Source organism: Pinus tabuliformis, chromosome 3_2 (genome assembly GCF_031772625.1).
Source record: "Pinus tabuliformis cultivar Carrire ecotype Pingquan chromosome 3_2, CPIR1, whole genome shotgun sequence".
In the NCBI taxonomy this organism is placed as follows: domain Eukaryota; kingdom Viridiplantae; phylum Streptophyta; class Pinopsida; order Pinales; family Pinaceae; genus Pinus; species Pinus tabuliformis.
In genome coordinates, this window is record NC_142302.1 from 969334868 (window position 1) to 969479046 (window position 144179).

At 40.6% G+C, this 144179-nt stretch overlaps 1 protein-coding gene and 1 pseudogene across 2 annotated transcripts; both read right to left on the reverse strand.

Annotated features, from left to right (window-relative positions):
- Window positions 1–50280: 50280 nt before the first annotated feature.
- Window positions 50281–55820, reverse strand: LOC149183860 (uncharacterized). The gene is made up of 3 exons (XM_089415116.1): window positions 55598–55820; window positions 54635–55378; window positions 50281–54119 (listed from the first exon to the last, which is right to left on the reverse strand). Exons 1-3 carry the CDS (start codon window positions 55818–55820, stop codon window positions 50281–50283), a joined length of 4806 nt encoding a protein of 1601 aa, XP_089271242.1.
- A 5979-nt stretch (window positions 55821–61799) lies between these two features.
- Window positions 61800–98540, reverse strand: LOC149183861 (uncharacterized; annotated as a pseudogene). Its single transcript, XR_016257214.1, has 6 exons — window positions 97695–98540; window positions 97391–97478; window positions 92111–92289; window positions 91844–91969; window positions 75689–75763; window positions 61800–62050 (listed from the first exon to the last, which is right to left on the reverse strand). The product of XR_016257214.1 is annotated as an uncharacterized LOC149183861 (transcript).
- Window positions 98541–144179: the final 45639 nt, after the last annotated feature.

Sequence of the window (144179 nt, forward strand, 5' to 3'; positions counted from 1 at the left end):
CTCATTAAGAAGTGGAGTGATCCATGAATCAATTGGATCCCTGGATCCCATATCTAGATTGAGAGTTCACATCTCCCAACCCCTACGGGTTATTGTTGTGTAGTATAGATATTTGTTGGAACCCATCTATGCCTCATCTCTAATCCCTATACGTAACCAATAGATGAACTCCATGTATTAATAATCAACTGATTACATGTTAAACATCCCTAATCCTGCCAAATCATGCAGATAAATTTGTTATCCCGTCTCCTGATGATGCACCCTAATATTGTCTAGAGTCTAAACACCCTCCTCAAAGATAGGTACACCAACCACTGTACTTTCTCATGTAATACCTTATAATGTCATGTCAAAAGTGTGTCATGAATCTCCCTAAGTGTGAGATTAGGGATAGAACATATGTTATCTCTGCAGTATATCAGGCCATTCCCAAGCATGCATCTATTAACTCGCACCTTGATCATATACCACAATTAGTAAGTATATCTCTTGATGCATCATGTCCCATCCAACTATCTCATGTGAGCCTCCTGTTAGAAAATGTAACTAGGTTCAGACTTCATAATGATATTTGTACTTGTTACACAGTAATTTGTCACCATCCCTGTTACTCCTCTTGTCGTACCTTGGAGGACCCATCCCGGGAGTTATAAGAAGTGACAAAGTCTAAAAACACTTGCATTATGTTCCCCTGAGTATGTACTCCATGTTCCCTGAAGACACCTTCTGCAGATCATCCCTAAAAAGTGCTCTTTTTCCATTGGCGCAAGTCCACAATATCTTACCCGCGCCAATGATGGAGATCATCAAAAGGGGGCGCGACCATTGGCGCTCTGTCTCAGAGCAACGGTCGCGCCAACCAAATTTAGTCATGCTTTTTGCCTTAATGCACGTCCGACTGTTGTTTCCTTCATTACATGGAGCTTTTCTGAGGAGAGAAAATCAGTCTTTTGTCGAGCTTTATCCATCTTTATGGCTTTTGCTAAATCCGCGAAAGGTGTCCCGGTTCATCGCATCCTCCTCCCTTCTCCATCTATATAAGCTTGTCATTATGCATTGGACAAGCTAGTGCGAGAGTGTTGGTGTTAGTGTTATGCTAGTGATTTGGTGATTGAGAGACAGTAGTGATGATTATTGGTCATGGAGAGAATGCTAATGAGTGCTAGAGAGGTTATGCTGTCGGAGAGGAGATGCATGTCAAGACACATATAGTTACTCACCCAGCCAGGAGAAGGGTCGACGTCAGAACAATGGTTGTAACTTTTCCTGTTTATTAATTGATGAGCGACTGCTATTATAGTTCCAATCTCATTATCTGTCATGGTGATATGTTGATTTATTTCCTTTCTGACTGAAATATAGTTGTGCCTTGGTAGTTTTTATGTTGGTATCCGTCTCTTCCTTTGCATGTGCAGGTATTCGTTATGATCTGTTGGAGCAAGGGATCGAGGATATCAACTCTGCTTCAATCATAGCGTTGGACTCCGGGTTAGTCTTCTTGATTCACCTTTGATGCATAACTAGGAACTTGCGTAGCAGCGTGGTTTGTTTGTGGCTAGTTCTGTGATAGGCTAGTGGGATCGCCTCTGTCCGCAGAGGGGATTTACCTTACCAACAAATTGGCGACTCCACTGGGGAGTAACTCTTTGATTTCTGTCTTGCATGTTAATTTTCTTCTGCTTGCTTGAGTGCATGAGCTTCCTGAGTCAGTTTTGAGTTGATTCTTTACTGTTTGACCCATCTGAGCACTGTCAACCCGACCTGAGGTCGTATCTTTTATCTTTTTAGTTGGCAAGCTTAATTGGCGCGGTTATTTCTCTGACAGTCACGCCAATTGGCGCACGTTGCTCAAAAGCAATTCGCGCCAATTCTGTGGTAGCGCAAGTTGCAGGCTGACAGTCGCGCCAGCTCTGTAAATTTTGCCTGTGTGTGGGTGGAAAGCTCATTCAGTCTCTTTATATATCTCTTTCAGCCTCTGGAACTGTGTTGAACCTCTGCTTGACTGGTTTTAGCCTGTATCCCTCAGCTGTTTGCTTATTTCCAGTGACTTTGCATGTCTAGCCTTCTGTGGGAAGTTTCGGTCTCTTGATCATCCAGTCAGCTTGTTGATTGTTCTACACCTATCCAGTGCTTTGTTAAAGCTTGATCTTCTATACTCTGAATACTTCACTTCTAGCCTCTTTGAAGTTCACTAGTTTTTGTGTTTTTCCTTGCTTGCATGGTTCATTTTGTGTTTTAGAATTGGTTCTATTTCATTGACTGAACTTGGATTGTGCATATCTCTTAGAATTTGTTTACATGCATCATGCCATTTTAAAGGAAAGAAAAACAAAAAATCTCTTGCATTATAGTAGTTAGCATTTATTGTTATTTGTTGCTATTAAAAAGAAAAAAGACAAAATTTCGTTTCTTGTTGCATTAAGATCTTTGTTCTTTGTTGAAGTGATCATTTCATTTGTGAAAAAGATCTCAACCCTCCTGTAGATAGAATTCATCGAATCAAATGATTTAATTCCGGCATATAGTTTGCATGTAAGAAGTTTTCGAGATATCACATACGGTAGGACCAAAAAACTGAAACATAATCAAAGATAAACTTTAAAATGAACTCAATGAACATAACAACGCATTGGAACATAACGCAAACACTCTAGAGGTCTAGGTTAGAGACGTGTTCCGGCGTTGTTAAACCTGGTGGTTTATCGTCGAGTGGTTGGGTGATTCCTCCACGGTGAAACGGTAGCTGCCAATACGGACTGTGCTCCCACGTACCGTCGAGTATATATTGGGAGACCCCTATAGGAATAAAGCCTTTATCCATAGGAAGCCGTGTCAGCCGCCCTACGATTCGCAATGCAGTGAACACAGCATTCACGAAGATCGACCACCCGTACCCTAAAAAGTATTCTGTGGTTTTGCGAAAAGTTTGGCACACCCTCTACCTAGAATTCCAGAGCAGTCACTTTTGATCCTTTTCGGACTCCCTAAACGAAAAGGTGCCTGTGAGCGTCTTGTCACTTCGTGCTCATTAAATATTCGAAGGAGACTAGAGTCATCTTTTACCCTTTTCTCGACTCTTTAAAAATGAAAAGGTTAAGTTCAGTGTCTTAAAAAATTTTATTGGCCACGATAACATTACCCAATTAGATTTTGCGTGCGTTAGCTTGAGTAGGGTTAATTCTCGTTCAATGGCAGCCTTTCCGGTGCCCACCGGCCAAGGTGTTCCTCCTGATGGGTACCCTCGCCCATTTCCTTCTGTTCGAAATGTTGGTGTTCAGTATATCGCAACATTGTCTTTGCCTGGGTTGACCATTGGTTTACCTGTATGGTTGTTTTCAAACTCGGTGGTCTCAAGTGTGATGAATCCTGTCCCACCACCACCTCCTCCACCCGAACAACACCATGTTGATTCTAAGGTGGACCCCTTCCCTTCTTCGCCTATTGCTGTGTCCTCATCTTCTACTTCGCCTGGTGAAACCTTGGATTTCACTAACCAGGTGGCTAAGAAGAAGAAGAAGAAGACCAAAAAGAAGAAGTCTCCTAAGGGAAAGGTCGTATCTACCACGAAACTATCAGAAGTGGAACCACCTTCTGCTCCTCCGCGGAAGCTCCGGTCTCCTTGTCGATTATGCAAAGGGGACCATTTTCTTTCTGATTGTCCTGGCATTCCCAGGGTCCTAGATATATGGTCCCGTGACCCGACTCGCCCCTTGCTGTCGCAAATTGACGATACCTTACTAGTTGGTAACAGAAAAGGGAAGGTTCGTTTCCCTTGTCGACTTTGTGAAGGTAATCATCTCCTTCGCCTTTGTCCACTGATGGATGAAGCTTCCCGTCTTTTGGCAAGTCTGTCGGATTCCTTACCCCAACTACCCGCTGGATATCAGCGTCTTGTTACACCTGCAGAGCGTCTCTCCACTAACCAAGTGATCAAACATGATTCCTCTTTGGTCCAGCTTTCTCTTCCTGAACCTACCTGTGCTCCGCCTGCTCCAAACCAGTCCCTGGTCGGAACAAGTGATTTATATTCATCATCTACGCACTACTTGATCATCAAAGATGAACCCCCTGAGTCCAAACCAACCGAAAGTCCACAGTTCCAGCTTACAAGTAACCCGGTCTTTCAAAAGGTCCAGCTTACAAGTGACCCGGTTTTGCCTACAGAAGTTCCATCTTTAGCTGCTCCTACATCTGAATCCAAACCAGACAACAGTCAAACGGTCCGGATTACAAGTGACCCGGTTTTGCTTTCAGAACTTCCACCCCTAGATGATCCTACATTTGAATCCAAACCAGACAACAGTCAAACGGTCCGGATTACAAGTGACCCGGTTTCGCCTTCAGAAGTTACCTCCTCAGATGATGTTATCACTGCCAAGAATGACGAACCCACCGTCCAAATTCTATTCATTGACATAGACATTAATGATCAAGTGAGCATCCCTCTCATTTCTTCACAACAGGAAGAAAGTCCATTAGAGGCATACCCGGCTGTCTATCCAGTTCCACCTCCGAGCAACCTAGTTATTTCCTTTAATTGGGATTACCTAGTCAATCCTCGGTTACCAGCCTCCATTCCATTTCGAATTATAGTTCAAGTCTATCGCATGGTTATGGCTGGTACAATTATTGATGAAGGATCTCCTGTTAGTATCCTTTCTTCAACAGCTTGGGAAGCACTTGGTTCCCCACTGCTTCTGCCTGAGATGAGAAGCCTTGTAGGTTTCCATCGAGAAATCACTCGACCTTTAGGAATTCTTCCCAATGTACCTATCACGTTAGAAGGGAAGACTATCCAAATGGGTCTCATGGTAGTCCAAGGTCCGTTAGATTACAATTTACTCCTTGGACGAGACTATATTTATCGCATACATGCTATTGTGTCCTCACTCTTCAGAGTGATGTGTTTTCCGCATGAAGGAAGAATGATCAAAGTCGTAGACCAACTTTCATTCCCCGGTTCACACTTCACATATAGCCATTTGCCATTCCGAAATGGTCTTATTTCCACAGGAAATGCCCCAGCACCCACCCCGTCATTCTGATGACGGCAGCTCACCCGGGCGCATGACTGAAGCCCGGGGGCATCCTCCAATCGAGTCTTTCCAAGTAAACCTTCATTCCATCCACTCCGTGAATGCCATGAAGCTTGGGGGGCATGTACCTCGATTGGTATAATCATGCTGGGGGCATGCAACATTTTTTTTTAACAAGCAAAGTTCTCCATGGTTCAAGCTTGTGTAAAAATGAACCCATTTACATCCCGTGATTTCCTTTTATCCGCTAAAATTCTGCTAGATGAGCCCTGGTTGTTTCATTCCATCGCTACCATCTTTTTTGGCCGATCATATGCTTTCACTTGGTTGTTTCTCCTTTCCTGAGGAACCGCAGCGATGAGTGGTCTTGTTAGCCAGCCTCTTAACCTTTACGTGTTTCAAGTAAAGTTCCACCATTACCGGAACCAGTTGTTATCCCTTATACCACTCGTTACTTCAGGACGAGTCACCTTTACGCTCTTTTCTGACTCGTAAAATATGAAAAGATTGCCGAGTATTTTTCCTTTTTGACTCGTTAAAGAAAATAAAAATGGAGGTCCGCGTTCAGCTCTTTTCTGACCATTTAAAGAGGAAAAGATTGCCGAGTCGCTCCTCTTGACTCGTTAAATGGTGATAAGGGGCGGTCGTTTTAAGTTCTTTTTGTCGACCGTTAAAACATAAAAAGATTACCGGGTTTTTGTCGTTTCAAACTCGTTAGTGGTTACGAAACGACGTGGTTTTGACCGCTTTTTTACTTTTTCAGGTCGAAGTCACTAATCATGAAAAGTACTCCTCGATCGTAATGATCGGGCGGTTCTTTCGGGTATTATTTTATACTTTTTCGAGCCCGAGAGACACAACTGTACGAAAAAGGACATCCCTGGAGTTTCCTTTTCTGCTTTCTTTTCAAACTCTCTAAACAAGAAAAGACGCCGAGTTTTTCCTTTGTCAGACTCGTTAAAACTTAATGACATCGGATTTTGTCACAACACAAGCATATGCTATCCCCATCAAGCTTGTTAAAAATAACTGGGGTACTCGCCAGAAATGGTGGGGGAAAATAAAATTCTTTGAACCATAATTATTACCGTAACGGCAGTATGTCGCTCTTGAACATGGCACTTTTTGCTTTCGTGTCCAAGGTGGGGATATTTCATCTCATATCTTTCACTTGCTTCCATGGATTTGGGTACCCTATTTGACCTCTCGTTCACTCATTGCCTCGTCATAATGACCTTTGATACATTGATGTCAAATACTGCCAATTCCGTTAATGTGCCGCCGATATGTTCAAGAGAAGTTGACCTCTGTATATAAACAACCTCCCTCTGATAGTTCGCACAATCTTGATTCACAACATTATCTCTCTGTCTCGTGTCGATGATGTGGGAAACATTATGGCCCGCCTTCGATCAAGGTCACTCCCTGTCGACTTCAGCTCATTATCCAGGAAGTTGACCTAGAGACTCCCTTCCGGTGCCTTGGAGCCTGCATGCCTCAATGGCAGGTTCTTCGTGTTCGACGTGAGGTTTTCATCATTGGCCTCCGATCGAATGATTCTACGGGTGTTCGACTTCAGCCCATTAATTCACATGCCGTAGATTGTACCTATAGTACTTTGAGGGCCATTGTCATTATTGGTGGTACCTCTCGCGTCTGTTAACAGTTTCCATCATTGACTGGTAATCAGGCGATGTTCATGCATGTTCGACTTCAGCTCATATATTCACATGCTTGGACTTGTACTCTTGTTCGGGTCGAGATGGAGCGCAAGACCCTGGATTGTGTCTGTTGTAATCCAGGCGTGATTCTTGGTACTTGACTCATTCACTGGATGGCTGCGACCATACCTGAGTCAGTTCGTTGATCCTAACCAGATGGTTGCGTCCATACTATGGATCCAGATTATTTATGTACTCTCTTATGGATGGCTGCGACCATACCATGTACATCTTGTAATTGAACTATCAGTCATGTCTCTTAATACAGCTCCTCGGCGGCAGTAACTATATGTGCTCTTGTGTGCTCTTCTGTGTGTGTTCTTGTAAAGCATTTCACCCCTCTCCACCTCTCGGACTTCATGCTTTAGAGGGCATCTGTTACACAGTAATTTGTCACCATCCCTGTTACTCCTCTTGTCGTACCTTGGAGGACCCATCCCGGGAGTTATAAGAAGTGACAAAGTCTAAAAACACTTGCATTATGTTCCCCTGAGTATGTACTCCATGTTCCCTGAAGACACCTTCTGCAGATCATCCCTAAAAAGTGCTCTTTTTCCATTGGCGCAAGTCCACAATAACTTACCCGCGCCAATGATGGAGATCCTCAAAAGGGGGCGCGACCATTGGCGCTCTGTCTCAGAGCAACGGTCGCGCCAACCAAATTTAGTCATGCTTTTTGCCTTAATGCACGTCCGACTGTTGTTTCCTTCATTACATGGAACTTTTCTGAGGAGAGAAAATCAGTCTTTTGTCGAGATTTATCCATCTTTATGGCTTTTGCTAAATCCGCGAAAGGTGTCCCGGTTCATCGCATCCTCCTCCCTTCTCCATCTATATAAGCTTGTCATTATGCATTGGACAAGCTAGTGCGAGAGTGTTGGTGTTAGTGTTATGCTAGTGATTTGGTGATTGAGAGACAGTAGTGATGATTATTGGTCATGGAGAGAATGCTAATGAGTGCTAGAGAGGTTATGCTGCCGGAGAGGAGATGCATGTCAAGACACATATAGTTACTCACCCAGCCAGGAGAAGGGTCGACGTCAGAACAATGGTTGTAACTTTTCCTGTTTATTAATTGATGAGCGACTGCTATTATAGTTCCAATCTCATTATCTGTCATGGTGATATGTTGATTTATTTCCTTTCTGACTGAAATATAGTTGTGCCTTGGTAGTTTTTATGTTGGTATCCGTCTCTTCCTTTGCATGTGCAGGTATTCGTTATGATCTGTTGGAGCAAGGGATCGAGGATATCAACTCTGCTTCAATCATAGCGTTGGACTCCGGGTTAGTCTTCTTGATTCACCTTTGATGCATAACTAGGAACTTGCGTAGCAGCGTGGTTTGTTTGTGGTTAGTTCTGTGATAGGCTAGTGGGATTGCCTCTGTCCGCAGAGGGGATTTACCTTACCAACAGTACTTATATCATTGTATATTTTATGTAAAATTAAAAGAAGAAAAGGGATTTATTATGATTATTTTTTATTAGATAAGGATGTTCTTCATGCTTCTAGGGTTTGTTGAGTCAAGGAGTAAAATTCCTATTCGAGTCTATTGGAAAGAAAAAGGAAGAAGAATTTTTAAATATGTAATTTGGATAAAAAAATCCCTCTAGATGCCAAGTTGGCCTACCTGTCAAGTCAGGCCTTCCCCAAAAGACATGTTTATTCACACCCTCCGGACATTATAAATAGAGGATGCTTTGAGCTCATTTGGACACACATAACTCACTCAATCTGATCTGGAAATTACAGAAGAAGAGGAAGGCCGAAATTTGAAGTTGATGAAGATTTTCTCTTGAAGTCTGATTTGTGGAAGTTTCATCCTACTACATCTCTTGTTGGAAATCTGCTACCGGTCTATTGCTAATGATTTTTTTATGAAGGAGGAGGATCTAACTTGGCATCTAGAGGGTTTAATTCTTTGGTCATGGGTCTTGGATATCTCACTTTTATTTGCTTCTATAAGAAGAGAATTTTTTTGGGTTTTCCCTTTGAGGAGTTTTGCCCTGGCTTGGAGCCTATATCTTTGTCATTTATTGTCTTTTGTGATCTTCATGTTCTATGTATTTTTTAGTAATTGATTAATGATGTATACATAACATCAATAAGAAATCCAACAATAATCACAAGTAATTATCAAGCTAAGGAATTCATCATTGCTACTGAAATTCCAACATCTCCCACATCCTGCTACTTGTGATGAGAGCATCAAGGGACAATGTTATGAAGCCAGCTCACAAAAAGATAGAAAAGATAGGTTAACGCCTTAGAATTCAGCCTCTTTGAGGGGGCAACCTCCTTTACATTACACAAATGAATGATTCTTTGATGATTCAAATGAAAAAACCTCCTTTCAATATATAGGAGTCTAAGGAGTCACAATAAAACCCAGTTGACCTAACAATAATAATAAAAAGGCACAAAAATAACACTAGAAGGATTCTGTGGGGCACAGTAATAACAATATGGGGACAATAGGGGCACAACAATATTAATAATGGATACAACTACAATAGTAATGGGGTAATCACTAGTATTATAGGGACCTAACATGCCCCTATCCTTCAAAAAAGTGTTGTCCTCAACGCTTGAGTAGTTCTGGATGCTTCTATATAAAATTCTCATCCTCCCATGTGGAATCTTCAGCGGATAAGTTCTTCCACTTGATGAGATACTCCGAAATTGATCGATTTTGTAGTTGTTGAGTTCTTGTTTCTGTGACTGCTTCCGATTCCAATATAATTTTTCCTTCCTCGTCAAGTTCTGGCAATATTGTTTGAATTGGGAGCTTGTCGCCTATAACCTTCTTTAAACATGAAACATGGAAAATTGGGTGCACTCGAGAAGCTGCAGGAAGCTCCAATTTGTATGCCATAGTACCAATCTTTTGCAACACCTTGTACGTACCATAATACTTTGGTGATAATTTATTATCCTTCTTAGCTTGCTTGAGGGACATTTGTTTATATGGTTGTAGCCGTAGGAATACCCAATCACCTACATCAAAACTTCTTTCACTGCGATGTTGATTTGCCTGTTGTTTCATTCTATTCTGCGCTAACACGAGGTTATCCTTCAAGAGTTGGAGGACTTGTTGTTGATGCTCAATTGGATGTTCCACTGCTTGAACCTTAGAATTTTCTCTTAAATATGATGTGATGGATGGTGGCTGATATCCATAAAGTGCCATAAATGGGGTCATTTTTGTTGTTGTATGGAAGGAAGTTTTATACCACCATTTAGCCAGAGGCAACCATTTGACCCATTGTGTCTGTTTATCAGATACAACGCAACGAAGATATCCTTCCAAACATTTGTTTACTATCTCAGTTTGCCCATCAAATTGAGGATGATAAGATGAGCTATGAGCTAACTGAGTACCGAGACAAGAAAATAATTATGTCCAAAAATTTCCAGTGAAAATGGGATCTCTGTCACTTACAATAATCTTTGGGTTTCCATGTAGCTTTTGAATTGTTTCCATAAATGCAATAGAAACTGTACTGGCTATAAATGGATGTGGTAATGCACAAAAGTGTGCATACTTGGTAAGTCTGTCAACTACCACCATGATGACACTCTTTCCCTCAGACTTGGGTAAACCTATGATAAAATCCATTGAAACCTCCTCCCAACGTTGGCTTGGAATGGATAAAGGTTGTAATAGACCCGGGTCTTAATTGTTTCAACTTTATTTTGTTGGCAAACCAAACATTCCACCACAAACTTTTGAATATCCGATTTAAGGCCATCCCAAAAAAAATTCCTTCTTAACCCTGTGGTAAGTTTTTAAAAATCCAGAGTGCTCTCCTAAGGGAGAAGTGTGCAATTCCATAAGAATCTTTTGTTTGAGTTGGGAATTCTTACAGAGGTATAAGCGATCTTTGTACCATAACAAATCATTTTTCCAGCTAAATGTACCAAATGTTCTGGAATCTTGTTGTAACTTTCGAATAAGTGCCCACACTTCTTCATCATTCTTCCATTCCTCCCTTGCTTCGTTTATCCAATCTAGTTGGATAATAGCCATGGCACACAACAATGCTTCCACATCCTCATCCTTTCTTGTGAGTGCATCTACCACCACATTTTTCTTCCCTTTTTTGTAGATGATTTCAAATTCATAACCCAACATCTTTGTGACCCACTTTTGTTGCTCTTCAGAGGATAATCTTTGTTCTAAAAAGTATTTAAGGCTATCATCATCCGTTTTTACCTTGAAGTGTCTTCCCATTAGGTAGGGTCGCCATTTCTTAAGTGCATGTAGTATTACCAACATTTCCTTCTCATAAATAGCTTTGTGTAAAAACTTTCCCTTGATTGGACGACTTTCAAAAGCAGTGAGTCTTTCATCTTGCATTAAAACAGCACCAATTCTATTTCCTGAAGCATCGCATTCCACAATAAAGGTTTTTGTGAAGTCCGGTGTAGCTAAGACCAGTGCTTGGCACATTGCCTCTTTAAGATGTTCGAAGGCCTTAGTTGCTTCTGGAGTCCATGAAAATGCATCTTTCTTCAATAATGTTGTTAGAGGTGCTGCTATTCTCCCATAATTCTTAACAAACTTGCGATAATACCCTATCAACCCAAGAAATCCTCGCAAATGCTTTACGGATGTGGGGATTTTCCATTTATTAATGGCTTTAATTTTGCTAGGGTCTAACTTAACTCCTTAATGAGATACAATATGACCCAGATATTCCACCTCTTGTACTCCAAAGAAACATTTGGATCTTTTTGCATATAATTGTTTCTCCTCCAATAGTTGTAGCACCCTGTCAACATGTTCAACATGATCCTTCCAATACTTGTTGTAGATTAGTATATCATCAAAAAATACTAACATAAATTTTCTAAGGAAGGGTTTGAAAATGGAATTCATCAAACCATGAAATGTAGAAGGTGCATTGGTAAGGCCAAAAGGCATGACCAAAAATTCATAATGACCCTCATGAGTTCTAAATGTTGTTTTCAGAATGTCTTCAGTCTTCATTCTGATTTGATGATATCCTAAATGAAGATCCAACTTGGTGAAGTAAATTGATCCATGCAATTCATCCAGTAATTCATCAATGACAGGAGTGGGAAACTTATCTTTAATAGTGAGCTTGTTGAGCTCCCTATAATCCGGAAACATGAACCATGATCCATCCTTCTTGTGCACCAATACTACTAGAGCAGAGAAAGAACTTTGACTAGGTTGAATTATACCATCCTCTAGCATTTCTGCAACCATACGTACAATTTCACTCTTTTGGGCATAGGGATATCTGTATGACCTGATGTTTGGAGGAACACTTTCTAGAATCATATGAATAGCATGATCATGATCACGAATAGGTGGGAGACCTTTGGGAGTCTCAAATACCTTGGAATGATTGTCCAGGACTTTTTGGAGATCTGGAGAAATAGATGGTTTCGATGTGGAAACATCTAGCAACATAATTGTGCAATTACACCTATTTGTTCCTTTTTTAGAAGCTTTGTCATACCGTTAGAGCTAATTATGTTTCCCAGTTTCCCTGTAATACCCCTTAATTCAACTTCCTTTCCTTCCACAGAAAATTTCATGAAAAGTTCTTGAAAATTAAAAGCTATTGTAGCCATTGGACTCCTAGTACAACATCAGCACCTCCCATTGGAATGGAAAGCATTGGGCTAGTCAATACATATTCTCCCATGGATAGCTTGATATTATGGCACTTTCCAGAGCAATTTATTGTTCCTCCATTTGCAACCATCACTTGACACTCTGGTGTTGGATACATGAAGCAATTCAATTCTTTTGCTACCTTACAATGAATAAAATTGTGGGTACTTCCTGAATCAATCAACACTATTATCTTTTTTTCTTGATTTGTCCTTCTATCTTGATGGTTTGAGGAGTGGTAATTCCAGCCAATGCATTACAAGATATGGTCGGATTCATTTCTTCTTTATCTAAGCTTTGTTCCTGGAGTATATCCTCTTCTTTTGACCTTTCTTGCTTCTTTTCTTCTTCCTCTTCACAATCTATGTAGAATAATTTCTTCTCAGCACACTTATGACCTTTAGTGTATTTGCTATCACCACTGTAACAAAGCCCTTTTGCTCTTTTTTCTTCCAATTTTTGTGGTGTCAACCTTATAGGTTGTGGAAGACTAGGGGCAACAACACTTCCATCTTTATAGTTGTGAGTGGTATGCTTCTTGGCTGCCATAATTTTGCTTTCCATTTTTCTTGCTAACCTGAATGCCTTCTCTAATGAATCAGGTTCCCAAAGGCGAACATCATGTTGGATATTATCCTTTAAAGTCCCTATGAACACATCAATCCTATGCTCCTCTGGAATATTTTTTACCCTTTTGCTCAATTTTTGGAACTCCTCAATGTGCTCCATTATTGAACCCTTTTGTTTGAGACTTATCAATTGGCTAAAAAAAGTGTTGCTTTTTGTATCCCCATAATGTGTTGTCAATTCTTTCGTAAAAATTGCCCAAGTGATAATTTGTTTACGAGAGAAAATCCATTGATACCATACAAACTAATTTGGTTCCAAATATAAAGTTGCAATACGTACCTTTTGTGTGTTTTGCACATTATTGAGATCGAAAAATTGCTCCATCTGTAATATCCATGTTGCGGGATCCTTGCCATCAAACTTCCTCATATCAATTTTTGGAATATGGTGGGTCTTCGATCCCACATTAGAGTCTATGAAATCATGATTAATATTTTTTTGTTCGCATCATGAGTTTCCTTTACTACCCTTTCACCATTAGTAAGTATTTCTTGTAGAAAATTTGTCAAATCTATCTTCAAATATGCCATGCCTGTCTTCAAATCTGTCTTCAAATCTATCTTTAAATCGTCCATCTTAGCTTCCATGCCATTCATCTTAGCTTCCACGCCCTTTATCTTAGATTCCACGCCATTCATCTTAGCTTCTGTTATCTTTTGTGAGAGTGACATTTGTTCCACTTGGTCTTGTAATTTTGATATATCATGTAGCATTTCTTCCTCTTCTTCATGAGTCATGCTAGAGCTTTCAGGTTTCTTACTAGGTGTTTGCATTTTCTTTCCTCGGGGCATTAGTTACCGATAATAATGCTCTACTATGCCCTTTGAATTCCTTCAAAATAATTTTTCAAACCAAGCTTAAGCAAAAATTTAAAAAAATCTACACACCTTTTTTCACTTTGTAGGAGCTCGATATTGCCTCTGATGTATCTCTGTAATTTCGGATCATCCAGTTCTGAAATTATGATCTGCAGTAGCCCTCTGTGTCCTCTTTCCAATGCCACCAGTCTGATCCAAATTAGATTCTCCAAGGAAGAGTTATGCCAAATCTCCCACAGTGACCTGATTATAGACTAGTTCAGTAGAGCGAACTTGTACGACGTTCCACGTGTCACTGTTTCGACCTTTGGCTTTGAAAAATATATACAAGAAACTACAGTCTGTCCTCTTTCTGTACCTTCTTACAAAATTTCAATCTGATGCTCAGAGAGAAAGTTATGACGATTTTCCCCAAGTCACCTGTTTGGAATGTAATTCAGGAGTCTGCAAAAAGACCAACTTCCTCAGATCATATCTCCGTAAATATAGCGCGAAAATATCTGAAATTTGGACCCAAGGTTTAGTGAGATTTCATCTCAAATGTGTTTTTTTTCGCTTCTGAAACATCGCAGAAAAAAAAGTTATAGCGAAAATGCCACGATGACCTATTTGGAGCAGTGAAACCCTAGAATCCAAAGCTCTGATACCAAATGTTATGAAACCAGCTCACAAAAAGATAGAAAAGATAGATCAACGCCTTAGAATTCAGCCTCTTCGAGGGGGCAACCTCCTTTACATTACACAAATGAATGATTCTTTGATGATTAAAATGACAAAACCTCATTTCTATATATAGGAGCCTAAGGAGTCACAATATCCGACCTAACAATAATAATATAAAGGCACAAAAATAACACTAGAAGGATTCTATGGGGCACAGTAATAACAATATACGGACAATAGGGGCACAACAATATTAATAAGGGATACAACTACAATAGTAATGGGGTAATCACTAGTATTATAGGGACCTAACAGACAACAATCAAATCATATGTGACGGTAAGTAATACATAGGAGAGATAGGTGTGTGAGTCACTAGGGGTATGATCAAGAGATGCTCATTTATGCCCTCATTGATCTGGGAGAAGGTAAACCCAATGGTATGCTTAACATCCCTGTTAGGAGATCTCTCTGGAGGAAACACTCCAAAATCATGTTGTGAAACATCATACACTATTGTATACAACCACGTATCCATGCACTCCTTTGCATAACATTGTGCTCTGGGGAATCTCTGTGTGCACCACTGGATACCAATGCTTACTACAATACCACCCAGTATCGTCTAGTATCCTGCATGTGCCAATATATCTGCCACTCTGCTAGTGAACCCACTATGATGTGAACCACATATATCCTAGTATACCTAAGTGACTTAACTCCTCATATGCCAAGGTGGAAATCATTGTTGTGTTTATCCACAATGGATACTCTTCCAAATAGATCAATGGAAGAGAATCATATCATACAATGCCCTGCTTAGTGGAATACCAATGCCCTCCCATCTAAATAACTCCTACCTGCAACCCTCCACCCGAACCATATGTTAGGATGTCTCCCAAAGTTTGCTCATAAATTTACTGAACACTAGTTTTGAGTGGAAATCTCTTAAAGAATGTTTGCACTCAGTCACTAGGTCAACCATCTCACCAATTCCATGGTCGTTCTACACATTTGGTATATGATGGAAAGCCCCACCTGGATCCCAATGCCAACCTAGGCTTCCAATACCCACTCTACTCGTTTCAACTAAACCTGGATCCCAGATGGATGTATCCTTGTCTTAAATATACCTAACTACACAACCCATGGGTGTAGAACCAGAAACCTCTAGGAAATAACTCTTTGCAAGTGTCAGTTAAATTGGGTGCTCCTCAAGCTTAACTATTACAGGTGGCACCTCTATGAAATCATGAGTGCCCCTAACATTCTATTGTGTGATGGTTTCCATATTTAACTGACTTTCTGCTATGGAGGATGAAGAAAACACATAACTCAACTCCACACAAAGTTGCTCAACCTGCAACTTCAATTCTTGAAGGTCCATCTGAGTGCTCTTGAAGGGATCCTCCTCTTTCCCTATTAGCACATCATGATATATATTAACAAGCATGACTAGGTGATTTCTATTTGAAATGAGATGTAGGTAGTTAAATTTCATCTCTACCAATTCCTTTCTAAGTTTCTAAAAATATGCAAGTGAAGGCTCTCCTCCCAAACTATCATGTGTCACTACACTTATCAAACAATAATCAGCCAACAATGCCTATGTATCATCATAATGCCTTGTGATTGCCATAATCTCGTCTTTTCTCATCTTCAATTCGTTTTCCAAGTTGTGGGAACAAGTAGGCTTATGAGAAACATCTAATTCATAAAAGAAGCTAATTGATGTGTTTGGGTTCGCACCGCTGACTACCTGTGTGTTATCATCTTTGCACAGCTCTTAGGAATCATCATCAATTGTTGCAATCTTGTGATTTCCTTTGTACTCATCATCTAAATTAGCAATCTTTTTAAGTGATGATAGACATTTTGTAGAAATTTCTCACTCTCCTTCATCCCAAACCCTTGTACCAACTGATGGGCCTCTAAATTAGACATAAATTAAGGCCCATGCCCCTAAATTAAACATAAATTAAGGTCCATCTAACCATCCTTCATCATATTAAACCTCTCTTTTTACATTAGATAATGTATTTTTAACTTTAATATGTTCATTAGGAAGGTTTATGAATAATTGCATATTTGTGTCTAATATTATTTATTTTTGTGGAATATTATGAGAATATTGGGCATATTATGAAGATTTGGAGAAGGAGATAATTTAGGGACTTGCTCCCTACTAAAGGAGGATCAATATTAAATAATAAATGAACGATATATTATGGAATTATGGCACAGATTGTGGAACTTCATTGATTGAGAAAATCTAGGAATGTGTTCCCTACCATTTAATGCAAATTCCTAGTATTAGGAACCAGATCCACTAATCAAGGGATTTTGGTGGGGAAAGCTTCCTCCTTTCATGGGCAATGATTCCTAATAATTTATTATAAGTGCCAAGTCGAATTTTCCTCTAGGGGGTAGATTTTTATTAGTCTTATTGTGGAGAGAACTCGTATTTTTGCAGTTTCATTGTATTTTCTTGCAGGGATGTAATTGTATTGATGGAAATAATGAAGATTGGTGTCATGTTCAGCTTCTAAGTATTGGTCTCCTCCATAAGACTCTGATTTTCCTTCGGCTTGGCCATCCCATGAGCCTCAGAGCCCTTTTTGTATCATTTGTTTTTATTATTTTCACTTCTTATTTACATGCATCTTGTGTTCTTGTTTATTTCTATTTCTGCATTTCGTATTAATGATTTCTTGTTGTAGTATTGGGTTAAATAGTTGATGTAAGTTCTTTTGTAGGATCACAAGAATCATTTCATCATTAGAAAATATTTGTAATTTCATAGTAATCATTGAGCTACTTGGATTAGTCTTCTTATTCCCAAATCTAGATTTTTGGAACTCCTTTGTAGCAAAGAAAGGTAAATTTATGCTAGTTTTTAGAGCATCCTAACGAGCTTCAATCGAGTTGGTTCCATTTGCATTGGATCACAAAAACATTATATCTAATAACAAAATTTACTCCATTTCATTTTCACTTTATTAGGTTAGGCATTTGATAGATTTACTAGCTCACTAATTCTCGAATTTCTCGATTTTAGACTATTATTTTTTCGATATTTAATAAATCTTTCCCATGTATAGATGAATTTGTGGATAGATGCAACAATAATGTGTGTTGTTGCAGGATATTCTACATTGCAGGGATACCTCATCTCGTTCGCCTCATCCAAGCCTTATCCACCCATGTTGCCAAAATCCACTAAAATCTCAATCTGAATTCTTGTTTTATAAGCAAAAAATGTCATTTCCAATGAGGAAATTGACCCATCTTGAAGCCCTTGCTTGAGTTTTGGGTAGTGTCCACCACCTCCGTGGCTTATTCTTCCATTATCCACCTTTCTCAAGCTCCATTCCACCTTCTAGACCACTTCCTAAGCTTTCGGCCATTTTTTTGTAATAAAATAGGGGATCATGTAGGAACTAGTACATCCTGTAGACATCCTGTAGGAAATCCTGTAGCAGCCTATTTTGAGCTCGAATTGAGAAAAATCATCATTTAAGCTAGGATTAGGCCTCTACTTTACCTCCAAGCCATCAAAACCATTGTACCCCTCTTCCTCCACACCTGTCTCCCTTGCCAAAGAACAAGGAAAGATTAGCATTTGCATTTATAAAATGAAAAGATAAAGAAAAATAGTTATTTTTATTTCTTAATTAGCACATGCATGCAACAGTTAATACTCCCTAGATCAGATTCCATGATCAGTTAGTTTAAAGCATCACATGTGATAAATATGGTTAAGTTATGTCTCTTTTACATTTAGTTCATGATCTTTATGCAATTAGAATACGTTTCTTTCCTTGCACTTTATTTCTTGCAATAGGATAGGGTTTCCATTTCAAGCAATTTATTTTCTGCAATTCGTTTAGGATTTGATTTCTGTACATGCACTCCATTACATCATGATAGCAAAGGAAGGACACATTGTATGTTGCACATATAATGTTGATATCTCTTAAGTTTGTACGAACCTCGGGTTGATAATTAAAGTTGGTAGCCTTGGGAGTTGGAACATTCTTGTTACAATACCGAGGCTCATCACCAACTTGTTGGAGTGAATCCATGCTTCATCTTCAATGGGTATAAATTTTCCCAATTCATCCTAGAAGGTTTGGTCATGGTATTCACCTTCAACTACAGAAGTTGTCTCTTCTATATTAGTTAAACCACATAGTTGTCCAAGATCATGTTGTGATATCACTACAAGATTTCTTCCTGGAAATGCCTTAAATTCCCCAATAATTTCTTCCAAGTTTTGTTGAAGTTTCAGTGAGGAGTTTCATCAAACAATTTGTATACACATTGTTGTAGGTGTAGTTTTCATAGTTTATTTCTAATAATTATTTTAGTGACTATTACATGCCATGAAAATGCTTCAAAACAATCCTGATTTAGTTATATTGAATCTTAGCATGAAGATTTTCACAGCCATTAACTTGATGTTGATGAAATATTCTTGTAAATTATGTGTTGTATTAGTTGATGTGCCTGACGTTTCATGTGAACACTTCACCCATCTTCGGGGAAAAAAAGAAAACGAATAGTGCGAAGAGTGCTAAATGAATATAAATAGATGATAGAAATTGAAAAACACCCCAACAACTTTAATCAAGAAGATGGATACCATTTAAGCCATTCCTAGAAGCCAACTATTCATTTCTTATTCTCTAAACCCAAACCCCCTTACTCTAATATAAGTTATAACACCTTTTAAACTAGCCAACCACACCCCCCTCACCTCCCCCCCCCTCTCTTCTTCCTCTCTCCCTTTCCTCCCTCTTTTTCCTATCCCTTTCTTTCTTTCTTTCTCGTTCCTCCTATTCATCCCATATATTTTTACAATTCCCCTTTTATTCCTTCTTATTATATCAAATCAAATTTATATAGATTATATTCTATATTTCTTATTCAATCTCATTTCTTTTCGTTTTCTATAGTTTAATTTTATTCCAATTTCATTAAATTTTTTTGTGTTCAATAATTAATTTCCTCACCTTAAATCATATATTTTAATCTTAATTTAATTTAATTCATAAACTTTGCATAAATTTAATATATATTAATTGTAATTTGACCCATATTATTCCCATTCTAACTATTTTATTATAATATTTTATTCGAACATTTTTTTATTCCAATAAAACAATAGTTTTTATTCAAATAAATTATTCTTAATCAAATATTTGACATCCTATTATTAATAATAATTTCCGATAAATTTTTATTCAACCAAAATAATTCTTAGTCAAAATTTGACCCTATATTTTTAATAAGGATTTCCTCTTCTTAATGTTAAATTAATTATTTAATTAATTTACCCATTTAAATTAATTGGAGAGTATTCTAACTCTTTTATTTGATATTTTAATTCCCTATTTCTTTAATTACTTAATTAATATAATTAATCTATTTTTTAATAATATTAACGGTCTCATCATTCCCCGTACCCTAATGACTATATTACATCTCTATCATCTATTTATATTGGTCTAGCATTCTTCGCACCATTAGTTTACTTTATGTCCCTGAAGATGGATGAAGTGTTCACCTGAAACGTCTAGCACATCAACTAATACAACACACAATTTACCAAACGATTTATATTGAACCAAGAAATATATTTAATGTTGATACTAGTGTGAATAATATTAAATCTAAGCATAGACAACCTTTCATTAACTTGGCATAAGCATACATAGTGAATTACAAGAGTAGGGGAACCTAGTGTATTTTTCCAACAAGATAATATTCAGAACATCAATCCTATTTTATGTGATTACAACAGTCTTGTCTTCATGCGGTATAACCCCTAAATGACCATGAAATTGATCCCTTTCACAAGAAATATCAGTGCCCACATATCATTTGTTGTATAGTCCTCTATGCCAATGACTTGACCACTAAATATATCAAAACTCGACCACAAGAAATGAAAATTGGTTTGGTTCTCTCATAGTAGAAACATCCCTATTTTAGTCTTGTACTCACCCAAAAACCAAGGCATAATCAAACCACTTTGAAGTGTCATGCTCATCCAACAATAAAAAGGGAAGTCGGCCCTCCAATAACCAAGGAACTCGATCCCTCTGAAATTAACTTAGGCACAAACCATGTCACTCAACTAGAAGAATAGAGATATCTAGGCCCTCTACTAATAGTAATAACTCGACCTCTTAGCATCTCCTCACACAGCAGTGAACTCATCCAGAATTTGAGAAGGAACGTGTCCCTTCTTCTATAGCACTCACGACCTTAGCTTTACGGCTAACTTATTCATCATTGGGAGAGGAATATGCAATCTCACAAGAAGCTTGGGTTTGGAACTTCGATCAACAAGAGTAAATGGCTTTGGATTCCACTGAAAAGTTATGATTTGGCCTCCAAATACCATAAAGATCTTATTCTACAAATATTTCATAGGATACTCAACATTAGAAGATAAAATCAACTAATAACACTGGTACCTCCATTATCATCCACAAATTTTCTGCTCCAATGAATTACAATGTTGAAACCTGAGTGATTCCACTCTCCAAACTAGCTAGGGTGTATGGCCTCAACACCAAAACTAACAATCTGCTTGTAGGGTTTCCAAAACCTTGAAATATTCTCCAAGGGCTCTCCAAAATTTCTTTTTCTCACATGGAAAAGACTAGAATGAGGAGACAACCCTCATTTCCATTTTTTATAACTCACTTGGCTATTTTTCCACATTTTTTACCTTTTCCCTCCAATTAAATAATAAAAACAATTTTCCTTTCTTTATTTAATAAAGTGGTTTTTATTAACTAATTAAATCCACTTTCAACCCTAGAAAGTGTTTAATTCGCCTCCATGGTCACACCGGCCACCCAAAGCCCCTTTTCATCATCATGCCCTATATATATTTTCACCCTGATGGCAATGAGCTATTACACTAAGGTGTTTCTCCAAGTAATCAGCATGAAACAACACCTTAACCGCAATTAATTAAAATATGCCCATTAATAACTTTGTTTTATGGAAATCGTCAAAATTCATTGAAACCAAGATCAAACTATACAAAACTAGTCTTGATGATTAAAAATGGCAAGTGATCCCAATTGACACTCATAAAACTCCTCAAACCCCTCTAGGCCCACCAATAATTTAATCTTGCTCTCGTGACCTAGATGACATGAGCTTTTGGAAATCCATTCTAACCTTACCACAAGGCAATCCAAAAATTGGGGGCATTGAAATTTTCTTAAGGATGGAAATGATCTTCTTCAACTTCCTCAGCATGATTGAGGAGGTGCTCCTTTTAGAGAGCTATGCTCAGGTCTTGAAGAAAAACCTCATAATGACATTCTAATCCCAAATTCTTAATAATTTCTTCAATGAATGCTTTAATAGAAGAGATGCTTTTTGGTCTACAAGAATGTCTAAGCCAATCTCTTTGATCATCCCCAAAGGAATCAATGAAGAACCACATGAGAACATTTGCATGAACCATGTTGACTTGTGAAGTACACTTGATAAAACTTGCAACATGATCCACAACTAAATAAGCCTCACTATCAAATTTTGGGACATTTGTCATAGAATTTATGTCAAAACAATTTGGGTATCTAGTAATTTCCTTGACATCCAAAGTGGGGAAAGTTTCATGCAAATCCAAAGGAGCCATTTCTTTGAGTTTTGCACAGTAACCAAATGGGGAGTCACTAGGGTGAATTTAAAACGCCTTGAGAGATGTTTGTTTCACCCTACAAGCATTTAACTTTGAATCTCAATGAAGAACTAAGGCTTGGCTCTTCCAATGGAGTTTCTAGAAGAGTATCTATCTTATCGTTAGAGATAATGTGTGAGGAAAGGCCAATTCCACGTAAAAAATCAATTTCAATGATCAATTTGACCATACAAGACCTGCACACCTATCTCTTTAATATGTACGCAATGGTACTCTTATTCTTTTGAAAAGTGTGCAATCACAATGGAAGTAGAAATCAGTGAAGTATATGAGCCATTTATGAGACAATATCGTCATGATGGTCCCACTAAAATGATGTCCATTCCAATAAACCAACTTATTGAATTAATAAGTCATTGGCCATATATGGAATTTGTAAGGACCATCCTAAGTACTCACGTTTTTTTTGTTAATTAAAATATTTTCATACTAATAGTGCCATAAATACAAGAAAATCTTATCAACAAACTAAATTATATATCCCAAGGTCACAAAGTTATAAAATGATAATTTGTAGCAGATGAAAATTTTTAAAATAATTCATCCATCAGATGATTACAACCAACATAAGGGATTATACACATACATGTAAATCAAAGTACATACACCATCAATCAAGGATTTTGTAACTATGAAACATTCCTTCAAACCTCTACAATCAAGTAACTAGGCATCAATAATATACTATGATCTTTGAAAACCTACGACATAGCATGTTACAATTGATAATAATATATATAGAAAAAATTCTAAAAGACAATTAATACCATGTGCCAAGGGAGTTGAATTTGAAGTTATGCTCAGCTGATTCCTCGCACTTTGTCGTTGTAGTCCTCATACACTTGTGGGATTCTTGCATCCTAACTGGACTTTGTTGACTCACTAGTTCCCTTCCCAACCTTTCCTTCAGTACTTTCCTTCTCTACAAACCCCCAAGTTGTGATAGGGTTGTTCGAAGAAAAAACACTAACAAGTGGATGAAAACCCTCAAGCTTGAAATGTTCCCACTCAAAAAACCTTCACTTCCACCAAACTCACCATAGATCTCAATATTCACTCTAAGTACACAATGGCATTAAGATAGTCAACTAACAATAGGGTAGTAAATTATTTTCCTATAAGTTGATCCTTCTCTTATAGAAAGTTCCAATAATAATACTTGTCACTTCATGCAAAACAATTATTTTCTTTATTTCAATATTTTGATTATTTATCAATTCATGTGTCAAATGCTTGCTCAAGTTCTAATGAAATTATTTTCTTAATTTCTTATTAAAAAGGTTATTTTCAATCACCCACATGTTTCCCTATTTATTTTCCTAGTTGTCCCTTGATCTCAATTAATGCTCACTATTTTTTTGAAATTTGTAACTAGGTTTGGTCTTCATAATGGCCTAATTATAATCATGACAGTTTATATTATTTATTAAGAAAGAAAGAAAAAAATATTTTATTTTGGAGTATGGGTTTCATACTCAAGTTTGAATCAAAAGCATGATCTTCGTGCTTTTAGGTTTTCTAGGTCTTTCTAGGGATTTCTAAGATAAAGAATAATATTAGTCGTGTGTCATAGTCCCATTTGGACTCATTTAAGATATTTTTTTTATCAATAAAAATCCATTTTGTATCCCAAGACCAAGTCGTCCCAAGAGCAAACCAAGTCAGCCTAAAGGAGGTCTATTTGACACCTCAAGAAGGCTATAAATTCTAGGAGCTCAACTTCATTTGAAACACTTATCCAAGTCAAGTTCGTTCTGCAATAGTGAAAGAGAAGAAGAGCTAGAAGTACGAGTAAAAGAAGGAAGAATGAAATTTTCTTGGGTTATCTCTCTCCACAAATGTGAAGTTAGGGTTTTGTGAAGTCTCCACAAATGTGAAGTTGCAATTGTAGGAGGTTGAAATTGCAGGGTCCAAATTCTAAGGAGCAGTTGTAGGGCCGAAATTCTAGGATGAAGTTGTTGTAGGTCAAAGTTTGGAGGTTGTCTTGGAGAATATCTTGTGGGGGGCTGACTTGGTGCTTAGTAGGGTTGTTGGATTTGGTATTTGGGTCTTGAAAGTCTCTTTGTAACCAAATTCTATATAAGAAGAGAAACATTTTTATGCATTTCTCCCTTGGAGGGGTTTTTCCTTGGCTTGGAGCCTATATCTTGTGTACTCTATCTTGTTGTGATCTTCATTATTTTGGTAATTGCTTGATAAACAAGATCTAATAAAGTAATAAAAGGCCAACACACATCACAAGTAATTATCAAGTTAAGGAAAATCATCTATAATACATAATTCTCTGTATTTTCCAACATATTTTGTGTTCATTAACTTAAGTCAACAAGGTAGGTCTCAAATTTTTTTCCATAAATACTCCCTAATTTTTCTCAAGTTAAAATATTAGTTGAATTATTTTGTGTTATGCTCTTTCCACATGGAGGTTCTCTCATGAAATTCAATTTCTCAAATTTTTAAATTATTATTCTTTAATTCCATGCACAACCTCATTTTTCTTAATGAGAGTAATTTGTCATTATATTAATGTTTATATTTTTTAACCCTAATACCCTTTTTCCCTTTACTATTAAAACAAATCCGATACTTAGAATGTATTTATATATACATGTATATAATTATAAATGTAAGGTTTTCCAAGAGTGAGGATAGTAGGGTTACATGTTTCATTTGATATATATATATATATATATATATATATATATATATATATATATATACTCTCTTTCTCCAAGGTTTGCCTTCTAATTTAATTTTCTTCAAAACCCTCTTACATTATGTATTTTTGTGTTTATCATTGCATGAGCATGAACCATCATTTTCCTTCCAACTTTTTCCTAATGACAAGGGTGCCAAGTCAGTCGTTCCCTTCAAGAACTTCATTGCTAAGTTTGAAGAGTGCCACGTCTCTTTCCCTCCATGAATCTATGACTATGAAGGGAACCTAACCATGACTATGGAAACCACTGACATATCTTATGTAGTCCTCTATTGTGAGACTAATGGTGTTGGAGATCAAGGAATTCGTCTTGATGCATGCCCCCAGTAAATCCTCATGAGCGACCAGATGTGGGGTCCTCCCATACGGCATCATAAGATTTAAGGTAAAGCATCCCAATACTTTACATCTCAAGTCACGATAAGAGTGCTAGTAGGTAGAATCAAATACATTGTCCCACCCCTCATGAAATTTCATTTTTCCTGTACAACCCCATCACTCATGTATGAGCAACTAACCTATGCTTACAGCCACTATCATGGCATTAGTAGCTATAGGAGAATATTAGTTAAAATTTTAAATCCTAGTATTAATAGTATGCAATCAATCAAACCACAGGTCATTAGTTCATCATATACAAGTGCATCTAGGTGGCCTCCTACCACACTCAAAAGCCATCAGTAAAATCTGCTCATAAGGTTGGCCACTAATATAATTGGACATGCTATAATATCATTATAACATAATTGCTAATTAGAATAAATAATATAGTCATCAAAAAATGTAAACAAGAAAGCATATAATGAATTCATCATCATGATTACACATAATCATCAAATAAGTACATCACAGTCATCACCGCAACCAATAATAATATTAATTTTGTATGTCACAATCATCATCACATCTACTAATGATAATAGTAAAAATAATTGAATCCTCGACCTGAGGTCCTCAAAGAATAATGTATGTGTCATAATACTATATGAAGGTTAACGTAATATCAAAGTTAGTCAACCAAAGTGGGGCACTACAGATTTATTGCATTCCCGTGGGAGTGGTTCACCATTCAAACTCCACTTTGGCTCACAAAAAATCTATAAGTAAATGCCCCCATCACCCATTTATAAAATATTAGGCGTGTTAGTGTTACAATACAAAAATACAAGGATTATAATGCCCACTTGCTCAATTCCTCTTCTTGAGCCTTCTAGTGTTATGTTGTAGCCCGATTTTCCCCTCCATTGGACTATATGATAGGGGGGATGCTACTAAAATTTCTCCAAAATTAGAAATCTTTCATCTAAAATGTATCTTTATATTATTTTTCATCCATCCTGATACGTTTAGAGTGAAAAAAGTGGAGAAATCAACTCATAGTACCATTGTTACTAGCAGGTGCTAGTTTGGAAAATTGGGCATTGAACCTTCTAGAAGCAGTCTGAGACATTAAATGGAATTTTTTGGGGGATAAAACTTTGTCACTTCGTAAAAGAACCCCCTAGAACTATTATACACACATACATTTCCAATGGCACAAGAATCACCTCAATCAGAGGCTATATGCAAAATTTATGCCACTCGAAAGTTGACATTCTTATTTTTGACCACCAGATTCAAGATGATGCCATGTCAACCCCCATTATTCATGGAAAATGGGTTAGCCACGTGATAATGATGAATAAGACTTTATAAGAGTCAATATTTTAACTCTAGTTAAGAGTTGAAGGAGTTAAACTTAACCACTAGTATGCTATCAGGTTATGTTATAATTGGACCACTCGGAAGAAAAAGGATTTCATTTTGTTCGAGTGCATTTTGTTTCATATATGAGAAGAGTAGCCAAAATTAGATAGGGAGAGAACAAACATAGAGAGTTTGTGCATTGTAGTAGGCATGGGCCACATGTCTCACTTATTTGTACTTGCATACATTTCCATTTAGAGAGAAAAAATAAATAAAATAAAAATTAAAAAATCTTGCTTTATTATGGTTATGAGTAATTATATTTTCGTTTATTCTCTATTTTTTGCATTTTTTATATTACATTCATAAAAATAGTAACTTAAAAAATCCACAAGTCTAAGGAAAATAACCCTCATAGTATAGATGTCGGATTTTCAGTATAAATTTATTAGATATGTTGTGATGAACTACTCAATGGAACATCTGTAATAGTTTACAAATCATATTGGTATTAGACTAGGTTTCTTTGGTTATATTGTGGAGAGTTGCAGGGGATCCAAATCTATTAATATGAAAGACATAAAACCCCATCCATGGCTAACGAATATGTTAATAACCTTTAAGATCTATGAGATGAGAGATTTGTGTAGCTGGAAGCACAAGTCACAAATATAAACTGTAAAGTGAGCCTCCTCATAGCATCCTTAACTAATAATCTTATAATATTCAGAGAATATTGAGGTTCTAACACAGAGTTTGGATTGGAGGGGAAATCGGCATATTAAAAAGAACTAGAGAGGGAAGCTAAGAAACCGAAAAAGATCAACCTAGATCGAATGTCTTAAACCATTTATAGTCCTTATTTAAGATGGAAGCAAAGGTCGGCATCAAGCCATATCAAGGTGAGATTGATTCTCTAAAGTTAAATCATTCATTGTAATGGTTATAAGTTCATTTTAGTATTCATCATAAAGAGGAAGAACACTAAAATCTGTTTACTCGGCTAAAATTATAGGGCCATGACCTAACCTAGTAGGAAGGCCACATGAAGACCCTGACATTGGAGGGATATCCAATAGTAACTAAGTGGGAGGATTTAAAAATTCTCATAAAGTAATACATTTACCCTATTAGGTATGGATAGGACAAGTAAATCTATTAGCATTACTTCAGATAGAAGCAAGGGCAAAATGTATAAAAGTACACCACAAAATTTAGAAATGTGGCCATAATTTTGGGTATCTCCCCAAAGACATACTCCTCAGGTATCGGGGGAATCTAAATAATGATCTGTGGAAGAAAGTGATGTTGTCCAAACCAAAACATACCCTACAAAATGATTTTTGGAAGAGATTGATGTTGTTCAAACCTATATTGGTGGACGAGGACTATGTACAGGCATAGTACTTGGATAACATATGCTAGAAGAAAGAGAAACCAAGTGGATAAAAGTAGGATCACTAAGAATCTTCCAAGGATGGGAAGAAGAAGTGAAAAAAGGGAAAAGACAAAAAAACAACAACCACAGCACAACAATGTAAAGAACCCAGCCATAACTACAACCATTGTAACATTGAAAGTCATGCAGAGGATAAGTGTTGGAAGATGCATCCAAAGCTCAACCCAAAAAGCAAAAAGAAAGATGCTAATAAGAAAAAACTCATGTCCACTGATACTATCAATCAGGAATAAAGAAATTCTCATGTGGATGAAAATAGTATGTACATCAATGAAAAAGGAAGTAAATTTGAGTAGCCTTTAGTGCCAACAGGAAGAGAAGAAAATGACCAAATTTTTCATTATAAAGACCCAGATCAAGAAGACAAAAAATGATGTTATGTTTGACTTGAGACCATAGGAGAATCTTATTACAGCAAAACTAGTCCACAAATTGGGATTGGAAGTCTATGATCACCCAAGCCCATATCCATTGGGATGGGTAAATAAGAATGAAAAAATAAAGGTAAACAAATAAAGGTGAAATCAGATTTAATATAAATGTAATTTTTCTTGATGAAGTAGAATTAGATTTAGTTCCACTCGATGTATGTAGAGTGGTGTTTGGAAGTCCCTATATGTACATGCGAGATGTAATCTTCATGCAAAAAAGTAACCATTACCACCTCATAAGGATTAAAAATCCTTCACAATCAACGTGCATAAGGGAAAGTCCAAAAATTTTCCAGTAGGTTCCAACCAAGCTAAGGAACTGATCAATTCTAGGAAGTGTTGTGGGGAAAAATGCCTATGCAGGACGATCCTATCCACCTAAGGTGTGACAGTGCCTTAGCAACAAACAAAAACAGCTATTCTAGTATTCTTCCTTTATGAATTAAGAATGAAGAGAGATGGACGGACTAATAGGTGTCTTCCGTTTGTCCCTCGATCCAGTTTCTCTTCTCTTTGGGAGTTCCCAGCTACTTGCCTTCTCACTCGCCCAGCTTCAAGAGGTTTCTGCAAGATCACAAGAAGAGAACACTACACAAAGACATAGATTCATATTCATAACTAGTTCAGGATTAGAAATAAACTAAACATACTAATGCAATCATACATCAAAGATACACCAGTATATAGGAGAAACCAAGATAGCTTTATTGATGAATAACAAGGTTCAGGAAGAGATACAACCCAGAGGGCTCCAATCCAGCATCTCCTTCCCAGCAAATGAAATTCCTATCTTCACCTTCCCTCAAAGCATTAAGCACCCAAAGATTCCAGTCTCAAACCAACAGCAATTCTTTGCAATAACAAAATTCTAGCCTCTAGATCTCATGGAGGAGAGATCCATATATAGATGTTTGGAGAGAGGATGAGTCAGCTTGAGATCTGACTAGTGTCCTCTCCCTCTGTCAATTCTTGCTTCCACTTGGAGGTTCTTGCTTCCACTTGGAGATTGAGAACCTCTTACTCATCACTAGTCGAATTCACTGAGGCAAGTGTCATTGAGGAAGATTCTGGAAGCTTCCAGGGTCTTGACACCTCGTTGAATGAACTTGCCATTTGTCAATTCCCGCTCAGCGCACCCTGGTAGTGCTTCTACCTGCGTTGCAGTGCAGGTAGCCAGTGCAGATAGCTAGTGGAGCCTCTGAATTGATCCTGAATTGACTTGTTTTTGAGCAGTTTCTGGTGGAGAACTTCTGTGAATTGCTGTGGTTTGTTAGCCTTGTTCCTCTAGGGGTAGGAACAACATGTTTAGGGACTTTGGATCCCTTAGATTATGGACATTTCATGCTTATAGCTGTAAGGCACAAAAATGTCTATAACAGGAAGAAGTATGTTTTGTTGTTTTTAAGAGAAAAAAAGTTTGTAGAAGAGTCAATGAGAGAAAATTCATCCCTAAAGGGGTGTACTAAAGAACAGAAACAGTGACTAAAAGATTTTCTACATGTATAGAAGAATGTGTTTCAGGAACCTAAAGGGCTATTGCCCAAGAGGGAAGTGGAGCACGAGATTATGTTATTGTTAAACTCCTTGTTGCCAAACATTGGGCTATATAGGCAATCCTTTGTAGAAGCAAATGAGGTGAAGTAGTTACAATAGCCACTGGAATGCAATGTCATTAACCAAGTACATCACCATGTGGGTTGTCCATCATCATTGTGCCGAAGAAGGATGGGATTTAGATGATGTGTATCAATTATAGAGTATTAAATAGAATTACGCTCAAGAACAAGTACCCCCTTGCTCGGATAGATGATCAATTGGATTAGTTGTTGCAAGCCAAATACTTCACCAAGCTAGATTTAAATTCAAGATATTATGAGGCTCAAAACAGAGAAAAATATACCTAAAATATCGACTTCAAAACCAAGCAAGGTTTGTTTTGGTGGTTAGCCATGTCATTTGGCCCATGCAATGCACTAGATATGTTTATGAGGTTAATGAATGATATATTGCACCATTTGAAATATTCATTTGTTATTATCTATTTAAATAATATATTGGTATATAGTGCTACCTAGAAGGAGAACATCTCACATTTGATAAAGGTGTTAAAGGCATTAATCAAGCATTAGTTGTTGGAAATTTTCAAGAAGTGTGAGTTTGCACAATAATATTTGATGCATCTAGGGTATATGATAGGTGAAGAGATGAAGATGGATCCTACCAATATAGATGTCATTATGAATTGGTCGATGCCTACTAATATTTCAAATATAAAGAGTTTTGTTAGGGTAGCACAGTACCTGAGGAAATTCATAGCCTTGTTTTCAACAAAAGAAGAACCACTCCACACCATAACAGCAAATGGAAAGATTTTCCAATGGGGAATGGGTAAATGTTGTTGCTGCGGAAAACACCCTCTAAAATTTTTCCTACACTTGAATTTTTGAGCCTATTGAGGATCTTGCGATCTGTCGTCCCATGGTCACTTCGTGGTCGGTTAATGTTTTGCAAAGTGTTTAAGCCTTCTTCTCATATTCCAAGAATCAAAGTCAATTTCTCATGCATGCTCATTTCTTGATGAATTCACAAGTACACCTTTCTTCTGCAAGCTTAGACATGCATTTTGTAGTCCTTGAGAATAAGGTTTGTGTAGTCTCTAGGAATAGAGCTTGTGCAATTTTTAGTTACAGTGCTTACGCAGTAACTATTGATAGTGATTGTATAGTCCATAAGGACAATGTACTATGCAATCTATGTCAAAATTCAGTGCGCACTTCATTGAAAGTCTCTCTCTCTTTGGTTGCAATTGTACTTCTGTTCCGATGAGTTTTCTCAATTGCCACTTTTGCGCACCTTTGATTTCACAAGTGTCACTTACACTTTCATAACTGTCATTTTTTCTTGTTTTCACTTTAACAAGTGTCATTTTCATGATATCTTCACTTTGGAATGTGTCACTTTCACTTTCTTTAGCTTTTACAAGTGTCTTTTTTATGTTTTCTAACTGTCACAAGTGTCGCTTCTAACCAATTTCATTCTTGTATGTGTCGCACCTTCGCACATCACTGGAGGTAGCTCTAGCACGCTCTTATGAATTAGATGGTACTGCATATCATGATAATATGCATTAGACACTTTCATACATCTTAGCGCACTTTTTGGCCACAGTCAATATTTTTTTTGTAACTTGAATTCTAAGTGTTGCAACGTGGTATTTGATTGCCGCACTTAGAAACAAGTGTCACTTTGTTGTCGTTTTAAGGTGTGATTGTTGTTCATGAGTCTTGTGCATTCCCATGGTTTGTATTTATGGCCTTCATGTGCGACCCATGTTTGAGTCTCATTTGAATGTTTTTCCCTCTCTTACTGTATTGATCCCACGCTTAGCCATTCTAAATATCTCCTTGATCCTCCTGCCCAGTGCAAGTTATGAAATCATTGAACAATAAGCCCTTAAATATTTGAACAATAACACTGACATTATTGTCCTTAAATCTGATAAAGGAGGGGTGGTTGTAATCGTAGATAAAGAGGATCACTATGAAATATGTTGGATCACTTGTGTAATAGTGGGAGCTATAGAAAGCTCAATAAGAACCCCCTTAAAAAGGTTTCACAAGTTATTTCCTTGACTTACGTCAGCTCCATAAGCCACAAACTTATTGAGAGCAACCCTCTCACTCTAAGAATCTATGGGCTTCCTAAGATTCACAAGGAAGGGGCTCCCCTTAGACCCATTGTTAATAGAATAGGTCACCCTACGTATCTCCTTGTTAAATATTTAGTCTGGAAGCTTAAGCCTTTGGTTGGTTGTAGTGATACTTTTGTTAAGGAGTCACTCTTTCTCTTTCGTGAGTGAGTTAAAAGATGTTGATTTGGAGCCTAGTGATATTATGATTAGTTTTGATTTTGTTTCTATTTACACCAACATCCCTATTAATGAGGTTTTTGAAGTAATTAATCACATAATTGACCCTGATATAGAAAATCTTGTAGAGACTTTCCTTACCTCGACTTTCTTTAGCTTTGAAGGTGAATTTTATGAACAAACTTGTGGGGTTGCTATGGGTTCTCCCCTCTCTCCCATCGTTGCGAACCTGTTCATGGAGGATTTTGAATCTAAAGCTTTAGCTTCTGCTCAATTTCAACCAAAAATGTGGAAAAGGTTTGTTGATGATACCTTCATCTTATGGCCCCATGGTCGTGAGAAATTAGATTTGTTTTTTTAGCATCTCAACAATCAATCAAGTTCCATCAAATTTACCATGGAAACTGAAGTTAACAGTAGCTTGCCCTTCCTTGATGTGTTTGTCTTGAAAAAAGTTGATGGTTCTTTCTCTCACCAAGTCTTTCGTAAAAAAACCCACACTGAACAATATTTACATGTGAATTCCCATCACTATCCAGCTCAAAATCTAGGTGTTCTCAACACACTATCCACTCAGGATTTAAGGGTTTCTGATGAAGACCATCTTGTAAATGAGAAAACCCATCTCCTTAATGTTTTTAAGAAGAATGATTATAATAGATACCAAGGTATCAAAGCATTTTTAAAAGCTATCCAGGGTCCTAGGAATAAGAAAGAGTCGGTTGAAGTGGCATCTAGTCTTCAGTTTTCCTTTATCCAAGGGACTACGGATAAGATTTCTTGGATTCTTAGGAGGCAAAAGGCTTTTTCCACATTTATATCCTTAAAAACAATTCATGTCTCTTTAAGATCCGTCAAAGACCTTGTGGATCCTAAAAACATGAAGGGTGTTTATTTGATTCCATGTTCTTGTGGAACCCCTACATTGGAGAGACTAGTTGTTCCATATATCAAAGGATTCAATAGCACGCAACTAACCTAAGACACTATAGGACTCGCTCCTCTACTTTGGTTGAACATGCTGAAAAACAAAACACCACATATGTTTAGAGGATTCCAAGGTCCTTGCTAGGATTGATCATTTCCATCACCGTAAATTAAGGGAAGTCATCGAGATAGAGAAAATATATAATACTCTAAATAGGGATGATGGATGGAAGATCAACAGTTCGTCAGTCCCATCTCTTTATTCCTAGGCCCCCTCCTTTTTGTTTTTCTCCCCTCCTTGTTTTCCTTCTCGTGTCTTGGTTGTTTTTTCTATGGATTCTTTTAGCTTTTCGTGTGTTTATTAAATTCTCTGTTTTTTTTAACTTTAAATTCCTAAGTATAATTGTTGTATTATGTTTTTATTTATAATTTATTTTACCAATCATTTAACTTTCTCTTTTATTTATTATTAGGTATTAAGAATTTTTGAATCTTCTCTTTCTAATTTCTTTTATAATATTTATTATTTTAAGAATGATTGTAGCTCAATTTTCATATTATAATAAAACAATATTTATAAGGGTTTTAACACACATTCAGATATATGTTTTTATAGTATTTTTTGATTCCCTTCTTTGTTATTTTGGTTAATTTATTTCTCCTATTTTTTTTGGCAATTTCTAATTTATTAATTATGTAGGAATTTTTATTGTAAGTTCCTCAGATAGAACACTAATGGACACCTCTCACAAACAGATTACAGATCAATAGACAAGTATTCTTGACATGGTTAAAACCCTTAAAGAGGGAAACAGTCCATGGCTTGAGCCAGCGGCCACTTCAGGCAATTTATTATTAAAATAAATAAAATTTACATAAGCTTCTCTCATGAACGGTCACCTTAAAAATGATGCTCCATGCTCTTTAAATAGAGATCATGGACCAATTGGGTGTTAAGCCACAGATCAAGTGTTGTTAATACCGAGGAGAGAATGAATCGTCTGATCACTTCATGTCTAGAACATATCGTGACCCTCGAATTGTAAGTTACAAAAGTACATAGGAAAGAAACACACTTTACCTAACTCTACACTAGACCAGGTTATACTTAACTATTTCCTATGTGTCGGAATATCCTAACATCCCCCCTTAAGAACAACTTGGGATAGGATTGAAGAATGTAAAAATATGACACAGTAGGAGAAGGAAGGAGGCATTAGAGCCTATCCCCCCTTAGTGACAACTTCCTAAACTCCAACCATAAATCGAAGTTTAGTAAACTTCGCCTTTGTGAGAGCCTTTGTAAAGATGTTTGCAACTTGATCATCGGTTGAACAATATTGCACTTCAAGAACATGGTCATGAATGAGATTTATGATGAAGTGCATGTGTAGTTCAATGTGTTTGCTTCACTGATGTTGGACTGGATATTTGCATAGTTGAATATCACTTTGATTATCACACCAAAGTGTAGTCGGATGTTGCTGTTGAAAGCCAAACATTGATAGGATCTGACGAAGCCACAGGGCTTCCTTACTAGCTTCTATGGCGCCATGATACTCTTCTTCTGCTGAAGAAAGAGAAATGGCACTTTGTTTCTTGCAAGCCCATGTAATAGGTCCATAACCAAGAGTGAACACATAACCTACAGTAGACTTCTGATCATCAGGGTCACCAGCCTAATCGGAATCAGTGAAACCAACCAATAGAGGAGATGCTTCGGCACTGTAATGAATCCCAAACTGAATTGTACCTCAAACATAACGAAGTATTCTTTTCGCTGCTTTCCAATGACTTTCATGTGGGTTTTGCATAAACCGAGAAATAAGGCCAACAGCAAAGGAAAGGTCAAGACGGGTATGGGTCAGATACAAAAGTTTTCCTACAAGATGACGGTATAAGGTAGCATCAACTTCAGGGGAAGTACAAGTGATTGAAATTTTGGCTCCGGACTAAAAGGGAGAAGGGGATGGCTTACAGTATTCCATGTAAAAGCGGCGTAGAAGATCACAGGCATACTTGGACTAGGAAAGGGAAATACCTTCCTTGGATTTCAAGATTTGAAGACCAAGAAAATAATGCAAGTGTCCTAAGTCTGTCATTTCAAACTGTTTTTCAAGGCTAGACTTCACATCGTTTATAAGGTTGGGATCACTACCAATAAGGATAAGATCATCAACATAAAGAACAAGAATGATAAGAGACTTACCCACTTTCTTGGTGTAAACAGTATTGTCAGAATGACACCTAGAAAAGCCAGTATCTAAAAGAAAGCTATCCATTTTGGCATACCAAGCCCGAGGGACTTTCTTGAGACCATAATGGGATTTCTTAAACCGACATACAAAGTTGGAGTCTGTTTGTATAAAGCCAGGAGGTTGTTCCATATAGATTTCTTCATGCAAGTCCCCATGGAAGAAGGAAGATTTAACATCCATCTGATGGACTTCCCATTTGAAAGAGGCAGCAAGGGGAAGAAAAAGGCGGATAGAGTTCATTTTGGAAACAGGGGAGAAAGTTTCAGTATAATGCCTTCAACTTGTGAAAACCCCTTAGCAACAAAACGAGCTTTATGTTTATCAACTTTTCCATCTGGTCCAAAATTGGTTCTGTAAACCCATTTACATCTAACAAGTTTTCTTTCCTTTGGAAGAGGAACAAGATCCCATGTATCATTTGCCAATAATGAACGATATTCTTCATTCATAGTTGCGTCCCAATCTGGATGGTTTGAATCTTTTACAAAGGTGTGAGGATCACAATTCGCTGAAGCTTGAGCCAGTAAAGAAGAGGCTATATCGAACTGAGAACGTGTACATCGTTGATCTATAGGATCACCTACAAGAGAAACTGCTACATCCCGAGTAGCACGAACCCATTTTGGAAGCGGAGGAGCTGAAGGAGGATCCTGAGAAGGTGGGGGAGGATTGTCATCCTCGTTGTCATCATCTGAAGTAGAAATATTTTCAGAAGTAGAAGGGATAGAGAGAGGTGGCACATCCTCCGAAATAGGCTCGTAGGCCGATATATTTTCCGCAAACTTTACATCTCTTCTAATGATAACATTTTTTTATTTAGGTGAAAGAAGTCTATATCCTTTGACATCTTCAGAATATCCAGCAAAAATACATTTTTCACTCTTAGGTTCTAAGGCTTTATGTTTCTCATCTGGAATATGGGCCCATGCTTCACTTCCAAAAACACGAAAGTGACTTACATCTAGTTTAATTGAGCTCCATGATTCTTCTAGAGTGATATTCTTTAAAACCTTAGTAGGAGTGCGATTTACTATGTAATTTGCACAAATAATTGCTTTTGCCCAAAAATTAAGCCTAAGTCCTTTAGATTGAAGCATACAATTAGCTATTTCCTTTAGGGTGCGATTCTTCCTTTCAGCTACACCATTTTGTTGTGGAGTATATGGAATAGTATGTTGCATTTGAATTCCATGCTCAGCACAAAAGTTGATGAATTTTTTGTTAACATATTCTCCGCCATTATCAGATCTTAGCTTAAGAATTTGATGTCCAGATTATTTCTCAACAAATGCCTTAAAGGCAAAGAACATGTTGAATACTTCACTCTTGAGTTTTAAGAAGTATACCCAAGTGCGTCTGGAGAAATCATCAATGAAAGTTAAGAAATGCTTGTAGTCAGAGAATGAAACAACTGGAATTGGACCACATAAATCACTATGTACAAGTTGTAAATGGGTTGAGGTGTGTCAAGAGGCATGTTTTTCAAAACTATCTCAATGATTTTTTTCTGAATACACATCCGGAACAAACACCATCTCTACAAGATACCATAGGAAGACCTATCACCATATTTTCTTTACACAGATTTTGAAGGGAGCGATAGTTTAAGTGACCAAATCGCTCATGTCAAAGTTTGCTCACTTCATCATTATGAGCAACAAATACCGAGGGACGAGTTGATGACCCAAAGTTGTTAAACTTATACAACCTTGTAGAATCATCAGCAATTCCAGTAGCTAAAATCTATCTAGGATCTCTTAGGTCCTTAATTAAAACACCGTGAGGTGAAAATTCAACAATTTTACCTTCACCTGAATGAGTTATCTAATATATAGATAGAAGGTTGCAGGATAAGGTTGGAACACATAATACATCATTAAATTGACCATTTTCTGGATGAATAGTTTCAATCCCTACAACACTAAGAGATCTATCATCACCAACATATATATTTTTGGTGTTACAATCATTTAAAGAAGAAAACATGGCTTTGTTTTCAGCCATGTGATAAGAAGCTCCAGAATCTATGAGCCACTCATGAGAATGAGAAGAAGAAGATACAGTAGTGCATAACCAGACTGAGATGCTTGACAACCACATGCAGAAAGTGCTATTCATGGAGATGAAGTTGAAGTTGAAGAGTGCTCCAAATGGATGTTATACTTCTTCATTGCTTCTTCCAAAGCTTCCATCTTCTTAAAGCATTTGGATTCTAAGTGGCCATATTTATTACAAAAGTTGCAATGTCTATGAGTCTTCTTCCCTTTGTTTTTATTTGCCTTATCATTTTGTTTTTTCATTTTGAGACTGAAAGTGCTTAGGACCCTTGGTTGGTTTAGGACCATTCTTTTTAGGATGTTTCTTCTTAGGATTCTTTGAACTTGGTTGATGTTGAATGGCTAAGGATTTCTTAAAAGAGTTTCCAAGATTAAAAAGACCAAGATGTAAGAGTTTTTCTTGTTCTCTTATTTAAGAATCACAAAAGGCATCAAAAGAGGGGGACTTGTAGGATTGTCCTTGAGAAATAAAGGCTTCTCTAGTAGAATGGAAGGTGGAAACAAACACAGAGTAGGCTAGTCCTAACTTAGTAAGAATGAAATAGATAAGGCTACCATATTCTTTCTTAACATTAACACCTTCCAAGAGAAGTCTAAGGGTCTTGAACTTGGACAAAAAATCTTCAATGGAAGAAAAATTATTGGAGTCCAACTTAAGCAACTCATTTTATGAGTTGATGGGCTCTAATTTCTTTTTTAATTCCAAAAACTTTATTAAGTTGTTTCATTGCTTCATAAGGGGTATCAAGTTCTGCGATATGGAATCTAAGGTCTGGAGAAATAGACATCCCTATCAACCCACATTCTTGATCTTTCTTATTTTCCCATTTGACTGTCTTATCTTCATCTTTAGGTTTAGACTCTTGGCCTAAGGCTATTCTATAAATACTTTTACTTCTAAGTAAATCCTCCATCTAGGACACCCATTGGAAGTAGTTGGTGTCGTCAAGAATAACTTGGCATGGAATTTCCATTTTAACAGAAACTGAAGCTGTAAATGTTGAAACTAAGTGTTTTAATGGAAAGATCTCGAAAAATTAGGCCAATTAAAAAAACGGTTATGAAAACAGCTTCCAGATAAAGAAGTTATGGCTTTTTGAAGAAAATTTATTGAAGATGTCAACGAAGTACGTGAATGTGCAGAAGTGAATGATAATGTTATATTATAATTAAAAAAAAAAAAACCTCATCGCCCCCCCTTTTCCAAACTTAATCTAATTAGCTCACTTTTAGAAAAAAATTATGTGACCCACTTTTATAAATAAGTGAATGTCACTTTTACAATCGTACTTTACGAGCTACCCACTAAATTTTAACTTAAAAAGAAGATAAAGAGACTTTAGAATTATAAGTGACTCACTTTTTATAATGAGTGAGAATATTTTTACATAAAGTAACTTTAAAACATACGCTACATGTGTTTTTTGAAAAAGTAACTCAACAAAAAGAAATACTTGAACCCAAAACCTCTATTCTCATAAAGTAACTTCGGACCAAGTGAGCTAGTTTAAAAGCTTAGTATTTTTTGGAAAAGAGGAAGGGGTTTTTTTTTTTTAGTCAATGAATCTTTGGAGTGCGTGCTTACTTGAAAAAGACTTTTTTGCCTACAAAATAAAAAACCACACAGCCCAAAACGGACATGCGAAAAAACCAAAACCTTACGGCTTGAAGTTAGATTTCGTCAGAAACTAAATATTTTCCTCAATGTTTCTGATTTTCCGAGATCAACTAAGGCGTAGCAGAAAATAGCATACGCATGAGAAAAATCTTTCCTTTCTGTTTCTGATTTGCCCAGATCGCACAGAGTCATGGGGCAAAGATCATATGCATAAATGAAAGGTATAGATCTGGTAATAAAAAACAGAGAGATAAATAACTAAAACTCCAAATAAACATTGTATACCTCCAAATCTTAAAAATGACGTAGTTAGGGCTATTAGAAACCTTTTCGTGTGAAACGAAAGGGGTTCCTCACTGGAACAAATGCTCCTAACACAATAGAGCAGTCCTATCGGCCCCAATGCGGTCAGAAATAGTACATCTAGGAAACGACTGTCAGATGCAGTTGTACCGACTTCGGATTTGGATCACCAACGGATGCAGCCCTTAAATAGATCTGATACCATGTAGGAATTTACAGGGTAAGTTCCTCAGATAGAACACCAAAGGACACCGCTCACAAACAGATCACAGATCAATACACCAATATTCTTGACGTGGTTAAAACCCTCAAAGAGGGAAACAATCCACGGCCTGAACTAACGCGGCCACTTCAGGTAATTTATTAATAAAAGAAATAAAATTTACATAAGCTTCTTTCATGAACAGACACCTTACAAATGACCCTCCATGCTCTTTAAATAGAGATCATGGACCAATTGGGTGTTAAGCCACGGATCAAGTGTCGGTAATACCGAGGAGAGAATGAATCGTCGGATCACTTCATGTCTAGAACATATCATGACCATCGGATTGTAAGTTAAAAAAGTACATAGTAAAGAAACACACTTTACCTAACTCTACACTAGACCAAGTTATACTTAACTATTTCCTATGTGTCGGAATATCTTAACAAATTAAATTAATTTTTTTATCTTACTAAGATAATAATGATAGTAGTACTTGTTTCTAGATGTTTCCTTATTTAAAAATAATAAATAAATCAATCGATTATTAATTATTGAATAATAAATTGTTTATTTTAATTATTTTTTAGACTCATTGTAACGTACCATTTTTTATTATAGTGTTTATCTTAGTGACTATTAGGATTTTACCGTTGCATCTCTACTATAAGTATTTGATCCGTTGATCTCACTCTCCATCTTTTCCCTAATGATAAACCTTAGTAGGAGTTCAAAACGCATCGACCCTAAATTAGCGATGTAATTTATCCGGAAGAGTTTTATTGAAATCATGAATCACAAAAGCCTCCAATCTTAGCATTGATCCTGACATCAGGTGATGAGCACATACTATCAATGAGCCTCATTAACGAAATTTTTCCCTCCTAGACTTGTGCACTAATTCTTTCTCAAGGTCGGCTCCTATCATTGCACATTGAGAGCCCTTAAAGCAAGGTCATCTAACCCTTGTTGCTTATACTGACTCACTGCGTTGAACCTTGATCATTTCTACCTTGCATAGCACATGGAGCACTTCTATATGATAGCAAGGAAGTCCTTCACCCCCTTGCAAAAGAAAACTGCACAATGCAAAGGTCCTTCTTCTTCCACAGTGCAATGAGAATCCTCCTAGCAAAGTGACTTGATCTAGTGAGCCTCCCATCTGCAGTGCCTCAGCCATCGTGCAATCTTATTATCTAGTGAGCCTCCCTGAGCACATGGCACATTTCTATTGTATATTCATTCCATGTTTGAGTCACTACAGCCCTCAACTGCACTAACATAGAAGTATGGCCATCAAGCACCATGGATGTCACAGTTCTAGTGTCTAGTATTGCCTCCCTTGCTGATTGGAACCCCTCACTACACCAAGGTTGAGCTCTAGCTATATCCTTGTGCATGGCATAGTTCTAGTGGATATTGAAGCCTCTCCTAGATCATTGTTAAAGAAAACTACACTTCCTTAATCTTTCCTCTTAGTCACTGCGCATGTTGCAGTTTTAGTCAGCGAGCTATCAACCCTAGTCCACTAGACTCCCTCACTATGTAGTCATTGAGTCCTGCCCTACCTCCATAGCGCATGTCATAGTTCTAGTGCACAGTTAGGCCTTCCCTAAGTCACATGAAGCTCAACTGCACTATCACTACCTTCCTCTCCCTTGAGCCCTACACACTGCAAAGTTTCAGTCAACAAGCTCATCATCCTTGCCTCTTGCACTTGCTCACCGTGTTGGACACTAAAGAGCTCATCCTCATAGCGCATGGAGTAGTGGTGCCTTTCCCAGCCACTACTGCGCTCAACTGCGCTATCTCAAAAAGCCTCTCTATGGGCTCCTTCACATACCCAACACAAGAACTGTCTTCCGCGAGAAAAGTAAGGAGAGGATAGATTATTCTAGGACTGGTTTTTCCTTGTCATGAGTGAAATTCATTGGCAGGTGTACCTCCTCAACAAGGCAAGTTAATGTTCAAGGAATATGTCAAGGAGAAGAAACAAAGCACTTCCAGAAAAGAAGAACCATCATGAAGACATGAAGAGATCTTGGACCATGGTAGAATGATCGCATCTCATGTTTCCTTGGAAGGTTCTAGCTTTGCCACATCATCATGAAGTTCCATGTCATCATTTCCAAGTCATGGCTTGTAAAAGTGTCATCACAATGTCAATGTATCTTGCCACACGATGTGGAATGTAATTATGTATTTCAAGAAAATGACAAAATTTAAATGTGTGGAAGTCCAAGAGTCACATGTGGACCAAAGAGTCTTATAGAAGTTCAAAGGTCACTTAGGAGTCCAAGAGTCATGAGGGTAGCTCAAGAGTCATGGGGATATGAATGTCCATTCCTCTTGTTACAAGTATACCCTCATAACTCAAGCAAAGGGCTTTTGGAGTCTTGGAATTTGGAAATCTAGCTTTGGCTTCTCTAGCTTGGCATAGAAGAGAAGATCATTTCTTGGAGAAGCAAGAAGTGACTTAACGTTCCACTACTGGAGCTAGTGTATCACCATTGTAACTGTGTACTCGGATCTTTCACTTGATAATTAGAAGCATGTTGAGCCAATGCACTTTCATGCATGTATCATGAATATTGTAAGATTGTTCTTTGGATATTTGCAGTATATGTTATGTTCAAATGTACTAAATAAATTAACCTACTTCATTTGCTTCGGTGCTTATCTTGTTGGATGTGTATTGTATTTGGTTTAATGATCGTTATGTCTATGTGAATTATTTCACTATATAACTAACCAATATTTCCTTGCTCTCATGTGTCTCTCTTAGGATAGTACTATTACTTTCCTTCTAGAGACTCACTTTTGTCTCCCCTCTCGTGAAGGCCTCCTTTTACAAATTGCAATTGGTGTTTCACAACATCAACTTGCTTGCTAATTTCAAAGTTTATGTGCATACTCTCTTATGTTATTCATTGTAGCCAAGGAAAACCTTGAGTTATGATTGTAGGTTTGATACTCTAGATGGGGCTCCTACTCCAAATCGTATGAGGTCTAATTGGGATTTTACATTGGCGAGACCCCTTGTATGTTGGCAGTATCCAGCACTCTCAACAATCAATAGAGGGCCTTTGAGGAGTTAAAGAAGAAGATTAGTTGAGCATTGGTTCTAGCATTACTGAACTTGCAACATCTCTTTGAAGTGGAGACAGATGTGAGTGGATATGTTATGGGGGTGTCATTGACGTAGGGAGGAAGGCTCGTATTCCACCATTTTGAAGTATTTCATGGGGTGGTTTTTAACTACCCTACCTATGACAAGGAGCTCTATGCCTATTAAAAATGGCAACAAGAAATGCTATAAATAGCATTTCAAGTACCAGTGTTGGACATAGCAACAATTAATGAAAAATGGAAGTGCTAAAAATAGCATTGTTATAAATAGCATTTCGGGATAGATTCCAATTTTAGTTAGTCCCTGAACTAAAATTGAGAAGTAAAATTCGAATTTGATCTTAGTAGCTGTTTGTAAAATAATTAATTAATTCATCTTGAGTTAATTAGTTGTAGGAAATCAAACATGAAGTGTATGTGAAGACGTGCAATAGTTTCTCCATTGATTGAGGAAGTTATCCCTTGATTGAAGGAGATCAGGATGAGTTGTACTTTGAGTTGTAATTAGTTAGCTTAGTTATTTGAGTTAAGTCCAATTAGATTAGTTCCAACAATTTGTGGAATTAATTGTGAGTTCAGTTAGTTAATGCATGCATGCATGTAACTACTGCACTTCAGATAACTAAATATTCTCTCATAAATAACTCATGCATGTCAGTTCAGTGAGAGACCCAGTTGAGATCAGATGATGGGACAGTGTACTATCAGTTGGAGGATTTTTCCTAGATAGGAAACTCATCCATGCAGAAGGAATTATCTCCTTCAGGATTGCACAGTTACTTCTGAGTTTAGTGAGCAGTGTGAGAGGTGAATTCACACAGGTGGCAGCTGGACCCCAGGAGAAACTGCGCAAGGAAATAGGAGGCTTGGAGGGCAGAGGAGAAGGTTTGTGAGAAGCCTTTGACTGTCTACGAGCAGCAGAGGGATTGTACTGAGAGCTGGATAGCTTGTGAGCTAAAGCTTTGTGTAATCCAGACAAATTTCCACTTGTATGATAATACAGAGACTGGAGTTTTAACTGAGGCTTTCCCCAGAGTATTCTTTTGTGTTTCATATGTATGATTTCTTCTTCATCTGTTATATGTGTTCTATTAGATCTTGCTCATAATCGATTAAGCTTCCGCAAAGTTTGATTGTAGAAGTAGATCTAGTATTTTGCTTTAGTATATTGCATTATCAGGTGATCTACAGTGGGAATTTCTACATGGTATTGGAGCAAAGGTGATCAAAGCGAAGAACAGTATACAAGAAGGGAGAAGTTTGAAGTTTTAGGTTCCTGAATATAGAAATCGAGTTCTTATCACATCTCAATTTCACCAATGGCGTTCAACGGTTTAAGACTCGAGTATGCCCTTGATGGCAGCTCGAATTATATAGCCTGGAAGGATCGCATGGAAGCAGTATTAGAGGATAACGGTCTAAAGGACTTCATTGATCAAGAAGTCCCCAAGCCGGCAGCGGCTAATGCTACAGAGTTGGCGGAATGGAAGAAATGTGTGGCTAGAGCAAGGAGAATCCTTCTAGAGGGAGTTCGAGACCACATAGTCTCGAGTCTCCATGGGAAGGAGACACATTTTCCGATGTGGAAAACATTGAAAGATCTATATCAAAACAGTAGCGATCAGAGGAAGCTAGCACTGAAAGACAAGCTTCGGAAAATAAAGTGTGAAAAGGGCGACACGATCTCTACATATCTGAACAAGCTCACCACCTACAGGGATGAGCTTGGAAGTGTAGGGATCACGATAGTCGACGATGACATGGTGAGTCTTGCTCTCCTTGGTCTTCCTAAGAGCTGGCATAACTACCAAGACTCAGTAAATGGAAGAGAGAAACTGCCAGATTGGGAACGATTTGGTCGGATCTGATGCAGGATGAGATAAGAAGAAGCACCAGAGATGGATCCTCATCAAAGCAAGATGATGAGGAAAATATAGCCTTAGCGACTAAGGCAAAGAAAGGGAAGGAGAAGGTTTTCCATCCCAAATTGAGTTCTTCCCATGGTGGGAAGAAGTTTGACAAATCGAAATTGAAATGCTTTCATTGTCATGAGGTGGGCCATTTTGCAACAAATTGTCCATTGAAGAAATCCAAGATGGGATCCAAGGAAGGATCTAAAGGTGAGGCATTGGCCTCACAGTTCGAGTTGGATTTCACCCTCTTCGCATGCATGGTTTCATCCATGGTGGGATGTGGTTGGTTTCTTGACAGTGGAGCTTCATTCCACATGACCAGTGATAAGAGTTTGTTCAGTACCTTGGAGGAGAAAGATCTCCAGATACTCATAGCGATGGGTAATGATGAAAAGTATAGTGTCTCAGGAGTAGGCACAGTTGTTTTTCAGAGGGAGCATGGAGCTCGCATTACCTTGACTGATGTGAAGTATGTGCCAGGACTGAAGAAAAACTTGGTATTGATCGCAATGCTGGAAGACAAAGGCTATGATGTAGTCTTCAGTAAGGGAAAGGTTTTCCTTAGACATGTCACCACAAAACAAGTGAAGCAGATTGGTTCGCGAGTCAAGAACATGTATGCTCTTGAGGTTCAAGATGCATGCAAAGCCTTAAGGAGCAAGGCAACTGTTGGAGACTTGGTGGTTGAAAGGGAGAGTACATTACCTCTCAACATGCAATTCCAGAAGAAGTCTCAGACAATTTTGGAGGAGCCACAATTGGTGAAGCAGCTTCAGGGGGTTGTGGAGCAGCCACAACTAGAGAAGTCGAGAGGAGATCGAGTGGAGGCATCCACTCATGTAGAGACCTCCAGTAGGGGGAAATTTCAAGCCAAGTGGGAAGAGGGAGCACATGCATCCATACCTCCAGGTAGGAGGTGGGGCGATGTGGAGTGACAGTCCCAAGAAGGCTGGAATAGGGGCAGGATCATTGAGGTACCCAACCTCTTTGATTAGACCTTGCTACGGGAGCCCCGACGAGGAGTAGCAGGACTAGCTGAGTGGGTAGAGGCAGATGCGGATGGAGCAGCAGAGAGAGCTACAGTGCAGGAATCCCAAGACAGTGCAAAGCTAGCAGGCTGCAACAATGCGAGAGGCACAGGAGTGTTGCACCAGTGCAGGATGGCACAGAGAGGTGTGCAATGGTGCGAGATGCATGGAGTGTTGTAGCAGCTCAAAGGTCACAGAGGGAGCACTTGTCAGCAGCAGAGGGAGCTTCAGCATCAGAGGGTGTTTCTAGCCCAACAAAGAGGTCAGTTGGGAGATTTTTTGTTTCTAGAGTTGCTAGAGCAACAACACTTGGGAGAAGTGTTGCATGTAGAACATTCCAAAGGTTCAAGATCGGGTTTGAGTTGAATGCCTTTCTTATTGAGAGGGAGTGTTGAAAATGGCAACAAGAAATGTTATAAATAGCATTTCAGGTACCAGTGTTGGACATAGAAACAAGGAATGAAAAATGGAAGTGCTAAAAATAGCATTGCTATAAATAGCATTTCAGAATAGATTCCAATTTTAGTTAGTCCTTGAACTAAAATTGAGAAGTAAAATTCGAATTTGATCTTAGCAGTTGTTTGTAAAATAATTAATTAATTCATCTTGAGTTAATTAGTTGTAGGAAATCAAACATGAAGTCTATGTGAAGAGATGCAACAGTTTCTCCATTGATTGAGGAAGTTATCCCTTGATTAAAGAAGATCAGGATGAGTTGTACTTTGATTTGTAATTAGTTAGCTCAGTTATCTGAGTTAAGTCCAGTTAGATTAGTTCCAACAGTTTGTGGAATTAATTGTGAGTTCAATTAGTTATCGCATGCATGCATGTAACTGTTGCACTTCAAATAACTAAATATTCTCTCATAAATAACTCATGCATGTCAGTTCAGTGAGAGACCCAGTTGAGATCAGATGATGGGACAGTGTACTATCAGTTGGAGGATTTTTCCTATATAGGAAAATCATCCATGCAGAAGGAATTATCTTCTTCAGGATTACGCAGTTACTTCTGAGTTTAGTGAGCAGTGTGAGAGATGAATTCACACAGGTGGCAGCATTGGACCCCAGGAGAAACTGTACAAGGAAATATGAGGCTTGGAGGGTAGAGGAGAAGGTTTGTGAGAAGCCTTTGACTATCTATGAGCAATAGAGGGATTGTACTGAGAGCTAGATAGCTTGTGAGCTAAATCTTTGTGTAATCCGGACATATTTCCACTTGTATGATAATACAGATAGCAGGGTTTTTAGCTGAGGCTTTCCCCAGAGTATTCTTCTGTGTTTCATGTGTATGATTTCTTCTTCATCTGTTATATGTGTTCTATTTGATCTTGCTCATAATCGATTAAGCTTCCGCAAAGTTTGATTGTAGACGTAGATCTAGTATTTTGCTTTAGTATATTGCATTATCAGGTGATCTACAGTGGGAATTTCTACAATGTCCTAGTGCAAATTGTGAAGAAGTGGAAACACTACTTGATGGGAAAGAAAATAGTACTCCACACTGATCACCAACCACTACAATACCTGCAAACCCAAAGTAAACTACAACAAATTAGGCATTACAAGTGGATGGGGTTCCTATAGTAGTTTAATTTGGTGATCAAGTACAAGAAGGGAAGCACAAAGAAGTTGACGACATTCTTTCAAGGCCACCAACATCAAAGATGACATCTTTAATAAATCTTATACACATGAAGAAATTCACCCATGATGCATATAGAGGGTTGTACATAGAAGATGAGGACTTCAAGGAGGTGTTTCAGCAGTTGCAGGGCCAGAGTCATGTACATGATGGTGATAGCATAGTTGAATATCATCTCAACAACGAGTTACTCTATAGATTAGATAACGTATGTGACCCTAAAGGTTAGCAACTACAGTTGATGAAAGGGGTTCACACCTCCAAGGTTGCAAGGCGCTTTGGTGCAGGGAAACAGTGGCCAACTTGCATAGGTATACGTATTGGCCCAGAATACAAGAAGAGGTATCTAGGTTCATAAGAGGGTGCATGTTTTGTTGTACCAAGAAGCCTAATAATAGGAAATGAGATCTATATCGTCCCTTAACTATACCCACTCGTCCTTGGGAAAACATTTTCATGGACTTTGAGGGGATTTTATCAACAACCAATAAGGGACATGACTACATGTGTGTGCCAGTTGACAAGTTTAGTAAGATGTTTGTTCTAATGCCCTGTCAAAAGACCATTAGCAAGGAAGAAGTAGTAAACTTTTTCTTTGGACAAGTCTGGGTACACTTTACGATACCAAGGAGCATCATTTCAGAGAGGGGCACAAGATTTCTTAGTGCATTTGAACTACATTGTGGGACAGGACACAAAGTTGAAGAGGTTTACAACATTGCAACCATGGGTAGATGGAAAAACACAAGTACTCAACTGGACTTTGGTGCAGCTTTTGAGGGGATACAATCAGAAGCATCTGAAGACTTGGGATGAAAATATGGTATATATAAAACACTCTTATAACATAGTGGTCCACACTTGTACTGGTAAGTCCCCATTTGAAACTTGCTCTGGATGTTTTCCACCTTCACCTTTGGATATTGCATATGGTAAGCAAGGAGGAGTACGGGAGGATCTTACAGGGGATGCCTTAAGAATAGAAAAAAATGTTTAAAATATTAGATTAATCCATCTACAGGTACATGAGACACAACAGAAGTCACAGACAAATAAAATAAAATAAAAAACACGAGGCTAGGCATAATCACCATAGAACAAAGAATTCCATCAAAGTGGCAGATAAAGTATGGTTACAATTGAATAAGGAGTGGCTACAGCCTATGCAATAAGTCCCTTTGAGATATTAGAGGTGGTGGAAAATGACTCCTATAGACTTAGTCTACTCCCATACATGTGCATTTAATTATTGGTGAATGTAGACAATTTGAAACTCTATGAACCTTCTATGCTTGATAAAAAAGAAGAACAAGGCCTACCCTTTATAGAGGATTTAGCTCCAAATGCTTAGGTAGATTTGACAAAGGATACAATTTTGCAGAAGAGGTCCAAAACTACAAGACAAAGGCAGCATGACCTTTAGAAAATTGGGTTAAAAAGAACACGTCCAAATAAGCCTAAATGGTACATTTGAGAGAAGATGGTGGATTCAGTAGAATCCTTTAGGGATCAAAAGCCTCTCAAAATGGGGAGATATGATCCAAAATGGATCATTATATTATTTTTCATCCCTCTTGATGTTTTGAAGGAGGAAAAAAAATGGAGGAATCAACTCACGGGACCATTTTTACCAGCAGGTCCCCATTTGGTGAATTGGAATCTGAAACTTTTTGGAACTAGTTTGAGGCATCAAATGGCATTTTTTGGACGGTAAAACATTCTCTGTTTTTTTTTTTTGACTTTAACGGTTAGTTTTTTGAAGGGCGGCAAAACAACTACCGCATGCTTTTTACAATGGAATAAATTCCTCAATTTTCTTTTCTCTCTGAGTTCTTGTTACACAGTGAGTCCATGGGCATTCTTTGTCACAGAGTCGCCTTTTGTGGGGAAGGTTCGCAAAGTCTCTGCCTATAGGATCTGAACTTCATTAACGAATATTTTGTCCATACAATCCTTGGTTGTTACCTGTTGCCTCTGGAAGAGTTCTGAGATTAACTTGCTTCAACCTGGAAAATGAAATGACGTCCTCTATCTCCAGTGGGACATTCCAGATCTGAGCTTTGAAATGGCGTCTTCCATCTCTGATCTTCAATCTCAACCTATCCTCCACTAAAGTTCCTGCAGTGGATGTAAATGCAGAGAGATATTGAACGTTGTATGGGCATTGATCACTAAGTTGGAGCATTCATTTTTTAAATGACAGAGAGAATTACTACAAGCAACTGACTTGCTTGTCTGCGCGGCTGATGGACTGTAAGTCTGTAAATTGATACCCTGTTTTGCGCTAATGCTAATTTCATATTTCCCTTTGTAGGAGGCGAGTCGATGGAACCGATGGAAAAGGAGTAGCCTGACACAAGATCATCTTTCTGCAGTTAATCGAAAAGCCTAGAAAGGGTTATGCTGCTACCAGTCTCAACAAGCTTAAGAGTTAAAAGACGGAAAAAGGTCCAGACTTATTGCTGCCCTTCTTGGTTTTCTTCAGAAATGTGATTGGGGAACCAGTGAAAACTCTTTTATTTCTACCTGGAGCACACCTGAACAGTGCAATCATCCAATCAAACCCACAATGCTCAAGTCGGATCCTGTTTGGAACAGAGTGTATAGGGCCAGCCAGAAACAGAGAATCTAATGCACCTAACTTTTCTTGGTTGCCTGCCCTTGGAGCTTGGTGTAACTGATTCCTGGAAGAACAGCTAAAGCCTGAAGGGTATCCGAGATAGTTGGTTCAGTAGCTGATCCCCAATACATCTTAAATAACAGATTTCCTGGTTAAGCCTATTAAGGGATTATGCAGAGGGATTCCTCAAAGTTGACTGAGAGGGTTCTTTGGCTTCTAGCTGAGCCAAGATTGGCTTCCGAATCAACTTGAGAATTTAGCTGCCTCATTATATGGAAAAAGGAGATTTTCCGAAACTTAGCCAGCATGGGTCTAATTTTCTTGAGAATTCGGCCTAAGTGGATCTGCAACGGATTCGAGGAAGAGTTCATTGCTTGAATGATGAGCATAGAGTCTCCGAAGACCGTCAGTGATTGAATATTCCGTTTAAGAGCCAGAGTCAGCCCCTGCCACAAAGCTAGAGCCTCAGCTCTATTGTTTGATTCGATTCCCAGACCCCAATGATACCTAAGTAAAGTAGAACCATCAGGATTCAGCAGAACTCCACCTCCACCCGCAGCTCCTGGATTGCCTTTAGAGGCCCCGTCGAAGAATAGACAATGGTCATCTAGTGCCGATCTCCACTTTAGAAATTCCTGTTCTTCCAGGCGAATTTCCCACATAGCATGGCAAGTGGCTGGAGAAGAAGGGATGGATTGATTATTCGGAACAATATCTTTCAGCCACAGCTCCTCCTCATTGTCCAGCTTTGCTTCATTCCTTAAGGCTGGCTTAGCTTCCAATGTCTCTCCCAAGATAGCTTTAATTTTGGATATAACGTTGTTTGAAGTGCAGATTTCTCCTCTAAAAATTCTGTTATTCCTTTCCAGCCATAACTTCCAGCAGATGTATTTAGGGGTCCACATCCAAGCAGTCTTAAGAAGGTTTTTTTTATTGAGGCAGAATGATGATAGCTTGGCCCACTCGTGAAGCAGGGTTGGCACATTTCTTGGTAGCTCAATCTTGTCCGCCCTTGAACTCAGAACCCCCTTCCAGACTGCCTTGGCAAAGGGGCACAGCAACAACAGGTGATCATCTGTTTCTTCCTCTAATATACATAATGGGCATCTGGAAGGCCCTTCCATTCCCCATTTTCTCAGGTTGTCTCCTGTGAGAATACTGTTATGAGCGAGCGTCCAGCAGAAGAAGTCTATTTTTGGGAGAGAAGGAAAGCTCCATATGAATTTCCATTGTGTTGGGTCTGGAGGAACATTCGGGACAGCAATTAAACTTTTGTATCCTTCAGCAACCGAGAAGGAACCAGTATGGGAGCCCCACCCTCTTTTGTCCTTGGCTGTTGCTGATAATGGGGATTTTCCTTGCAGTTTGTCTAAAAGTAAAGAAACTTCAGATTGCAAATGGTGTGGTACCTCTCCAAGATTCCAGCTGTCCCATCTTCTGTTAGCATCCTCCGTCCAGTTGGATATGTCCCAAAGTGTTTCCTTATTGTTGGAATGCAGCCATAGTTTAATATTTGCCAGGTCTTTTATATGATGTAGTGGCTGGTCTCCAAGAATCTGATCTTTCCAGATTCTTATTTTTTTCCCATTACCTGGGATCCAGTAGAGGTTGGGGCTGAAGTTGTCCAGAGCCGCAATACAAAGCTTGGATATTGGGGAACCTTTGGAGTTTTTTGGAGGAAGGTCCAGACATCTCAAACGTTGACCTTGAAAGTATTTCTTCCACAGTACTTTCTTGCTCCAGCTTATTTTCCCAGCCACAATATTCCACAAAATTTTTGAGCCTAGAGCGAGATTTTGAGCAGCCAAATCTCTCATTTGCAGACCTCCTTCTATGAATGGTCTCTTAATGGTATCCCAATTTACTAAATGAAGCCTTCTTTCATTGTTTTTCCCCCCTTCCCACAGGAATCTCCTCAGCATACCATCCATTTTACTGAGAAAGGTTTTGGGGGCAAGGAGAATGGAGTGCTGAAAAAGAGGCATGCTTGTTAAGACAGATTTTATAAGGATAATTTTCCCAGCAGTGTTCAGCCAGGAGGCTCCCCAGGCATGTATTCTGAGCTTAAGCTTGTCCAAAAGGGGCATCCAATGGGAAACTTTAGGGATGGATCTGAAAATTGGGATCCCAAGATATTTGAATGATTCCCAGTCTTGACAGATTTTCATTTCAAGTAGCCTAGCTATGTCAGCAAGATTTTTAGCTGAGCAATTCCAGCCATAGATTGTACTTTTTGAATAGTTAATCTTGCTGCCGGATGCTTCCTTATAGATGTCCAGTTCCTTTTTGAAAGAACTGGCCGAATTAATGCTCGCTCCACCTAGAAGCAGTGTGTCGTCGGCAAATTGGGCATGGTTTATTTCTTTGACATTTTGCACCATTCTAAGGCCTGGAAGAGTTTGGATTTGCTGACAGAAGTCGAGCTGGAAACTAAGCACAGAGGCTTGTATAGCATAGAGAAGTGGGGACAGCGGACAGCCTTGTCTTAATCCCCTGGAGGCTGTAAAAAATTCAGTCGATCTTCCATTTACCAACGGTGCAATCCAAGGAGAGGCAATGCAGGCTTTCACCCAATTTGTGAAGTTTGTTGAGAAGCCCATTTTTGTCATAACAGCAAACAGGAAGTCATGCCTCACCCTATCAAAGGCATTAGCCAAATCGATTTTTATTACCATTCCTTTCTCTTTTCTCTGGCCACTTGAATGAACTGCCTCTTGAACTAGCACAATATTATCCAGTATCTTTCTCCCTTTGATGAAGCCTCCTTGGTTCTCCGGTATGATGTCCGGCAAAATATTCTTGAGGCGAATGGATATTATTTTGGTAATCAGTTTATAGCTAGTATTGCACAACGAAATGGGACGAAATCTACTGAAATCTGAAGCTCCTTTTTCTTTCGGAAGCAATGCCAGGAAGGCTGAATTGGTGCTACCTCCTATCTTTGCGCATAATTGGGACTTCCTTACCATTCTCAGAAGGTCTTTGTTGATAATTGACCAGCAAGACTGAAAGAACCTAGCAGTGAACCCATCAGGCCCTGGCACTTTATCCGGTTCCATGCAATCCAAGGCTTTCTTGAGCTCGTCCATGCTGATCGGGGCAGTCAGCATATTATTGACAGGGTCATGTACACAGGAGGGGATTAGATTATACGGATATGCTTGAGGATCTATAGGCTGGTCATCAGGAGCTGAATAGAGATCTTTAAAAAAGGAAAATGTTGCTCTCTTGATGCCTTCAAAATCATTAACCATTGTATCTTGGAATCGGATTTCTGAAACATTTTTGAATTGCTTTCGAGCTTCGGCATGTTTGTGGAAAAAACTAGTATTTTTGTCGCCGGCCTGTAACCATAAATTTCTAGATTTTTGTCTCCAATACTCCTCTTCGTCCCTACTAGCTTTATGAAGGGCTTTTTGCAACTCAACTTCTTCTTGGAGCAGACTTTGGGTAATAACTGAATTCTCCATGGAAGATTGGAGGGCAGCAAGGTTTTCTATAGACTCTTTTCTCTTGGCAGCAGGTGTTTTCAAAGCTTTAGCCCACTCCTTGAGCCTTCTCTTAAGAGCCCGCAACTTTTCTTCCCACACGAAGAAAGGGGATCCCTGAATTTTCCGGTTCCAGACTTCAGCAACCACCTCATTGAACCCCTCTTGCTGAATCCATAATGGACTAAATCTAAATGGAATGGGCCCAAGAAAACCATCCATGGAGAGCTCGAGACTTATGGGTTTATGATCGGAGGTGCAGTTGGGCAGAATTTTGGATGATGCCATTAGCCCGCTAGTAAGGAAGGAGGTTTGGACAAGGAATCTGTCCAAGTGAGCAGCTATATGGTTGGGGCCTAATCTTTTATTAGACCAAGTGTATTTCCCAGCTGAAGGTTTGATGTCCTCCAAATCCCAGCCGATCATGATGTCTTCTACCCATTCTCTGGCAGGGTCCCTTACAGGCGATCCACCTTTTTTCTCTTCAGCAGCTAGAGTTACGTTCAGATCCCCTGCAATAATGATATTTTCTGGATTGTGCAAAACAAGAAAGGACTGGAGCGAGTCCCAGCAAATTTTTTTCTCCGATGGTAAGACCGGAGCATACAGGTTAAATATACTTACTTGTTGACCAGAGTCTTTGTGAAGGAGCTGAGTGAAAATCCAGTGCTGGCAACTTTCTTCTTGAATCAAGTCGTATTTGGAGCTGTCCCAGAAGGAGGCGATCCCACCAGAGGCACCTCTAGCACTGACAGCTCTACCAGGGCCTTTGCGCCAAAATGTTTTGCTGGTTTGGAGGAGAAGAGTGTCCTCCATCTTTGTCTCCTGGATGAGAAAGATTTCAGGCATATGCAACCTTACAATGTCTTTCAGGGCCTCTTCTTTCAGCCTGCTACCTAATCCTCTGCAATTCCAGGAGACGTATTTCATTATTTACTGGAGTGGGGGGGAGTGGCTCCTTTTGGAGCCTTGTTATTCTTGTGCCCGGATCTGGTATTCATCATTCCCTTGAGAGTTTTCTGGGAACCTTGGAGAACATCCATGTAGGTTTTCTCCTCTCTCTGTTTCTTCTTGGATTTTCGGCCCCTGGTCGATTTGATAGGGGAGATTTGTGAGCTGTCTGATTCGGTTTCTCTTTCTTCTGATTCTTCTCCTGAGTCAGAGGCAAGGCTAATGTGCTCGTCGTTGCCTGCTTTTTCCCCTTGATCTGCCTTGGCTAGTTGAGCATTTGCTTCTTCTTTGGAATCTTTCCTTTTCTTCGGCTGACCTTCAGTTTCTTCATTTTTCTCTGAGGCCTCCCCCTTTTCAGCTGTGGATGGGCCTTCGTTTGAGACTGGTTTGGTCTTGTCATTGGGCTGGGGATTCCCCTTTGGTCCTGTCTGCTTCTTCTCGTTTGGATTTGAGACTACCTTTCCCTTTTTTATTTCCTTCCATCCTTCTTCTTCCTCTTTGTCCCCTGATGGTGCTTTGGGGCAGTTTCGTTGAAAATGGCCGTGTTCATGGCAGATTCTGCATTTAAATGGAAGTTGCTCGTAGTCCAGCTTCTGGAAGTGGTGCCAATCTCCCACTGACAGCTTGATGGCTTCCGATAGTCCAGCTTCTAGATCAACTTCCACGCATATTCTGGCGCAGGTGTATTGGCCCTTGTTATCAGCTTTGTCGATGAATCTGCCCAGTCCATTTCCTATCTTTTGCAGTGCTTGATAGCTCCAGCAGTGTATTGGCAGATTGGGGAGATGAACCCAAACAGGGACCTCCTTTGGGACATCGACTGAGGGGTCAAAGTCGGGTGTCCATTTATTCAGAAATAGACCTTGGTTTCCCATGAAGTATGGGCCATTTCTGAACACCAGATCTCGGTCTTCCTTGGTAGTAAATTCGAAGATGAAAAAGCCCCTTCCAACCACGTAGCTGATCACATTGTTTGGAAGCAGGGGTCTCCAGTTTCGTTGCACCCATTCATCAGTCGATTTTGTTGTTGGCCACCGACCCATAAACTGCCCTACTAAACCTCTGTCAGCCAAGGCAAGGGCGATTTTGATTGTTTGGTCTTCTGGCAGAGCAATTTCTGGGATTTCTTCTAGTTTTTTGACAAACTTCGGGACTTCAGGATGCATTCGTTTTTTTCCTCTCTGCGATAGTATGTTCTTGAAGGCTTCTGCTGGAGAAAGCGGAGGGGTGGGAGAGGGCTCCGCACCCCCTAGAGCAGCCATGGCGGCGGCAGCTGAACGCAGACCTAGCAGAGCGCATAACAGAGCGCGCGCAAAAACTTTGCACTCTTTGTTACTATGGTAAAACATTGTTTGTTAACCATAGCACCCTCTAACATTATTCTACACACAAATACATTTCCAATAGCGTAAGAATCACCCTAATCAAAGTTTGTATGCAAAATTTATGCCACTCAAAATTTGACCTTCCTTATTTGACTACCATGATTTTAGAGGATACCATGTCAATCCCCATTTTCATGGAAAGAGGCTAGCCACATGATCATAATGAAGAAAACTCTAGAAAAACCAATATTGTTCCTCTAGTTAAGAGTTTGAGTCAAACTTAACCACTAGTAAGCTATGAAGTTGTCTTACTAGGAGGAAAAAGGGTTACATTCTATACAAGTGCATTTTGTTCCATAAATGAGCTTAGTAGTCGGAAGTGAATAGGGAGAGAGAAAATAGAGAAGGTTTGTGCATTGTAGCAACCCGCAAGCACAGGTCTCACTTCTTTGTACTTGCACCCATTTTCATTTAGAGAATAAGAGAGAAAAATAGCATCACCTTCCAACTAGATTTTCTCCTGAAAGGGTTTCTCGAGTCATAGCTTGTGTTATTATGGTTCTGAGTAATTGTATTTTCATGTGTTCTCTATTTACTAATTTTCATATATTACATGCATAAAAACAGTGAATAAATCCAGAAGTTTGTAATTTTGTTTGTTCTCTATTTTCTACATTTTCTATATCACATTCATAAAAAATAGTAAATAAATCCAAAGTTCTAAGGAAAATAACCCTCATAGTATAGATTTCAAAATTTCAGTACAAATTGCCAACAGGGTCTTGGATAGATGGTGATTGGGTGCTCTGTTAAGGCACTCCTTGATGTGAAGACATCGGTTTAATTCCCCGCTCTAATCGGGGTGATATATTGGACATGATGATGATGTAGTCTCACCCAAACTTACAAAAAAAAAACAATACAAATTTAACAAAACTGTTGTGACAAATTGTTCAATGGAATATCCACGATAGTTTACGGATCAATGCTCCCCAATTGGGAAAACAACCCCTCCCAAAAATACAGCATTGATAGCCACCTTCAATACTCTTAAAGATGAAATTCTCATTTTTGTCCACAACATTTTATTGGTGTTGATACAAATATCGATATTTATTTCCCTCTCAATAGTTGCTTGTTTTTTTTTTAATTCATTTCTATTTGGTTTTTGAGCTACTTGTTTGGAAAACTAAACAATGGTACGAAAGTATAAGATTGTTTTGTTTGTTGTATTGTGTGCAATATCATTAAAATGTTGAAACTTCACTTAGATCCTACTCCCCCTGCTCAACATCCAAGCTACCAATTTTGTAAAAAACTCTCCAAGGTTTGCTTCACCTTTCCTCCTCTAAATTTCCATTAGTTTAGCTTGTTTACTTGTGGTGATAGAGGAAGTTAGCTTGATTAATTATTTCTTTTAGTTTTATCTACCTTAGTGATGCAACCCATTGAAGAGGGTTAGTCCAATCACCTTGTGCACAAACAGAATAATAACAACTATGATGTCTTTATAATTGAGATTATGATCAATGAGAAAGAAGACCATATATGAAAAGGAATATTCAAGAAATAAGTGTTTTTGTTCTCAAAGTTTACTACACAAGAGGATGTTAAGTAGTGCATTGAGTACTTTAGTCTCAAAACTTAGGGCAAATGTAGTATTGGCTTACTTAGTTGCACACTATATTAACTACCTTATATATTGATATGATTAATTGTTTTAAAAGTTAGTTGAGATTGAGTCTTTTTCCTTACACAATGGAAACAACATTAAAGCAGTTTGAATATTATTCCTCTCTAATGTTAAAGTCTTTGAATTCAAAGATCAAATCAAATTAAATTAGTTATTTAAATATAACATTAGGGGGCTTGATTAATTCTATCCATAGTACCATCACCATTTGGAGGGAGGATAAGTCATACAGCAACCAAAAAAAAACCAAAACTGGAGGTTTTACTAAACAATTTATTACATCAAGAAAAACAATTTATTACATCAAGAAAAGCAAGATGTTTCTGACAACACACTATGGCTCAGATTTGTAATGTAACTTAAGGCATAGGTTGGTGGAAATTTTTTAAATAAAATAGAAATAATAACATTTATGTCAACTTCTATGTGGTTCACAGACTGACAGACCCCAAAGGTTGGTGACCACTACAGCCATAGAATATGTGGAAATGTTTTAAATAAAATTAAATAATAACATTTATGTCAACTTCTTCTATGTGGTTCACAGACCCCAAAGATTGGTGACTACTACACCCACATAATATTTGTACCAGGCAGATCCACCCCAAGGGATCACCTCCTGTCAGCTCAACCACAAAGCAAAGGGTGTCCAGAAAATTGTACCCGTGAATTCTCAATAGCAAAAATGCTTTAACCATGAGGACTCTATCAATTGAGTTAGCCCTTGGGACTTACATTTATATCAGCTTAATATTTCATTATGTGTAAAATACTTTACTTTTAATACACTAAAATGAAAGAAATATTTCTAAATATGTAAAATACTTTATTCTTAATATACTAAAAAAAAATAAAAAATAACATTTTTAATGTAAAACTGGAAAACCATCAATAATAATAATAACCATAATTAAAATATTTTAATTTAAAATCAAATACATTAAGATAAAAATATCTTACCACCGTACATAAATTTATTATTTATTGTTATCCCTGCCAAAAGCACTTCAACATTGACTACCAATTAATACTGCTTTGACTAAAAAAATCACAACATATAATATTCACATTGCCAATAAAATTAATTTATTTATTTTAATATTTAAATTTTATTTATTTGAATTGTGATTGGTTTAGTCGTTTCACTCCTATTGTTAATCATATTGATCTACCGTCAACCATGTCAGTTCATAAAATAGAACTGCTAGACCGTGCAGTTGCCAGACCTTCTGCAGTACAAAAGAGGTCTGGCATGACATGACTTGTTTTCATTCCACAGTATATATAAATAAAGCGTACAGTTCCATCGCAATCGTGCCCTGTGAATCTCGTCGATAAAGTTAGACTCTCAACACCTTCAGTGGCGATCAAGTAGAGAGCATGCGTAGAGAAGTAATTGGGTTGATTCCTTCCCTTACAAACGCAGATCTTCGCCATTCCCATGTAGAATACACAGATGCATTCGACCTGGCACCAGATGGCGTTATTCATAAAATTGCTCAGGAAGAAGATAACGATAAATCCGATCAAACAATTGTTACACCCAGTGGTAGCAGGTGGAACAATATGAACGTAAAGAATAGACGTGTGACAAGCTAGCAATCCTCTCTAAGAGATTTAGGGTGGCCACGTCGTCATGGTTTCAAGATTTTCACTCAACGGCTAGGTAGGTTAGGGGAGTCGTCTAATGGCAAGGAATTCAGGTAAAAAAAATCATCTTGTATAAACAGCATTTGAATCATATTTTTGATGGTGGAAATGGATTCAGCACCATCAAAAATGTCTAAAACACCTAAAATTTTGAAGTTTAACAACTTATAACTTGAATTTACACAAATCCTTACCAAATTTTCTCTAAATATAACTAGAATTTCCATAACTTTCCAAGCAATTCCTCCAGCTACGTTAATTCGTTGCATTGCGATATGGATTCCTAATCTCTCAATTTGAAGACTGGAAAAATTGCTTTTACACATCAACAGAGGAAAGTTATATTGCATATGAATAGGAAAGGTAATTGAGGTGTAAAACTGGATGGGTGATTTGTTTTTTACAGGTGTTATTTTTCGTGGTTAATTTTTTTTAAATGTGTGCATTATAATTAAGTTTGAGAGAATTTTTTGAGAGAATTTTTTTTTAATTTGTGAAAATAAATGTTGTGATTATCAAAAAGTTATTAAATTCAATAAATTGTTTGTTTTTTAAATTTCGATATTAATAGGAATTAGAAATAGGAATTAAGAAAGAATGAATATCAAGTATTTGTATAAAAGTAAAACTTGGATTATATATTATATATATATATTTTCAAAATAAAATTATAACTTATGATACCATATTATTTTTTTATATAATTTTTAAAAGTTATATAAATTATTTTAGTTTTAAATTATTCATAAAAAAAAATATAATTGAATTATATATAAATTAGGTTAATAATTTTAAATATTATAAAAAATATATAATTGAATTATATAGATAAAGATTAAGTTAACGATTTATATATTATAAAAAAAAATTTATGAATAAAGTTTAGTATAAGATGTTTCATTTATATTGAAACATTTAAAAAAATAATTATATATTTATATGAAAATATGTAAAAATTAAATAAATGTAAATTTATTTTAAATATTCATCTAACTAGTATTGATAGGGATCGAATTTTTAAGGAGTAAATTTCATAATATATGACATGAAATTAAATGAGTAAAAAGTTTACATATTAAGAAATTTGATCTCTTTCTCAATGTTTGATAAGATTTGGTTTAACATGAATTTAGATTAATACTAAAAATAATAATAATAACTTTTGGTCACAAAAGCCCATGGGTATATAAAAAGAAGAAACCCCTTCTCATTATATACATGCATGAAATAAAACTTTTAAGGGACCATATTGGCATGAAACTAGAAACATTATAGAAGCACAAATCATTATGTAAAAACCCTTAATGTATGAGTTTTTTACAACTGTCTTATAGGAACATTTCTTTTTCAAAGTAGATATACCAGTGATAGATATGGTTCTAAGCACAAGTGGTTTTTAGAGACATCACAATTCAACATCAATAGCCTAGTGTGATTGTTCTATTGTTCTAAAATTCTTCTCATTATATACATGCATGAAATAAAACTTTTAAGAGACCCTATTGGCACGAAACTAGAAACATTATAGAAACACAAATCATTAAGCGATTTTTTGGACCATATTGGCACGAAACTAGAAACATTATAGAAACACAAATCATTAAGCGATTATTTACAACTGTCTTACGAGAACATTTCTTTTTCAAAGTAGATATACCCATCATAGATTAAAAAGTGTAGCCATTATAGTAATTGATTATGTTGGATAGATTTGGTTCTAAACACGGGTTTTTAGAGACATCACAATTCAACATCAATAGCCTAGTATGATTGTTCTAAAAGTTCCTCTCCATTTATGCATAATTTTTCATTCACACGCATGGATGGGGTTGGTGATGAAAATCTTGATTCTACGAGCCATTTTTCAATTGCTTTATTTTGTTGTTTTTACTTTAATTTAACTATATTTAAACTAAGCGACAAGGACTAAGACTATCTACTATATAGCGCTTGTTTGATATGCTTTGTATCTTCCAAAATATTAAAAGATTTAAATATGGAAATATCTTCCAAAATATTAAAAGATTTAAATATGGAAATGAAAGGCGATGGAAAAATTGTCATAAAAGAAGATTGATGAGTTACAAATATCATATCAATATCAAACCAAGCTATTGACTTGTATTTCCCTCAATAGATTTTCAATGACTTATGGTATTTCTTTGCTTATATATTCATAGCCAACCATATTGTATTCAATTTTTTGCGCTAAGCTTTTGCTGGCTCAAAATTTTAAATAAAAAAGATAGCCAACCATATTGTATTTTAATTTTTTTGCGCTAAGCTTTGCTTGCTCAAAATTTTAAATAAAAAACAATAACATTACATTTGAACCCTCAGCTTTGCCCGCTCAAAATTAAACAGATCACAGAAATTTTATCCCCAGAGTACATGCTAAAATTCAAAAATATTGACCAAAATCAAATAAAAATACCACTACATTTGAGCCTTGAGCTTTGCCTGCTCAAAATTAAACACGCCACAGAAACCTTTACGCCAAGAGTACATGCTGAATTTCAAAAATATAGACCAACGAGAAACATTCCACTTTTCTACGCATAATGATGAAAGAAGTAAATCAATGAAACTGACACATCTAACATTTAAATAAAAGTAAGGCGGTTATTATTATTCTCAAAAACTTCAGTACCTGTTAGTATACTCGTGCACGCAAATGCCAAATGCAGTGCCTTGGTACATCAAAAAAAAATCAGGATAAAGAATCCAACTGCTCTTGTATCTGTTCAAGTTTCTCATAGAAGTCGAATAACTCGGTATGTGAGAACCCTAACACGAGTGATTTTTCAACTGCGGTCTCATAGCCCTGCATTAGTAAAATGAGTTATTAGTTAGTCGAAACCTAAAGAAACAGAAGAACTGATTTATGAGAATTCACTTTTGGTATTTAGATATGAAACAGATGCTACAGACTATCAATCATTTTGTTTGAAATTTCACAATGCTAACTGTGAAGATTTGGAACTTTGGGATCATTTCAAAAACCATATTAGATGTATGTTTAAGTAGGCCTCTAAAACCCACTATTGCATCAGAGTGTACATCCAAAGATAACATAAGACAAGATAATGTTACTAATGTCTGTAAGTGACTAAAAGAATGGGTCAATGGGACCGAGAATACAAGTTACAACCATGATGCAGGAGTCCCATGGCAAGTCCTACATGCTAAATGGAAAAGGAAATACAATTGAAAATGATATTTGTTAATAAGAAAATGTAATATTCTTAATGGACAATTTACAGTGATAACAAAAACATGCAACACAATTCAGCACAAAAATTTTCATTAAACACCAGGAAACCAGAAATGCTCCAAACACACCAAAATGGGCCAATTTTATTATATAAATCTGTTGGAGTACAATATGAAATAGAAAGAGTGCACCTGGGCTTGCACAAGGCAAGCTACAAGCCTCAGGTGGATGCTCTATCAATGCCCAACTGCTGCAGGAGCTTCCCCTATGTAAATCTGCATTGGCCCAGAAAATTCCGCTAAATTATTTCTGAAATCTTTGTCAAAAATCCAGAAAAAAAACCAAAAAAGGGTTTACTCTAGTTTTGATGCTCCAAAATTGACCCCAAAATACTTGGCCCTCCTCCACAGACAGAAAATCAGAACTGTAGCAGATGTTGAGTTTATTGCACCACAAATGCCTGGAAAATTCTCCACAATCCACTCCAATCCAACCCAACAAATCCCAGCTCCTAAAACCCCTTCACAAGCCACCCCACAAAAATGCCTCAACAAAGACTGCGCAGTCCTTGGGCAGGATGACGCAGGCCCACCTCCATAAATTCGATTCGCTGATATGTGATGATTCCTGCCCCTGCAAATATTCCTCCTTTGCCTAGAAACCGATCAGAAAATGCTCCAGCAACGCTACAGCTCCAAACTCCTCCAATCACTGTGGCTCCCAAAACTGTGTCCCAGCTGACCCAGAACTCGTACCACCTGTGTGGTCCTCTCTCCAACTCCAAAAGTTGATGTAATAGCCTTCCTAGGGTGGCACTCAAAGTCCACCGAAGAAAGGTTGAGCCTCCTCCTTGGGAAACTCTTGTGTTGAACAGCACTATGTGACTCTGCTAAACAGCTAGAGCAACAATCGATTATCAAATTATCAAAAGGCCCCAAATGATGTTGCTTCCCTTCTATTTATAATTTGTTTCTCCCTTCCTTCATGTGGGCCCCCACACTAGGCAAATCGAACTCCCTCCTTAGCCATATGATTTTCCCCAACTAGGGAGTGCGTATTTCTTGGAGAAGTGGCCCCCACATTCCACTAAGTGATTAATTTTGGCCCCCTTGTCCTAAGTGCTTTTCCCTTCAAACTGTCTTAGGCCCAAAATTGACAAAAATGACAAAATTTGAAATCTTCTTAACAAAATTATTTAGGAAGGGACATTACAGTCCTCCCCTCCCAAATGTTGCTTGTCCCCAAGCAACTGTAAAGCTGGGTGCTGCAAAATTTGCTCACTCTCCCAAGTGGCATCCTCCTCTGGCAAATCCTTCCACTTAACCAAGTGCTCTCGGATGACCCTGTTCCTCAGCTTATGTTGAAGAATCTAGGGTAGTTAGAGTTAATTGAGATTCTTCTTCATAACGATAACTATTTGTGAGGTATTTTAACTTTTTCTTATTAGCATAGTCTTCTCTTGATATTATTAGTGTGTGTATTCCTTACATCATCAAACAATTACCAAAATACAAGAGACAAAGACACACGATGTTGGCTTTCTGCCAGGGCCAAAACCTCTCCTTCTTGGAGAGGAAAACCCGCACAAAATTCTTCTTATAGAGATTCTAATTGACAAACACCAAGACCAAGACCCTTCACATACTGAGCCACTCCAAGACCAAGACATTGATCCTCTTCTTCATTACTGTTGAGATCATCATCATCATTGTTGCTTCATCGTGGTCATCATTACTGCACCTTCACTGAGATATTCATTATAACAATGAGATTATTACTTCTGCACCATAGCTTCCCTTTCACTTAGATCATTGTTGCATTCTTACTGAGATCATCTTCATGTCAATGAGGACTTCATACTGATATGAGAGTTGCACCTTGTCTTCACCAAGGTTATGATCGATATCATGATCACTACTATACTGAGATCATTTCAAAGTGTATGTCGAGACATGTATACAGAGATAGAGTGTCATTATGTAATCACCAAGATCCTCATCATTCGATACTGTGACTACGTCTGCCGAGAATGTATTGTTTGGAGATCATCGTCACTCAATTGCCAAGACTGTGACTGCATTGTTCCTTGTATTGAGATTTGTATCATCAATTCACCACCGAGATCATGATCAAGATCATGACTATGTCTGGAAGTATGTTGAGACAGAGATATCCTTATCACAAATAAACCAAGACTTATGAAAACATCTAGACATGTGTCGAGACAGAGTGAGTTACTATAGGATCACCGAGATCCTTCTTATCACAACGATGCTTAACCTATGAATTGTCTAGAGAGCATGTCGAGAGTGTTACCACAAAGAAGGTTACACTATGATTTCTTGCGCAGTTTCAGAGATATCCAAGAATGTGTCTCATTGTGCCCATCCAAAAGCTACAGAAATGTATGCGAAGATCTCAAAGAATCCAAATTCTGTGTCCATGATATTTCAAAGGAATCTGAGTTTCAGTTGTCTCTCTTTTGCGCAAACCCTATTGGATATATATAGTGGTTTCATTCTCCATAATAAGCCGACTTGAACCATTGAAGAGGTGTGTCATTTATGCAAGCCGACATGATTGATTTTACTTCGTTTTGTTGGCCGACTTCATCAAGAGGATTGTGCTTGTCTTGGAGGGCTAATCTAGACATTTTGTAGACTTGTATACATTAGACATGAGCTCAAGAAGAGCATGACATTGACTCTTTGACTTGCTTGACTTATTCAATGAGCAAGAAACTCATTGTTATAGATAACAAAAATAATATTTCTTTTCCTTTGCAAGTACAAAGATCAAAATTACATTTGTAAATACCAAACCTAGTTACATTTTCTTCAACAACTTCCTCTCCGTGTCTCCAATATGGTCTCTGGTGTCAGTACTAAGTGCCCTTCATCAACCAGCGGAGGCAACTCGATGGTTGTTGTAACCTGCTGCCCCAATGCCTTTTTCAGGCAAGAAACATGAAATACATTGTGAATGACTCTCTGTAGGTAGCTCCATCTCGTAAGCTACCTCCCCGACCCTCCTGGTTACATTGTATGGCCCATAGAAGCGTGGCTTGAGCTTCTTTGCCCCTTTCTGCTTAAGTGAAGATTGTCGATAAGGCTGCAAGTGGAGGTAGACCATGTCCCCCACCTCAAACTGTCTCTCCACCCTGTGCCTATCAGCATACATCTTTTGTTGATTTTGGGCTACCTGCAAGTTGTTCTTGAGAGCTCGAAGAATCTCTTGGCTCTCTTAAACACAATCCTTTGCCCCTAGGGCCCTACTATCTCCAAATATCATGTCAGAAAAAGTAAGTACATCATATCCATAGAGTGCTTGGAAAGGGGACATAATGATCGACATGTGATAAGTGTTGTTGTAGCAGAACTCTCCTAGATGAGGCCACTTCACCCACGCCCTTTGTTGCCCCGTCACATAGTTGTGTAGGTACCTTTCTAGCCACTTGTTTACTATCTCGGTCTGCCCATCGTTCTGTGGGTGATAGCTGGTGCTAGGTGTGAGCTCAATCCCCACCAACCGAAACAACTCCTGCCAGAAAGCCCCCATGAAACGGTTGTCCCTGTCATTAACGATGGTCTTGTAGAGGCCATGTAGTTGGAAGACCTCCTTAAAGAACAACTCGACCATCTGAGAGGCTGAAGATGGCAAAGAAATGGGCGAACTTGGTCAATCTGTCGACCACAACATAAATACAATCTCGCCTATGAGCAATCAGAAGCCCTGTGATGAAGTCCATGGACACGCTCTCTCACTTCCTCTCTGGAATGGGGAGCAATTGTAGTAAACCTGCGGGATGTGACAGCTCCACCTTGTTCCTCTAACTATCTACACACTCCTACACGTGCCTCAGTACATCTCCCTTGAGTCCTCGCCATGAGAACCTCTACCTGATGGCACGATATGACTTGAGGAACTCAGGGTGTCCTGCTAGAGGGGAATCATGCACTGCCTACATAATCTTCCCTTTGAATTGTGATCCTGGCACCAAGTATATTTTGTCCTTGTAGTAAATAACGTCATCCATCACCCGAAACCTGTCATCCCTGTGTGTGCCATCCAATATCTCACAAGCCTGCCTGTCTTTGGAGTACTCAACCAAAAGTTGAGCCTTCCAATCATGAGTAACGTCCATCAAAGATAGTATTGCGAGCCTCCAGGAAAGTGCATCTGCTACTATGTTGTGCTTGCCCTTAACGTACTCAATCTCAAAGTCATAGGCCTAGATTTTGCTCACCCACTTTTGTTGCCTCTCCTCCAATGACTATTGCTCCAAGAAAAATCAAAGACTGTTGTGATCAGTCTTCACCTTGAACTGGTTGCCCACCAGATACTACCTAAACTTGGCTAGCGCATGCATCACAGCTAGCATCTCTTTGTCATATACAAAGTACAAGCACCCGTGGGGTAGCAATTTTCTGCTCTCAAATGCAAGAGGATGGCCTCCCTGTGTCAACACGACCCCAACTCCCTCACCAAAAGCATCACACTCCAGTACAAATGGTCGTGTGAAATCCGGCAAAGCCAAAACATGACAGTTGCTCATAACCTTCTTGAGGCGCTCAAAGGCTTCCTGTGCCACCTACGTCCACTCAGAAGCCCCCCTTTTTGTCAAATTGGTGAGGGGTGCTGCAAGATGTGAGAATCTTCTCATGAACCTCTTGTAGTAAGTGCAAATGCCTAGGAACCCTCTCAACTTCGTCACATTCCTGGGTGTTGGCCAATCCAAGATGGCCTTGATCTTCCATCTACACATTCCTACACGTGCCTCAGTACATCTCCCTTGAGTCCTCGCCATGAGAACCTCTCCCTAATGGCACGATATGTCTTGAGGAACTTAGGGTGTCCTGCTAGAGGGGAGTCATGGGTTGCCTGCATAATCTTCCCTTTGAGTTGCGATCCTGGCACCAAATATATTCTGCCCTTGTAGTAAATCGCGTCATCCATCACCTGAAACCAGTCATCCATGTGTGTGCCATCCAATATCTACAAGTCTGCCTGTCTTTGGAGTACTCAGCCAAAAGTTGAGCGTTCCAATCATGAGTAACATCCATCAAAGATAGTACTGCAGGCCTCCGGGAAAGTGCATCTGCTACTATGTTGTGCTTGCCCTTAACATACTCAATCTCAAAGTCATAGGCCTGGATTTTGCTCACCCACTTCTATTGCCTCTCCTCCAATGGCTGTTGCTCCAAGAAAACTCGAAGACTGTTGTGATCAGTCTTCACCTTGAACTAGTTGCCCACCAGATATTGCCTAAACATGGCTAACGCATGCATCACGGCCAGCATCTCTTTGTCATATACAAAGTACAACCACCCGTGGGGTAGCAGTTTTCTGCTCTCGAATGCAAGAGGATGGCCTCCCGGTGTCAACACGACCCCAACTCCCTCACCAAAAGCATCACACTCCAGTACAATGGTCGTGTGAAATCCGGCAAAGCTAAAACATGACAGTTGCTCATAACCTTCTTGAGGCACCGAAAGGCCTCCTATGCCACCTACGTCCACTCAAAAGCCCCCCTTTTTGTCAAATTGGTGAGGGGTGCTGCAAGCTGTGAGAATCTTCTCATGAACCTCTTGTAGTAAGTGCAAATGCCCAGGAACCCTCTCAACTTCACCACATTCCTGGGTGTTAGCCAATCCAAGATGGCCCTGATCTTCCCCTACAATTTCCTAGGCTGAGGAGATCGAAAGAGGTAACCTCAAACCACTTTCAGCTTAGTAGCTAGCCCTAGTAAACCATAGAGGGATCTCTCTAAGGGTTTGTCAATGAATAACTATAAAGAAAAAGGTTTTAGGCTAGATATGCAAGTTTGTTTTGAGTATTTGTGAATTTAGGGTTTGAGTATTTGTGAATTTAGGGTTTTTAGTTTGCTAGACTAGGGTTTAGAGCAGGTAATTAGGTCAAGGCTTCAAGTATGCAGTGACAAGTATAAAGAGGAGCTAGATATCAGTGTGTTATGGTGCACTTAGAGTGTTTGTCAATGTAGTATAGATTTGTGAGTTTAAGAGAACCTAATGAGCATGTGAAAGCATGAATTCATTAGCTTTAGAAGAAAAGAAACACAAGTATGATTTCCACATAAACAAAGCTTAAATTCAAGATTTATGTCTATATAACTGCAAGGAAATTCATAGGAAGAAGATAAAGCATGTAAAGAGAGATGATTTATCCATTAGAAACTGATAAGAAAAGGAAACAACACCATAGACTCACTGAACTAGAGTTCCTGAAATATAGCTGCAACTGCTCCTGTATTAGCTGAAGAGAACATAAGATACAAGCCTTCTCCACAAAAGTCCAACCCTTCTCTCTGAATGAGAAATGATACATATAGACTCAAATGAACCACTTCCCCACCTTCAAGAGTCAAATTCCTAGGTGGTGGAACTGTTTCCAAGATTCTCTCAACCAACAAGTGAGAGTGAGAAGGTCAAATACAAACACTTCTTTTAGACTTTGTTTTGGATTTTGCTTCCTTAATGAGGCCTATTAAACCATAAAAACAACCTATCATGTTTATTTATTTCATGATTACATCATCTAACCTCGAACTACTTCAATTACATCATGAGTTTTGACTTTGACCAAGTCAAACTGAAAACTAGGAAATTACATAGTGAAAATTAAAATGAAAAACACAAAAATTTGCAAAAGCGCAGCGCCAACTTTGAGCCCACTTTAAGGTGCCTTCCTGAAGTCCAAATTGGGATCTTAAAGAACGGTCAACTAGCCTTGCTTGTCTAGTTTCCATAACACCTTGAATTTTTTAAAATGACCCATGGGAAGGCCTTCAAAAACTCATTCTCCCAAGGTGTCTCCAGAAGCACAGCGCCTGTCAAAAAGAGGGGCAGAATGTTGATTTTTGACCCCTTTTTCTCCTTTTTCTCAAAATTTGGGCCCTCTCTGAGAAATATGATGAAATGGGTTTTGAGAGGAGGCCATAAGCTTTCCAAACCATTTGTCATTTGAAGGCCTGAGGAAAAAGCGCAGCGCCTTCTGTGACTAGCCAATTTTCTGAATTTGGCACCAAAATAGTCAAAAAACCAAAAATGCTCAGAAATCCTTCAAAATTGGTCATGAGCTGCAAAATGATGTATGTCAAGCCCTCATGGATGCTTCAGCAAGCATCTCCAAGTTATCCCTCTCATTTTTGTCCTTTAGGATTTCCTTTAGCTTGTTTTCCAACTGTTTGAGTTTGATGTTACATATCATGTTTCTGGTTTGATAGTGGTGTGCCATGTGCCTTAGTAGCTAGTTATCTCTGTTGGCTTTGTCAAGAAGCTTTTCTAAGTGGTCATTGACCTTATCTAGCTAATACTCTCTATCCTCATTAATCTCCAAGGCAATTATGTCTTCCATGTCTAGGTCTTCATCTAGCAAATTGTGTCATTTCTCCTCCTTCAATGCCTTTTTGAGTCCCTTGGCCTCTTTTTCCTGCCTTGTTTTTCAGTTTCCTCAGGTTCACTAGGCTCCAACACTGCTTTGCCTTTGCTTGCTTGCTGCAACAACTTGCCTTTGCCTGCTTTCTGCAATAATTTAGTTTGCTCTTTCTCCATGATGAATTGTCTAGCTTTAAGCTGACTGTTTTCTTGTTCTAGGAAAGAGATAACAAACCTTGCTCTTGCCATGTTGTCCATGAGTTCTTTGATCTGAGAATCCTTCTCTTTGATGATTTGTTGCATGTTTGAAGGCTCATTTGTTGTTTCTAAGTCCACCAATTCAAATTCATGCTCAATTAAGCCTTCATCCTGTACATGTGATCCCTGTTTTGCTGATGTAGAAGGCTTGGCCCTTTTCTCAACATGAGAAGTAAACACAATCCTTTTTCCTCTTTGATACATTCTAGTCACCTCAGGTCTAGGTGCCTTAGGAACCTCCGCTGATTGGTTTGATGATCCTACCTCCATCTACTATGTCAGTGTGTTTTGATGTTGAACTGAAACATTAGTCTCATGCCATTGCAAAGTTGTTTCTATGAAAGAATCCCATGTCATGTTCTTCTTTGCAAGCTAATGGAGAACTACAATCTTTATCAAGCTATGATGAAAAAGACTAGGGTAGTGTTCTTTTTCTTTCACCTGTACCTTTTCAGACATTTTAACAAGGCTTCTACATAGATAATTGCACATGTTGAGAGGTTTTTTAACTGTGAAATGCATTACAAGCCGAATGTGATATGCATACAATCTAGAAAACCTTCCCTCACAGGTGAAAAACTTCATGACAACCTTCATTAATGGAGCATACTTCTCCAACAGGTACCTAAATGGGATGATGTGTGTATGGGTCTCCCTATAGGGTGTTTTCAAGAAAGACCTGTAATGTTCAAGATCCAAATTCATACCCTTAAACTAGTATTCTCCATGATCAGGTATCCCTGTAGCAAGTGAAATGGCAGCCACTGAAAATGTAAACTCAACCCCTACTATGATGGCCCTTTCCCCTTTCAAATGAGTAGCAATCCAATCAGTCAATTGTTCATGGAAACCTACTTCACATACCCTTTTGCAAAACTCTAGACAATTTACATCTTCAAAACATTGCTTGATGAAGGGTGATGAGTTGATTTCATTGTAGTTGTTAGGCTCATATCTGAGGATTTTGCCTCCTTTATGGTGTTTTTTCTTCTCTAGTGAAAAACCTCCCTCCATGATGGTAAAAACCTTGTGGACAAGCTTAGGTTAGCAAAAAATTAGATTGCAAGCTCCAAAATTGAATTGTGGGTGTGTTTTGGAAAGTTTCGGGTTGCTCTGGCACAAGCTCAGCGCAATTCATGGAAGTGCAGCGCAGTGTCCAGAAGCGTAGCGCCACCTTCAAGAGCGTGGTGCATTTCACAGAAGCGCAGCGCCGTCTTCCAACCAGCTTTTGGAAGCCTTAAGTTGCTCCAAATTGCGAACTTGATAGCTCATTGGAAAGCTCTTGAAGTCTACTACAAGATGGACACCTCCAGCATGTAATTTGGACACTCCAACAGGGAGAAAATTTGATTTTCCCAAGGTCACTCCAAAAACGCAAGGTGTCTCTGACAAAAGCACAGCGCCAACTTGCAAAGCACTTTTGACTGCCTTCCACTAATCCAAATCACGATCTGAAGGTACCATTGGAAAGCTTAGGATGTCTTCTACACAATAGAGTCCTTAAGCACTACTAACACCCACTCCAAACTCCTGAAAACTGTCGTGAAGTCAAACGGTCCAGAAGTGCAGCAACTCTCCTGTAGCAAGTGTAGTCTGGGCATTTCTCTCAAGTTATAACCCCTATGCATAAACTGAAGGAGGTTTTTGTTCCTTGGCCTATAATTGACAAAAACCTCTTTAACTTTTGTAAAATTCTTCTCCATTTGGTTAGAAACATAATTTGAACAAAACTATCCCTATGACAAATGATGAGACGAGGTAGTGTACTGCAGCATTGTCTTATTTGAAATAAAACATTACCTTTACCTTTATTTTTCTTTCCCTAAGCTGCTACCTCCCTTTACCCACATGTTTTTGTTTTGACATATGGTATCATGATGACACATGGAGTGAAACCCTAGACCATGACCTAAATGAGGAATTTAACCATTTCATGACCCAAGACATATAAATGAAGATATGATACCTCGAAGAAGACAATGACTATGATGAATGATGAATGATGAAGACCATGAGTAAGTGAAGGGAGAAGCAATGACCTAGACACAACAGCCAGTGACCAAATTTTTATTTGAAGACTCACTAAAATGACAAAAATTTGACTTGACACCCTAACAACACCTTGTAAGAGCATATTTGGTCACTGGTGACAGGCTGAACTGACTGACACTAACAGAACCCACGGTCTGGTGGTCTACCCGGAGGGATCTCTCCAAAAAGCCCTTGGTGCCTCTCCAGCAAAGCTAATATGTTTGGATGCACAGGTCATGTCGGAGTCCCTGTCTCTGAAATCCAAAGCTCCACTGCCCACTCTATGTCCCCATGTCGTAGATCTACCTCCATCCAGTGAGCAAAAACTGTCTGGGGTGGATAAGAGTGCATCCCTCTCAACACTATTGGATTCCCATCTGGGCCTGTAAACTTCATCTCTAAGTTCTATCAGTTAGTGGTGACCCTACGCAGTGAATATAACCACTAGACACCCAACACTACATTGGTGTCTGGAACATTAACTACAAAAAAGTGATCAGTGACTGAGTAGTTCCCCATCACCACAGTGAACCTGGGGAGGTACTTCGTGCACTGCATGGTCCGATCTCCTGGCACCAACACGAAGAACCCCTCAAATGTCTTTGTGTGAATACCCCTATGCTCCACCATCTTGGCAACAATAAAGTTGTGGGTGGCCCCACTGTCTACCAGTACTGACATTCATTGCCCATGTACCATCGACGCCCCTAATCCTGATTGTCAAATACTTCAGTACTCTCTGAAGTGAAGCAAGAACTCCCTCTAATCGCGCAAACAATCCTCCTCTAGGTGGTGGTGGTGGTGGTGGTGGTGGTGGTGGTGGTCCTCCTGATGATGGCCCTCCCTCATCTCCCTGCTCTGCTCCCGTCTCGAACTCCTCATTAGGCTCACTGTCCGAATACACCTCAATGTAGCGGGCCTTGCCCTTGGTGCACTTGTCCCATAGTGCCCAAGGCTCCTGGTATGTGAAGCATAGCTTCCTCCTCCTGAGGTCTCTCTGGGTCTCCTCATCCATCTGACCACAGCCTCCATCCCTCTGAGGTAGTCTAGTGTCTCAGTTCCCCTATGGGGTCGTGGGTCTAGTGGGGACAAAGGCTCGAGTCTTGGGCACTGCGTCAATCATATCCCGGGTCCTGGAGATAGCGCCTGCCAGTGATATGGGCTTGTAGGCCCTCACCCAACCACGTAGTGTCTCTGCAAGCCCCTCCACAAATAGCATGATCAGTCGAGCCTCCGAGATGTCAATCACCATCACTACCAGTCTCTGGAACTCCGTGATGTAAGTCAAGTGGGATCTCTATCAGCAGAATGGGAGGATTTGTCTATCTCACTCAACTTATGTCATCCACATCTCTATGGATAAAGAAGGAACTCTATATCCATCATTCATGGGGTCTAGAAGGATGACGGAGGCCAGAGTTATGATTTGCTGGGCACAATTCAGTGGCAGAAAATTATCAAATTGGGTCAATGGGAGGACGACTTCCTTCCCACATTTCAGAAAATTCCTAGTTAGCTAGGGATCTACATTGTCAAATAAATGAGACATGCCACATTTTCGAGTTCATTCTCTGAAGAGGATTCAAGAACTGTGAAACTTTTAGAGTCAGCTGACCAGGCTGCTCTTCTCCATGTGATCCCTTCCTTTGGCTGACCAAAACAAAGAAACATTTCCCTTCTAAAGGTTCTGAAAAGAGGTAGAGGTTTAGACAGTTGGCCAATATGACCTTCTGTAAGAGAGAGAACTTTAGCACTAGTACAATGAAGATAAATAGACTGATCACGATCAGCAAATGGTGCATATCAGAAGAATTTCCTTGTGCAAGGCAAGCCAGAAAGTAATAATAGATTTTTGGAAAAAACGCACAGTACTTTTAGCAATTCAAATAATAGATCTAAGATAATGAAAGAAGCAAGGATGACGTCACAGGCAGCTTTCCATGATACATTCTAACTTCTTAATTGGTGCTGTCGCTTCTAAGAGAGGCCAAAGAAGAAAAATCAAGGGATCAGTTTAAAATGCCATACAATTTGATAAGATCTAATCCCTGCCTAACAACGCTTTGATCTCAATGCTGATGAGTCTAAATTCTACGTTCCAGTAACTAGGCATATTTATTATCTATTAAATCTTTATCACTGGTGGCTTCTACCTATTACAAATCTGATGCACGAAATCTTTTTCTGAAAGTCACCATAAAGTTCACCGTTCTATATTCAAATTCAAGGGTGACGGCTAAGCACATGGTTTCTGGAGATAGAGAAGAAATGCTTTAAACAGCCCAACCTAAGTAGGAACATTTCAAAATGCTTGTAAGAGACAACATTCAGCAAAGTTGCAAGTCAAAATAATTGGGAAAATACCCTAAAGAAAAAAAATTCCACCATAATGGATCTTCTAGTTCAGTATATGTAGTATCCAATCTCTCATAGTTTACAGGCACCGCAGATATAAAAGAAAGGTTCGAATGTAGCATATACAATTTAGTCAGAATCACGTAGTCCTGTTTTTCCCTACTCAGAATAGCTATCCCAGTAGATCCATGTGAAGATAACCATATGATGGGGTAAGCTATTTCTGTAACCTGGTTCCTCTGTAGTCAAATCAATGAGAAAACAATTTGCTTATTCTGACTTTATCTTTATAACAGATGAAGCATTAATATGATTTCCTGAAAACACCTGTACCATAAGTATAGCCCATACAGTATACCTTCTCAGGTATTTCCATATTTTAAAGATGAAATTTAAGTCATAGTCACTTAAATGCATCCTAACAAAAATGTCAAAATCTCAACAGTTCAATCTAACAACTTCTAGGAAGATCAATATGGGTTCTGGGAATTTGCTGCTACAAGAAAATACTTCCTATTTGAGCCCTTGCAAAGACATGATCAAAATACAACAGATTTGAAATGACAGAGATTAGACTGATTGACAGGATTTCTCATATTTTATGGACTTAATTTAGAATGTCCGTCTAAGAGGATGGAATGTAAATTTTCACTACCCTCTCAAGAGCTGACAATCCAGCCACTTGTATAATTTTACAATATAATGTGTTTTACACTCAACTCGGAAAATGGGGTTATGAACCTAGTCATGTTTATCAGACATGCCTAAGTATTAAATTTCTGAAGGTATTTGAGATTGCTTTTGTGCTAAAGGAAATAAAATTCAAAATCCTCTAGTTGTTTTAAATCCCAGACACTGTAAATATACTAAATAGGAATTACATGAACACGTGGAATTTGCATAATGCATGGTTAGTGGATTTTTTGAAATTCACTCGAGAAATAAATTCTTCACCTGCAGCTTCTCGAGTAGAAGAACCTAAATGTCTGTAAAAAATGAAATTCTTAATGCTGCTTACAATATGGATTGTATCCTAACTTACAAAGTAACATTTTTTACATAATATAAACATTTCATGCACAAAAACTTATCAAGAAAAACAGATTTATTATCATGTGTGAAAATTTCTTTACAGTGTGCTTCACAATTACTATACAGAGGAACATAAAAGAATGAATACCAAAAATGGCCGCAGCTCATGAGCTCTCACCTTCTCAGGAGTCGATAAGTTCATCTGAAGGATTCCCATGGGCTCGCGTTGTCGTCTTTCATTACTACTAGCAACCTGAAATGCATTTAATACAACATACAATTCATCCAAAACCTTAAATAAAAGAAGACTGCCCCAAAGAAAACAGTAAAGCATTACAATTTTCTGGCAAATACAAAGAGAGAGAATGACTAGAACATTCTTGTACACATTGGAAAGGAAGTAGATATATCCAACTAAATTGAGGAAACAACTGAAATAAATGTACTTGCAATGGCCATCTATAACAATAATAATTTTCATGACAACAAAAAGTTCACTGCATTTCAATCTTGGGCTCCTCTTTAGGAACACAAACAAGAAATGTACAGTCACTCCCTTCTCCACCCTCACTGCATCCAACTTGGACAACAAGGAAATTGTCCCAGATTATGCAATGCTACATAATCATTTTCCTTGGCGGTAAACTTTCAAAAACCTCAAATCAGTAGCAGATAAGTTTGGCTATCACATGTAACCTACCTGTTGGATTTTTGTAGCTATGGTAGGTCTTCATATTTTATGATATAGCCCCTCAAATATATGTAATGATAATTTCATGACATGTTCTTCGTGTCTTTTTCAAAAGAAAGAACATGACTTTTTAAATTTTAATATTTTGACATCAAGAATAACAAGTCGGCCCTCCACTTGATCAAGTCAGCCCAGTCCTATTGTGGCACCCATTCGGCCTCCTAAGAAAGAAATATATAAGCATTCGGCCTCCTCCTCTTGGCACCATTCGACCTCAAGACATAACATCTTCTGATCCAAGCGAAGGAGAAATAGGACAAGGAGGATGAAGACAAGACGAGCATCTTCTCTTTCTAGTTTGACCTCGCACTTTCTCTCTGTTGACTTCGCATGTATGACAAGTTTCTGGGCATATCTGGCAGCAGGTCCAAGTTTTCTGGGTTCAGGAGGAGGCCAGAATTCAGCCCTATCAGAGCAGATCCGGCCAAGTCTTTTGGGCAGCATCTTGACTTGATGAGAAGAAACTTTGACCAGGTTTGACCAGGGATCTCTTGCTGGTCTGTTTGACTTCATTTTGACTAGAAAAGACCAGTTGTATCTCTTGTTGAATTAAAGAATTTCTCTAAGGAAAAGGTTGTTGGGATTTCCCCCCAAGTGGATTTTCCCAGGGTAAATCTTGTGTGACTTTGTGCATCATTGTTTTCATTATGATCTCTACTGTCCTATTGTTTTATGGTTGAAGTTCTGAAGTATAATTGGCTTAATGGTTTTACTGGAAGTTCTAAAGATAATCTTCATATCATTGGAAGTAATTATCAGTTTCAGAAATAAGTGCTAGTATCTATTATACTTATAAAAATCAACATGGTATCAGAGCTTTGGTGAAAGGAAGAAGACATTGAGACAGAAAACAAGTTGGAGGGTGCTACAAATTTCAGAGCATGGAAAACAAGGATTGATCTTATTTTTGCAAAAAATGATGTTTTGGATATTGTGAAGGACAAAGTTACCAAACCAGGAGATAATGAAGGGAAAGCAAAATACAAGAAGGATGACATCACAGCCTTGAGTATTATTGTGGAGTCTATCAGAGATCATTTGATTCCTTATGCCTCAAATCTTGACACTTCAAAGAAGATGTATGATTCCTTGGTTGGATTAGATACCATCAACAACATTGGTCAAGCAATGAGTTTGAAGAATGAGCTTCATGATGTTAAAATGTCAAGAAAAGATACTGTGGCCTCCTATTTCATGAAGATCTCTTAGCTGAGAGATCTTAAAGCAATTCATGAAATTATTGAAATTATTTCTGAGACAGAACTTGTGACTACAGCCATTAATGGTTTTCCTGACTCATGGGATTCGTTTGCATCTAGTATTTGTGGCAGGAAAGAAACTCCAAGTTTTGAGGAATTATGGACCTCATGTACTCCAGAAGAATCTAGACTAATATCCAAGGGAAAGATTCAAAGACCTCTAGATGGTGAATCTCAAGCTTTTGCAGCCCATGCAAAGAATGGTAAAGGAAGGAGGAATTTTGGAAGATTTCAGAAAAGAAATTCAGGAAGGAGACCTGCTCCTAATCATGGTCAAGCAAAGAAAGATTTGTCAAATATTCAATGCTTTCGTTGCCACAAGTTTGGTCATTATAAAAATCAATGTATTGAAGGGAAGGATGATAAGAAACGAAAGAACAAGCAACATGTTTCTACATCGGCCATTAATAATGAGCAGCCTAATCAAAAGAAATTCAAGAATGAAAGTGAAGAATATTTTCTTTTTTTCTACTCTTTCATGTACTATTACAAGTGACAGTGATATCTGGTTGGTAGATAGTGGAGCTTCTAGACATATGACAAGTAACCGCAATAGTCTCACAAAATTGGAAGAGAAGAAGTCAACGCTAAAGGTGGGGTTTGGTGATGATGGGAAATATGAAGTCAAAGGTGTTGGGTCAACATCCTTTCAGCTGGAAACAGGAGGAAATATGTCTTTGAATGATGTATTGTATGTTCCAGGTTTGAAAAAGAACTTAGTCTCTACCTCATCTTTGGAAGACAAAGGATATAGAGTTGCATTTGTTGATGGACAAGTTCTTGTTTGGAAAAAGGGCTCTAGCATAGATTTTGCCAAAGTAATTGGTGTTCGAGAAGGAGGCTTGTATAGACTCCTTGGACAATCTGCTCAAGCATTGGTACATAATGACACCAATCTATGTGAACTATGGCACCATAGATTTGCTCACATTCATTATAAGGCTTTGTCTGTATTAAAGAATGTTGTTACAGGTCTACCAGAACTTCAAGTACAACATGAAGGAGTTTGCAAAGGTTGTGCACTTGGCAAGAATGCCAAGGGATAATTTCCAAGCAATGGCAACAGATCCAAGGAAATCTTGGAACTAATTCATTCAGATGTGTGTGGACCAATGACAACAGCTTCCTTGAGTGGTTTCTTGTATTATGTAACATTTATTGATGATTTCTCCTGAAAAACTTGGCTCTATTTCATGAGGACAAAAGATGAAGTCTTTAGCAGGTTTCAAGAATTCAAGGTTGAAGTAGAGAACTTGATAGGAAAGAAGATCAAGACTCTTAGATCAGATAATGGAGGAGAATACACTTCCAATGAACTCATTGATTTTTGCAAAGAAGTTGGCATTAAGAGGGAGTTAATAGTTCCTTACAACCCTCAACAGAATGGAGTTGCCGAAAGGAAGAATAGAACCATTGTAGAAGCTTCTAAGGCAATGATCCATGATCAAGATTTTCCCATGTTCTTATGGGGAGAAGCATCCAAGGCAACAGTTTATGTGCAAAACAGAAGTCCTCACTGATTGTTGGAATTCAAGACTCCTGAAGAAGTCTTCACAGGTAAGAAACCAGAGGTTGGACATTTGAGAATATTTGGCTTTCCTATTTATATACATGTACCCAAGGAAAAAAGGTCGGCGTTGGAGCATTCTAGAAAGAAGGAAACATTTGTTGGGTACAGTGAGACATCAAAGCCTACAAAATTTATATTCCAGGTCAACGAAGGATTGAAATCAGCAAAGATGTTATCTTTGATGAGGATGCAACTTTCAGGAAATCCAGGGATGTTGATGATGATGAAGAACATGAAGCTCCTCAGAATGTTGATACAAGGCCTTCTGAACCAGTGAATCCTTCTTCAAAATCTCAATAAGAGCCAGATAGGCCAAATGATCCAGTGGACTCTCGTAGGGTTGTTGTTCCAGAAATCAAGAAGAGACCTGCATGGCTTCGAAATACTTTGCAGGATGCAGAAGGACATGCATCTCCACGTGGCACGTTCAGAGAAAGCAAACTTCCTAAGAACTACTCAGGATATGCTGCATTGATGAGTCGTATCATTGATTTTGAACCATCCAACTATGAGGAGGCAGCAATCAACAAATTTGGAAAGATGCCATGTTAGAAGAATACCAGTCCATCATGAAGAATGATGTGTGAGATATTGTGCCAAGACCTGAAGGGAAGTCAGTGGTAACTTCCAAGTGGATATACAAGATCAAGCATGCAGTGGATGGCAGCATAGAGAAGTACAAGGCAAGATTCGTGGCAAGAGGGTTCTCCAAAAAGAGAGAGAGGATTATGAGGAAACATTTGCTCCAGTTGCCAGGTACACTTCTATTAGAACTATCATTTCTATTGCTTCTGTTATGGGTTGGAAATTGCATCAAATGGACATGAAGACAGCTTTCCTCAATGGGTTGATTGAAGAAGAAGTGTACATAGAACAACCTCAAGGTTTTGAGGTACATGAGAGGGAGACTCATGTTTGCAAATTGAAGAAAGCCTTGTATGGACTCAAGCAGGCACCTCGAGCTTGGTATTCTTGAATTGATGGATATTTGTTGAGTCTTGGTTTTACCAAGAGTGATGTTGATCCAAACCTTTACTACAAGGTTTCTAGAGGTGAGCCTATGATTTTATTATTATATGTTGATGACTTGTTTCTGACAAGAGCAGAGAATCTCATTGATCAGTGTAAGAGGGAGTTGACTGTTGAGTTCGATATGAAGGATCTAGGCTTGATGCATTACTACTTGGGATTGGAAATATGGCAGAAGCCAGGAGAGATCTTTCTTGGTCAAGGAAAGTATATCATTACGATCCTTCAAAGATTTGGAATGATGGAATGTAAGTCCATGTCTACTCCCATGGTGATGAACCTGAAGAAGCTGAGAGACTCTTAGTCAGATTTGGTGGATCCCTCTAAGTATCAACGATTGATTGGTTTGTTAATGTATTTGGTTAATACCAAACCAAACATTTGCTTTGCAGTGAACACTCTAAGGCAATTCCAGGTGGAATCGAGGCATGTACATTGGATTGCAGCAAAGCATGTACTGAGATATCTATGTGGCACAGTTAGTTATGGTTTGAGATATGGCTCAAATGGTGGAGTACAACTGCAGGGATTCTTAGATTCCAATTGGGTAGGGAGTGTGTAAGACAAGAAGATCACATTTGCATGTTCTTTCAACTTGGGATTTGCAATGATATCTTGGATGAACTGAAAGCAGACATCCATTGCGCTCAGTACTGCAAATGCAGAGTACATTGCAAATAGTTTGGCAAGTTGTGAAGCAGTATGGCTTTAGAAGCTACTTGCAAGATTGCTTGATGAAGTGCGGGATCCGACTATGATATATTGCAACAATCAAAGTTGTGTGAAGCTTTCAGAAAATCCAGTTTTTCATGATAGGTCGAAGCACATCAAGATCAAGTATCATCACATCCGAGACATGGTACAAAAGGGAGCAGTGAAGCTCTAGTACATCTCTACAGACGAGCAGGTAGCTAGCATTCTCACCAAGCCTCTTCTCAAGGCAAAGTTTGTATACTTCAGGGACAACCTTGGAGTAGTTGAGAATGCCTCCCTCATTGATAGGGAATGTTGATGGTGTAGCATCAAGGGGCAAACATTCTCCTTAAGTTGGGATATAGATAGGTCAAAGTATTGACCAGGGGCCACAAATGTGGCTAGGGAGAATGGCCCAGAGAGAATCAAGGCCCGGAGTACTCCCCAGATGGGAGAGTGGGTGCCTTTAGCATCAAGCAAGAGAGTTACCATTCAATTAGTATGCAGGAATGGTAACAGCCCAGGTTTTCACCATAGGTCACAATTGTTGACCAAGTTCCAAGTGACGATATGGATAATTGGTGGATTGTTGCCAATGACAACTTGTTGTGCATGATGCTTTCCATAAGTAGTAGATTGACACATCAACATAGCTAGCTCATTCAAACTTTCCTTGGAGAATTTTTTCAACAAGAAAACATTTGAAGAAGTCATTATGAATACCTTCCTAACTAAGAGGGAGTGTTGGGATTTTGTAGCTATGGTCGGTCTTCATATTTTATAATTTAGCCCCTCAAATATATGTAATGATAATTTCAAGACATGTTTTTCATGTCTTTTTCAAAAGAAAGAACTTGAATTTTTAAATTTTAATGTTTTGACATCACAAATGACAAGTCGACCCAGGCCTATTGTGGCACCCATTTGGCTCCTAAGAAAGATAAATATATATATATATATATATATATATATATATATATATATTGGACCTCCTCCTCTTGGCACCATTCAACCTCAAGACATAACATCTTCTGATCCAAGCGAACGAGAAATAGGACAAGAAAGACAAAGACAAGAAGAGCATCTTCTCTCTCTAATTTGACCTCGCACTTTCTCTCTATTAGTTTTTGTAGCATTGGATGTGTTCTATCCACGAAATTTGGTGGAGAGGCTAAAATAAATGAGATCTCCAAAAACCAAAAATCGTTTCTGGGGATTCCACCTAGAGATGGCTTAATTAGATTATTAGTCATTTTTTAAATATTTCCTAAGTCTAAACTTAGAGAATATGGCTACTTAATCAGAATTAATTAAGTCAAGGTGAGAATTCTCTAGAAACTCACTCAAATCGATCCAGAGATGATCCTAGCCATTAATTAAGTTTTAATCTTGGTCATTGGTGCTCCAACAGAGAATTATAAGAGGAGTTTGATGTGGTGATGGAGAACACGCTTGAGCAGTTCAATTTACTTGGCAGATTGATTTCCAAACTAGCAGCAGCCAACTGCCGGAGACCAAAGATCGAAGCAGTGAGTGAAGGGCAGAGACTGAACCAGATGAAGTTTTCCAGATCCAGAGAGGCAACAGCAAGAGGGCTGAGTTATCCTAGTGAGGTAGCGCAAAGGACTGCGCAGTAGCTCTAAAGAGGGCAGTTCGATTTGCTGGAGAGAAATTCATTCTCAGTTCCAGAGGCCAGGCAGAGGTTCCAAAAGGCTGGAGAGACGATTTCCTCAACATCAGAAGGCAAAATGTCTTCATTAGAGACTGGTCGAACACTTGACATCATAGAGACTATGTAGAGGCTGACGCAGAAGCTTCAGGAGGCCGAGTTTTCTGAAGGCAGGTTGTGTTGGGATTGCTTGTGGAGGAAGGGTAATTCCCTCAATAATTTTGCCCAAATTTTTCTTGTTGTGGATTTCCAGATTCAGGCATCCAGATTGTACTCAGATTTTCACTATTGCATAATAAAAAAACCCTCACTATTTCACCAGTTTTCCCAAGTTGGGTTTTTCTGGGGACATTTGTCCAAAAATAATAGTGTTAAATTTTATGTGTGTGTGCTAGTAATTTCTCAGCTTCCAGCGCTATTTTCTTCCGCGGTTTTATGTAGATTGCAGTCTGATTTAATTACTATTTGTCATAGCAAATGTAGAAATTCCTTCTAGATTCAAACTGCTTATGTGATTTGCTAAAACAAAAGACTTGAATCTACTCTAGTCATCAGCGGAAACAATCAATTGATTGAGAAATCACTAAGCATACAAGAGAAAGACTTTAATCAACACATTACACAATGATTTCTTGGGGAAAGCCACAGCTAAAAACCTTTGCTATTTGTATACTGCATTAGTCAGAAATATAAGATTACAATGCTTTCCTCAAGCCCGAGCAACCTCTGCACTATCTCTATCTGTCTCACTGCTTCCTAGACAAGCCATGGCCAATACTTAACCAATTTCTCGTTCGTCCAAGTCCCTATTTCCTTGTGTTGTTTCCTTGGGAATTAGCCCCCTATAAATTAGGGAAATTCCTCGATTGGAATTGCGCAATCCTCATAGGCCTTCCTCTGACTGCATTCACCACCTGTACAATTTGGATGATTATACTATGATAGTACATTTCCCTTGAACTCCAATCTCAACTGGGTAACTCTCAGATCTGACATGCATGAGTTATTTATGAGTGAATCATCAGTTAACTAGTTGAACACATGAAGCAACACCCCACTATCTGACCTCCTACTAGTTCCTCCATCAGTTGGAACTAGTTTAACTGACTTTAACTCAGTTAAACTGAATTAATTAATTACAACTCAAAATAAACTCAACCAGGGGTCCTATAATGTAGGAGACCCTCAACTCAAATTAACTGAGCCAACTAGGTCAAATTAACTTAGTTAACTCGTACAAGTTGTCTTGTGAAGTGGAATTACAATTTTATTCCTAATTTAATTCAAGGACCAAATTAAATCAAGATTTTCTTGTTGCATTTTCAACACTCCCTCTCAACAAGAAAGGGATTATCAGATATCCCAATCCTGCCTCTATGGAATTCGAATTTGCCTCGACAGTGCGTTAGTCAAGATATTTGCATCATGTTCCTCTGTAGGAATGTACTCCAACAACATGATTCTCCTCTGCACACAATCTCGTAGATTGTGATACCGAATGTCGATATGCTTGGACCGATCATAAAAAACTGGATTCTCATAAAGTTTGATACAACTCTAATTGTCACAGAAAATCATTGTAGGATCCATTTGCTGACCAAATAACCCAACACGGATCTTCCTCATCTAGATAGCCTCACAAGTTGATTGACTAGCAGCCATGTACTCTGCTTCTACTGAACTGAGTGCAACTGATCTCTGCTTCCTGTTGTACCAAGAAACTGTTGTTGACCCAATACTGAAGATTCTCCCTAATGTGTTATTCTTGTCTGATGGACTCCCTACCCAAACTGCATCTGTGAAGCCTTGTAGCTTCGCTCCCTTTGTCTGTCTGTACCAAAGACCAAACTGAGTGGTGCCTCTGAGGTATCTCAAAGGATGTTTAATTGTCTTCCAACACAGTTTGGTTGGCTTAACCATTGTTTGACTAAGTTGGTTAACTGCAAAACATATGTTTGGTCGTGTGTTCACCAAATATATAAGTGAACCCACAAGCTGTCTATAAATAGTAGCCTCCACTACTTCTCCTAAAATAGCATCTTCCTTCCTCCAATTCCCTGCTAGAGGAGTCTCCATGGGTTTGCTGCTTTCCATGTGGAACTTCTTCAATATCTCGTTGGCATACTTGCCCTAAGAGACAAACAGTTCCTCATCTCCTTGTCATACTTCCATACCAAGGAAATAATGCATGAGCCCCAGGTCCTTCATCTCGAATTCTCTTGTAATATCCTCTTTGCAAGATTTGACTAGCTTCTCATCACCTGTTAGAATTAAATCATCGACATATAATACTATAATCAACAATTTACCTTCAACCACAATATGGTAAAGGTTTGCATCTACTTCACTTTTGGTGAAGCCCAACCTAGTGAAATAGTTGTCGATCCTGGTGTACCAAGCACAAGGTGCTTGTTTCAATCCATACAGCGCTCGCTTGAGTCTACACACATGCGACTCTCTGTTGAAGGTCTCAAATCCTTCCAGCTGCTCAATGTACACCTCTTCCTCAATCACTTGTTGAGGAATGTTGTCTTCACATCCATCTTATGTATCTTCCATCCCATCTGCGTTGAAAGTGCTAAAATAGATCTAATTGAAGAGTACCTTGCTATTGGAGCAAAAGTCACTCGTAATCAATTCCCTCCACCTGCGAGAACCCTCTGGCTACAAACCTAGCCTTGTGTTTCTCGACACTCCCATCTACTGCTTGCTTTACCTTGTAAAGCCATCTAGAACTCACCACTAACTTGTTTGCTGGTCTTGGGACCACTTCCCAAACACGATTTCTGATAATGGAGTCATAGTCCTCTACTATGGCATCAACCCATACTGGTTGTTGCACTACTTCCTCAAATGAGAATGGCTCAATCTCTACACTCTTGCTCATTAGAGCCATGTAGCCAGTGTGTCGATCTGGTGACCTCCTTTGCCTGCGTTGTGATGTGGGTGCTCCCACATTCTCTCTAGCATCATGCATCAACCTATCATCTTCTCTAGTGCGCTTCCTTCCATATCTGGATGTCTCTGCATGAGTGGGTGCTTCCACTCTCTGCTCCTCTGCATGTGGTTGTTCCACATCATCCTGAGGTTCTTCCTTTGGAGCTAAAATCTCTTCATCTGCATGTAACTGAAGCTCCCTCTCAAGGGAACATCTCATGGCCTTCTCTTCATCGAACTTCACATCTCTACGAACCATTGTCATCCTGTGAGATGGCAGGTACACTTGATAGTTGTGAGGTGTATCAGTGTACCCCACAAATATGCCCAACTCAGTTGTTGGCTCTAGATTTTTCCTTGCATCCTTGGTAACATGACAGTAAACTGATGAACCAAAGATCCTGAAGTGTGCCACATCTGGTTTCTTACCTGAAAAAGCTTCTTCTGGTGTACTCATCCCGAGAATCCGATGAGGACTTCTATTTTGCACATATACAGTTGTGTTGCATGCTTCAGCCCACAAGTGCAACGGTAGGCCCTGATCATGTAACATCACCCACCTCATTATGTTGTGGGTTATGGGGTGCTATTAACTTTCGTCGAATGCCTTCTAATGCATAGAAGTTCTTGAATTCATTCAACACATATTCTCCACCGTTATTGCTACTGAGAGCCTTCACTTTCCTGCCATTGTCTTTCTCAAGAAGTGCTTTAAATTCACAAAATTTAGAAAATGTCAAATCTTTCTTCTACATGAAGAAAATCCAGCACTTGGTGAGAAATCATCTACAAATATCACATAATACATGTATTTGGCTGTGGAGGTTGTCGAGAACGGTCCACACATCTAATTGAACTCTTTCAAGGATAGCTTGCGCTCGAATGTCCTTATCATGAAAGGTGGATTTGGTGTACTTCCCCAATGTACACCCTTTGCATGTATCTCTCTGCTCTAGTGCACCCTTGGGAAGTCCTGTAGAAATATGTTGCATGATCTTCAAAGCTCCATGGTCAAGATGGCCTAATCTTCTATGCCATAATTCACCGATTTCTCGACTCTACACCTTCTCTTCTTTTGTGCTCAAAGCAACACTGTCTTCTACTTCCAATTTGTAGAGGTTCTTCACCCGAACCCCGACCCGCTTCACTTGTCCTGTGGCTATGTGACGAAGGAAAGTCTTTCCTTTGCTAAACATCACATCGTAGCCATGGTCTTCCAACATAGCAACTGAAACTAAATTCTTCTTCAAACCCAAAACATACATGACATCTTTTAACGTGGGAGGAGAACCATACTTCCTCTGAAAAGTAATAGTATCGATGTCAGTCGCGCTATACCTTCCATCATCTCCCAATTCGATGTGCATCTGGAGGTCCTTCTCCTCTAAGTCACTGAAAAAATCTCTATTGCCCGTCATATGGAATGAGGCTCCACTATCCAGATACCACACATTACCCATCACTGATGTCACATGCAAACAATGAGGGTGAAACCCAACTCGTATCGTGAAGCAAAAGCTTCACCTACCACTCCTACTGAGGGCTTCTTGTGGCCTTCTTGTGCGGACACTTTGTGGCATAGTGTCCTAGCTCATGACAGTGAAAACATTTAATTTTCGACAAATCCTTCTTGTCGCCCTGACTGGAATCTCCTTTGGATTGGAATTTATTTCCTTTCCCTTTCTTCGCCTATCCAGCTAAGGCACAGTTCTCCTCATCATGCTTGGATGAGGTTCCATCTCTAATGCTCCGCCTTATCTCTTCTTGCACCAAGTCAGACCACAAACGCTCCCACTTTGGTAGATTCTCCCTCCCATTTACCGAATCCTGGTAGTTGTGTCAGCTCTTGGGAAGGCCTAGAAGTGCTAGGTTGACCAGATCATCTTCAGCAACTATAATACCGACACTCCCAAGCTCATCCTGACATTGGGTGAACCTGCTCAAGTATTGTGGTATTGTGTCGCCCTTCTCCATCTTGATCTTCTAAGCTTGTCCTTCAGTGCCAGCTTCTTGTGGTCACTATTGTTCTGAAACAAGTCAATCAAGGCTTGCCACATTACATATGGTGTATCCTTCCTGTGGAGGTTCGAGACAATATGATCTTGAACTCCTTCTAGTATGATCCTTCTCGCCTTTGCAACACATTTCCTCCACTCTGCCAGATCTTGAGCATCTGTTATTGGAGGCTTAGGAATATCTTTGTCTATGAATTTCTTCAGCGCATTCTCTTCCAACACTACCTCCATCTTGTCTCATTGCTTCCTAAACAAACCTTGGCCAATACTTAACCAATTTCTCACTTGCCCAAGTCCCTATTTCCTTGTGTTGTTTCCTTGGGAATTAGCCCCCTATTAATTAGGGAAATTCCTCAATTGGAATTGCACAATCCTCATAGGCCTTCCTCTGATTGCATGCACCACCTGTACAATTTGGATGATTATACAACTGATAGTACACTGCCCTTGAAAACCAATCTCAACTAGGTAACTCTAGATCTGACATGCATGAGTTATTTATGAGTGAATCATCAGTTAATTGGTTGAACACATGGAGCAACACCCCACTGTTTGACCTCCTACTAGTTCCTCCATCAGTTGGAACTAGTTTAACTTACTTTGACTCAGTTAAACTAAATTAATTAATTACAACTCAAACTAAACTCAACCAGGGCCCCTATAATGTAGGAGACACTCTATATGATTCAAGTTAGCCCCTCAACTCAAATTAATTGAGCCAACTACGTCAAATCAACTTAGTTAACTCGTACAAGTTGTCTTGTGATGTGGAATTATAATTTTATTCCTCATTTAATTCAAGGACAAAATTAAATCAGGATTTTCTCGTTGCATTTTCAACAGCGAACAGCAAATAAATTGCTAAATGAAATTAACAATTAGGAGAATAATTTCCAGTTGTTGCAATAGGATTTCAGTAGTGAATTTTTCACATGGTATCAAAGGGTGATTGATTAGCTAGAGAGTTCAGAAGCGAAAGAAGGAATTTCATTGTTTCGTAAGAGCAGCAGACCAAAATTACCAAGGGCAGCGCAGACCATTGCCAGGCAGGCCGAGTTGCTTGAGGGAGTTCGATTTTTCAGAGCAAAGAAGCAGAAAAATTCAATTTTCTAGATCGAGTGATTCCATAAGCAAAGGGAGCAACCCAGATTTTTCGTTAAGCAGATTTTTGGCTGGACGTAGAGGGTTTTGCAATAATTCGCTATAGCAAAGCCAGCATTGGGTGGAAGAAGAGAGAAGCACACACAGAGGGAACTTCGAGCCTCAGAAGTTCGAATTTGAAGTTGCAGATTGGCAGTAACAATTAGCAGAGTCACGCATTCCAGAAGGGAGTGCGAATAGCAAAGCAACAGTCGAGCACAGGAAAAGAGGAAGTTTTTGACTTGATTAGAGATGGCCACTGGAGGGCTTCGAGATTACGATAGGTTGGACGTATAATCCATCTATGTCATTTGGAAGGCTAGGATGTCCTTCCTTCTAGATGAATATGGCCTAAAGCCATACATTGATAATGTAGTGGCAGTTCCTACGAATACAGATCAGCTGAAGGAATATAAGAAGGAGATGGCGCGGGCGAAGCAGTTGATCCTGGATGGAGTCCGGGATCATATTGTCTCACATATGGCGGCCAAGGGAATGACCAAAGAGATGTGGAATGCTCTCTACATGTTATACCAAATTTCGAGCAGCAGAAAATGTTCATTGAGGAGAAGTTGAGATGCATACAGATGCAGAAAGGGGAAGGCATAGATCCCTTCCTTACAGGATTTAGGAGGTACGAGACCAACTGTCAACTATTGGGGCAACGCCTCAACCCACGGAGCTAGTGTGACTGGCACTCAACAATGTCTCAGAGGATTGGCACGATATTAGGTAGAGATAGGCTACCAGAGTGGGACAAGATGTGGGCCAATTTGCAGCAGGAGGAGTTGAGACGAGCTCAGTTAAAGAGCTTCATCAATGGCAGCAGTAGCAGCGAACAGAAAGTGGTGAAGGAGGAGGAGAATGTGACCCTCGCATCTAAGGTCCCAATCAAGGATAGGGGGAGGAGAAGAAAAATAAGGACCTATCTAAGGTCAAGTGCTTCAGGTGTGGCAAGTTTGGCCACTATAGTACCCAGTGTCCTCTAAAGAATAAGGACAAAGAGGAGAAGCAGGCCAGGTAGCAGCACATGCAGAGACAGATAGGCTATCCTCCAAGTTGGAATAAGACTTTGCGATGATTGCCCATATACCTCCAGGAGGTGGGGTGACTTGGAGTTGTAGCCCCAGAGAGCTATAGACATGGGCAGGGTCCTTGAGGAGTCAACCTCATGGATCAGTTCCTAGCTACAGGGGCCCATAGTATTCAGTAGCAGGATGGATCATTGGCAGTAGATGCAATTAGATACCAGAGTGACAGTTGCAGAGACTAGTAGCAGTCAAATGTTGGAGGGCATAGTGTAGAGTTGACAGTAGTGCAGAGTAGCACAGTGCAGAGTCAGCAGCAGCACAAATTCTTCAGACACAGTGCAGAGACTGGTAGCAGTGAGAGACTCAGTTGATTTAGTATTTTGGATGTTTTTCAGTTGCAAATGTTGCAGTTGCAGCAGCAACAGAGTTGCAGTGCATATGTGGTGTTGGCAGCAGTTCTGTAGAGTAAGCAACGGCACAAATGCAACGTATATCAGAGTTGCACAGTAGCTGGTGGGCAGCAGAAGCCAAACATCAACAGGGTGATAGGAGATGATGCAAAGACAGGGTGTTGTGGCAAGGTGTGCAGTATTAGAACACATTCCTTGCTAAGAGGGAATGTTAGTTTTTGTAACATCAGATGTGTTCTAGCCACGAAATTTGGTAGAGAGGTTAGAATACATGAGATCTCCAAAACCCAGAAATAGTTTCTAGATATTCCACCTAGAGATGGCTTGATTAGATTATTAGTCGTTTTTTTAAATATTTCCTAAGTCTAAATTTAGGGAATGTTGCTAATCAATCAGAATTAATTAAGTCAAGGTGACAATTCTCTAGAAACTCACTTGGATCGATCCAGAGATCATCCTAGCCATTGATTAAGTTTTAATCTTGGTAGTTGGTGCTCCAACAATGGATTATAAAACGAGTTCAATGTGGTGATGGAGAACACACTTCAGCAGTTTGATTTCCTTAGCAGATCGATTTACAGAGTAGCAGCAGTCAGCTATCGAAGAGAGCTAGAGATCAAAGCAGTGAGTGAGGGGAAAAGACAGTGATCTGGAGGAAGCTTTCCAGATCCAAAGAGGCCGCAGCAAGAGGGCCGAGTAATCCCAGTGAGGTGGCGCAAAGGACTACGCAGTAGCTTCAAAGAAGGCAGTTCGATTTGTTGGAGAGAAATTCGTTCTCGGTTCCAGAGGCCAGGCAGAAGTTCCAGAAGGTCGGGGAGACGATTTCCTCAGCAACAGAAGGCAAAACGACTTCATCAAAGACTGGTTGGAGGCTTGACGTCATAGAGCCTACGCAAAGCAGCACAGAAGCTTCAGGAGGCCGAGTTTCTGAAAGCAGGTTGTGTCGGGATTGCTTGTGGAGGAAGGGTAATTCCCTTCAATTATTTTGCCCAAAGTTTTCTTGCTATGGATTGCTAGTTTCAGGCATCCAGATTGTACTCAGATTTTCACTGCTGCATAATAATAAAAACCCTCACCACTGCACCAGTTTTCCTAAGTTGGTTTTTTCGGGGACATTTGTCGAAAAATAATAATGTTAAATTTTATGTGTGTGTGCTAGTATTTTCTCAACTTACAGCACTATTTTCTTCCACAGTTTTATTTGTGTAGATTCCAGTCTGATTTAATCAGTGTTTGCTGTAGCAAACAGCAAATAAATTGTTAAATAAAATTAACAATTAGGAGAATAATTTCCAGTTGCTGCAATAGGATTTCAGTAGTAAAATTTTCACACTCTCTCTAGTGACTTCGCACATGTAACAGGTTTTTGGGCATATCTGGCAGCAGGTCCAAGTTTTTCTGGGTTCAGGAGGAGGCCGGAATTCGGCCCTATCGGAGCAGATCAGGCCGAGTCTTTTGGGCAGCATCTTGACTTGATGAGAAGAAACTTTGACCATGTTTGACTAGGGATCTCTTGCTGGTCTGTTTGACTTCATTTTGACTAAGAAAGATCAGTTGTATCTCTTGTTGAATTAAAGAATTTCTTTAAGGAAAAGGTTGCTGGATTTTTCCCCAAGTGGGTTTTCCGAGGGTAAATCTTGTGTTGACTTTGTTCATCATTGTTTTCATTATGATCTCTACTATCCTACTGTTTTATGGTTGGAATTCTGAAGTATAATTGCTTAATGATTTACTAGAAGTTCTAAAGATAATATTCATATCATTGGAAGTAATTATCAGTTTCTGAAATAAGTGTTAGTATCTATTGTACTTGTAAAAATCAAAACTACCTGCACATGGACTCGCCACCGAACGTCAACAAGCTGACTGTTGCCAGGGGCACTAAGGGACTTTTCTTTGAATGCAGTCACTAATATATGTCCACTTCTTGTCCATAAGTCTTGAAATGCTTCCAGCTGGAATTATCCATTTACAATTTCACACCGAGTTACCCTATATTTTTCAAGGCATAATGCAAGCATCACTGAAAAAGAAAGTAATCAGTAAGTTATTCTTCAGTTCCATAATGGGTAGAGCATTAAAAATTAATCAAATACCGAAGAAGACAATCCGAAAGCTTGAGACTATCCACAAGATTTGTGGCAGAAACAGAATGGATTGCTGCCTGCTCAAAGGTAAAAGTGCAAGCATCAATGAGGTCTTCCAATTCCTCTGCTGTAAGGCCCAAAACTTGCTGTAATTTTGATACCTCAGCTTCATTAAATGGTTTTTCCTCCTGCATCACATGGTTGCCAGACTTTATGTGTCTTTCTCTGTCAAGTTACCATATTACAGTGAGAATTTGATTTTCACCAGTAAGCCATAGCATCTGAACCAGAGTACAGGTTTCGACTGAAACGTTTTAGGACTTCAAAAAGGAACACTTTTTTTACAGTTGCGATATTCTTCAAAATTTTGATATCATGGATATTTAAAACTTAAAAGCATGGTACAGATCTTAAACTTTCATATAGATAGCTATCAAGCTGCAGCATTTTCCTAAGGTTTCAACTTCTGGCCAACAATGTCCCCATCTATATATGAAATTTGAATTATGTACTTTTGGTTTTCAAAGGAAACATTCAAAGAAAGGATTGATTCTGTATTATTCTAGTTCAATGTAGGCACAAGTGTCACGAGCTTCCCAATCAGAGCTAAACTATAAGATAAAAAGCATAAGTGTTATGAATCTGGGTTCTACTTCTCCCTCAATGGGGTGAGTTATGATATCAAAAACAGTTGAAGAACATGACTGGGATTATATGAATTTTTTATTTTTTTTGTGCACAATTTATCTTTTTAATATAGTTTTGGCCGATTAACCACAAGTAATTATCCCAGAGAGAATGTGATATGAAGTCGTGGAATTAATCAACTAGATAGGTATGGGGGTGATTAGTGGCACTTGCATTCTAATTTGACAGTGGATCTTAGATCGAAAATGAGCAAGAAATATGGACAATATTGACATATCGATAGTCAAAAGGGATAGGGTTCATTGATGAGATTAATTTAAAGTAAAGATAATAAAGATGGTGTAACATTAGCAAGGAAGGAAAAAGAAGAATGCTGCCGCAAAAATAGATATGTGAAAGACAATGAAGTAAGGAGAAAATGATGACAAGAGTAAAAGTTTTGGCGATGATCTTATGAACTTGAGTTATGGGCAAAAAGGGCTACATTGTCAATTGGATGTAGCTCTGATTTAAATCCCTGAGCTATTGGATGTAGCTCTGATTTAAATCCCTGAGCTACATTGTCAATTGGGTGTAGTTATGGGGAAAAAGCCATTATCCTCCCCATTCGGATTTAAATCCTATGCCCACTTTAAGTGAACCAATTGTTGATTGGTGCTCACAAGGTACCAGCAATTTCATTCTTGCTTACTGGCTGGAGGGTGAGAAAAGAATTTACATGTAAAAAAAGGCTACTTTAGTCAAGACAAAATCATTTTTGAAAATTAATGAAATATGTTGTTGTTTGTCCAAGAATAATGGTGGTGAGAATTTACATGATGTAGTTGGGCATATAATTGTGAGACCATTCATAGGCATGCATATCCCATTTTTTGGCCTTATTAAGTTGTTCATGTAAGACCTAGGCATAGGCATGATGCACCCCCACATTGCACAATAGAAATTGTTCCTCACAGATGCATGTTGTAGCACAATGGTGCACAAATGACCATGTGGCAAGTGTTACAAGAACATCCTCCCCAACCCCCCTGACCCCCATCCTTGGAACTATGCTCTGAGTGGGAGTGCACTCCAAACCTTTTGGGCACACTCCCTAGCAATTTGGGACTGTGGCACTCCCAAGGATCATGCTCCTCCCAAGGTGCTCCTTAGACGCTCCCTAGGTGCTCCTTGGATGCTCCCTAATGGAAATGTTTTCTAACATTACCATTAATTGTTTCAAGATGTTTGAGAGCGGTTCCAACCTCATCAAACTTCATATGGAAAAAAGAAAATTTCATATCCCATTCAAAATTTAGTAAACTCGACAATTTTCAAGATTTCAAGATAGATGGGACTGTGACATTTCATTAGATTCTATCACGTATGAGGGTATGTGATTGGCGTTTAATGAAGAGCACCAAACCCTATATGTTCCCTAGTGTTGGTGGTGTTGATTGTTGAACTCCTTTCTCATGGCCTTAGCAAAAATGTACCCTTCACTCAAACCAAAATCATTGATCAGGGATGTCAAGCTTTTTCAATCATATTTTAAGGCTTGGCTTAAGCAATTTCATCAAAAATGGGAGATGTCCACTGATGTACCCCTAGAGGATCAAGGCTAGACAAGAGAAAAAAGAATGAAAGATGATACTAATGATGAGGATCCCAATATAAGCAATGGTGGAATGTTTCTTGTCAAGGAGTGGTGGAACATGCATGGCGATGCTACCCCGCATCTACAACATTTAGCAACATGGGTGTTTTCACAATTGGTGAACACTTCTTCTGTAAAGAGATGTTTAGCAACTAGCTCAATTTATAGTTTTGGACCTTCTGATCTTAATATTTCAGTGTGTAGATTGCCTATTTTGTAAACATAACTATTTGTTCATGTTGTTGGCAATTGCTAGATAACCTATTTCATTCCATAAATTAATGGTCTACTTTCTATTATATGGCTTAAAAATTTGTATGTTTGTTTGTAGTTGATAAAATCTAGATTCTAGATGGTTGATGCTTGAATGATTAATCATTAATGTACTATGGATGCCATTTCTATCTTCATTGATGTACAAATATGCATGTTTTCATATATTTTGCAACTAATTTGCATTCTAGTTGTTTTATGGATATAAATGCTCTCTCTCTCTCTCTCTCTCTCTCTCTCTCTCTCTCTATATATATATATATATGTTCCAAGGGAATGGGGCCATGCTTCCCATGCACCCAAGACAGGGAGACACATGGGGAAATGTTTCCCCATATCCCCCTTTTGGAGAAACTCGGGGAGACATGGGGGAAATCTTTCCCCAGTGTGGGGGACACATTTCCCCAAAAAGGGTGCTTGTGGGCATCCCCCCTAAATTTTGTTTGAAACAATAATTTATAAGTGGGAAGCCTAATATTCAACCCAAGGGCCCTATTAATAATATGTAATTAATGGTAATGTTAAATTCTTAAAGTCCTTTTACTTAAAATTTTACTATTACCATTAAACTCAAGATGTTCAAGAGTGGTTCTAACCTCACTGGATTTCATATGGAGAAATTAAAATTTTAGATTCCACTCAAAATCCAATAGGCTCAACAGTTTTTAGGATCTCAAGATTTGGGGGATTGTAACATTTCCATTGGATTCTATCATATATGAGAGTATGAAACTAGCATTTAATCAAGAAATCAAGCCCTCTATGTAACTCAATGTTGGTGGCATTGATTATTGAACTCCTTTGTCATGACCCGAGTAAACTTGTACCTATCACTCAAACAAAATCTCAACTTGACATGTTGAGCTTTTTCTATCTTATTTTAATGCTTAGAGGTTGGTATTGATGATGAGGATCCCAATATACACAATGATTTTGATGATATGTAGGTATTTGTTGTACCATGAACTTTTTTAGACTGTAGAGGCTAGAGTCTCTTTGTTGATGTATTTTGGTTCAAATATGGATTGCACTCAATGCTATTTTGGTTATATGCACCCTTGCTATGTATATGAGAAATTTTGCATATTTGTGTATAATGGTTTGGATTCATATGGATGCACATCAATATTTTTGCATTTTTTGGTTGACCAGTTTTCTAGTCTAGTTTATTTTCCATATGCCAATTTTGGGGTCAACCAATTCGATCATTGGTTCGGTTCTAATAACATTGGTTCATCGTCCATTGTTCATTTTTAGTTTGAACTTTTGAGCCTTGACTATAGATATTGATGACCTTAGACCAAGTCTTTGACTCAATTGCTTTTTACTATTTTTGAGTTTGAGTAATTCCAATTTACTATTCTAGTCTTAAACTTTAATATCTACTATTTTGCTTAGTAGTAATCAGATTCTAGAATAATGAATTATGAATTTAAATCAACGTATACAATATTTTACTATTTTTATCTCATTGAATCATTTATGATGTATGAATCTATGTATTTCATTATTGAATTTGAATTTGAATTTTATATATATATATATAGACACACACACCCTAACACTCCCCATCTCCCTAACACCCCATCCCCTTGAGTTTCCTAAAATTTAGGGGTGTTCCTACATATCTCCCCAGTGCATCGTTCCTGTGTCCCCCATCCCAGAACTTGGTGGAACATTGACACACACATGATGCTCATAGGATGCTCCATTTCTGAGGATTTTTGGAAAATAAAACTCCTGCTCTCAAAAACGTTGCCACACTGTTCATCCTTGCATGTAGCTGTGAGTAAACTAAATATCCTAGGGAGGGTGTGACATCAGGTTGAGGAATAAACCACTGGGTCGATACAGGGGTGATTAGGTAACCCATCTTCTAGCCTAATGGATAACAGATCAGAGATGTTGAAAATAGTTATGAAGATGAGGAAACAATATTAAAGAAAAGTAATCTCAGAGTTTAAGACAAGAAGTATTTAGGATCAACTAATATAAAGCGATGTATGCATTTTGCATGTACAAGTTGAATTTGTAAAGAACCCATATTGGAACAGGTGAAGAGACCAGAAATAAAGATTGAACATGTACTTGTTATGGGTTAGTATGTTAGAATACTACTATTGTTGTGTGTCACTGCATATTCCCGGTAATAACATGCTCATGTGTGCGTGACTTGCTGTTTCAGGGTACCTTAATTGGTTGTTGAGAGTTGAATATTAGTTGAGTAGTCATTGAGATTTGAATAATAGTTGATTGCTTTAATATTAGTTTGGCTTCCAAGATTATAATCGATTAGAATCGATTACTTGGGTTGGTTTCCTCTGTTATATACCTCACTTGTTATCCCCACCAGGTCAGGCTCTATATTCTAGAATGCCAATTTACATAATGTGGCGCTCCACAGAATTCACAAAATGCAGAGAATACTATGAGTTTACCCATAATTTTTTCCTTGGAAGGAAAAAAAAAAAAATATATATATATATATATATATATGTGTGTGGGGGGTGGGGAAGCGTGTGGCGGGAACACGGAGCTGAAAGAGAAAGCCCTATTATTGGTCTATAATACACACAAGAATTTACACAAACAAATGAGTAGCTATTTACTCCAGCACAAATGTGCAGAGAAGTTTACTGTTTAGGCACTGGGTTAAGTATATTTAAATTTTCGGAATAATTTCCAGGCATGAACAAAAAAATAAAATTGGAGATTCGAAGTAACTCTCATACCTTTGCAAGCTTGATGATGATCCGTTCCAAGAACAGAGAGAAACGATCAATGGGGACTCTATTTGCCAGCTGAATAGAATTTCTGAAGCTGCCACCACTCCAAGAAAGTAAATAAACCAAATGTATAAAAATAATAATTACCAGGATGCTGATGCTTCTTTATTCCTCCATACCCATCAATGAAAACAAATATGGGGCAAAGCCACCAGTATACCAGAGAATGAGATTATAGATGTTGAACAAATAGACCATCTAATAATGGATAAATCAATTCTAACAAAAGTATGAAATCCAGAAGACGTACCTTGAGCTGTTTGGCAGCAGAACTTCTGCCATGTCGGATCCTCTGCTTGTTCAATTCACCAAATGGAGAATCCCAAATAATTTATATCAACAATTATGAGTCACGTGAACACTACATTTCATATGGGTAAGTTCGAGATTTAATGCGTAGTTTGAGCTGTTTGGCAGCAGAACTTCTGCCATGTCGGATCCTCTGCTTGTTCAATTCACCAAATGGAGAATCCCAAATAATTTATATCAACAATTATGAGTCACGGGAACACTACATTTCATCTGGGTAATTTCGAGATTTAATGCGTAGTCAGATTATTCATGTTCCTCATGGATTTTCCCTTGGCTCACACGGCTTTGGATTTTCAGCACTTAACACGAACAACCCAGAAAATCATGAAGTGTCCTTACATTTCTTAAAATTATCTACCGAACTGACCTATTCACAGCACTTATCATATCTATCTTTAGGAAACCAATCATTCTCTGCTTCATCCGGTCCCCCATGGGAGCCCTAAAGTCAAAATATGAATATACATGAGCCGCAATCTAGAGGGCCTGGGATAAAATAGAGCGCTACATTACTACAGATTTGGACTCTGATTCCACGGCACGACAAAATAGAGGAGTTATCAAAACAACCCCAATCAACATGGTCGCTGCTACTTCCTCCCACATCATCCGGTGATCATTCTAGATGAATGATGTCTACTTTGCTCTTCTGCTATCTGGTGTGGTTATTATAATGGTTACTTATCCGTGGTTGTTTCGTTATCCTAGTTTGCTCACTGGTAGCATTTTGGTTTTTTGTGTGATGGGTTAAGGCTGCTACTTCCTCCCACATCATCCGGTGATTATTCTAGATGAATGATGTCTACTTTGCTCTTCTGCTATCTGGTGTGGTTATTATAATGGTTACTTATCCGTGGTTGTTTCGTTATCCTAGTTTGCTCACTGGTAGCATTTTGGTTTTTTGTGTGATGGGTTAAGTTTATGTGTTACTGTAGTGTAGCTAGTTTACAATAATAAGCTCTGTTTTAATGTAGTGTAGCTAGTTTACAATAATAAGCTCTGTTTTAATGGTGTGGTCGATCTATGGTGTAATTTAATTTATAGATGAAATGGTTTTTTTTTATAATTATTTTTTTTGGTTAATTTTAATTAAAATGTGATAGAGATTTTTAATTTTCTAGTTAATTTTAATCAAAAAATTATAGAGGTTTTTAAAAACTTGAGTTTAAATTGTATAATTTTTATAATTTGAATGCCCCATGAATTTCGCAAGGTATTGAATCCGTTTATGTATTTATAAATATATTTTAAACAATAAAAAATCTTGAAATTATATTGCTCGATTTTGGTGAATTCTCTTGAAAATAATTATTTCCTCTATAAATTAGACTACGCCTATAAATATAGTTTACTTTATAAGATAATATAATAACAGCATATTTATCGACTATTAATGTTTTAGTGATTCGTACGTGTTCTATGTATGTGCTTTGGTCTAGTTTATAATAGTGATTTTATGGGTAGTATGGTTTATGTTTTCATTGCAGTAGTAGTGTTAAGAAATTATAATATTTTAATATAATTTTTTTCATCACTTAGTATACACATGCATATTGATAATATGTATTAATATCTTTTGTCCCGGTTTTTAATAGGGATTTTTGTAATTGTTTCAATGTTAAAGTCTCTTGACTCTTATTAGTTTTGGCCTTTTTTTATGTGGACAACCAAAGTTTTCAAGATTCTTTTTATTTACGATTTTTTTAAATTATTAAAATAATTTTATAATATTGAAAAATGTATTTCTCATTTTCTGGTTGGCCTTGAGCACTTTGATGGAACATAATAGCCCTAGTGGAGTGCATTTTTATTTTCCTATTTGTTAGTGCTTGCCTCACAAATCACTTTAAAATTAAAAAAAGACTAATTTTGTAAATGGTCATTTCATTGGTGAGTGCTCTAGCATTGACATTGACATTGTTATATTTGACTCTGTGAGTGCTCTACCCAAATCCTTTAGGTAAGCGAGAGGGCACGTCCAACGTCATGGTGAGTTGTCTAAATCAAGTGCATTGTTCAAGTGTATGGATCATAGGGATGTGTGGAGAATAAAGGAGGTGTAGAAGAGGGTGTATGTGCGAGAGGGAATATGTGTGCGGAACAAGGACACAAACATTTCTCCACACATATGGATGTGCCAAATAGGGTGTATGTGCGAGAGGGAATATGTGTGCGGAACAAGGACACAAACATTTCTCCACACATATGGATGTGCCAAATAAGGTGTATGTGTTAGATGGAATGGGTGTGTGGAGCAAGGACACAAACTTTATTCTACGCACATAAAATCAATGAGAAAGTAATATTGTTGAATTGTGAATGGATTTGCGTCGGAAGTTAGTGAATGTCTCAGCGGACAGATTTCTTAAATATTGTGATAATTCTTTAATATTGTGACTAATGCCCGAAGAACGCTATTACAGTCATAGATATTGCGAAAATTCCCGAGGCCGAAATACCACTTACCCTCAAGAAATTGATCACCTAGGGCCTTCTCCACTTTTGAATACGTTGCTTTTTATTTTCACTGGTTTATCTTTCGAAATTGACTAATGATATGATTTGTTATAATACAGATTGGCCTCCAGTCCCTACTAAACTTCCGTATGATATTCCTAAATTTGAAGGGAAGCATGGTGAGGATCCGACAGATCATGTAACCACTTTTCATTTATGGTGCTCACCAAACTCCCTAATTGATTATTCAATTAGGTTGAGACTATTCCAACGCACCTTAACTGGAAATGTGGCTAAGTGGTACATCGAGTTAAGGGGTGGGGGGGGAGGGTCATTTTCTACATTTGGTGATTTAGAGACAATGTTTCTGAACCATTTTCAATTGACTGTCCATTATGATGCAAAAACTGAACTGCTAGCCAATTTTTAGTAGGACAAGGCTACCCATATTTCTGACCACATTCAAGAGTCGCGCAAAAGGAAGATATTGATCAAGGACCATATCCGTGATGATTTTATTCTGGAGATTTCTAAGGAAGTGTCACTTTCTGGGGTGTTCACTGAAGAACATGCTATCTTTAGAGCCTAGCAGTTAGAGCTCATTTATTCATAGTCGGGAGTTCTCTATAAGATTTTGCTTGAAGCTGCTAGATCAAAAATTGATCTCACCAAAGCCTGTTTAGATGGTTTCAGGGGTATATCTTTGTGTGTATGATTTGTTCTATTTATGTTAACATCTATCACACTCATTCCCAAATGTTTAAGCATTGTCACACAAGTGTCGTCATGGTCATCGCAAAACGTACCTTTAGTGTCGCACTTGCCCCAAATTTGTCGCATTTAGGGAAATATGTTGTTAACATGCTCTAGATGATCTAAGTTTTTGTGTCAACAAAGTGTTTCAAGTGTGTGATCACAGTCAATTCATATCACTGTTCACAACCATCTATTTTTTCCCACACTTAACCAAATTTCAAAAAATTCCTAGCAACCTTTCAGAATTGCGCATTTCACAACTTCACTGCTTAATCCCAGCACTGCACATTTCACAACTTGAGTGCTTAAGCCTAAAACAACACATTTCGAAACCTCAATGCTTAAGCCCAGAACTATTCATTTTTCAACTTTAGTGCTCAAGCCTAGAACTGTGCATTTCGTAACTTTAGTGCTCAAGCCCGACCTTGCCTCCTAGAATTGCGCAATTCATCTTCCTAGCTTTGGCCTTAACTGCACACTGCACAATCATAAGCCACAAGATCATTCCTTGATCTTCTGAACTGTGCAATTGAGAAATATCCCAACCTACCTTGTCTCCTGGGACTACACAATGTGTTCACCTAGTGTCCATCCCCTTAGCCTCCCTCAGTGGGTCCCATAACTGCGCAATTTTCTCCCTCAGTCCAGCTTGGATTGCACACTACACAGTATCAAGGCTTAAGCCTTATTCCTGAGCTCTTGAAATGTGTAATTGTGCAGTCACTTGGGCTCATCTATCCTCCATAAATGTGTAATAGGTTGATCAAGTGCCTATCCTCTCAACCTGTCATCCCAAGCTCCCAGACTGCGTAGTTTTCTTCCTTAGCCTAGCCCGAACTGTGAATTGCGTAGTATCAAGTTGCTTGAACTAAACAATTACATAGTCACTGAGCCCTCACTCCTACCCCGTCACCTGGTTCCAGCTCAGTCAATAGATCAGAATGCACCATCTTAGACTAGGGGTATTTCAGATTGATGTCACCTTGTCATGAGTGAATTGCATATATAGGTACCTTACCGTGCTATGGGGGGATGATGAATATAGAGATGTAGGAGGCAAACATGCTGAAAGACACTCTTGTAGTTGAACATGCAAGTTGAGAAATCACAAGAAAGCAAAGGGACATTAGTTTGTGATTGCAACTCAAGACTTAAGATCATTGAAGATTCCTTATCATGAAGTCATACAGAAGTGAAACTAAGAGAATTATCAAGCATACACTCAACACACAACGATAACAATGGTTTGACACTGCCACATCATCAAGAAGTCCATGTTATTAGTGTCATGTCATGTCATGTCATGAGTTGTCATATGCCACATCATCATTTTGGATCATGTGAATGGTATTCAAAATGTATTGTAAAGTGGATGTACAAATGACACATGGAATATGAAGAGTCATGTAAGTCGAAAAGTCATGGGAAGTAAAAAAATGATGAGGGTAGTCAAAGAGTCACAATGAGGGTGGAGCATCACCCCTTGGTTATATATACACCTTTATTATATGAGCAAAGAAATTTTCACCTTGGATCCTCCCACAAGGCATTAGAGAAACAAATCAATTATTTTGAGGAGTAAGTAGTGGCTCCAATGCTCCACTATTGGAGCTAGTGATGTTCATTGTATACATGTGTCTTGGAAATTTTACTTAATAACAGAAACCTTCAAGGCCACACGTTCTTCATGCATGGATTATGGATTTCTGTAAGAATATTTTTGTGAATGCTTTCAATTCATGTTTTCTTTCATTTGTGCTAAAGTAGTTGAACTATTTCAGTTATTTTGGTACTTATCATATTGACAATGTGTTGTAATTACTATTATCGATGTCGCATCCTCGTGGAATATTCCATTGGATATTAGATGAACCCTTCTTTTTCATGTGTGTCTCTACTCGGGTGTGACTACTACCTCTCTCTTAGAGGCTTACTTCCCCACCCTCCACAGTGAAAGAATTTGACACACATATGATCGAGCAGTCACTAGGCACACCCCCTTGCTTTTTGAAGGCGCATTTGCACTCCTCTCTCTTGCTGACAGTTAGAGCCAAGGAATATCTTTAAGAATACATTGCAACCTGGCCTATATTCCAGATGGGTATCCTACTCCAAATAGTGTGAGGTCTAATTGGGACTTCACATTGGGGAGAACCCTTGGTTGATGGATTTCCAACACCATCGATAGTGGCGCTAAAAGGAGGGACAAATGGAAAGCTGAGCCCAGTGAATTTGGTTTGAATATATTATCTAAAATGGTTCATACTCAAATTTTACTCCTGTGGTGTTTATTTAATTTTTCACATTATCAATTTTCAATCGCCGATGAGCCTCTCTATCACTTGTCCTAGTTAAAAATTTATGGTGAGGGTGGAGCATCCATAACCGAGCACATCTATGATTTTCTTAACTTTTGTGAGTCTTACAAAATAAATGGTGAAGAGTTTGCTTGTGTGATTTTCTTCCTCACCCTAGAAGGTCATGTTAATCGATGGTGCCATACCTTGCCACCTGCTTCCATCCATTCCATTCATCATTTCCTCAGGAGATTCATCAAGCCTTTGATATGTATAATTACTAAGATGTTTGTAAAATAATCAATATCTTAAGAATGAAGACTAATAAATCAGTTGAGGAGTTTTTTGATTGATTCCTTCACATTTTTTGTGAAAATTTTGAAGTAGACATGAATAAGGATTTCTTGAAACAAAAGTTTGAGTGCTTGGTTCTTATCTCTTTACACGATGAACCTGAACCCTCTAATTTTCATACTTCCCCAACTCTTGTGAATCATGAGACACCTAATTTCAGAGGAGGAATTTACTGGTCCTTTTTTTCTTTGTCCTCCTCCTTTTCTAGTTCTGATGAATGTGCCTTTCTGCGATGCTAATAAAGTTAAAAAATCGCAAATCAAATTCCTAATATATCTTCTCATTCTTCTTCTGTTTCTCATGACTTAGATTTAATGGAGGAAATACCAAAATAGATCATGAAGCCCATGGGGAAGACTAACTTCCCCATTCTGTAACGTGATGTTATCATTCATAACTCTAGCCTCCAATCTGACCTATATTTATGTGATCCTCTATCATCTACATGTCATGACTCTTTGTACTGTGATATGCTCAGTTCTACTATCTAGTCTTTCACATTCTCTTGATTTTCGCATTGCTAGTTCAAATTGCGATCAGGTACAAGGTAGTCAATTTACACAGGCAGAGGAGCACAAAGGTGAAGATGATTTCAATCTTTCTTCTATTTTAAAAAATACTCCAGGTGAAGATAATGTGCTTTCATTCTTGGATTATTTTCAATATGATAATCTCGGTAGTGAATCAAATGTAATTAATTATTTCAATAAATCTGTAGCCTTGGGAAAAAATATTATAATGATGATGACTTTGTTGATGTATTGATCATGATTGCCTAGGTGCATCAACCGATCTTTTGGTTTCTCATGAATATTTTACTTTAGATCTAGAATCTGATTCAGTCAAAGAAGATGTGCTTACCGAGAATTCCTCTTCATCTCACTATCCCTTAGGCTCTACCATTTGTGATGCATCTACTTGTGACAAAGATACTCGAGTTATCTTCTCAATTGACACAAGACAGTGGGATTATTCATGATGAAAATGAAAACAATCGAATCATTGAGTACTTTTTCCATCCCTCATCATCCCTTCTCTTGCATAAAGACAACTCTTCAAATAAGCTTGCTCATAAATTTTTCCCGATTTATTCATCTTTGAATTTACGATTAGAAGAATCTTTCGACTTGAGTAATTTGGTTATTGAAGTTGAAAAATTCGGTAAGATCAGTGACAAATATGGTTTCCATCTGGTGAGTAGTGGCCTTATTAAAAATAGTGGTAGCATCTATCCTCAAACCATGAATGATTTGGTTCAATCTTCAAAATGTGATTTTATAATCCTTGAAAGTTCCTAGACCTGCCAACGAGTCGAGGCACTTCAACTTCTGTTGATGGTTATGTCAGGATCTCGCGACTTTGGTAAGCCCCCTGAACTAAGTCAAATTTGGTTTCTCTCGCACAATCCTTCTCTTTGCATGGTTTCACTCGATGAAAATTTGTTTTTGAGAAATGTTTGATATTTTGGGTGTGATCTTTCAAATTTTCAAGATTGTACTTTTGATCGGATTCAAGAATCTGTTTCAGTTCATTCATCTTCATGAAAATATGTTGCATCAAACTCAGATTTGGAATGTGTATCTCTCAAAGAGTCATGGAATTGCGAAGTTAATCATTCCAAGGACTATCTTTGGCCGAATCATGTTTATCGAAATCATTCCTTAATAGTCAGCTCATGGTTCTTCTTGTGAATGTTATATTTCAAATGTGTTCTTTCCATCGCACCAAAAATCCTCTTCAGTGATAATGAATGCACGAGTTATTGCACAAATCAAGTTCTTATCCATTCAATGTGCCCTGACTAGTATCATGTATTTGTTGTGATGGCATCCCTTTTAAATTTTTTTGATGATTACGATGCTTGTACATTTTGTCACCAGTTATAGGAAAATGGTTTGTCACATTTTTCTTACGAGGAACTTGGTTTGATTGTTCAGAGCATTTAAAGAACTGTTCAAATTGGTTTATCTCCATTAATTACAAATTGGGAATATGATGCTTTAATCATCCCATCTGATCATTATACGGTATTTGATGAATGTCATTTGTTTTATCATTTTCCAATCAGCACATCCAATGACAATTGTTTTAGATCCTTTGATCTTCAGTGTTTAGCATCTCACTATTCGGATTTTTATGGAGCGGTTATGTCAGGTCCTCACTGTGTCGATATGACTCTTGAATATGATCATATCCATTTTACCTCACACAATTCTCATCATAATCCCATGCCTATAATTGAAAAATTAATCTTTTCAAAGGTCTTGAGATTTTCAAGAGTATTGTCACGAATTGTACAATCCAATCGCTAAATGGTTGGAACAGTCTTACCTGGAAAGCTCGGTCGAAAATAAGTTGCAATATTTCCTCACGCTTTCTAACAAGTTCGGTGCATATGGAGACACATTCGCGAGAAGCTTCTCAGGTTTTTTTGATTATGCTTTCTGTTGGAGAGGTAAGACTGTGAATTGGATGAAAGTAGTGGTTGTGACACATCTTTTACCCAAAAACAAGACCTTCAAATTTTTGTGCAAGTTATTCAGGATTTTATCTTTTCTGTTGCACATTACTTCATATCTATTTTAATTGTTCGTATTGTGGATGCAGTCTGGGAACAACTACGATGGCTTCACTGGAAATTTCATTATATGTGACCCCAACCTTCTAGCTGTTAGGTTAGGAGTAGGACTAGTTGCATCTTAGTTTTCCTTATTTTGCACCCATCTCGTCATGTTCTCTTTAGTATATCTTGTATTTTCTTAATTTTCTTTTCCATTAGGCTTTGGTTTAGTTTCTTTTTCTTGGATTTTGGTTTTATTTCCTTGTTGTGTGTTGTATTCATGTGAATAAGTGTTGTGCCTAGAACTATTTTGGCTTCTTAGTATGTGTGTGGTTGAATTCTAAAGAGTCTTGTGACACTTCAAAATTTGGCTAACCTCCAGTCTGCCTTCATTGTGTCAGTTATATCTTTTGGTCGATGAAGTTCCAATGAAGAATACGATCTATCTGTAAGGAGAGTTTTGGTCCAACCATGAATCTTCGTCTACTCAAGAAACCTTATGCCTATAGTGGGTTTTGTTTTTCAGTGTTTTCATGCTTATCCAATCAGTAGAAGAGGAGAAGGGGAAAAATATAAATGAGCAAACATAAATCAAAGGTATTTATATTATTCTCTAAAGGAACAACCTCTTCTGCTCTCAATAAGTTGGGATCCCTCTTCCACCCAAAATTAATAAGTTTCGATGCACAATCCTATTTAAAATAAATAAATAAAGGTGAAAGAAGAGAAAGGCTTCATGCATAGAGAGGTGAAGCAAGAATCTCCACCAGGGTACTGTCCATGCTTGCTAGCAGCGGAGCAATGCTTGTGTTCCTGCATGACTCCATCGGGGTACTCTCTAGGACTGCTAGCAGCGGAGCAACACCAAAGATAAAGAATTATACTCTGAAAATATTAAGCTCACGAGCTACACTACCCTGCCCAACTCGAAACATTGTGATATTGATGTGTTTTATTAAATTTGTTGTAAACTCTCTGCATTTTGAGGAGAAGAAAGTGAGTAGCACAGGTCAATAGGAGTCAAAGGGGATTTAGGAAGGTCAAAGCCCCTTAATTTGTTAAAGTCAAGTCGTTTTGAGACCTGCCCATGGTTCGCGGACCATGATATTGTAATGAAGGAAGAATATAAAATGAAGTCATAGGAGAGTCATAACTAAGAAGTAGAGAAGTGCATAAGCTGAATCTAAATTTATCTATTTTGTACTTGGGTGAAGGGGAAGGCTCCTGCAGCTGTGTGTGAGGAGAATGTTAGAGCCTAGATTTACCTCAGGCTGAGAAAGGTATGATCCAGGGCCAACATCAAACCACGCTTAACCTGGTAGCTAGCCCTACCAGGTCAAGAGAGGGCTCTCTCCGGGTCAATCTCAGCAAATTATGATCGCTAAGGGCTTGAGATGACTGATTTAACTACTGATCTTAGGCTAGGTATACGTGTGAAGATTTTGATTGAACAAAATGATGTTTTTGTGGGATCTAATGGAAAAGCAGATTTTGGGTGCAGGGAATGAGGCTCAATCTTGCAGAGATCTCAATGGGGCAAGGTAGGCAACTGAATTTGGCACTCTAAATCAAGTGAGATGGAGGGATTAGACAGAGGAGGAGTTGAAGAGGGCAAGAGAAGCCATGGATCCTCTCCAAACAGCTGAAAACATCAAAAAACTAAAGCAAACTTCAAGTAGAGCACTGCAATTTCAATGGATTCTACTTTCACTCTTGTTTGATTTAGCTGAGAAGAAATAAGAGAGAAAATGACATACATAACACATAAATAAATTCAAAATACATAAGAAAGCACTGTACCAAAACAACATGCCACAGGGATCCCAAAGAGTGTTGCAAACCCTGGTCTCAATTCCTTAGCCAATATACTAATATGAGTGTACAATGAAGCTCCTTACTTTCTCAAGAGTCCAACCATGCTAATGACTGAAAAAACACATAATATAGACAAACCATAGCTCATCCTAGCCTCTAGGGGTCGAGCTCACATGTTTAGGAGCTGTTACAACTAATTCTAAACTAAGAACTAGAAATCAGGCAGTGGAACAACATGCCTCTAGAAATAAGGGAATTGATTCATTCAATTTCAAACAACTTTTAAACAGATGAATCTACTTCCTGAGTGAAAAATTGACATATTTACATCATGATCCATTAACGTACATGAAATTACATCACAAATTTGAAATTAAGAATATGAAAAATTCAAACTGGTAAAAGCTGGGCGAAAAACAGAGCATTCCTAGTCAAACTGGGCCAAATTTCCTCCATGCACCGCACCTGATTCTCTATGCGTAGCGCCTGTTTGGACCCACTTTGGAGGCCTTTCCGGTGTCCACATTCACTCCAAGTGTGCTTGCTGGAAAGATCTACCTGTCTACATTCCAACCCAAGTGGAATTTTTCAATTTGGTCTCCATTTGCCCCTCCAAAATTCAATTCTCCCAACACTGCTTCCTATGTGTCAAAATAGGGGTAGTAAGGTCATTTTTTGAGTGTTTTTGACCTTTCTGAGGGCTCAAAACCTGTCCAAATTTCTTTGCCATTGGTAGGCAAGCATATTTTTCCATGCCAAATCCAAAAATGCTGAATTTTTATGATTTAGAGGCTCCTATCAAAAGTGAGTGCCACGTGGCATGGCGCATAGGGCAGAAAATTCTGTTTTTTGAGCCAAAAATTTCAAAAATGCAAAAATGTCCCAATTTTTTTGAAATTTGGGCTGAGTCTTCTCCATCAAGCATTGTGTTGGGCCAAGGAAGCCTTAGCCAATATATGAAGTCGATCATGCTCTTTTTGCCTCTTTGATGCCCTTTTCAATTTTTCCTTTAAGCTTCTGATTCTTGCCTTGCAAACTTTGTTTCTCACCATATAATGATATGTCATATGTCTTAACAATGTCTTCTCCCTGTTGGCCTTCTCTAGCATCCTTTCTAAGCGCAAGTTTGTTCTTTCAAGCCAAGATTCCCGGTCATGTTCAATCTCTTGCTCATACCCATGATCACTGTCTCTTCCATTGTTTTCCTTTGGTTTTGAAAAATGTGGTTGTATATGGATGGTTTTGTGGATAACAATATGAAAATATGGTGGAGAAATGAAATGGGTAGAGTGTATGGAAGAAAGTGTAAAAATGTATGTGTGAACAGAGTTTAGGGATGGGAGTAAGAGTTTTAGGGATGTGAGTAGGGTTTAGGGATATGGATAGGGTTTGGGATAATGAGAATTGGGGATTGAGGGTGAATGAATTTAGGGATATGAGGATAGTGGAATGAGTTGATGAAACTAGAAAACAAATTCGGGAATCAAAGGGTGAGGGAGTGATGGAGTGGACTTGGCAGCAAAAACACAACTACAAACCCTAAGCAATTGTTTTTTGAGCAAAAAATTGCAAGGAGGTAGGGTTTGAAATTTTTCTCACTAAATCATCATAAACATCTAGAGACACACATTCATTGGCATTAGAAGAATGTTTGACTTACTTGGACAGGGGGCAACCGAGAAAATTTGGCAATTGGATGAGTTTCGTGGGTGAAATTAGGCTTGCAGCTCTATGCACCGTGACACAAACCCAACGCGCCATGCCAGTGTATCTTCTGCACTGTGGAGGGCAGCCCAATGCGCCGCGCCAGTGACCTAATGCGTAGCGTAGACTCAATGCGAAACATATTTTTACAGGAGACTTTTGGAGGCCTTCCTAGTGTCCAAATTGGGCGCAGGATAGCTCGTTGGAAATTTTATTGAGTCTACTTTCCAACCCAACTGGAATTTTTCAATTTGGAGTTCATTTTCCCTATCAAAAATCAAATCTCCCAAGACTGGTCAAAATGTACAAAATGAGGCTGCCTAAAGGAAGAGTGCTGTTGCAGTCAACTTTTGAAGGTCTTCCTCAACTCCAAATTGAGCTCATGATATCTCATTGGAAATCTCTTTGTGTCTAGTTATCATTGGACTCATCAAGCAAGTCATTGGACCAATCAAGCTAGGAGAAAACTTTATTTTCCCAAGGTCACTTCAGAGGTGCATCAATTCTCCCGAGGCAACTGTATTTTTTACATTTATCTAAAACCATGACATCTGTGTAAAAAGTGAAGGAGTTTTCTCTTCTTTGGCCTATTTTGGACAAAAACATCTCTCATTTTTCCCAAATTCATCTTTTCTTGGTCAGAAACATCATTGGAGTAAAACCTATCCCAATGTGTGGAACAAGGGATTTGTCGAAATAAAGTGGAATGAAGGGGATAAGGGGCTTATAAATTATTGAGAAAATTTTGAGAAGTAGGGAGGGATGTTAGGAAGTAGGGGAAAGTGGAATTTCAAAGATTGAGTGAGGAGAAGGGGTCCAAAAGGGCAAAAACACAGGCCTAGCCTAGAAAATTGCAAAGTTGTAGCAAGAAACTAGAGTTTGTGCGAAAATGAGGAATTTGGGGGATCTCAGTGATGGGAAGTGTTTAATAAGGTACATTAAGGATAGGGGAAGGTGAATGAACATCGGGATACAAGTTTTGTTGATGATTTGACCATCCAAGAGAAATTACCTTCAAAACCCTAGGAGAGGGAAATGAACTTTACCTAGGCACAACTGAAGCATGAAAAAGGTGTAAAATGACCCAGTGGAAATTGACATGATGATGACAACCCTTTGAATGTTGGTACACTCAGCTAAATGGTGACATGGGCCGACATTTGGGCAACATTGAAAGGAGTAAAATCAAACCCTAGACCTAATACCTAGTGACCAAATTTTGCTTGAAGACTCACTGAAATGACAAAATTTGACCTTGACACCTTAAAATCACTTTGTAAGAGCATGTTTGATCACTGGAGGAAGGCTGCAAATATTGACACTAACATTGGCTCCAATGGGGATGGTAGCTCCTTGGAGGTGCCAAGAACTACAGATCTTTGGAAAGCAGACAGTGCCTTCATCCATTGGGCAATGGAGTCAAAAACTCAAGCTGAAATGCATGACTGAAAACTGATGACTCGATGACACAAATTGACTCTCACTCAACTAAAAACTGACTCGATACTTAAACACAACCGAAAAACTGGAAATAATGCTCAAAGTAGAGCTTATTCATCAAAACCTACTCTAACAGTTTCATTCATCACCTGATCAAGTGAAATGAAACAACTAATGCAACCAAGTAAGTATTCCAGCTGTTGTTTGAATTCTCCGCAAGTGCTTGCTTATGAAAAACAAGAGAGAACTACTGAAAGGCAACTCCCATGAAAACTTGTGAACATATCTGTTGAATACTATGGATTCTCTATACGCCTCCAAAAACACTGCATAAGGATCTCGAAATTCATGCACATCGGGACTTAGCTCATCCAATGGATTACTTCTCTTCTCTTCATACCATGAATGCAAACTTTGATCTGAGCTTTGTGACGAGACTCCTGTTGAAAATGACAAAGAAACCGTTTGTCGGATCAAGTTTGTATCAATACTTTTGTCAAGCTCACAGATAGGAGAAGGATTTTGACTGCAGACATCATCCAACACATTAGCTATTGGATCGTGAAAAACTTGAAAAGATTGTTGCAACCCATTTTCTATTGGTTCCGATGAGATTACATGATTTGCTACAAGCTGCTCATTTGATGATATACTATGTAGTTTCCCCTTCAGAAACTGAAATGATTCAAAACAAAATGGTACGGAATCATCTTGTATCATTTGATCGTATGTGCCAACTTCCAAGGCTTCAACTGCAACTTGACAATCAATGGCATTCAGGGGCTGCACATCTGGATATAAGAAGTCTTGAACAAGGTTCTCATTGCCCGCAAGATGGTCCAAATCAAGACTTGTCGACATTTGATTTTTGATTGCATGAATGTTGTCTTTGATGAACTGAAACGAAGCAAAACAAAAAGGCAAAGATCCTTCACTTACTTCAAAATTTGCTGCACTTTCCTGGTCACTGTCGTAGCTGACATGCATCGGTTGATCACTGTATTCGAGCTGCTGAAAGTGAACTTCCTCCTCCCACAAACTGGCTTCTTGTTTGTCTGCAAGATTAGCTTCTGTTTGGAGAACATAGTCATCATCATACTGGTCAAACTGAGGCAAATCATCAATATAAAAGACATCATCAAGCATACATGTCATATCAACAGATCTCTCTTCTCCAAGATGATCTATAAAACAATCATTATCAGATCTATGACAACTGGGATAAGAAAGAAGATGTTTTGGAGCAGCCATTTGTTCTTCTTCAATCAGCGAGCGATGGGCTTGAACGCTATACTCATTCCTTGTGGTGATTCTTTGCATCATCTCTTCCACTGCACTTACCAAAATGTTGAGCTTTACCTATAAAGATGTCGATTCCTCTGGATCTGTGTTTTTCATCTCTTCTTCCTTCAACTTTGCCCTTCGGATCAGCAAATGAGCCTCTACATCTACTGCACTATTTTGCATTTCTTCAAGTGTTGCAAGATTTCTTTCTCTCAGCTGAAACTCCATTTCTAGATCAAAGGCTTCCAGGTAGTACAAGAGAGCGGATCCAGGAGGAGGTCTTATATTAACAGGCATCGAATAATAAACTTGGTTAAACCTGGCAGAAAACTGTTGTACTGTCTCCCCTGGCAATCTTTTCAGCTGGTTATACTCTTCTATAATCAAGAAAGGGTTCTGTCTGACCACCCACCTATCGAGGAAAACTTTGAAGAACTGCTGTAAATTTGAGATGCTCGCATCAGGCAAGGTTTTGAACCAACTCTTGACTTTTCCTTGCAAAGAAAAAGCAAAAAGCCTAATACTGACATCTTCTTCATCAACTTCAAAAAGATCAAGAAAAGACTCAAAATTCAATACATGTCTCTCAGCAGTGATGTTGTCGCGTTCACCGTCAAATCTTGGTAGATATAGATCATGATTTTTAGGGAAAGCATGGGATATAGGAGGTAAAATCAGAGTCTTGTATCGATCTAGAATTTTACAAGGTATAGGGGTATGTACAGAAGGTATAGAATCAGTCTTGGTCTCTTGGGGCTCATCATTTTGAAGACGGTCATCACAAGATTCAGAAGAAGGGTCTTGATCAAGCTCAAAGGCATGCAAATCTTCGGTATTTACAATCTTCAAAGGGAAGGAATCAAATGCAGGCCGAGGATCTCTTCTCAAACATAGTATACTTTGCAAAGCCTTCTTGACATTCTCGGAAAAAGAGAAGAAATAATTTATAACAAAGAACAAAATGTCTTGGATGAAATTTCAACTTGAATACCTGATCTGTCCATATTGTCCTTTCATGTTTTTACTGGTCAAGTTCATCCTCTAGTGGAGTCTTTGAATATGATCTCAAAATTGATTTGGAATCTCCAGGTGAATGATTTCAGCCCTGCTGTGTCTGATCATTGTCCACCATCAACAATCAGATCTGAACTTGATACATGTTGTTGGAGAGGTAAATCCCCTCTACGGATAGAGGCGATCCCTACTAGCCCAGCAGGGGTCTAGCAACAATCACACAATGCTGCTACGCATGTTCCTAATTACAATTAAACAAGAGGTAAAGAACACCTACTTGGATTCCTGCGCTGTCGTTTGACGAAGAGATGTTGCCTTCGCTCCTTCGCTTCAGTTGGTCACCATCCTCCGCGATCTCCGCGAATGGATACCTGCACACACGAAGAGAAAGCAAACGCAAGCGTGAAATCTAGTAAAAGCAACCATACATCAGTCAGAAAAGATGTAATTCACATTTAACCATTGCATAGACAAATGAGAATGGAACAATAATAGCAGTCATCTATTATTAATCAGAATAGAGAAGAGTACAACCAAATGTTCTGACGTCGGTAACCTTCTCAGGAGGGGCCAGTCAGCATGTATCTCAAGCATTCACCTTTGAGGATGATTCTCCCAAGACAAACAACTCTCTCTCTCACACAAATAGGACAAAACAACCTTCCCTAAGCAATCAATCACTTCCACACCTATCACACCAAACCTATAGCAGCAATCTGAGCACTACAAGCTCTATACAATCCAAGCTATTCCAATTGTTGGAGAGGTAAATCCCCTCTACGGATAGAGGCGATCCCTACTAGCCCAGCAGGGGTCTAGCAACAATCACACAATGCTGCTACGCATGTTCCTAATTACAATTAAACAAGAGGTAAAGAACACCTACTTGGATTCTTGCGCTGTCGTTTGACGAAGAGATGTTGCCTTCGCTCCTTCGCTTCAGCTGGTCACAATCCTCCGCGATCTCCGCGAATGGATACCTGCACACACGAAGAGAAAGCAAACGCAAGCGTGAAATCTAGTAAAAGCAACCATACATCAGTCAGAAAAGATGTAATTCACATTTAACCATTGCATAGACAAATGAGAATGGAACAATAATAGCAGTCATCTATTATTAATCAGAATAGAGAAGAGTACAACCAAATGTTCTGACGTCGGTAACCTTCTCAGGAGGGGCCAGTCAGCATGTATCTCAAGCATTCACCTTTGAGGATGATTCTCCCAAGACAAACAACTCTCTCTCACACACAAATAGGACAAAACAACCTTCCCTAAGCAATCAATCACTTCCACACCTATCACACCAAACCTATAGCAGCAATCTGAGCACTACAAGCTCTGTACAATCCAAGCTATTCCAAGCTAAGTCTAACTAGCTGCTCATGGTAATGGTGAGAGTTTATATAGGAGAAGGAGTCTCCTAAAAAGGTGGGAGGATGAGCTTATCTTCAAGGGGAGTTGTTGGAAAGGGTCGAACAAACATGCCATAGAAGGAAGTCGACATTCACAAAGCTAACAACCAAGCCTGGAGTGATCTGGAAGGCTGGTTGTTTGAACAAATTCGCCCAAACTGGATCAACGCGGATTATAAGGAGACTGCCGCGCTGTCGGCGCATCTCAATAACTGGACAATCGTGTCAGCGCGGAAGAACACGGTAAAGGCGCGCTGTGGGCCATCGCGGAAAAGTGATGTTCTTCCGCGCTGGCAGCGCACAGAATACACTACAGAGTGCCTGTCATCGCGGTTATTTTTGGAATAGACGCGTTGATGAACAAAACTTTGGAAAAATGGGTTTTTAACCAGTTCGGGGAGCAAGAACTTAGTGATTGTGAACTCTGGGCACAGCAGGGTGTCTGACAGGAAGGCAGTGAGAAATTATTGTGTAACAGATGCCCCTAAAGCATGAAGACCGAGAGAGTGGGAGGGGTGAAATGCTTTACAACACACGCCGAACTGGAACACCACCAGGAAGGACCGAAAATCTCTGACAATCAAGTACATGCAGTCTAGGTATGGGCGCAGCCATCCGAAAGACATGCGAAAACTGGTCTGTGGAATGGACGTAGCCACCCAGCTAAGGAGACCAAAAGACTGATAAGGTATGGTCGCAGCCATCCATGAAGACTCAGGTATGGGCGCAACCATCCATCAATGAGTCGTGTAATGATCATCCACAATTCGCAGCCTGGACCATAACAGACAAGGGTCCAGGGTCTTGCGCTCCATCTCGACCGAACAAAGTACAAGTCCAAACATGTGAATACATAAGTCGAAGTCGAACATGCGTGAACATCGTCTGATTACCAGTCAATGATGAAAACTGTTAACAGACGCGAGAGGTACCACCAAAAATGACAATGGTCCTCAAGGTACTATAGGTACAATCCGTGGCGTGTGAATCAATGAGCTGGAGTCGAACACCCACGGACTCATTCGATCGAAGGCCAATGATGCAAGCCTTGCGTCCAACACGAAGAACCTGCCATTGAGGCATGCAGGCTCCAAGGCACCTGAAAGGAGTCCCTAAGTCACTTTCCCGGATAATGAGTTGGAGTCGACGGGAAAGGACCTTGATCGAAGGTGGGCCATAACGTTTCCCACATCATCGACACGAGGCAGAGGTATAATAGTTTGTGTGAGATAGCGAACAAGGTTGCATTGTGGCAGAGGACAACTTCTCTTGAACATGTGGCGGCACTATAACGGGTTTGGCAGTACTTGACATCAAATGAGTAGAGGATATGGTGATTATGGCAATGAGCAAATGAGAGGCCATATAGGATATCCCAAACCCACTGAGGCTAGTGAAAACAAGATGAGATGATCCCACCTAGACACGAAACAGCGGAGTGCCATGTTCAAGAGTGACGTACTGCCGACGCGACTGTAATCATAGTTCCATTTTCCCCACCATTTTTGGCAGGTACCCCGGTTATTTTTGGATGACAAGCTTGACGGGGATAGCATATGCTTGATGTGTGTCATTTCGACAATACTCGATGTCATTGAGTGTTTAACGAGCCTGACAAAGGAAAAACTCGGCCTCTTTTCTTGTTTCGAGAGTCTGAAAAGAATGCGGAAAAGGAGACTCCAGGGGGGTCCTTTTTCGTACAGTTGTGTCTCTCGAGCCTGAAAAAGTATAAAACTATGCTCGAAAGAACCGCCCGACCATTACGACCGAGGAGTACTTTTCGTGAATAGTGCCTTTGACCCGAAAAAGTAAAAAAGCGGTCGAAAACACGTCGTTTTAGAGCCGATATCGAGTGCGAAACGACAAACACCCGGCAATCTTTTTAATTTAACGATCGAAAAAAGAGCTTAAAACGACCGCCTTTCATTCCTTTTAACGAGCTGAAAGGAGGCTCGGCTATCTTCTCTTGTTTAACGTCGGAAAAGAGCTTAGAGACGACACATTCGGGGATCATATGAACGGAGGACCGTCACGACCAAGTTGTTTTATCTGAACCTGCACAAGAACACTACCCGCATAAATCCATTCGATATGTGTAAAAAACATATAGAAACATGCATTTAACAAATTCAGGGCTAAATTCATGGTTAAAAATGGCAAAAACCCAAAAAATATGACAATTCATGAGTTTTTACTATAAATAGGGGGAGTAATAAGTCATTTTTACCATTTTACTATTTTGGAATGTGAAGGACGTGGAGAAGCCAAAAAGTTGACGGAGTGATTTCCAGCCCGTACGGACACCATTTCTCGAACCGCTTCTTCCAGGTAGGTTCTCGTTCCCTTGCCCTGCATTTTGGTTATTTTTGGTAGGATTTTAACGGTTAAATTTGCCCAATTGGGTGAATTTTTTATGCATGGGTGTGCCCTCGGTCAGCGCGGATATCCCCCACGGGTCCGCGCTGACCGAATTAGAACAAAACGTGGCCAACTTCGGGTCAGCGCGGAAAACCCGTGTTCTTCCGCGCTGACCTCGAAAATTAACGAAGGGCTGCCATGGCCAGCGCGGCTGTTTTTAAAACAGCCGCGCTGGCGCGGAAAAAATATTTTGTTTTAAAATGAACGTGAATTTTCCAATGCTAGCGCTTCTAATTGGTTTTTTCTGGCTTGTGCAGGACACCATGGCTTTCCAATGGCAGGAAAGAGTTCACGATGTGGAAGATATAGCTGCATGGGGGGACGTGAATTGCTGCAATGCCATGCGGGCTTGCGGTTTCATGAAATTCTTCCTCACGCCGCGTCTAAGAGCTCAGCATGACCTCCTTGAGCTAGTGATCAGGGCATGGAACCCGGTGGACGGGAAATTCACCATCCGTGGTCATGATATTGAGTTCGACCATATGGACATCTTCTTTTTGACCGGGCCATCACGCCGAGGTGCGAGGCCCATCATAGAGGGGCAGCGACCTAGCGGCGGCACTCTAGATGATCTGATGGCTCGGGTATGCCTAGAGGCTGAGAAAGCGCGAAGTGGGAAAGTTTCGATCCCCACGGTGGGAAACATAGTGCTTCGCACCATTCTGTTCATGGTGACCCGGGCAGCAGGTAGTATGGCCAACCATGAGGCTTCAAAGACTCATCTCCTGTTAGCTCTCGATTGCCTTGAGCCTACAGTGTTTGATTGGTGCACGGCAGTGACCAATAACATGAAGAGGCAACTGAGCAACTGCCGTCGCGGGGAGACGAAGCAGTTTGGCTACGGGTCGATCCTGATCCCGCTCATTCTAGAGCGAGTGCCTGCTATGCGGTTACAGGTGATGGCCGTGGATGCTCCCAGGGATCCTCGGGAGACGAGGGCCTCACGGTGGGCTCGTATCATGCCACGCGGAGGTGGCGGCCGGCCACATAGCTGGGGAGCATTTTTCCGAGACTGGTTGGATCAGCAGGAGATTTTTGTGCAGGACTGGCCTTATGCGGGCATGGATTTCCGCAATGACCCTGATCTGGCACTGCCCCCAGGTGAACAGTGGGATGATGCAGGTATGATACTTTGGCTTTTGAATTTTTTAATGTTTTTGGATTTTTTATGTACATGTCTTAACAAATGTCATGGTATGCAGATGTGGGGCCTACTAGACCGATTGGCCTGGCTGCCACGGCACGGAGGGAAGGACAGGGAGCTGGGGACTTGGCCTTAGCCCCTCCAGGGGTTGACACTTTAGAGACTGTGGCTCGCAACCTTGAGGGGTTGCTGGAGGGAGTGCCCGACTACCAGGGGGTCGAGGAGGTCCCCATAGAGCATCAGATCCATACAGTGGGGGTGCAACCCAGGGTGCACCGCCTTCTGAGGCGGGTGGCACGAGCAACTACGTATTATAGAGAGCATCATCCGGCTCCTTAGTTGTCTAGGTTTTACTTCCACTGTTATTTTGAGACATATGACTCAGATGTATTGAGATTTTGGACATGTACATCTTATTTTTGAGCGCCTTAGTGCGCCACACGATATATATACATACCGGTTTTTTGGATGAGTCATTGTTACATATGATGATGTATTGTTTATGTTATGCATTTATTCAGTACAATTGTGATCTTATGTATGAATTTGCACGACACATGACCCATGGATTTTATATTTTTTAATGCAAGCTTAAAAGCACACACATGCAAACTATGCTTGAAATGATTTATTTACATATGCTTATGGTCTTACTATGCTATCTATGCTTTCCTGTATACTGTTTATCTGTTACGCAAATGTCTATCTAACACATGATTTGCCAATGCATCGGTCAACGTATTCAATCGTCTCGGAATGTGTTGATAAGTAATGTAATCAAAATTCCGTTCCAACAATCTTACACGTAGGTACAACCTTAAAATGCGCTGGTCTCTGACGGAATATTGCCCGTTGAGTTGATGGAAAACCAGCTGGGAGTCCAGGTTCACCACTAGTTCTCGGATGCCGAGATCAACTGCTTCGGTAAGTAATTCAATTACAGCGCTGTACTCGGCAACGTTGTTAGTGGTGCGACCTAGGCAGACACCCTGAAGGTCTAGCAACTCTCCGTGAGGATCGTAGATCACCACGCTGCCGAAGACAAATTACAAGTGCTACGGCAGGCACCATCAGCGAAACCAAGATAAGGTGCACTAGACATCTGCACAGAAAAAGAAAGCATGATAAGGGGCAGGACACGCCTTTATACCAAAGCAAAACGAAACTCATGCATGAAAAACACAAAACACACGTATATACAAAGCGAATGTGCGAAGCTATGCATAGTATTTCTTCAGATACAGCCCGTTGCGGGGCTTGTCAAGAGGATTTCCTTCATAGTCAATCAACTCATATGCGCCCTTTTGTAAAATTCTTTTCACGATGTAGGGACCTAACCACATGGATTCGAGTTTTCCTGCCCCCAGCTTATCCTTAGCTTGATCGTAGAGCAGTACTAAGTCTCCCTCAACAAAGGAACGAGGATGAATATTCTGGTCGAAATGAGCCTTGACTCTTTTCTTCTGTGCTTCGATAGCCAGAGAAGCCAAACGACGAGTCTCGTCTAACCGTTCTAGGTAAAGAAGCCATTCCTCCACCGGAGTGGTGTTGGGAAGCAACTCGATAGCTAATTTTAATGAAGGAATCTCGCATTCGACGGGAAGGGTAGCCTCCAGTCCATAGACCAGTTGAAACGGGGTGAAACGGGTGGCATCCTTCACAGAAGTCCGGTAGGCCACAAGGCTGGGAAAAGCATAAGATGCCAGTTCGACTTGTGTGTATTGATGGTACGTTGAAGCATGGTGATCAAAACTTTGTTCACGGCTTCGACTTGACCGTTCGATTGAGGATAGTACGGTGACGAACTATCTTGGCGCAAGCCTAGCTGGGTCGTTAATTCCGTCATCATATGATTTCGGAAATGCTTTCCGTGATCTGTAACAATAGCCTGAGGGACTCCGAAACGAGTGATAATATGGTTGAATACAAACTGCGCCGTTGTATGACCGTCTTCGTTTAATGTAGGCATCGCTTCGGCCCACTTGGTGAAATAATCCACAGCAACGATAATGTACCCATGCCCCCCAGCCGAACGAGGGTTACAGGACGTATAATCGATGCCCCATTTTGCAAATGGACCTACGGTTACGACAGGGTGCAGTGGTGCAACAGGTGCACGCATCTTCCGGTGGTAAACCTGGCACTCGTGACATGCACGTACAGCAAGGATGCAATCCTTGAAGATAGAAGGCCAGAAATAACCAGCACGGAGGATCTTCTGAGCGGTAGCATATCCGGACATATGGCCGCCACAAGCGCCGGAGTGGCAGTCGTTCAAGACTCGCTCAGCTTCCTCAAAGGTTAATTATCGGCGAAGAACAGAATCGACGCCGAGGCGGTACAGGGTATCTCCCAAAATGCGGTATGGTTGAGCTTGGTGACGAATTCGTCGTCGACCATCTTTCGATGTGTTGGGACAAAATGAAGACGTTTGTAAATATACGATAATGTCCCCGTACCATGGGTCGAGAGTGCTGATGAGAAATAGCGTTTCATCCGGAATATGTTCCTCTGAACGAGATGGTGTAGACTGAGATGGTAAGGAGCAGAGCAGTTCGGCGAAGACCAGTGATTTCTTAGACTTGGCTGCAGTGAATTCCAAGTCGAACTCTTGGAGGATTACGATCCACTTCGAGTATTTGCCCCCCAGCAATTGACGTGACAAGATATAGGTCATGGGGTTGCAATCAGAGATCACGGTCGTCGTGCGCAACAGGATGTAATGACGGAAACGTTGGACGGCACAGACAGCTGCCAATGCCAACTTCTCGACGTATGCATAGCGAGTTTCCGTATCTAGAAGGTTGCGACTAAGATAATATACAACATGCTCGGTGCCATCATCGTCGTCTTGCACTAAAACCATGCCGATGGTGGTGTCGGCGGCGGCCAAATAAAGGGTGTAGTCACGGTGGTAATTTGGAGGTCTTAGGAGCGGAGCTGAGACCAGAAGGCCTTTAAGACGCTCAAAAGATTGTTGAGCGATAGCGTCCCAGCGAAAGGGCATGTCTCGCTTCAATAATCGCGTGAATCCCTTAGCCACCTCGGCATAATTTGGGATGAATCGTCTGAGAAAATTGGCTTTCCCCTGCAAGCTCTGTAACTGCTGTAGAGAGGCAGGGGGAGGAAGATTCAAAATGGCCTCGACCTTAAGGGGATCCAGACGGATACCTTCCCGGGAGACGATAAACCCGAGCAGTCGGCCAGTTTCTACGTAGAAGACACACTTATGCTGATTGAGTCGAATACGGTAGTGTCGACAACGGAGAAAGATTTCGCGTAAATGAGATGGATGGTCTTGACATTTAGCTGAATGAGCCGGCAGGTCATCCAGGTAAGGTTGTACGATGTGTCGGATATCATGGAAAGCATACGACATCGCACGCTGGAAAGTGGCACCGGCATTTTTGAGACCGAAAGGTAGCTTCTTGTAAGCGAAGGTGCCCCAAGGACAAATGAAAGCAGTCTTGTGCTGGTCTGCGGGGGCTATGTTGATCTGGTTGTAACCAGAGAAGCCGTCCATAAATGAATACATTTCGCTTCCTGCGCAATCGTCGATAAGCTGATCAATAAAAGGCGTAGGAAAGTTATCTTTTGGACAGGCGCGATTGATGTCGCGATAGTCAACACAAACCCGAATAGTACCCTGTTTTTTGTTCACAGGGACTTTATTAGATACCCATTCTGTGAGAGGAATGGCGTAAATGAAACCAGCTCGAAGGAGTTTTTCAACTTCGGCCTTGATGGCTGCAGCCTTTCGAGGGTGCACTGGGCGTAAACGCTGACGAACAGGCTTAGCGCCGGGATAAGTAGGGATTTCGTGCTCCACGATACTGGGGTCAATGCCGGGCATTTCCTCGTAAGACCATGCAAAAACATCACGAAATTCACAAAATAAATCGGTATAAAGTTGAATTTCCTCAGGAGTGCATGTGACTCCAATATAAATGTTTTCGACAATCCCTGTTTTGACAGAGATGTCGATGGCCAGAGTTTGCGTAATGTTACCCATGTTTCCTTCCGAAGACACTTGATACAACTGAACAGGCGTTTGGAGAGGGATAGATGGGACACATGAAGCAAACCGCTCAAGACATGTGGCCATTTCCGAATGAGGAGGGAGAAACGAAGAGCGATGGTGGTAATCTGACCAAGGGAGCTCCTCGGGAGACATAGTCTCAATGATAGCCTCGTCGGAGGAAATGATTCCTTCAGGGATCCGAAGTGGCCTCTCCTCCCAACCAAGGGAAGTGGTCATATGAAACGGGAACGCTGCTTGAAAAAGCAGGTTCAGGAGGTGGAGCCGATGCAGCGACTATCTCGATGTAGTTGAGCTCGGCGGGACTCAACGGCATCATCTCGCCCCAAGAGTCTTCCTGATTCAAGGGAGGGAGAACCCATGGATCGGAACGCACTGTGATCATGTTAACGGAGGCGAGATTTGGAGGTGGGAGGGGAAAGACTCCCATCAGGGAGGGATCTTTAAATAATCCAGCACCACACTCACTAGCGATTTAGAGGTATGCTCTACAAATGGCACATTCCTTCAGAAGAGGAAGCAAAAAAGGACAGCTGGTCCACCGTGACGATTTTCCCTTGATGGGGGAAGCGAACGACACGAATAAGGAGGAAGCCACGGCATGCATGGCATATGTCCAACTTCGTCCAAGGAGGAGGTTGTAAGTGAGATTAGCGTCAACGACTTCAACTCGACTCTACCGTTTTCCCTTCTAAAGAGATAGGCAATCGTGGGAGGATACCATATGGACGAGATTCTCTTCCATCGAAAGCCTCTAGGGTGGTAGGAGACTGGCTCAGAGCAGGAGAACCAATAGCCTTCCAACAGGCAACCGACATGATGTAGGTTGAGGCACCTTCATCAATGACCGTACGATGGATCGTTTTGCCATTGATGAGAACCTGTATAAGGAAGGCCACCTGGTGAGGCAATCTCTGCGTGAAACCCTCGAGATCAAAAGAGATTAAATCCGAATCTGCCGGGTCTATGCCACCAATCGCTGATAGCAGGGACTTCCTCTGGGAGGGGCAGCTCTGGAGGACTTCTAATGTGGACATAGCAGACGGAGCCTGAGCTAAGTCCTCGACAATGCTATAATGCTGGCAGCACGAGCATTGGGGTTATAAGATGACTTCCTGAGTACACCTTTGGAGGGGGTCGGGGGATCGTCTCGGTGCTGGGCCGTTCAATGTGAAGGGGACCAGAACTGGACGGAGGAGCGCTGGAGGGAACCTCCGGCTCTTTCCGGCTGAAGATGGATAATCTTTCGCTCGAGTCGTGACATGGATGGGGATGGTTCCAGCCATGAACACTTGAGAACTGAACGAGGAAGAGGATTGAGAGGGATCTGCCACCTGATGCGTCTGCTGGGACGGGAAAGGCTCTTTAAGCACGGCAGGGGACCCTGGAGCACCTTTCAAAAGCCGACTAACCTCGGACCGCCTGGGGCAATCCTTGGTGTAGTGATCCTCCTCGCAAATGAGACAAGGATACTTAGGCTTCCGTTTGGCTCCTTCCTCGGAGGGAGGTTTAGGAGGGTTCTGCTTAGGCTGTCCAGATTTATCTTTGGCCTTTCCTTTCTTTTTGCCTTTCGAGGATTTGTCTGCCGCGGTGGACTGAACGGCATTTACCTCGGAGGTATTCCCAGGAATAGATTGGCTCTGAGAAGCATTCTCGTTAGAGGCGTTTTGTTTCTGCTTCCCAGGGTTCGCGGTCGATTTCTTAGATGATGAATTTACGGAACCGATGACTCCATCAACAGAAGGCTTTGGTGGAGCTTTGGGTTGTCCGGGCCTCGGGGCATCTGGCAAATACTCATACAAAGTACTTGACTGAGAGTACACTAAGTCCAGGTATTGAGCTCGCGCGATTGCTTGCTCCTCAGTTACACACGCCCCCATTGCGATATCTTTGGCAATTTTAGGGACAAAGGACGTGGTAAACCAGTCGGTCAGGAGTTGATCAGGAATCCAAAATTTAATCAAGCGACGGCGCCTTCTCCATTCATGTATATGAACGGAGATGTGCGTCGCCGTATCCTGTTTTAGAGACGTGAGCAGATGGGTCCTAGTCTCGTACCGAATGGGTAACTGAAAATGAGTTAAAAAGGCCATAGCCAATGAGTTAAAATCTGAAAACATGTCGCGATTGAGTTCGATGTACCATTTAGCAGCTGAACCGGTGAGAGTCCTCTGGAAGAGGCGAAGTCGGATAGAATCATCAAGCCATGAGTTAGATGAGCACCAAAGGTGATAAGTCATTACATGGGCCTGAGGATCCTCTCCGGCTTTGCCGTCGAACTTTGGACACCCTGGTATTTTGGTTGGAACCGGTGGCCAATATGGATTATGCAAAATAGGGTCGTTTGTTAACTTGGACACATCAGGTAGTTCCAACGTTGCCAAAAATGGTAGCTGCGGGTTGAAGGACATCTGTGGCTGCGGATTCGAGGCGACATTAGGGTTCCACCCAGATTGGGTTTGCCCCCACGAACTTTGTCCGGACGGGCCCGGCCCGAAAGGACCTGGCGCGTAGGAATTTTGTCCCGATGGACCTGGTCCATAGGGAGTTTGTCCGTAGGAGTTTTGTCCGTATGGATTTTGGCCATATGCGGACGGCTGTCCCTGTGTCTGCCCCCCAACTCCCCATGTATTAGCGGCTTGCCCGACAGGTTGACCATATTGATAATTTTGATAGGGAGTGACCTGTGGTTGCTGATAGTTTTGATAAGGAGCATACTGATTTTGCCCCTGGGGCTACTGGTAGCCAGATGACTGCTGGGTCCCATACGGAGCCTGATAGGCAGGCTGCGTTTGGTAAGAGGTTGATAACCTGTTTGAGTTTGAGGCCCAGAGTAATGTCCTTGAACCGGCTGGGGTTGAACCATATGTCCCGAAGGTTGACTTGGTCGGATTCGAGATGGACCTGGTTGGCCAGCAGGGTAGCCCTGCTGGGCACCAGGTTGTCCATGTGCCACCAAGGGTTGTCTTTGCGGAACGGATGGTCGAATTGGCTGGATAGCTGGTTGACGCCGAGGTTGGCCAGCTTGTCCAGGTTGACGATGAGGGTGGACAACGGGTTGATTTGGCTGTATAGACGGTTGCCCGTTTGTCCCCCAGCGTGACCAGATTTAGAAGAGGCTGGGCTTGCTGTATGGCGGGCTGCCCTCCTTGGTGTATGGGCTGAGCAGAGGGTTGGCCTTGCTGTATAGCAGGTTGCCCCCCTTGCCCAGAAGGATAAGTGATTTGAGGGTAGTTGGCCCTGTTGAACATAGGGTTGTCCACCCTGCCCAGGGAATTGACCAGACTGGGCGGTAGGTTGGCCCTGTTGTACATAGGGTTGTCCACCCTGCCCAAGAGGATACCCTTGCTGGACCACTGGTTGATTTGGAGGATTGTAAACTGAGCCAGTTTGTCCGGAGGGGTACCCTTGCTGGAAACCGAGCTGGCCTTGTTGAAAAGACGGTTGCTCTGGTTGTCCAGTAGGTTGATTTTGATATGGATATGGCGGACCTCCAATGCCCATGGGTTGTTCCTGGTAAGGTTGACCTTGTGGGCCCCCAGATTGTCCTGGGTCAGGCGGGCCATATAGTGGTTGCCCCTGAGGGGTTTTCACGTAGAATGGCTGGCCTGAATTGGGTGGTCCTATGGGTTGCCTGGGAGGATCCCGGTTCCCTTTGAACATATGAGTAGCGTGATCGTACGTGACATTCAAGGGTTCCTCGTTTTCTTCGAAAGGGCGATGAGGGAGCCTGAGATGCTCTCAAGGAACTCACCGTTTTCATCATAGAAAAAGAAGGGACCTTCGTAATCCGGGTCCGTTATGGGTTCCCAAAAACATCATATGGTCCTGATCCTGGAATTCCACCAACAAAGGAACCAGCTTGAGGGTTTTCAAACGAGGAAACCGTACAACACTGACGACCGGGTCGAACGTGCTACACAGACAGTAGGTTGAGTGGGAACTGAGGTGACGGGCGTGTTAAGCCCTATCGTAAGGGGTGTACTAAGGGCTGCGAAACAAAAGGCCCAGTGGAGGCAACAAGATTAGGATCCCATATAGTTGTAGAAGTCGTTCTAGCGGCATACCTATCCCTTACTGATTGATATCGTGGAGGGAGGGGAGAGGAAGCCGGGATCGGGGTCTCGATGTCTGTGACCACAGTGTCTCACCGGTGCTGGAAGCTGTCTCATCCATGTGGGAAGAAGACATTGGAGACGACATACCAAGAGGGGTACGAGGGGTACGGGGGGTATAATCGGGCTCCCAGATGGATTCCAATCCTCTATGTAATCTTCGTCGCCTGGGGCACGTACGTTGATGGGCTGGATACTCGGAACAATGGGAAGAGTACCGCTTACAACTGGTACCTCTGGAGCAACAGAGGACGGAGAACCTTGATCACTTAGACCGGGAGTTGATGGGTCAGCCAGGATGACCAGACCCCTTAGAAAACCTAAAGAAACTAACGATAAAACCCTACTCAAAACTATCGCACACAAGATCTAAAAGGTGATGTTATCATGGCCAAATTAATTTTAAGACACAAGAACCAAACTTGACCTTTTCATGTTTCAGAGTCGAGAAAAGGACGAAAAGATGACTCCAGTCTCCTTCGAATGTTTAATGAGCACGAAGTGACAAGACGCTCACAGGCACCTTTTCGTTAGGGAGTCCGAAAAAAGTGACTGCTCTGGAATTCTAGGTAGAGGGTGTGCCAAACTTTTCGCAAAACCACAGAATACTTTTTAGGGTACGGGTGGTCAATCTTCGTGAATGCTGTGTTCACTGCATTGCGAATCGTAGGGCGGCCGACTCGGCTTCCTATGGATAAAGGATAAAAGCCTAGTGGGGTCTCCCTATATACGCGACGGTACGTGGGAGCGCAGTCCGTGTTAGACCACTATCGAGTCACAGAAGGAGGAATCACCCAACCTAATGTGAAACAACAGTGACTATGTTTAAAGACGCCGGAACACGTCTCTAACCTAGACCCCTAGATATTTGCGTTTAGTTCCAATGCGTTTTTAGATTCATTTGGTTCATTTTACAGTTGATCTTGAGATTAAGTTTCAATTTCAAGCTCTATCGTATGTTCGCTCACAATTACCTAGATGCAATCTATATGCCAAAGATTTCGTTTTGTTCGATGAATTCTAGCTACGAGAGGGCAAGAAATTTTCAATCAAACAAGCAAGTACAAGCAAACAAGCAACTTAATGCAACTAAAGCAAGGAAAGGAAACTTTTCTTTTGAAGATGCAAACCAACAAAATGTTCTTTTTCCTTTTCAATTTTTTTAAAGCAAAGCTACTAGTTTGATTTCTTCTCAATGACACAAAGCACCTAAATGAATTGGGAGGACCAAAACACCAAGTAAACTACTTAATGAAAACACACAAAGTTCCCAAAACACTCAACCAAAGCTTCCAAATCAAAGGAAAACAAAATCCGCACGAGCTATGTGATCTAAGCTCTTGCAAGACAAGCGAGGACTGCAAGCAAGGAGGAAGCGAAAAGAAACCACTCGGAAACACAATCCAAAACACTCCAACAATCACTGAACGAGTGCGAAAACAAATCTGAAATCACTGGTCAAACAAGCAAACAAGATCCTACGGCAGGCTTGACACACACACGACCTCTAGATGTCCTAGGGCTAGAGTGCGAAATCAAAGAGAAAAGAACACCCGAAGGACGAGACCACAACCAGTCGATTAGAGACTCAACCCAATCCGGCAATTGCAAGAGTAATGATGAAACACGAACCAAGCAGGGAAAGCAAAAGAAGGTATTTGCAAACTTAAAAACTGAGCAAAAACGAAACTTATGGAACCAAGCTCCGCAATCAAGCAGTTCAGAGTTCAGACAGTGAAAAACAAGTCATCAGACAGGTGGAGAGAAGAAGGGAAAGTCACAGCAAGAGGTTCAGGAGGCCAATTTGGTCAAAAATGAGTTTTATAAATCAGCGCGGGTAGCTTCAGCAACTCGGCGCTGATAGGGCGAGCCTGTAGCAACTTTTGCGACGTCAGCGCGGAAGGACAGGGATAAAGCGCGCTGTCTCAGAAAAACGAGGTCAGCGCGGAAAAAACCACAGACGCGATGACCAAAACACAAGAAGCGGGGGCGCGATGCCAGCGCGGAAGGACACGAATAAAGCGCGCTGCCCTTGAAAACGAGGTCAGCGCGACTGTTAGACGTACAGGCGCGATGGAAAGAAAACCAAAGAACAGTCGCGATGTCACCGCGACTGTTCGAATATAACGCGCTGAGAGAAAAAACAAGGAAGGCCAAAATAAAAAACTTCCAAACCAAAGCAGGAGCTTTTAACAATAAAGATGCTTCCCAGAAACACCCAAAAGTTCATAAGCAAAAGAGACAATCCCAAAAACTCGAAAAGAGATCATCAAAGCCAAACACAAAAGTGGACTCAAGAGACAAAAGGCTGATCCCCAGCAGAGTCGCCAAATTGTTGGAGAGGTAAATCCCCTCTACGGATAGAGGCGATCCCTACTAGCCCAGCAGGGGTCTAGCAACAATCACACAATGCTGCTACGCATGTTCCTAATTACAATTAAACAAGAGGTAAAGAGCACCTACTTGGATTCCTGCGCTGTCGTTTGACGAAGAGATGTTGCCTTCGCTCCTTCGCTTCGGCTGGTCACAATCCTCCGCGATCTCCGCGAATAGATACCTGCACACACGAAGAGAAACAAACGCAAGCGTGAAATCTAGTAAAAGCAACCATACATCAGTCAGAAAAGATGTAATTCACATTTAACCATTGCATAGACAAATGAGAATGGAACAATAATAGCAGTCATCTATTATTAATCAGAATAGAGAAGAGTACAACCAAATGTTCTGACGTCGGTAACCTTCTCAGGAGGGGCCAGTCAGCATGTATCTCAAGCATTCACCTTTGAGGATGATTCTCCCAAGACAAACAACTCTCTCTCTCTCACAAATAGCACAAAACAACCTTCCCTAAGCAATCAATCACTTCCACACCTAGCACACCAAACCTATAGCAGCAATCTGAGCACTACAAGCTCTGTACAATCCAAGCTATTCCAAGCTAAGTCTAACTAGCTGCTCATGGTAATGGTGAGAGTTTATATAGGAGAAGGAGTCTCCTAAAAAGGTGGAAGGATGAGCTTATCTTCAAGGGGAGTTGTTGGAAAGGGTCGAACAGACATGCCATAGAAGGAAGTCGACATTCACAAAGCTAACAACCAAGCCTGGAGTGATCTGGAAGGCTGGTTGTTTGAACAAATTCGCCCAAACTGGATCAGCGCGGATTATAAGGAGACTGCCGCGCTGTCGGCGCGTCTCAATAACTGGGACAGTCATGTCAGCGCGGAAGCACACGGCAAAGGCGCGCTGTGGGCCATCGCGGAAAAGTGATGTTCTTCCGCGCTGGCAGCGCACAGAATACATTATAGAGCGCCTGTCATCGCGGTTATTTTAGGAACAGACGCGCTGATGAACAAAACTTTGGAAAAATGGGTTTTTAACCAGTTCAGGGAGCAAGAACTTAGTGATTGTGAAATCTGGGCACAGCAGGGTGACTGACAGGAAGGCAGTGAGAAATTACTGTGTAACAGATGCCCCCTAAAGCATGAAGACCGAGAGAGTGGGAGGGGTGAAATGCTTTACAACACACGCCGAACTGGAACGCCACCAGGAAGGACCGAAAATCTCTGACAATCAAGTACATGCAGTCTAGGTATGGGCGCAGCCATCCGAAAGACATGCGAAAACTGGTCTGTGGAATGGACGCAGCCACCCAGCTAAGGAGACCAAAAGACTGATAAGGTATGGTCGCAGCCATCCATGAAGACTCAGGTATGGGCGCAGCCATCCATCAATGAGTCATGTAATGATCATCCACAATTCGCAGCCTGGACCATAACAGACAAGGATCCAGGGTCTTGCGCTCCATCTCGACCCGAACAAAGTACAAGTTCAAACATGTGAATACATGAGTCGAAGTCGAACATGCGTGAACATCGTCTGATTACCAGTCAATGATGAAAACTGTTAACAGACGCGAGAGGTACCACCAATAATGACAATGGTCCTCAAGGTACTATAGGTACAATCCGTGGCGTGTGAATCAATGAGCTGGAGTCGAACACCCACGGAATCATTCGATCGAAGGCCAATGATGCAAGCCTTGCGTCGAACACGAAGAACCTGCCATTGAGGCATGCAGGCTCCAAGGCACCTGAAAGGAGTCCCTAAGTCACTTTCCCGGATAATGAGTTGGAGTCGACGGGAAAGGACCTTGATCGAAGGTGGGCCATAATGTTTCCCACATCATCGACACGAGACAGAGGTATAATAGTTTGTGTGAGATAGCGAACAAGGTTGCATTGTGGCAGAGGACAACTTCTCTTGAACATGTGGCGGCACTATAACGGGTTTGGCAGTACTTGACATCAAATGAGCAGAGGATATGGTGATGATGGCAATGAGCAAATGAGAGGCCAAATAGGATATCCCAAACCCATGGAGGCTAGTGAAAACAAGATGAGATGACCCCACCCAGACACGAAACAGCGGAGTGCCATGTTCAAGAGCGACGTACTGCCGACACGACTGTAATCATAGTTCCATTTTCCCCACCATTTCTGGCAGGTACCCCGATTATTTTTGGATGACAAGCTTGACGGGGATAGCATATGCTTGATGTGTGTCATTTCGACAATACCCGATGTCATTGAGTGTTTAACGAGCCTGACAAAGGAAAAACTCGGCCTCTTTTCTTGTTTCGAGAGTCTGAAAAGAATGCGGAAAAGGAGACTCCAGGGGGGTCCTTTTTCGTACAGTTGTGTCTCTCGAGCCCGAAAAAGTATAAAACTATGCTCGAAAGAACCGCCCGACCATTACGACCGAGGAGTACTTTTCGTGAATAGTGCCTTCGACCCGAAAAAGTAAAAAAGCGGTCGAAAACACGTCGTTTTAGAGCCGATATCGAGTGCGAAACGACAAACACCCGGCAATCTTTTTAATTTAACGATCGAAAAAAGAGCTTAAAAACGACCGCCTTTCATTCCTTTTAACGAGCTGAAAGGAGGCTCGGCTATCTTCTCTTGTTTAACGTCGGAAAAGAGCTTAGAGACGACATAGGACCATCATGACCAAGTTGCTTTACCTGAACCTGCACAAGAGCACTACCCGCATAAATCCATTCGATATGTGTAAAAAACATATAGAAACATGCATTTAACAAATTCAGGGCTAAATTCATGGTTAAAAATGGCAAAAACCCAAAAAATATGACAATTCATGAGTTTTTACTATAAATAGGGGGAGTAATAAGTCATTTTTACCATTTTACTATTTTGGAACGTGAAGGACGTGGAGAAGCCAGAAAGTTGACGGAGTGATTTCCAGCCCGTAAGGACACCATTTCTCGAACCGCTTCTTCCAGGTAGGTTCTCTCCCTTGCCCTGCATTTTGGTTATTTTTGGGTAGGATTTTAACGGTTAAATTTGCCCAATTGGTGAATTTTTATGCATGGGTGCGCCCTCGGTCAGCGCGGATATCCCCCACGGGTCCGCGCTGACCGAATTAGAACAAAACGTGCCAACTTCGGGTCAGCGCGGAAAACCCGTGTTCTTCCGCGCTGACCTCGAAAATTAACGAAGGGCTGCCATGGCCAGCGCGGCTGTTCTTTAAAAATTACAACGCTGGCAGCGCGAAAACTTTTTGCGCTGAAAATTAGAATAAAATTATTTTGTTTTAAAATGAACGTGAATTCTCCAATGCTAGCACTTCTAATTGGTTTTTTATGGCTTGTGCAGGACACCATGGCTTTCCAATGGCAGGAAAGAGTTCACGATGTGGAAGATATAGCTGCTTGGGGGGATGTGAATTGCTGCAATGCCATGCGGGCTTGCGGTTTCATGAAATTCTTCCTCACGCCGCGTCTAAGAGCTCAGCATGACCTCCTTGAGCTAGTGATCAGGGCATGGAACCCGGTGGACGGGAAATTCACCATCCGTGGTCATGATATTGAGTTCGACCATATGGACATCTTCTTTTTGACCGGGCTGTCACGCCGAGGTGCGAGGCCCATCATAGAGGGGCAGCGACCTAGCGGCGGCACTCTAGATGATCTGATGGCTCGGGTATGCCCGGAGGCTGAGAAAGCGCGAAGTGGGAAAGTTTCGATCCCCACGGTGGGAAACATAGTGCTTCGCACCATTCTGTTCATGGTGACCCGGGCAGCAGGTAGTATGGCCAACCATGAGGCTTCAAAGACTCATCTCCTGTTAGCTCTCGATTGCCTTGAGCCTACAGTGTTTGATTGGTGCACAGCAGTGACCAATAACATGAAGAGGCAACTGAGCAACTGCCGTCGCGGGGAGACGAAGCAGTTTGGCTACGGGTCGATCCTGATCCCGCTCATTCTAGAGCGAGTGCCTGCTATGCGGTTACAGGTGATGGCCGTGGATGCTCCCAGGGATCCTCGGGAGACGAGGGCCTCACGATGGGCTCGTATCATGCCACGCGGAGGTGGCGGCCGGCCACATAGCTGGGGAGCATTTTTCCGAGACTGGCTGGATCAGCAGGAGATTTTTGTGCAGGACTGGCCATATGCGGGCATGGATTTCCGCAATGACCCTGATCTGGCACTGCCCCCAGGTGAACAGTGGGATGATGCAGGTATGATACTTTGGCTTTTGAATTTTTTAATGTTTTTGGATTTTTTATGTACATGTCTTAACAAATGTCATGGTATGCAGATGTGGGGCCTACTAGACCGATTGGCCTGGCTGCCACGGCACGGAGGGAAGGACAGGGAGCTGGGGCCTTGGCCTTAGCCCCTCCAGGGGTTGACACGTCAGAGACTGTGGCTCGCAACCTTGAGGGGTTGCTGGAGGGAGTGCCCGACTACCAGGGGGTCGAGGAGGTCCCCATAGAGCATCAGATCCATACAGTGGGGGTGCAACCCAGGGTGCACCGCCTTCTGAGGCGGGTGGCACGAGCAGCTGCGTATTACAGAGAGCATCATCCGGCTCCTTAGTTGTCTAGGTTTTATTTCCACTGTCATTTTGAGACATATGACTCAGATGTATTGAGATTTTGGACATGCACATCTTATTTTTGAGCGCCTTAGTGCGCCACACGATATATATATACATACCGGTTTTTTGGATGAGTCATTGTTACATGTGATGATGTATTGTTTATGTTATGCATTTATTCAGTACAATTGTGATCTTATGTATGAATTTGCACGACACATGACCCATGGATTTTATATTTTTTAATGCAAGCTTAAAAGCACACACATGCAAACTATGCTTGAAATGATTTATTTACATATGCTTATGGTCTTACTATGCTATCTATGCTTTCCTGTATAATGTTTATCTGTTACGCAAATGTCTATCTAACACATGATTTGCCAATGCATCAGTCAACGTATTTAATCGTCTCGGAATGTGTTGATAAGTAATGTAATCAAAATTCCGTTCCAACAATCTTACACGTAGGTACAACCTTAAAATGCGCTGGTCTCTGACGGAATATCGCCCGTTGAGTTGATGGACAACCAGCTGGGAGTCCAGGTTCACCACTAGTTCTCGGATGCCGAGATCAACTGCTTCGGCAAGTAATTCAATTACAGCGCTGTACTCGGCAACGTTGTTAGTGGTACGACCTAGGCAGACACCCTGAAGGTCTAGCAACTCTCCGTGAGGATCGTAGATCACCCACGCTGCCGAAGACAAATTACAAGTGCTACGGCAGGCACCATCAGCGAAACCAACATAAGGTGCACTAGACATCTGCACAGGAAAAAGAAAGCATAATAAGGGGCAGGACACGCCTTTATACCAAAGCAAAACGAAACTCATGCATGAAAAACACAAAACACACGTATATACAAAGTGAATGTGCGAAGCTATGCATAGTATTTCTTCAGATACAGCCCGTTGCGGGGCTTGTCAAGAGGATTTCCTTCATAGTCAATCAACTCATATGCGCCCTTTTGTAAAACTCTTTTCACGATGTAGGGACCTAACCACATGGATTCGAGTTTTCCTGCCCCCAGCTTATCCTTAGCTTGATCGTAGAGCAGTACTAAGTCTCCCTCAACAAAGGAACGAGGATGAATATTCTGGTCGAAGTGAGCCTTGACTCTCTTCTTCTGTGCTTCGATAGCCAGAGAAGCCAAACGACGAGTCTCGTCTAACCGTTCTAGGTAAAGAAGCCGTTCCTCCACCGGAGTGGTGTTGGGAAGCAACTCGACAGCTAATTTTAATGAAGGAATCTCGCATTCGACGGGAAGGGTAGCCTCCAGTCCATAGACCAGTTGAAACGGGGTGAAACCGGTGGCATCCTTCACAGAAGTCCGGTAGGCCCACAAGGCTGGGAAAAGCATAAGATGCCAGTTCGACTTGTGTGTATTGACGGTGCGTTGAAGCATGGTGATCAAAACTTTGTTCACGGCTTCGACTTGACCGTTCGATTGAGGATAGTACGGTGACGAACTATCTTGGCGCAAGCCTAGCTGGGTCGTTAATTCCGTCATCATATGATTTCGGAAATGCTTTCCGTGATCTGTAACAATAGCCTGAGGGACTCCGAAACGAGTGATAATATGGTTGAATACAAACTGCGCCGCTGTATGACCGTCTTCGTTTAATGTAGGCATCGCTTCGGCCCACTTGGTGAAATAATCCACAGCAACGATAATGTACCCATGCCCCCCGGCCGAACGAGGGTTACAGGACGTATAATCGATGCCCCATTTTGCAAATGGACCTACGGTTACGACAGGGTGCAGTGGTGCAACAGGTGCACGCATCTTCCGGTGGTAAACCTGGCACTCGTGACATGCACGTACAGCAAGGATGCAATCCTTGAAGATAGAAGGCCAGAAATAACCAGCGCGGAGGATCTTCTGAGCGGTAGCATATCCGGACATATGGCCGCCACAAGCGCCGGAGTGGCAGTCATTCAAGACTCGCTCAGCCTCCTCAAGGGTTAAGCATCGGCGAAGAACAGAATCGACGCCGAGGCGGTACAGGGTATCGCCCAAAATGCGGTATGGTTGAGCTTGGTGACGAATTCGTCGTCGAGCATCTTTCGATGTGTTGGGACGAAACGAAGACGTTTGTAAATATACGATAATGTCCCCGTACCACGGGTCGAGAGTGCTGATGAGAAATAGCGTTTCATCCGGAATATGTTCCTCTGAACGAGATGGTGTAGACTGAGATGGTAAGGAGCAGAGCAGTTCGGCGAAGACCAGTGATTTCTTAGACTTGGCTGCAGTGAATTCCAAGTCGAACTCTTGGAGGATTACGATCCACTTCGAGTATTTGCCCCCCAGCAACTGACGTGACAAAATATAGGTCATGGGGTTGCAATCAGAGATCACGGTCGTCGTGCGCAACAGGATGTAATGACGGAAACGTTGGACGGCACAGACAGCTGCCAATGCCAACTTCTCGACGTATGCATAGCGAGTTTCCGTATCCAGAAGGTTGCGGCTAAGATAATATACAACATGCTCGGTGCCATCATCGTCGTCTTGCACTAAAACCATGCCGATGGTGGTATCGGCGGCGGCCAAATAAAGGGTGTAGTCACGGTGGTAATTTGGAGGTCTTAGGAGCGGAGCTGAGACCAGAAGGTCTTTAAGACGCTCAAAAGATTGTTGAGCGATAGCGTCCCAGCGAAAGGGCGTGTCTCGCTTCAATAATCGCGTGAAACCCTTAGCCACCTCGGCATAATTTGGGATGAATCGTCTGAGAAAATTGGCTTTCCCCTGCAAGCTCTGTAACTGCTGTAGAGAGGCAGGGGAGGAAGATTCAAAATGGCCTCGACCTTAAGGGGATCCAGACGGATACCTTCCCGGGAGACGATAAACCCGAGCAGTCGGCCAGATTCTACGCAGAAGACACACTTATGCGGATTGAGTCGAATACGGTAGTGTCGACAGCGGAGAAAGATTTCGCGTAAATGAGATGGATGGTCTTGACGTTTAGCTGAATGAGCCGGTAGGTCATCCAGGTAAGGCTGTACGATGTGTCGGATATCATGAAAAGCATACGACATCGCACGCTGGAAAGTGGCACCGGCATTTTTGAGACCGAAAGGTAGCTTCTTGTAAGCGAAGGTGCCCCAAGGACAAATGAAAGCAGTCTTGTGCTGGTCTGCGGGGGCTATGTTGATCTGGTTGTAACCAGAGAAGCCGTCCATAAATGAATAAATTTCGCTTCCTGCGCAATCGTCGATAAGCTGATCAATAAAAGGCGTAGGAAAGTTATCTTTTGGACAGGCGCGATGTCGCGATAGTCAACACAAACCCGAATAGTACCCTGTTTTTTATTCACAGGGACTATATTAGATACCCATTCCGTGAGAGGAATGGCATAGATGAAACCAGCTCGAAGGAGTTTTTCAACTTCGGCCTTGATGGCTGCAGCCTTTCGAGGGTGCACTGGGCGTAAACGCTGACGAACAGGCTTAGCGCCAGGATAAGTAGGGATTTCGTGCTCCACGATACTGGGGTCAATGCCGGGCATTTCCTCGTAAGACCATGCGAAAACGTCACGGAATTCACGAAATAAATCGGTATAAAGTTGAATTTCCTCAGGAGTGCATGTGACTCCAATATAAATATTTTCGACAATCCCTGTTTTGACAGAGATGTCGATAGCCAGAGTTTGCGTAATGTTACCCATGTTTCCTTCCGAAGACACTTGATACAACTGAACAGGCGTTTGGAGAGGGATAGATGGGACACATGAAGCAAACCGCTCGAGACATGTGGCCATTTCCGAATGAGGAGGGAGAAACGAAGAGCGATGGTGGTAATCTGACCAAGGGAGCTCCTCGGGAGACATAGTCTCAATGATAGCCTCGTCGGAGGGAAATGATTCCTTCAGGGGATCCGAAGTGGCCTCTCCTCCCAACCAAGGGAAGTGGTCATATGAATCGGGAACGCTGCTTGAAAAAGCAGGTTCAGGAGGTGGAGCCGATGCAGCGACTATCTCGATGTAGTTGAGCTCGGCGGGACTCAACGGCATCATCTCGCCCCAAGAGTCTTCCTGATTCAAGGGAGGGAGAACCCATGGATCGGAACGCACTGTGATCATGTTAACGGAGGCGAGATTTGGAGGTGGGAGGGGAAAGACTCCCATCAGGGAGGGATCTTTAAATAATCCAGCACCCACACTCACTAGCGATTTGGAGGTATGCTCTACGAATGGCACATTCCCTTCAGAAGAGGAAGCAAAAAAGGACAGCTGGTCCACCGTGACGATTTTCCCTTGATGGGGGAAGCGAACGACACGGAATAAGGAGGAAGCCACGGCATGCATGGCATATGTCCAACTTCGTCCAAGGAGGAGGTTGTAAGTGAGATTAGCGTCAACGACTTCAACCTCGACTTCTACCGTTTCCCTTCTAAAGAGATAGGCAATCGTGGGAGGATACCATATGGACGAGATTCTCTTCCATCGAAAGCCTCTAGGGTGGTAGGAGACTGGCTCAGAGCAGGAGAACCAATAGCCTTCCAACAAGCAACCGACATGATGCAGGTTGAGGCACCTTCATCAATGACCGTACGATGGATCGTTTTGCCATTGATGAGAACCTGTATAAGGAAGGCCACCTGGTGAGGCAATCTCTGCGTGAAACCCTCGAGATCAAAAGAGATTAAATCCGAATCTGCCGGGTCTATGCCACCAATCGCTGATAGCAGGGACTTCCTCTGGGAGGGGCAGCTCTGGAGGACTTCTAATGTGGACATAGCAGACGGAGCCTGAGCTAAGTCCTCGACAATGCTATAATGCTGGGCAGCACGAGCATTGGGGTTATAAGATGACTTCCTGAGTACACCTTTGGGAGGGGGTCGGGGGATCGTCTCGGTGCTGGGCCGTTCAATGTGAAGGGGACCAGAACTGGACGGAGGAGCGCTGGAGGGAACCTCCGGCTCTTTCCCGGCTGAAGATGGATAATCTTTCGCTCGAGTCGTGACATGGATGGGGATGGTTCCAGCCATGAACACTTGAGAACCGAACGAGGAAGAGGATTGAGAGGATCTGCCACCTGATGCGTCTGCTGGGACGGGAAAGGCTCTTTAAGCACGGCAGGGGACCCTGGAGCACCTTTCAAAAGCCGACTAACCTCGGACCGCCTGGGGCAATCCTTGGTGTAGTGATCCTCCTCGCAAATGAGACAAGGATACTTAGGCTTCCGTTTGGCTCCTTCCTCGGAGGGAGGTTTAGGAGGGTTCTGCTTGGGCTGTCCGGATTTTTCTTTGGCCTTTCCTTTCTTTTTGCCTTTCGAGGATTTGTCTGCCGCGGTGGACTGAACGGCATTTACCTCGGAGGTATTCCCAGGAATAGATTGGCTCTGAGAAGCATTCTCGTTAGAGGCGTTTTGTTTCTGCTTCCCAGGGTTCGCGGTCGATTTCTTAGATGATGAATTTACGGAACCGATGACTCCATCAAGAGAAGGCTTTGGTGGAGCTTTGGGTTGTCCGGGCCTCGGGGCATCTGGCAAATACTCATACAAAGTACCTGACTGAGAGTACACTAAGTCCAGGTATTGAGCTCGCGCGATTGCTTGCTCCTCAGTTACACACGCCCCCATTGCGATATCTTTGGCAATTTTAGGGACAAAGGACGTGGTAAACCAGTCGGTCAGGAGTTGATCAGGAATCCAAAATTTAATCAAGCGACGGCGCCTTCTCCATTCATGTATATGATCGGAGATGTGCGTCGCCGTATCCTGTTTTAGAGACGTGAGCAGATGGGTCCCAGTCTCGTACCGAATGGGTAACTGAAAATGAGTTAAAAAGGCCATAGCCAACGAGTTAAAATCTGAAAACATGCCGCGATTGAGTTCGATGTACCATTTAGCAGCTGAACCGGTGAGAGTCCTCTGGAAGAGGCGAAGTCGGATAGAATCATCAAGCCATGAGTTAGATGAGCACCAAAGGTGATAAGTCATTACATGGGCCTGAGGATCCTCTCCGGCTTTGCCGTCGAACTTTGGACAGTCACCTGGTATTTTGGTTGGAACCGGTGGCCAATATGGATTATGCAAAATAGGGTCGTTTGTTAACTTGGACACATCAGGTAGTTCCAACGTTGCCAAAAATGGTAGCTGCGGGTTGAAGGACATCTGTGGCTGCGGATTCGAGGCGACATTAGGGTTCCACCCAGATTGGGGTTGCCCCCACGAACTTTGTCCGGACGGGCCCGGCCCGAAAGGACCTGGCGCGTAGGAATTTTGTCCCGATGGACCTGGTCCATAGGGAGTTTGTCCGTAGGAGTTTTGTCCGTATGGATTTTGGCCATATGCGGACGGCTGTCCCTGTGTCTGCCCCCCAGCTCCCCATGTATTAGCAGCTTGCCCGACAGGTTGACCATATTGATAATTTTGATAGGGAGTGACCTGTGGTTGCTGATAGTTTTGATAAGGAGCATACTGATTTTGCCCCTGGGGCTGCTGGTAGCCAGATGACTGCTGGGTCCCATACGGAGCCTGATAGGCAGGCTGCGTTTGGTAGGAGGGTTGATAACCTGTTTGAGTTTGAGGCCCAGAGTAATGTCCTTGAACCGGCTGGGGTTGAGCCATATGTCCCGAAGGTTGACTTGGTCGGATTCGAGATGGACCTGGTTGGCCAGCAGGGTAGCCTGCTGGGCACCAGGTTGTCCATGTGCCACCAAGGGTTGTCTTTGCGGAACGGATGGTCGAATTGGCTGGATAGCTGGTTGACGCCGAGGTTGGCCAGCTTGTCCAGGTTGACGATGAGGGTGGACAACGGGTTGATTTGGCTGTATAGACGGTTGGCCCGTTTGTCCCCCAGCGTGACCAGATTGAGAAGAGGGCTGGGCTTGCTGTACGGCAGGCTGCCCTCCTTGGTGTATGGGCTGAGCAGAGGGTTGGCCTTGCTGTATAGCAGGTTGCCCCCCTTGCCCAGAAGGATAAGTGATTTGAGGGGTAGGTTGGCCCTGTTGAACATAGGGTTGTCCACCCTGCCCAGGGAATTGACCAGACTGGGCGGTAGGTTGGCCCTGTTGTACATAGGGTTGTCCACCCTGCCCAAGAGGATACCCTTGCTGGACCACTGGTTGATTTGGAGGATTGTAAACTGAGCCAGTTTGTCTGGAGGGGTACCCTTGCTGGAAACCGAGCTGGCCTTGTTGAAAAGACGGTTGCTCTGGTTGTCCAGTAGGTTGATTTTGATATGGATATGGCGGACCTCCAATGCCCATGGGTTGTTCCTGGTAAGGTTGACCTTGTGGGCCCCCAGATTGTCCTGGGTCAGGCGGGCCATATAGTGGTTGCCCCTGAGGGGTTTGCACGTAGAATGGCTGGCCTGAATTGGGTGGTCCTATGGGTTGCCTGGGAGGATCCCGGTTCCCTTTGAACATATGAGTAGCGTGATCGTACGTGACATTCAAGGGTTCCTCGTTTTCTTCGAAAGGGCGATGAGGGAGGCCTGAGATGCTCTCAAGGAACTCACCGTTTTCATCATAGAAAAAGAAGGGACCTTCGTAATCCGGGTCCGTTATGGGTTCCCCAAAAGCATCATATGGTCCTGATCCTGGAATTCCACCAACAAAGGAACCAGCTTGAGGGTTTTCAGACGAGGAAACCGGTACAACACTGACGACCGGGGTCGAACGTGCTACACAGACAGTAGGTTGAGTGGGAACTGAGGTGACGGGCGTGTTAAGCCCTATCGTAAGGGGTGTACTAAGGGGCTGCGAAACAAAAGGCCCAGTGGAGGCAACAAGATTAGGATCCCATATAGTTGTAGAAGTCGTTCTAGCGGCATACCTATCCCTCACTGATTGATATCGTGGAGGGAGGGGAGAGGAAGCTGGGATCGGGGTCTCGATGTCTGTGACCACAGGTGTCTCACCGGTGCTGGAAGCTGTCTCATCCATGTGGGAAGAAGACATTGGAGACGACATACCGAGAGGGGTACGGGGGGTATAATCGGGCTCCCAGATGGGATTCCAATCCTCTATGTAATCTTCGTCGCCTGGGGCACGTACGTTGATAGGCTGGATACTCGGAACAATGGGAAGAGTACCGCTTACAACTGGTACCTCTGGAGCAACAGAGGACGGAGAACCTTGATCACTTAGACCGGGAGTTGATGGGTCAGCCAGGATGACCAGACCCCTTAGAAAACCTAAAGAAAACTAACGATAAAACCCTACTCAAAACTATCGCACACAAGATCTAAAATAGGTGATGTTATCGTGGCCAAATTAATTTTAAGACACAAGAACCAAACTTGACCTTTTCATGTTTCAGGAGTCGAGAAAAGGACGAAAAGATGACTCCAGTCTCCTTCGAATGTTTAATGAGCACGAAGTGACAAGACGCTCACAGGCACCTTTTCGTTTAGGGAGTCCGAAAAAAGTGACTGCTCTGGAATTCTAGGTAGAGGGTGTGCCAAAATTTTCGCAAAACCACAGAATACTTTTTAGGGTACGGGTGGTCGATCTTCGTGAATGCTGTGTTCACTGCATTGCGAATCGTAGGGCGGCCGACTCGGCTTCCTATGGATAAAGGATAAAAGCCTAGTGGGGTCTCCCGATATACGCGACGGTACGTGGGAGCGCAGTCCGTGTTAGACCACTATCGAGTCACAGAAGGAGGAATCACCCAACCTAATGTGAAACAACAGTGACTATGTTTAAAGACGCCGGAACACGTCTCTAACCTAGACCCCTAGATATTTGCGTTTAGTTCCAATGCGTTTTTAGATTCATTTGGTTCATTTTACAGTTGATCTTGAGATTAAGTTCCGATTTCAAGCTCTATCGTATGTTCGCTCACAATTACCTAGATGCAATCTATATGCCAAAGGATTTCGTTTTGTTCGATGAATTCTAGCTACGAGAGGGCAAGAAATTTTCAATCAAACAAAGCAAGTACAAGCAAACAAGCAACTTAATGCAACTAAAGCAAGGAAAGGAAACTTTTCTTTTGAAGATGCAAACCAACAAAATGTTCTTTTTCCTTTTCAATTTTTTAAAGCAAAGCTACTAGTTTGATTTCTTCTCAATGACACAAAGCACCTAAATGAATTTGGAGGAACCAGAACACCAAGTAAACTACTTAATGAAAACACACAAAGTTCCCAAAACACTCAACCAAAGCTTCCAAATCAAAGGAAAACAAAATCCGCACGAGCTATGTGATCTAAGCTCTTGCAAAACAAGCGAGGACTGCAAGCAAGGAGGAAGCGAAAAGAAACCACTCGGAAACACAATCCAAAACACTCCAACAATCACTGAACGAGTGCGAAAACAAATCTGAAATCAGCTGGTCAAACAAGCAAACAAGATTCCTACGGCAGGCTTGACACACACACGGCCTCTAGATGTCCTAGGGCTAGAGTGCGAAATCAATAGAGAAAAGCGAACACCCGAAGGACGAGAGCCACAACCAGTCGATTAGAGACTCAACCCAATCCGGCAATTGCAAGAGTAATGATGGAAACACGAACCAAGCAGTGAAAGCAAAAGGGAAGGTATTTGCAAACTTAAAAACTGAGCAAAAACGAAACCTTATGGAACCAAGCTCCGCAATCAAGCAGTTCAGAGTTCAGACAGTGAAAAACAAGTCATCAGACAGGTGGAGAGAAGAAGGGAAAGTCACAGCAAGAGGTTCAGGAGGCCAATTTGGTCAAAAATGAGTTTTACAGAATCAGCGCGGGTAGCCTTCAGCAACTCGGCGCTGATAGGGGAGGCCTGTAGCAACTTTGCGACGTCAGCGCGGAAGGACAGGGATAAAGCGCGCTGTCTCAGAAAAACGAGGTCAGCGCGGAAATAAAACACACAGACGCGATGACCAAAACCACAAAGAAGCGGGGGCGCGATGCCAGCGCGGAAGGACACGAATAAAGCGCGCTGCCCTTGAAAACGAGGTCAGCGCGACTGTTAGACTTACAGGCGCGATGGAAAGAAAACCAAAGAACAGGGTCGCGATGTCAGCGCGACTGTTCGGAATTAAAACGCGCTGAGAGCAAAAACAAGGAAGGCCAAAATAAAAACTTCCCAAACCAAAGGCAGGAGCTTTTTAACAATAAAGATGCTTCCCAGAAACACCCAGAAAGTTCATAAGCAAAAGAGACAATCCCAAAAACTCGAAAAGAGATCAATCAAAGCCAAACACAAAAGTGGACTCAAGAGACAAAAAGGCTGATCCCCAGCGGAGTCGCCAAATTGTTGGAGAGGTAAATCCCCTCTACGGATAGAGGCGATCCCTACTAGCCCAGCAGGGGTCTAGCAACAATCACACAATGCTGCTAGGCATGTTCCTAATTACAATTAAACAAGAGGTAAAGAACACCTACTTGGATTCCTGCGCTGTCGTTTGACGAAGAGATGTTGCCTTCGCTCCTTCGCTTCAGCTGGTCACAATCCTCCGCGATCTCCGCGAATGGATACCTGCACACACGAAGAGAAAGCAAACGCAATCGTGAAATCTAGTAAAAGCAACCATACATCAGTCAGAAAAGATGTAATTCACATTTAACCATTGCATAGACAAATGAGAATGGAACAATAATAGCAGTCATCTATTATTAATCAGAATAGAGAAGAGTACAACCAAATGTTCTGACGTCGGTAACCTTCTCAGGAGGGGCCAGTCAGCATGTATCTCAAGCATTCACCTTTGAGGATGATTCTCCCAAGACAAACAACTCTCTCTCTCACACAAATAGGACAAAACAACCTTC

What these genes read in the sequence shown, in the direction of transcription:
- LOC149183860 (XM_089415116.1), bottom strand. Translation starts at nt 55,820, where the DNA reads ATGGCTGCTCTAGGGGGTGCGGAGCCCTCTCCCACCCCTCCGCTTTCT. An exon ending in TTTAGTAGGGCAGTTTATGG is followed by an intron (nt 55,379 to 55,597) that starts GTCGGTGGCCAA and finishes TTGACCCCTCAG; the next exon opens with TCGATGTCCCAAAGGAGGTC. An exon ending in CTACATGGATGTTCTCCAAG is followed by an intron (nt 54,120 to 54,634) that starts GTTCCCAGAAAA and finishes TCATTATTGCAG; the next exon opens with GGGATCTGAACGTAACTCTA.